General features: G+C 40.6%; 2 protein-coding genes across 2 annotated transcripts; both read right to left on the bottom strand.

Annotated features, from left to right (window-relative positions):
- Positions 1–21,885: 21,885 nt before the first annotated feature.
- Positions 21,886–77,856, bottom strand: LOC124594966 (L-xylulose reductase-like). The gene is made up of 5 exons (XM_047133487.1): positions 77,673–77,856; positions 33,181–33,430; positions 23,005–23,119; positions 22,691–22,901; positions 21,886–22,512 (listed from the first exon to the last, which is right to left on the bottom strand). Exons 1-5 carry the CDS (start codon positions 77,722–77,724, stop codon positions 22,409–22,411), a joined length of 732 nt encoding a protein of 243 aa, XP_046989443.1. The 5' UTR covers positions 77,725–77,856; the 3' UTR covers positions 21,886–22,408.
- Positions 45,650–47,927, bottom strand: LOC124594967. The gene is made up of 2 exons (XM_047133488.1): positions 47,076–47,927; positions 45,650–45,834 (listed from the first exon to the last, which is right to left on the bottom strand). The coding sequence occupies exons 1-2, from the start codon at positions 47,670–47,672 to the stop codon at positions 45,793–45,795; spliced, it is 639 nt and encodes a 212-aa protein (XP_046989444.1). The 5' UTR covers positions 47,673–47,927; the 3' UTR covers positions 45,650–45,792.
- Positions 77,857–144,179: the final 66,323 nt, after the last annotated feature.

Below are 144,179 nucleotides of genomic sequence, written 5' to 3' on the forward strand. Positions count from 1 at the left end.
ACCCATGGCAACTTCCTTCATGTCCGTGGTGTTTTACAAAACATACATGAGAAGATTGTCCACAACATTGAGCTGTGTGTCACAAATGCAAAAAAAAAGGGTCATGTGTCATCCGTTTGCAAATCCAACCGAATACTTGATGTTCCTGAACACGACGCTGATTCTGATTCTGTGTTGTCTGTCAATTGTACTTCTTCCCTTTCAGGGAAGTTATTCCTCACTGTCCAAATACTTGGTCGAGATATTCGCACGCAGGTGGATACTGGTTCTGCTGCCACTATCATCAATTCTCAGACATATCTTCAGTTGGGTTCTCCAATCCTGTCAGCTGTCACTAGGCAATTACGGACTTACAATAAACAGAAGATTTCTCTCTTGGGACAATTTCATGCTGAGGTATCTGACAAATCTGTCGTTTGTACTGATCCCATCTTTGTGGTCGACCTTAGTAATGCGGAAAATCTTTTTGGTTTTGATGCCTTTCGCGTTTTTGGGTTCTCCATAGATGACTCTGTCAATATCATCTCTGATACTATTCCTTATGCTCAATTGGATTCCTTGTCGACGACATTTTCGTCCCTTTTTTCTCCTGGGTTAGGCCGTGCAAACGACTTTGAAGCTCATATCACACTCACGCTCAAATCCACTGCTCAGCCTAAGTTTTCTCGGGCTCGGCCCATTCCTGTGGCCCTTCGTGATCAGGTCACTGCTTCAGTGGTCTTGCTTCCTGTCACTTCCAGTGAGTGGTCCTCTCCTGTCGTTGTTGTTGCTAAGCCGAATGGTGATATTCGTCTCTGTGGCGATTTCAAAGCCACTGTAAATGCTCAAAGCCTTATCGACACTTACCCTATGCCTCGACCTGACGAATTGTTTACTAAACTTGCTGGAGGCAAGCTGTCAGAAGCTTATCATCAACTTTCTCTCGACACTGCTTCCCAGCAGTTTCTGGTCCTTAACATGCCTTTTGGCCTCCATCAATACCAATGATTGCCATTCAGGGTTGCCAGCACCCCTGCTCTCTTTCAGAAATTCTTGGAACATTTATTGCTCACTGTCCCTGGGTGTATAAATTACATGGACGACATTGTTGTCACTGGCTCCACCACAGACATACATCTTCAAAATCTCTGCACACTTTTTCATGTCTTACAGACTGCCGGTCTTAAGTGTAATCTTAAGAAATCAAAATTTTTTCAGGCATCTATCACGTACTTGGGTTCAACTCTTTCAGGATGGTATTCGTCTGTTTCAGCAAACCGTTGCTGCGATCGATGCCCTTCCTCACCCTACATCTGTTAAGGAACTGCAGGCCTTCTTGGGGAAAATAGCATACTATCACAAGTTATTACCATCTGCTGCTTCGGTGGCTCAGCCGTTGCATCGCCTGTTGCATAAAAACAGGGGCCTTTTCACTGGTCCGCGTCATGTGATCCGACTTTCCAGAAATTGAAGACTATGCTGAATCAGGTACCGTGCCTGGCTACATATCGACCTGGCCAACATCTTGTTCTTGCCACAGATGACTCTCAATATGGGGTCAGTGTAGTCCTTGCGCACCGTTTTTCTGACGGTTCTGAACAACCCATTGTTTATGCCTCCAAAACGCTCACCGATGCCCAGTGAAAGTATTCTGAAATTGAAAAAGAAGCTTTGGCCATTATTTATGCTCTTTATAAGTTTGGTGTTTTTCTCTATGGATCCAAATTTCAGCTTGTTATGGATCACAAACCACTTGTTTCCTTGTTTCATCCATCAACGTCACTTCCCGACAAGGCTGCACATCGCCTCCAGCATTGGGCTCTTTCCTTGTCTCGTTTCAGTTATGAGATTCATTTCCGGCCGATGGCTCAACATGCGAATGCTGATGCACTGTCTTGCCTTCCCATGGGTCCTGATCTGGCATTCGATAAGGACGAACTTTTGTGTTTCCACCTTGATGTTGCCGAGGAGCAGGTTGTGGACGGGTTCCCCATCACCGGGGACTGGCTGGCGGCTGCTATGGGTTCTCCCGGATTTTACGCTGTATTCAGAAGGGTTGGCCAGATCATCCGTCCACTAAGGCTTCTGATCCATTGTGGAACTATTACGCTTTGCATTACCGCCTCACGGCTAGGGATGGTGATATCCTCCTTTCCACCCAAAATGCTTCGCCGCATGTTGTGGTACCTGCGTCTTTGCATGCTTCGGTCTTGCGCCCCCTTCACCAAGGACATGGGGGTGTCTCTCCCACAAAATCTCTGGCACGCCGTCATGTGTACTGGCCCAGCATCGACTCTGAAATCGCACACATGGTCACTGCCTGCGGCCCTTGTGCATCACAGGCCGCCGCCCCGAAGTCATCTTTGTCACTGTGGCCTTCGCCTGAGAAGCCCTGGGAGCATATTCATGCCAACTTCACAGAACCTTTTTTAGGTACTTATTGTCTTCTCATTATTGATGCGTACTCTAACTTTCCTTTCATTGTCCGTTACATGTCGCCTACCACCGCAGCAACCACCAATGCTCTAGCTTGCATTTTCTCTTTGGAAGGCCTTCCCTCTACTATTGTTACTGATAATGGTCCGCAATTTGCCTCTTCCAATTTTGCAGATTTTTGTGACCGTCATGGCGTCATGAATGTCATGGCCCTCCATTCCATCCACAGTCAAATGGTGAGGCTGAACGACTGGTCCACACATTTAAGGCTCAGATGAGGAAACTCCTGACTTCTTCTGCTGATGATGCACTTCTCCAATTTCTGGCTTCTTACCGTTTCACCTCCTTGGGCGACCACAGCCTGACTGAGCTCTTACATGACCGACAGCCCTGCACGCTACTTCATCTTCTGCGACCTTCCACCTCATGACCGCAGGTGCCTTCACTTGGCTGGTTCACTGCTGACGACCTTGTATGGGTACGGGGATATGGCAGGCAGCTAAAATGGAGTCCTGGCCGCATCTTACGATACCGTGGCCAACACCTGTATGAAATCCAGACAGACACGGGTGTTGCAGTCCGTGATTCAGACCTGCTTCGGCCTCGTCTGCCGGCAACGCCTGTTCTGGATGCCGCTACACCACCTTCGGCTCTACCTGATGCTTGGGATACTGGAATTTCTCATTACTCACAATGCAGTCCTCTCACCATCATATTGGTGCCAGCACAAGAACTGACGCCACCAGGAGACATGCCCATGCAGGAACCAGATGACCATCATCTGTCGGAGCAACTCTACTCGCCTCCTCCTCCTACGGACGCGGGCAAATCGCCCATGTCTCCTGTTATAACAACCGGACTTGCCACAATGGGCCGATTGGTGCACGGGGCCCCAGCAGATTCGACCACTACATCTCCTGTCATCTCGATGCGTTATCATCGGGACACTTCCGTCCATACAGGAAGCCTCCTCCTCGAGACTTTACCGCCAGTCAAACAACACCTATGGACGTTAGCAATCTACAGGCCACCTCCATCAAGAGCTGTGCAAAAAATTCAAAGGGGTGAAAAGTGTTGTGACTCGCCGATCTTTCAAAGTGCCGCCGCGCAATTACGCGCGTCCTCTACATGTGGCGCTGTCTGCCAGCCATGCAGCACCTGCGCCACACAAGTGACCAGCCAGCCAGCGGCTGCTAGACTTGGACTCAGTGCTGATTTGACTGTTACAGTGTACACACGTCTTACTCTGGTTACTTGATCTGTGACTTACATGTATTGCATCTTCCTTGAAATATATTTGTTCAACTTGAAGTTATTACAGAAGGAATATTAGCTCTTTTCATTAGTTGAGACTTCATAAGAGATAGTGCTAAATCTTTCAAGAAAATTCTTCTCTTATTTTTTGTATTTGCCTCATTTGCATGAAAAATTATTTGAGCATTGATTCCTGCTATACCCAATACAGCATAGAATACAACCAATGGCCATCTTGTCACCTGTGTGTTGGAATACGCACCTCCCAGTTGATCGACTGTGTCAACTCCTCCTTTTGTTATATTGTAATCCAATACTATATCTGGTTTATATGTAACTTCATAAATGGTTCATAAATAATGGATAGTTGAAATTAATATAACTGCCTTCTTTTTGTTTCAGCACATATGAAACTAGCGTCATATCATTCTGAAAACCAAATAAAGAGGAGTGGATAGCCCTACATTTCCCAGGTAAAAATTCTTGTGGGATCTTGCATTTGTTTTTCTCAATGTGCCGATACATTTTAGCCACTTTTTCAATAGGGAGCTGGCTATGGAATAGCTAGTGTACCAATTATCCATTGTAACATTTATTCCCAAGCCTTCAGTGTGAGTAATTAGCATTCCTACAATATCTCAGGGAGAATTAGAAACACCATGTAGTCCTTTTCGATTGTTTTCCACAATATACTTTAGTATTAGACGTGAAGAATGTTTTAGCATCTGCTAAAACAAAAATCTTTATCCCATGCTTCACTGGTTTGTTCAGAATATTCTAAACAAAAGAACAGTGACCCCGGAAAGCTTGCAACTTTTTGACTACAGTTACAAATTGTCCTACACTATAAGCGTTCTTGCAGTTCTCCAGAAAGGTATCCAATATTTGCCTTATTGCAGCAAGTTTATTAGTTACTCTTCTTTCTTGCCTTATACTCTTTGTCATCAAAAGGGATACATCATAAAAGGAACAGAAATCTTCTGTAGCTCATCACAGCTCTCGTAATCTCCATACCAGTACCATCTACTGTCCACAGGTCAATGACATTTATGTAGTTTACTTTCTTAGTCCTGATGAGATACAGCAATCTCAACAATGCCAAAATTTCACACCTTGTAGTTTCCTTAGCATCCATTTCTCTGGAACATTGTACTCATTCTTTCTTAGATTGAATGTATATATCCATTACAATTATCAATCACTTCCAGGCTAAGTATTGTCCATAAAGCCTCTGTTTCACTTGTAACCCCTCTGGCAATGCAATATTTTCACAATAATCTTTCTTTTTGTTTTCGAAGTCATAGCAGGACATATTTTATTCCATTTAAACATTTTGTCCCTTTCAATAAAAAGACCACCAGTGGAGAGTGGCTCTTCACAGTCATCATCTCAATCATGGACTTGATCAGAATCTGAATTGTGGTCACTTTATGTGATAAATTCCTCTTCTTCTACAGTGTCATCATCGTTTTTGTTGTCTGGTACAGAGTTGAACTCTAGATCATCACTGAGTAACCAATCAAGCTTGTTGTCTGTCAGCTTTGATCTTGCACTGCACAGTGATGTACCAGCTCGTTACATGTTACCTTTGAATCGATTAAAAAGAAATGAAATGAAAGTGAAGGAAAAATTACTGACATGACTGGGCACATGGCATACTTTGTACACTAAGATGACACATTTGCAGTTCATTTTAAATTACTGTAGCTCATGTGAACCTATGACAACACAACTTATCACTGTGCTAGTTGAAAAAATAATGCAGGAATAGATAAGGGCTTGCTATTGTAAAACAACAATGGAACTGTGCACGACAATGACATTTGTGGTTGGTGCACTTGATACACAGGTGCGCCCACTCAAGGGTTAATTGTGTATGTTGATGACATTTTGGTCACTGAAAGGACTTGTGAACAACATTTGGATCTGTTAAGAGAAGTGTTTTCATAATTGGAATCTGGAGGTATGACTTTGAAAATAGGTAAGTCTAAACTGGGTGTGGAAGAAGTAAAATTTTTAGGACATGCTATATCTGAGAAAGGAATTGCAACTGATAAAGAGAAACTTGGCGCTATTGCTAATTTTCCTGCTACTCACAACAAAAAACAGCTTAAATCATTTTTTGGGTTAACTGGATTTGATAGAAAATTTTGTAGGAGCCAAGCTTTCAATGCTTCTTTCCTGTGTGAACTTTTGAAGAAGAGTACTGTTTGGGATTGGAATCAGGATACTTTTGATGAGATCAAAGGACATTTGTTTCATTGTCAGATATTGTTCAGACTGGATTTGTCTCTTCCTTTTTGTATTATGACAGACAGTAGTGATGTTGTTTTGGGTGCTCATTTATTTGAGGAGGTTGAAGTTGAAGGTGTTATTGAACACAGATCTCTTGCATTTACTGGCAGAATATTGCAGGAGCATGAGAAGACATACACTGTAACTGAGAAAGAACTTTTGGCTGTACATTGGGCATTCAACAAGTTTAAAAATTATTTGCTAGGTCACAAAGTCATCATCTATACTGATCACAAAGCATTATGTTATCTCCAGTTGTGTAAGGTGTACCATAACAGAATTATTGTTGGGCCATGTTTTTACAGCAGTTCAATTATAAATTTAAATATATTAAGGATACAGACAATGTAGTTGGTGATGCTTTGTTTAGGCTACCTTTAGGGAGTGAATTATATAACAACTTTTGAGAAGGAGATAATAAGTTTAAAATTATGTACTTGAGAAGTGTGAAAGAGGAAAAAAAGATCTTGAAATTTTGCAAAGACATCCGCAGGTATAAAACTCACGATAAAAATTTGAAATTGGTTAGGATCATGTTGGGTAACGAAGGATGAGAAAAGATGGAACAATATTATAAGGCACATATGGATATTTTATTCAGGACACGTAAGACTGACTCAGATGATTGGAGACTATGTAGGCCAGAACAGTGTATTGATACTTTAATTACTTATACGTATGAGAATTTTGGGCATTGTGGAAAAACCAAATGTACACAAAAGATTCAGGAAAACATCTACTTTCATAACATAGGAAGGAGAGTCAAGAAGAAGAGTGCCAGCTGTGACAGAAGTCAAGGAGTAGAGGTAAGTAACCAAACAAATAGAGGCCAAATGCAAAACATCCTGCCTCATAGTATCCTAGATCTTGTGTCTGTGGATGTTTATCGACCTTCGCGTAAGTCTAAGAATGGATTTTGTTATATTTTCGTGGTGGCTGATGTATCTTCGAAGGTCATAAGGCTATTTCCTCTTAAGAAAGCTACCAGTAAGCAAACCATTTCTAAGTTTGAAAACACATATTTTCATGAGGTGGGTATTCCTAAAACAATTTTATGTATCAATAGTTCTCAGTTTACATCACACGCTTGGAAAGATTTTGTTGATCATGCAAAAATAAGGAATATTCTAACCTCTGTGTACCATCCATCGAGTAATCCTGCAGAAAGATATATGAGAGAAATTAGAAGACTGTTTAGAACATATTGTAGTAAGAATCATACCAGTTGGATAGATTATGTCAGTGATTTTGAGGATATTATGAACAGCTTACAACATTCTTAAACAGGTTTTTCACCATTTGAAATCAGTTTTAATGGCAGAGCAACTAACTTTATTCCTGAGAATGTTGAGTTTCCATCATGTAAAATTCTGTCACTGCAAGAGAGAAGAGTACGTCATGGAGATGATGAAAAAGCCGGGGGGAAGGAGAAAGCAGAGATATGATGGTAAAGGCAGATTTTCTAAGTTTGAGGTAGGAGATCTTGTGTTGGTGAATGCCAAAGAGAAACCTAAAGTGTTGAAATCTGAGATAAAGGAATTCTTCAGTATTTATATAGGACCATTCGAAATTCTTCAAAATCTGCATCCTAATGCAAAGACTTGTGTATCCTAAAGCTAAGAAGTTTTTTAGATCATGCAATATTGCTGAACTGAAAGCTTACAGACATGATCCATAAGTATCAAATTTGTTTTTTTTTAATTATGTAAGATGATGTGATTTCTAATGTAATGTCTTGTCTATTGACTGAGTTTAAGTCTATGCCACACTGTGTTTGCAGGTTCATACAACTATATAATTCTGTTATGTAATAGCTTTGTGCTTTGGATTTTGCATGTGACTAAGTGGGTGGATCATTTTACAATTTTGGAATCTGACAATGCCATTAAATATCTAATGATGTATTTTTAATTTTAGAATACTATTAGTGGTAAATATTATTATTGTTCCTGTGTACTCTGCAGAAAGTGATTTAATATAATTGTCATGAACTCTTTTGGGAAAAGTCCTGGGTGTTGTGGTAAACTGAGAGAAGACTCGTTTCTTTCATGTGTACTGTAAATATTAGGAATAGTATCCTAAAGTTTCATATATGCAAACCAAACAATTGTGTATGTTAAACACAGAATTATTACATCAGTACATCATACCTCATTTTGTAGGCACTTGTCGGATGCTGTGTCAGTGCACTCCAACATGTCTTGTTTGAGTACATAATTTCTTCTAATCTACTGATTTCTAACAAGGGAACCTCTCCATCGCACCCCCCTCAGATTTCGTTATAAGTTGGCACAGTGAATAGGCCTTGAAAATCTGAACACAGATCAATCGAGAAAACAGGAAGAAGTTGTGTGGAACTATGAAAAAAAAAAAGCAAAATATACAAACTGAGTAGTCCATGTGCAAGATAGGAAACATCAAGGGTGCTGTGAGCTCATGAGCGCCGTGGTCCTGTGGTTAGCGTGAACAGCTGCAGAATGAGAGGTCCTTGGTTCAAGTCTTCCCTCGAGTGAAAATTTTACTTTCCTTATTTTCGCAAAGTTATGATCTGTCCGTTCGCTCATTGACGTCTCTGTTCACTGTAATAAGTTTAGTGTCTGTGTTTTGCAACCGCACCGCAAAACCGTGTGATTAGTAGACGAAAGGACGTGCCTCTCCAATGGGAACCGAAAACATTTGATCGCAAGGTCATAGGTTAACAGATTCCGCCACAGGAAAACACGTCTGATATATTCTATACGACACTGGTGACGGCATGTGCATCACATGACAGGAATATGTTGTCGACCTACCTAACTTGTACACTTGGCGAATGGGTAAAAAGATTCTTCTACCTTGCCCGATTTAGGTTTTCTTGTGGATGTGATAATCACTCTGAAAAAAGTGATGAAAACGTAAGAGTTTGTCACATAAACTGCAACAAATGAATGCAACAGTTTCACAGTCGCACAATTTTCCCTGTGCTCTGTTAAAACATATGTTTTTAATGTTTTCAAATTTTTCCGTGTGTAGAACGTCAAATCCTGCATATGTCCAAGCAAATCTGAACATGTCCTGGAATTTTGGAGAGCGAAGTTGATTATGTGTGAGTGCCTAATTTTTGATAATCATCTGAAAATAGAAAATTAAACTTTTCACTCGAGGGAAGACTTGAACCAAGGACCTCTCATTCCGCAACTGCTCACGCTAACCGCGGGACCACGGCGCTCATGTGCTCAGACTCTCCTTGCTGTTGCCTATCTTGCGCATGAACTACTCAGTTTGTATATTTTGCTTATTTTTTTCATAGTTCCACCCAACTTCTTCCTGTTTTCTCGATTGATCTGTGTTCAGTTTTTCAAGGCCTGTCCACTGTGCCAACTTATAACTAAATCTGAGGGGGGTGTGATGGGGAGGTTCCCTTGTAAGTAAATGTTACTTTGAGACATCTTTAATATACCTGTGTGTATTACCTTACTAGTTCACGTTTCCTTTGCTGTTTATTAATGTACCATATATGTGAACACTTTTTAATCCATTCTGACGTTAACCCTGATTACTTATTTTTTCAAAATAGATACGCAAAACATATGCCGTGTGATGTGAGGGAGGTATTAAACAGCATACAGCATACTTATTACACAAAACAATGTTTCAGGATTTGATGTGAAAGCTAAAGAGGTATTTACCTATCCGTTGGAGCATATGAAGAGAAATCTAGGGAAGAAAGTGAAAGATGTGGATGGATCCACTCCCACACTTTTGTATGGCTGGACTCTTGTTGAGCCAGTCAACTTACAAGAGATCTTAGGTGCTGGGTAATGTAGCCAAGCATCTGTCAACTTCATCAGTCTTGTGACTGAAATTAGTAAAATGTTAGCCAAGAAATCATCCTATATGAAAAATTCATGGAACTATTTGTTTAGAAAAGTAGTCACTGCTATGGTGAGTGTTATTCCACATAAATATTTTTTTTTTTCAAGTAGGGTGATTAACTTTCCAAAACATTATGTAAATTTAAATAATGCTATGGAAGGTTGATGTTCTATGACTAATGATTTGTTATGTTCAACAAAGAAATGTGAAACCTTAAAAAATTCAATAGTACATTCTATGAACCATGTTGTAACTAATTACCAAAATCAGATAAAATTAGGCACTGTTTGGTTTGTAGTCATACATTTCAATGAACTTTCTTATCTCAACACTCAGTATGCATTTTTTATCAATGGTAAATGAATCTTCTAGGCTTCTATGCACTTAGGTTAGTGGAAGAAAGTGAAAGATGTGGATGGATCCACTCCCACACTTTTGTATGGCTGGACTCTTGTTGAGCCAGAGTATATAAGAACATGTTGACTCATGAAAAGAGAAAATAATGAAAAAAATATTAGGACCTATGACTGAGATCATAAATTGAGTATAGACTGTATAACAAGATGTATACATGTCTGATTTCACACAGTGATTTTGATCCTCAAACTACTCAATTAAGCCATCATTCAAAGCTGTTTATAACTCTGATTACCTGTATTTATCCTGAGTAGCACATTATTGTATCTCACTGGAACTTGAGTTGTGCGTAAACTCATGCTTAACTCTGTTTTGGGTACCCCTGGTCATCGCGACTGTGTGTTTGTGTGTGTGTGTGTGTGTGTGTGTGTGTGTGTGTGTGTCCTGAAAAAGTGTGCAGCTATTGATTGAGGCTAGATGCTTCCTCTAATTATTATTTGCATACAATTGAACTTATTGATGCATGAATATGAACTGTACTCATTTTGTTGTGTCAAAACATTTCTGCTCATGTGTACCTGGTGTGGTTTGGATTCATGGGTCTGTCCCCACATCGTAAGCATAGGTCCTAATATTTTATTCATTATTTTCTCTTTTCATGAGTCAACATGTTCTTATATACTCTGGTTTATGTGACTGACTGATTTCGTGCTATATGCCTACTTGCGACCAAGTATATTCTTCTGGTCTGTACCCGTCGTTGAGAGTTTTCCGAGTCGACTCACTTGTCATACACTTAGGCTCTGAATATTTTTTCTTCTCCTTTGATGATTTCGAAGGTGTGTCATTAGAGATGTAAACTTGCAATTTGTAATTCTAGTAATTTACATTGCCTCTGCACTTATCTCTATAGTTTAGTGTTGTCATGTTGTAGTTTTGACTTTGTATCATCTGTCTTGAGACAGAATGTTGCACAGACCTGAAAATATGAATGCCATGTCCTCATATATGTATAGATTATGACTTGTATAATAGGTATTTTTCTTATGTTTTCTGTCATATGTATCAGATACTTCCATATGCCTGTATTCTATCTTTTGGCATCCTTTTGTACACTGGCAAACCTTATAGTAGGTCACAAAATATTGTAAACACATTGTTTCCATATTATGTGAGGGGGCTTTGTAATGGGACATTCTCCTATAGCATTATTTTTCTTCAACAGTAGTTATCGATACCAGGACTATGTTTTGAGTTTTGGACAGGTCAGTATTATCTCAGCTGCTTTTCTGAAAACTTGCATATAATTTTATACACAATATGTCATATATCAAGCTAAAATTTATGAAAAGGAATTACTTTATTTTTCATGTTACAGTCGATAAGTACTAGCTCTGAATGTACAGTTAAAATTATGGTTTTTGGAATCATTCGAACTTAGAAATTATTTGGCACACTTAACATTTCTGTAAGTAACTACGCAATCTAGAACTGTTTAATATGTTTATCTCTGGATTAATTTATGAAATAATAATTGAAATTAATAGAAATTCATTTCTCAAGAAAAATTGTGAACCCTTTGGAATACTGCAGAACGAAAGAGTAGTAAGCATGCCTCGGATGTGATTGGACGTATTTTTGTATTTTGGGTGAACAACGTAATTTCAGCTTTGGTAACATGAAAATTCAAAAGACTGTTTGATTTACTAAAATGTGACAAAATATATTAACATAACAACAAAAATTCTGCAACAACAATCTTCAAATTTATTTAGATCAATTCAACAATGAGGTCCTAAAATGTGAGAATTTCAGCTTCAAGAATCAGACCCCTAGACAAGAAGAACTGGAGCCAACTCTACACGAAAAGCTAATTAAACTAGAAAGTTTATTGTAATCTTTGCTCCTCTCAAATTTTTCATAAAAGGCTTTGCTTACTGTGGACAATAACTAGAATTAGGAATGAGGGGGAGATTACAAGGGTAATATGAGCTCAGGCTAAAAAATGTACCAAAAACACTTGCAAAGTTCATCAAGTTCCTGATAAGGCAATTAGTCAGAAAAGAGATCAATCGAATTGGTCACTGTGAAACCAAATGCCATGAAAGCATGCAAGCGAAACACGTTATCCATGAAGGACCTATCCATCACATGAAAAGATAATGGGCTGATCACTGCCTTACACCCCCATCCACTGTAAATTGTCCAAGAATGGGGATATGATATCTGTTGAAGTTTTCAAAATGATGTGTTGCTGGAGACAACATTGGTGCACTGAGGAGCATATATGTTTGGTAATTAATAAGAGATGCCTGTATCTATTTGCAGCTGAAGCAGCTTCCCATTGTTACCCACATTAATAAACAACTTATTAGAGGCTATTGCAAAGTTGTCACCTGCAGGGCTGACAACACTTATGTCCTTCAGTTAGGGGCCGAGGGGCTGGCCTGACCAGACAGTGGTTGACGTACTGCCACAATGTGTCCTTTCTTCTGACAGCGATGGCAGGAAGACCAATGCTTGGGACAGTCTGCCCAGTCATGTTAAGAAAAACAAGCAGGCCATGATGGAAGGGGCTTGCGGGAAAAAGCCTGCAATGAAAGTATTTGTGCAGCACATTTTTTAAGAGTGTTTGAGGACATGCTTGTGCCTGCCATTGTCAAAATTGACAGTGGTCACATGTGCCCAGGAATCCAACTGGTGACCTGTTGCACAAGAAACCTGAAACAATTGACCAATAGGGAGAACTGCTTCGACGGAGGGATCTTCAAACTAAAATACCCACTGGCAGACTTCATCAGAAGCCATCCTAATGATAGCATCCTGAATCACAGTATCAGCACAAGACTCCTTATGTTGAGAGGAAACGAAGCAGCACATCTGTCAGAGACTCTACAAAACAACAGCTAAAGCACAATTCAATTGATGAGGTTATTTACAGCACTGATAAAACTCCACCCTTGATGAAAGAAAATGAACATGCCACTGATAATAAGATGACAGCAAGCAACACATCTTACCAAACGAAAGAAAAGGGAGCTCCTGAAGCAGGACAAACTTCCCTAATAGGTGATGCAAAGAGGGCAAATCCATGAGAGGAAAAGAGTGTTAATGGTATTGGTGCCCATTACCTTGAAGAGGATGAAATGGTGCCTTAAGTGCTTCTCTTATGCCTCTCAGTCCTCTGCAGACTCATGAAAGGTGGGGAAGGGCAATGGATGGGTTGGCAGTAGCTGTGGTTTTGCTACTCAGCACTCTGTCCAACATCACTGTGTGTTCCTCCTGTTGCAATTCCAAATGCCGTTGGCTTTCCAGCTGCTGCTGCAGCAAGCTCTGAAGCACCAACTCTATGGATATGCTGGTTATCATTGACAAATTGGCAAGAAACATACGTGAAATGTGCAACTCTATCCTCATCACCACTTGTGTTGTAACTTCCCACACAAATATATTCCATAGAAGTTCACAGTACAAAGCCAGATTAAATCCATGATACAAAACATAATACATCGTATGAGCAAAGTCAAGTTACTACGACAAAATACAATAATGAAATGAGAGACTGCTCCATTGTGAGGTTGTATGAAATTAGTTTGTTGATTGGTGTGTTGATGTGGCACTGGCCAGCAGCTGCATGCAGTGGTCCCAAGGCCCTGCAATCTTCTGATGTTTGATCGTACTGTGACATCGCAAGTTATTACTGGATAACATTTATTGCAGTGAGATACCAAGATGTGGAGCCCGGTGAACATACAGGAGTCTGCAAACTTGTGTCTTAGCCATGACTCATAGCACAACTCTCATTACTAGCCAGCGTGAGAACAGGCTTCTGTGTCACTTAGAACTTCCGTATATTCACAGCCCCTACGAATCTAAATAAAACATACTAAACATTAACTGATTATGTTCAAACTTGGTATACTACTTTTTGTTATTCAGAAGAAGATCTCCTCCAAATTTCAAAGCTGTACATATAACAGTTTCAGAGATTCAGAAAATTACCTAAAACCCACTAAACTGCCACTCAGGGTGAAAAATTCAGTTAGGAATGATCACAGTTTCTCTTTCGTTACCATTTGAAATCATTCATAGAGTTCTCAATATATCAAATCAATTAGTTTGGATTTTTATTTTCAAAACTTTAATTATTCTTCAATTTTGTAGTATAAAAATTCAGAAAAAATTAGTATCAGTTTATGATGTTGTTATGTGAATAAATGAGAATGTGGGACATATGAAAAAATTCAATATTATATTATGTACAACATTACGTAATAACTGGAATGTGGGAAAGATGTATTTTACCCACATTGCTGATGACATATGTCTAGGTGTGACTTTTGTAAGAAGGCAGCCATAATATCAGTTTAAAGTGCAATCATTTTCTGAATTATTTTCAAGATTAATTTTATTTTCGTTTTGCTATATTAAACATTGTGTCAGTATTTGCATTTTGGAAGATGCAAACGTGTTTCTGAATAGTGACTGGCTTAGGCGAGTTTTGCCGCGAGAATGATCTTGAAGGATCATTCTGATTTGTAGGTCAGACTGACCAGCCAATCAGAATTAAGTAGTTCCCACGCACAACTAGTTAGATATGCTGTGAGTGACAGAGTTTCAAGAGAGTCACTTGCCAGATTTGGATGCACAAAGGTCATGTTACATGTCTCAGTGTTCATGTGTGTAAGGTGAAGAATTATTGAGTGCTGTGCGCTTAAAATGTGTCGTAATGAAAGACTTGCAATTACAGACAGTTTGTTGAAATTTTGGAGTTTTTGGAGTGTTTTGTTGGAACGTTACGAGCATGTGAACTTTCAGCCTTTGTGAACATTCTGCGTGGCGTATTCTGTAATCATTTCTGGAGTATTTGGCAAGCAGTTTCTTTTGAAGAAACCCACTGAAAAGGACTGAATGTGAACCTCATTTATAGTAGCAGATATGTGAATGTGAGATCATGTCTTCAATCGGGTCCGACTTGTGTAAAATTCTGGCTGCTTTGCGTGTGAAGTTTGTTGTTTGACTGAGCATTAAGAATGATAGAACTGTTTTTCACTAAATGCAGACTTGGTAGAGCATATAACTCTTCTTATTCAGCAATAAACTTCACTAGTCTGAAAATTGTAGGAAGTTCATTTCAGTCAAATGCATCATATTACTGTACGAAATCCTGATAAATGAGAGATTGCAGGACCTGAAATACTACTAGAGTTTACGCGGACTTTGCAGGATAGATATTAGGTGACGTCTTTTTTCAACACTGCTTTTTCATCGTCTAGTAAGTATCTATGCTTGCAGCGGACACCATGCTGAGGTAGGTGGACATTCAACGTTGAGCAGTACGACGAATGAAAAATAATCATGGACAAGTTGAACAGTGACAGCTTGCGAAATACTGATATAACCATGGTGGCAGCACCAGTACAAAATGACTCATAACACAGTGGGTTACCACAAGATTAGCAAAGGATATTGAACATATACCATATACAAAGAAAGGCAGCATAAACTATCACAGGTTTGTTTGAGTCATAACAGAGTATTCCAAAACTGCTGAAAAACTGTAATTGGTGGACTCTTGTTGAAGATAGAAACAGATTATCCTACAAAAGCCTACTTACAAAATTTCAAGAACCTGTATTAAGTGAAAAATCTGGAGCTATTCCTCAGTCCCCAAACTCTGACTAATTACAGCGTGCACTGAGGCATTTAAGGAGTCATTCTTCCTGCCCTCCATATGGAATGGGTAGAAATACTAGCATGTGGTACCATGCTAAGTACCCTCTACCTGGTAGTTCACAGAGGTCTGCAGAGTATCTGATAGATATGGTAAGAAATTCTTCCTTGGAGATGATGTCACCAAAGCTTTCCCTGAGACGCATGGGATATTTAGCAAGATGATGTACCTTATCACTTGGTTGGAATAGCACAATAAATGCTTCAAAGTATTTTTCTTGCCTCTAAATGTCCTTTATGCTAACTTAATTGAACATATATGAAACAGCTTTGACTTTAATGTTTGCTATATGAATACTCCACCGTGTGTGCAACAGTAGCTGTGAGAAGTACTATGGACAGCATGGCTACTATTCTTTGGGCTGATCTATTAAGTGCATGAATGAGTCACTACCTGTACACTTTAATGCTGTAGGCCTATGCTATATACCCAGGAGGTAGCCATAATAAAATGACTCTATGAAATATATAAAAGTTGACAGCATGGGCAACTCTCAAGGGTTTCGAGTTTGATAACAACTACAGTTAGTCTCAAAATGTTTTATGAAACTAGTAATTTTTACTGCAGATTTTTGTCTTACATTAATAGAAATCTCATTTTGTATATTTGCTTCAGTTCTTATTGGGAATTAGCAACTTTTTAGCTCAACAGATTAAAATATAATCAGTGAGCTTAATTTAAAGTTACTTTTACTGACCTGTAATATGTCACACCAGCCAAAATGCAGCCTGACTATGAATGCTGTTCTTGAACACAGGATAAACTGGTTGATGTTCATAAGCAATGGAAATTGTCCTGACTACTGGCTAATGATGGGCAGCTGCTGCAGATTGATGTGCTGGAGGAGCTCCAAAGAGTCTTTTACCTATGATACTGGTACCAGAGGTACCCTCAAGTACTATCATCTCCTGTGAATCCTCTCTCCTATGCAGGAAGTACAGTACATCTCATTACTCATTCATTTGACTGTGAGAGGCGTGTCAATAGTAGACCTAGGTGTCCTGTACAGGAAGGACAGGACCAGGGAAGGCTCTAGGTGTTGTACTGATCCCCCTAACCAACAAGTCTGAGCTTCTCCCTTTCACTGAAACTGAGCCAATGGGACTTACGTCACCTGTTTTGAGGAAACCTGTCTTGTCCAGTGTCAGAAGGAGGCAGTTCAAATATATGGCAAATAATTGTACCACTTAGGGAAATGGCAGCAAGGAACAGGAAGGACACCATGTGTACTGTGGGCCTCATTCAACATGTTGGAGACGCTATTGCAACAGCCACTGGCGGAACAGGGTTCAACCAGCTGCAGACTGTGACGTGTATTCTAACAAATGATGCCTATTGTTTGGGCTCTGAGACCATAGCAGTGACTGGTGCAGAGGATTGTGAGGACCAGCCTTGTGCATGGAGTTTCAGCGAAGCTCACAATTTGCAGCATTGTACCCAGAACTGATCATTGCACTTTGGTTGTGGGTTAAGCGAAAGGAGTGAACCACAGACTTCTAAAGATCTGTGACAAGCTAGGCTATGACTTCCTGGACTTGTGCCATAGTGTTGAGAACTGTAGGGTCCCCCTAAATATATCCGGTGTGCACTATACATCAGAGGCTGCTACTCAGGTAGCTGACTGTGTGTGGGGTTCACACAATTTTTTTTAAATTTTTTTTATTAAGCAACTCTCCATTCAGTCCAGATAACAATAGCTGTAGGAAACCCAGAAGTTAATTGCCAAAGTATTTGCAACAAAGTGCTAGAGCTTGAAGGGCTCCTGAAAAGCAGCGATGCTCACATAATACTAGGTACAGAAGCTGATTGAAACATGAAATTAACAACAATCAAAATTTTGGGGGAAAATTTAAGTGTATATTGAAAGGATAGGCAAATGGGAAATGGCGATGGTGTATTTTTCACAGCAGACAAGAAAGTCAACTCCACCAAGATAGAAATTGAACCTGTATGTGAGATTGTTTGGACAAGATGCAGTATTAAGTACGGGCATAATTGATAAGTGGATCCTTCTATCATCCACTGGACTCATCTCCTGATGTAACCAAAAACTTTAGAGAAACCTTCAGTTAATTTGTACGTTCCCCATCACACTGTAATCAATGGTGGAGACTTTAATCCTCCAACAATTAATTGGGAAAATTATGGTTTTGCTATTTGTCAGTGCGATAAGACATCCTGGGAAACATTACTAAATGCCTTCTCTGAAAACTACTAGAACAGACAGTTAAGAACCCCAATCGTGATGAAAATGTATTGGACCTAATGGCAACAAATAGACCTGACCTCTTTAAGGACGTCAACATTGAAACTGGTAACAGTGACCATGATGCGGTTGTGGCAGCAGTGGTTACCAAAGTCCAAAGGGCAATTAAAACAAACAGAAAGATATATATGTTCATTAAACTAGATAAAAAGTCAGTCATGTTGTATGTCAATGAGGAACTTGAAACAGGGCAGGAGCATGTAGAGGAACTATGGCTCAAATTTGAAAGAATAGTTGTGCATGCACTGGATGGATATGAACACAGTTCATACTGGGAGGGAACTTCGACAGTATACAGTCACTGTAAAGAAATGGAGATTTCTGCATACTGGGTGTAAAACAAAGTGTAGAGCTATAGATAGAGAGAAGAGAGCAATGCCTGATGCCTTCAATGACTACTGCAGCATGATACTGTCAAATGATATTTTACAAAACCCACAGAAATGCTGGTCGTATGTAAAAGCTGTTAGTGGTGCCAAAGTTAGTGCCCAGTCCCTATCAAATGAGACAGGAACTAAAGTTGAGGGTAGCAAAGGAAAAGTTGAAATGCTCAACTCCATTTCCAAATATTCCTCTACAAAGGAAAACCCAGGAGAATTGCCCCAATTTAATCCTCACATCTCTGAACAGATGAATGAAATAAGCATTAGTCTCAATGGTGTTGAGTAACAGCTGAAATTGTACAAACTGAACAAAGCACCAATGGAATCCCTGTCAGATTCTATAATGAATCTGCAGCTGAGTTATCCCCTCTTTTAACAACAATCTATCATAGATCCCCTGAACAAAAAACTGTGCTCAGTTCTTGGAAAGAAGCACAGGTCATATCTTTCTACAAGAAGGATGGTAGAAATGATCAACAAAACTATTGTCCAATATCCTTGTCACTGATTTGTTGCAAAATCTTAGAACATATTCTGAGCTCAAACATAATGAGGAATCTTGAACAGAATTACTTCTCCAGTTTCAACCAGCACAGATTTCGAAAACATTGATCATGTGAAACCCAAACCTCCCTTTTCTCACATGACATACTGAAAGCTTTGGATCAAGGCAGTCAGGCAGATACAGTATTTTTGATTTACAAAAAGCATTTGACTCAATACCATGCCTAGCCTGCCTGGCTGGCCGCATGGTTTAACGTGCTGCTTCCTGAGCAGGAAGGCATGCCGGTCCCTGGCACAAATCCGCCTGGCAGATAAGCGTCAAGGTCTGGTGTGCCAGCCAGCCTGGGGATGGTTTTTAGGGCATTTTTCATCCACCTCGGCGAATGCAGACTGGTTCCCCATATTCCACCTCAGCTACACTGTGTCAGCAATTGCTACACAAACAACGTTTACATGTACACGTACAAAATAATTACTCTATCATGCAAACATTTGGGGTTACACTCATGTGGTATAAGACAGTCCCAGGGGTGTCCACAGGTGGCCAAACCACACAATAACCCAGGGTTAAGTGTGGGGCGGTGGTGGGGTGGGTGGACTGCTGTGGCCTGCTGTTGGGTTGTGAGCCACTGAGTGCTAGGGCGGGAGAAAGCCTCTCCATCGTTTCTAGGTCCGTCTAATACAATACAATACAATACAATACCATGCCTACACTTATTGTCAAAAGTACCACCATATGGGTTATTAAAAGAAATTTGTGACTGGATTGAGGATTTTGGTAGTGAGCATGCAGCACGTCATCCTGGATAGAGTGTCATCGTCAGATGTAGAAGTAACTTCAGGTGCACCCCAGGGAACTGCATTGGGACTCTTGCTGTTCATATTATATATTAATAACTTTGCAGACAATATTAATAGAAACCTCAGACTTCTTGTAGATGATGCAGTTATCTATAATGAAGCACTGTCTGAAAGAAGCTGCATAAATATTTAGTCAGATCTTGATAAGATTTCCCCAGAATATGATTCTGCACAGAAGGATGTGGAACTGGGCAAAGTAGGCAGTTCGAGCAGTGTGAAAACTTGTTTCAACATAGAGTAAATATAAAGTATAAAATATTGTATTGACTATCTGACGCATAACTTTCTTTCCAATGAAGATGTAATTTTGTTGGAGTTTACTGTCATACAAGTAATGCACACATCACCTTTTCAACAGAAATTTAGGCATGCTGTTTTTTGTGTTTGTCAGTAGCTTATTCCCTCAAACCATACATTTAGTTGTGCTTTAGTTTTATTTACAGCTGCCTGTAATTGACTATGTGTGTTTCCTCCGGGAATTTTTGTCTAAAATTTCATTAATCTATTACACATTGCTTTTTCTAGCTTTTGCTAAAGAGTGATGATAAGGCAATTGGCCTATAGTTTTCTATATTTGATTTGTCTCCTTTCTTATGAGCAGACCACTTTAGAAATTTTGAGATAGCTTGTAAATGTGCCTGGAAGAACAGATGAATTGACTATACTTGTAACAGGCAATGAGACGTTTGTAATACCAGTACATTGATTTATACTGTAATCTGAATACCATCATTCCTGATGACATTTTCTTAAAATTTGAGGCAAGACAGATGATTTCATCCAGAATTGTCTTGCAAATGTAGACTTAAGAGAACCAAGAGTGGATTTTGTTTTACTCTTTGCTTCTACTATCTCTTTTGTCACTGATTATTAAATTATTTGCGACATCTACATAGTAACAATGGAAGAGATCTGCAGTACGTTGGGGATGAGTGGCGCTCTTGTTTTCATGGTTCAGAGTGATATTTTCCATCTTAGCAACATTTTATTTGCCTCCTTCTTTATTATTTTCCAAACTGATTGGCTTTTATTTGCTGATTCTGTTATGAACTTATCAATGGCCTTTCTTTTTCTCCTGGCACATCACTCTTCTATAGAGTTGAATGTATTTCTGAATGTAACTGTTCAACAAAGTGGTATTTTTTTCTGTATTTGAGCAATTCTCTTTTCCTTGCACTTGAGATTCTGATACCTGTCACTATCCATATTTTTGCTCTTTTTTTGGAACCTATTGAGAATTGAGGTTTTTTTCTGAATTACATAGTTCACTCACGTGAATGTGACCACCTGTTAAAAGCCAGAATAACCACCTTTTGCAGCGTGGACATGCAGTAAGAGAATCAGTGAGGTTCTGGAAGGTATGGACAGGGATGTGGAACCATGCAGACTCCAATGTTGTAGCCAGCTACACTAGGTTTTTTGGTTGGTGCAAACAGTCCAATCAAGGTGGTCCCACAGATTCTCAATTGGGTTTAAATCTGGGGAGTTTGGTGGCCAGGGGACTGCAGGAAACTCATCCCGGTGCTCTTCGAGCAATACACGTACACTGCAACTGTATGACATGTTGCACTGTCCTGCTGTTAGAGGCCATCATGCCAAGGAAAAACGAAATGTGTGTAGGGGTGGACATGGTCTCCAAGGATAAATGCATACTTGTGCTGATCCACTGTGCCTTTTAGAATGATGATATCATCCAATAAATGCCACAAAAATATTTCCCAGACCGTAGCAGTCCCTTCTTTGGCTTGGACCCTTTCAACACTTGTTGCAGGGTCATACATGCCAATAGCTATCTGTCTAATGGAGTTTAAAAGATGATTCATCTGCAAAGGCCACCTATCACTACTCAGTGGGCATCCAGTTGTGGCATGGCATGCAAATTCCAGCGTTTGTCAGTGGTGAACAGCAATCATAGAAAAATGACTTTGGTCATGAAGAAGATGGGATAAAAAGCGAATGCATCATATGTCATTATTCCTGTAATTCCATACTAAAATTTTATGATTTACACATTTAAAGACAGAGTAACAGGAATTCCATACTAATAAATTTCTAATTTTCTAAGTAAATATTTGATTCTGTGCTTTGCCTTTCACATTGTCTTAAATTATAATTTTACTGGTTCTAATCTGCCAACAATCAACAGTGTCTTAAAGAGTCAGTATCAGAACCGCTTATAGTGATTTTCATGGTATTATGTTGGACTCATATGCTGTAAGGTGTAAAATTGTCATAAGGGTTTGAGGCATTAACATTGTTTTGTTCCAGGAGTGACTCCAAATTTTATTTGTCAGTACTGACAGCAACTGGAAAAAAAAATATTTATCTGTTCCATGCATAACTGCAAATTTTCTCTTATATTACTGATTTATATGCTAAATTAATATTATATATGAAATTCCAAATATCATTTTCCTTTAGATTAAGTGTGAAGTTTTGGTTCTTCTGACACAGCTGTCATTTATAAGATAAATATAAACAGTGTTAGCATGCAAGGAATCCTCCATCAATAGGTACACATATCCCATTTATCATATCAGATTTACTGCTGAGCAGGAAGATTACAGCATTAACTACATCTTCAGGTTCTGAAACAAAAACAACACCACTAAGCAGCATTGTATTTTTTAGAGTACAGGAGTTGCAACATGTTCTGTAATTTATTATTACATTCTGGAAAACTGTGCATTTCTGTGGCTCTGCAAGTCATTTTAAAATTCTATTTTTATATAATGGAATATGCTATTCAAGTACTAAAAGTCTTACCAGCAAACCTTCCCATAGGAATTTTGGATAGCATTGTTGCTGCCTTCTCGGGCTTTGACCAACCTATCTTCCCCATTTCAGTCATTACAACAGTTGGATTGACACAGTTGACTCTAATATTATGAGGTCCAAGCTCAAGAGCCATCACTTTAGAAAGCTGGTCTACAGCAGCCTTTGAAGCGCAATATATTGCATGGTCTGCTAGTGCAGCCTAAAATTAAAGATTCAGTAGTAAATTAAAAAGACAGTTACTTTTTCGTTTTAGTTCTTGATCTACATTAAAAGAAAGGTAAACAATGTAATAGATTCACAACCTGTGAAGCTTGAGAGGATAAATTTACAATAGTTCCTCCTTTTCCTCTTTGAATCATACTTTCTGCAACAACCTGACTGACATTAAGCACTGCTTTAACATTAATAGCAAAGCTCCTGAAAATAAAATAAAAATTAAAAAAAATACAAAAAATTTGAATTAATATGTAGTTGGATACAACTATGTTCCAATGGAAATAAAGTAACAAACAAGACAGCTCAAACACCTGAGAATAAGCAGCCCACAATGGCCCATATCATATGTAAGGGCAGTAGGATTGAACAAAAGAAAAGAGAAAAAAATTTGCTGATTTGTTTGTAGCATAAGATGAAAAACAGAAACTAACTTCAAGTAAAATAAAGAAAATTTCTAAATAATTAGTCAAAGCTGAAGCTGTAACTGAAAGTATAGACAATACATTCAAAACACTATGCAAAATACTCAGTTTTGTTAGTTTCCCACTAACAATTTGTTTTGCAAGTTATGTTAATACATAAACTGTCGTGGTTGCAGAAATTATCTTATTACTTACATTACTTAAAGAGCTTCAACACACTGCTTTCAGCTGCAAAATGAGTATCACATCAGAAATAAAAAATGAAATAAAGTCAGTCTAATAGAAGAGTGTATGTAATGGGAGAGCTGGAGAGAGAAAGAGAGAGAGCACGTTACAAATTTCTACAGTCTGCTGTTTTCCTCACTTTTGTAACAAACGAATTTAACATGTATGTGCCAGAGCTAAGTGTTTCTGGATTATTTGTGTACTAAAATTGCTCACTAACTTAATACAAATATCCAATTTGAAATGATGCAGCATCACTTCACAGCCAATCTTTTTGATTTTTGCTCCTAACTATGACAGGGACACAGTTCACATGTTAAACAGTGACCAGCAATTCAACAGTTTGAATCCCAGTGATGGCTGAAGATTATAGTGGAACACATTCTATGGTTATTCATCAAATAACAAATACTTTCACATTTAATTTAACATACAATTCTGAGTAACAGAGGCAGAGGTTACACAATTTTCAACCCCAGCATTATTATGGACATAATTTTGGTAAAATTAAAGACATCATCACAAAAAACTTCCACTGAACAACAACAGAGTTATGTGGCTGGTGCAGGGTAGAGTGAAAATCCAAAAGATCCCTATAAAATTCATCAGAATGACTATTTCCTTTAACAGTGTTACTTTAAAGAGAGGGGTAAAATAGCAATAGTTTTAAATAATTTCAAATGATGTTGCACAGAGTGTCATTTTCATATCACTGACAGATCAAACAACAACTTACACTGAATATGATACTTATGAAGCAGACACACATCTATGCACCTGGTTAATGAACATTAGAGGTAGTTTCTTCCCTAAAATCAGCTCAGTCTAGTAGTATTAATAATGCATATACTGGTGACACTGAAAAGCTAAAACAACAAAGGAGGGCTGATGTGCAAATTATGATTTTCATGGCACCTTAATGCAGTAAAACTTCTCACATTCCTCACTGCATCGTGTATCCTTCCATCTTCTGACACAGTTGACACATGCGCATACTGTGAATTTATGCTATAAAATACTAGAGAAGATTTCACTGCAAAATAGAAAAATGTTGCTGCCTTTCCAGTCTAGTTAGACATAATAAAAAAGCTTCACTACAACTACTACTTCATTTACAATGAATAAACATATGTCCTGAAGGACTGTCATCAAGATAGAGCACTATTTGTGTTAGGAATACTTAAAATGACCATAATCAATACCTTCACCATCAACAAGAGCCAATCTGTACCAAAAATAAGCTACACTGATGATACCCAAGAACACAAACTGTCTTTTGCTGTAAATTTTCTCTACAATAAAAAGGAGGAAGGGTGATTAATATTTTCATGTTAGAAATACTGAGGAGGCTGACGTGTTTTAAATTGCAATTCGTATCTAACTGATAGAGCAGAAAAGTATGTACAAAACTAATCATATTACCAGGCACTGCAATCTTTCTGCCCTTAATCAGCTCTCTATTTGATAATATTGACTGAGTACACCGTTGATATTCAGTTTTGTATTTGTTTCCATAAAAAAATCCCCAGTGACGGCTGAAGATTATAGTGGAACACATTCTATTGTTAGTCCCAATTCATTTCGGTGATTTATACACAAAAATCCCTAGTAAATGGTTTAGCCGATCATAGAGGTCAACTGCCAACAATATAATATGTCAAAACTACTGTGTGTGTGTTTTTACACTTTATACAATTTTGGCAGTAGTATCCTCTGAAATGCTCTCTCATACTCAGAATTATCAAAATTGTTTGATATTTAGGTACGCTGACTTTTTCTCATCCTTGTATGGTTCATATGACTGACTGTCATTGGGCATTGTCCATTGTCTTATACACGTCCTCCCTCCAGCTTATCTCAGGCTTGCGGTACCCAGACAAGGCTCTGCTGGCAACGTCAAGGGGGAAGCGTGTGGTACAGACACTCAGGGATCAAGATGACGCTGATGCCAAGGAGATGCATCAATTGACATGATATGAGTAGATCTTCCCATAGCTTACTATTTTGCACTCAAGGCTGGGCCCCAGGTCTTAGTGAGTTGGAAACCACAGTTGTTAATTATCAGTTCAAGACGTAGCACAACAAAGGGCTTTGAAAAGAGTCACTCCTGCCTCACCAACTGATGAACCTAGTCCTCACCACATAGACACATCTCCTCCACATCAGTGGTGTCATGACCCCTGCAGTGGTGGTACAAAGACTCAGGGCCACAGCTTGTGTCCTGACCATGCAGTTTCCCCGTTCACCTTGCTTCCAGACATGCTAGGTACCACGGGCCCGAGATCGACAGTGGGAGAAAGGGGGTGCAGATGACAGAGTGGAAGACAATCAGTCAAAAAGATTGCAGAAAGACATCAACAAGACAGCTTGCTGAAACAAACAAACAAACAAATACACACACACACACACACACACACACACACACACACACACACACACGCACACACAGAAAAAAACCTGGCTCTTGAAGGGATTGGGTACTAAAAATAAGTTGTTGGTAGCTCCTCTGCTATGATCTTCAGTTCTCACTGAGAATTTTTTTACAGAAACAAATTCAAAGCTGAACAACAACAGCTCTAGGTGTAGTTAACAAACACCATCAAACTGTAATCTGGTAAAAGTCAACATGATTTTAGAGGCTGAGACCTTAATACATTCTGTAGAAACTTTACTACTTCATCACTTAGATATGAACTGCAGTTCAAAACATATTCTTTGAGCAAAAATTTGGAAAATGAAGTATGACCCTTAAATCACAAGAAATGTTAAGAAAAAAAGGACCAAACTTTTGAAATAGACTGCCTGATGAAAACAGTAAAGCACCTAGAAGGAGAGTAACAAACAAAATGAAACTTGATGGGTTGAGAGGGTACACGATGATATTTCAGTCAAATCTACAAAGAACTTGACTGTATGAGTCCACTTATCACTATGACGTTGCACTCCCTCTAGCCTGGAGGTACCCAATGGTTCAGTTGGGAAGGATGTCATAAAGCCATTGTATCCTTTCCTGGCCCACAACTGTTGGAACTGCTCCTTGATATCCCAGGTACTGGCACTGGAACACATGAGATGCCGAGCTGGACCCACAAATATTCTGCTGGGGCATATGTGGGGATTTTTTCTTCTCACAGGAGTGCCTCAACATCGTGAAACAGTTCCTGCAGACATGTGGCATATGTGGGCAGATATTATCATGTTCAAAGGTGATATCATGATACTGTCGCATGAGAGGTAACACCTGAGGGTGCAGGATGTCTCTGACATACTGATGTGCTGACAGAATTCCCTCAATAAACATTGAAAGAATGGGACCTCTCCCCAGGTTGCCACCATAATTGCCAACAAAGGTCATATGGGGTAGTGTCAAAGCACAATTCATTACTGGACACAATGCAACATCAGTCATCAGCAATCCATGCTTCCCAGTCATGGTACCACTCCAAACACTGCCATTTGTGTTGTGGTATTAATGGCAGCCTATGCATGGGACAGTAATTCCCTAGTCTGGCTACTTCTAGGCTCCAATCAGTGGTGTGGGATAACGTAAAATGTTGCATAGACTCCATTACTTGTTCTTGGATGCAGTTGCAGAAGTAAAGTGGTTATGATGTCCTTGAAATCCTCCCTTGTGATGGTCAGACACAGTCAACCAGAACCTTGATAAGTATGCCTCCCCTTATTTTATCATACAGTCCAACATCAGGCCATTGTCACATCCAAATGCCCCATATGTCAAGATATAGCATGATTCAACCAGCTGGCCAAATGGAAACCCACAATGGGGTCTCTTTCAAACTCTTGTAGGGTGCTGATAATGTTATCTTATGCAAGCACAGGGCCTCATTCATGTCCTTCAGAGTGGTTACTCAGCAACTGAGCTCCTTGTTTACCCCACCAGACCTGGTAACAACACTAAACATGAACAACACTAATACACTCTCATGTCTGTTCTACCTGTCACACAGAATTGCAACTCCAGTAATTTACATACTGGCAACCGTCTGTACATGAATGAAGTTCTACTGACATCTGACGCACTCTTTATAGCAAGTTTTAAGAACAGGGTGCTGTGTACCATATTTGATGCACTAAATTGTGTTCGAGTTGTAACAGTTGACATTAATATATGTACACAGTGTTAGGAAAAATTCTCAGTTAAGGGTTTGGAAAAACAAATCAGGTGCATAAAGTTTCTCACAATAGAGAGATCAAGTTTACAGGAAAACTTTAACTGTTTAAACAAGAATGCAGTGCACAGCATGGGGCACACTCAGTGCTATGAGAGTTTCAGCCATTTAAGTGAGAGTAATGCTGGCTGAAGTGACCCACAATCTGCATTACCTTCCACATCAAGCAATGATCACTATGTAGCGTATTGATCCAGTGTTTTGCAAAAATTGTTGATAAGGGCCCAATAGATTTCTGATGAAGTGGGCATCAGTCTGAAATCATGCCATGCAATTTTATTGACAAGCATCACATGGAACAAGACAGTGAACAATCCATCCCTTCAAATGTTGTATTAGGTGATGCCTGAAAATGCAAATTCCAAGAAATATTCCCAAAAACCAGAATAATGTGGAAACACAGTGTGTTAGGAAGAGGTCTCACAACTAGAAGAAATTTGCACACACCGATCCATTATCAAGGTTTTAATGATACTATTCTTTGATTGAAATGGCATTGTACAACAGAAGTTTGCACATTATATTGAGATCTAGAGTCCTTGCCACCTGAGTGATGTATGGTAAATGTTTCTTTATAAACATATTTAATGAGATTTTTATTATGGCCTGGCAAATAATCAGAAAATGTTAATTCTTTATGTTTCATGTTGAATAAGCACATATCAGAGTAATACGGTTTCATATATTTTGTTGGGAGCAGACCATCACTGCACCAAACATTGAAACACATTTAGCTGATGGTCAGCAATCTTTTTCTCATACCTTGTGACTATCAGTATTTTATTGTACTTTTAAAATAAGGAAAAATTACATGAAAAAGTCCAAATTTAATGTTTGTAATAGGCAGTCTCAACTTGTATCTGATGCCAAAAAATTGTCTGTCCTATAACTTCCTGAAATGACAGCAACCCATTTGTTAATTATGACGTTATATATGGTATTGGAATATGTGAACATAAATATTTTACTGGGCAAGCGTTCATGTCAACTATTCAGTCTGAAGAATCTATTTTGTTTATTTTGGCTGATTTTCCACATTTTACCATAAGTTTTTAACAATGAATGAATAGAGAAAAGTATTTTACACAAACTGTCAAAATAACCTATTCCTCAACTTTTTGAAATAAATTTCCACCATTTGAATGTAAATTACTATTAATTTATTTCACACAATCATGATTTCAGCTTTATGGCCATTTTCAGGTGCAACTGAAAGGAAAAAGCACTATGGCTGAACTATTAATGTGGAAAGTTCTTCTTAAAAGACTTACAAGGTTGCAAAATATTAAACGTTTATTTGAAAGAAAGCAAGAAAAGATCTGCAAGCAATGAATATCTTGATGATAACATAAACCAATTTAACAGTTGTATAAGTTATCTTAAGCACCGAGTAACAAAGTTCATGTCATGTTGCTGCTATAGCAATGGACAAAATAAATAAATAAAATGGTGTCAAATCAGAACTGATAACCTAATTCACTGAGCAAAATTGGATGCTAATAATGAAAATTCCTGGACAGAATCTGCAACTGCTGAGGAAATACACACAGTACATGAGATGTGGTCACATAACAACACAGCCTATCACTGCAACCTGCAGCCATGTAGTAAATGAAAAACAGTACAAAGGGTTTTGAAGAACTGGCAAGATGCTGTGAATGAGAAGAGTCCTAAAATGTGTAAAAACTAATAACTGATGTTGCATTATGATATTTCTGATGTACAGTTATCTGGCAGAACATTGCACTTGTATACACCTCATCCACGCTGCTTCTCAACTTGAGCCCAGCATACTTCATTGGTTCCCCATATTCGAAACTACATTGAAAGGACATTGTTTCCACAGAGCAGAAGAGATTCAAGAAGATTTAACACTAGAATTTTAATACTACTGCTGCTACTACTACTACTATTACTACTACTGCTAATAATAATAATAATAATAATAATAATAATAATAAAATGAAATTGGGTGGGGATTGGGAGTCATACAGGTCTCATTCCCCAATAGAAGAAACAATGTGTGATGTGTGTGTTGTCACAAGATATTCAAGCTTCCACACTGCTACACTTCCTGTCTAAGAGAATGCAGGCAAGAAGATGTATGTTAAAGAGTTTATGAGAATTTAAATGATTTTGTTTGTGTAATGCAGTATTATATAAAAATATATTTCATAAAAGTCTTTGTTTCTTTTGTTTCATCTAAAGAACACAAGCAATGCAACATGCCAATAACAGAATCTTCATTGTGCCCAATACTGATATTTTCTATAAGTAATGAAATATTTTAAAAATAATACACCGTGTGCTAAATAGGGAATCAGGCTGGTTATTTTACCTGGAAAATTTTGAAGTAACATGTCACATGTGGTTACAATTTCATCTGCTAGATCGTGTTGAAGGCATAGATGTTTTGATCATGTCAATGACTCAGCCTGTGAATGCTTATTAGCTGTGAAAGTAATGTGTAAGAAGTAGCAGACAAACATAGCATCATGGATCAAAGAGCTGTGATAAAATTTTACTGTAAATCACGAAAAACGGCATGAAAAGTTTACAAAGATATGCAACGTGTTTACAGAGATGATTGTCTCAGTTCTGCATAAGAGTTCCTCTGGTTTTCAGCATTTAAGAATAGAAAAGAAATCTTAGAAGATGAACCAAGTGTTGGATGTCTTGCTTTGTTTGGACACGTGAAAATGTGGGAAAAGCCAAGGACATTGTTGTCAGTGATAGGCAAATTTCCACCAGAATGCATGAAGTGAAATGTGGCATCTGTAAGGAAATGACCAGGTCCATTTAGCGAAAGCTTTGCACAAGATAAAGATTTGGTGCTACATTCACTGACAGAAGAGCGGAGAGAGCATCGAGCTGCATGCTGTGCCACTTTCATCTCTGTAATTGCTTAGGGTCCTAATCTGTTGAAACAAACTGTAACTGAGGATGAAAGTTGATTTTTCAGTTTGGCCACAGACAAAACACCAAATTATGGAATGGCACAGAACATCATCATCGAGACAGGAGAAGCTCGATTTGGAAAAAAAGGCAAGACAATGTTAATAGTTTCTTTTTTTTTTTTTTTTTTTTTTTTTCAATGTTTCTGGGATGACCCATTGTGAATTTCTCCCGGAGTGCAGTGACTGGACAGTACTAGTTAGGAGTGACGCAATACCTGATTGCTCACATGCTTCAGGTCAGGATGTGTCTGCCCAAAGTGAGAGTTGGGTTCTTCTGCATGCAAATGCACAGGCTCACTGTGCACTATCCATGAAACAGTTTTTAGCTTAAAAACAGATCTATGTGCTCAAACACCAATTCTAGTTGCTTGACTTGGCACCGCCAGACTTTATTCTATTTCCGAATATTACATGTGCTTTAAAAGAGGAACGTTTCAGTGCCATTGAGGGCATCCAACATGTTGTGTCCGACATGCTGAAGGAGGTACACAATTGGGACTTCCAGCGGTCTTTCAATAACTCATAGGATCAACGTAAATGTTGTGTGGAGATGCAAGGGTATTATTTTGAATTCATGCAACTGCAAGATTGAAAATAAAGTTCTTAGTCTGGGTGTGATGCTAGTTGTCTCATTAGTCATTTACTATTTGATACAATGTGTATCAGATTTCAATTGAAGTATGTCTAGCTAATATTGACTATTACAGAAAAGAAATAAATAAAAGCAAACATTTAATTTATAAAATCTTCAATATCTAATTGCACCACATACAGTGAAGACAAAAAGGGCCAATAAATATATAAAAATAAATATTTTTAAATGGATAATATGTCCTAACTTCAGCAATATTACAATTTGTGTAATGGACTGTCTTTGTACACCAGTTAGTTACAGTTGAAAATGGGCTATGGGTTGCTTTCTATTCTCTACTTATATTGCAGATATCATACTTAACAGTATTCAAAAGCAATCTGTTTTGCTTGAATTAAAAGCAAATGTTAAGTACACTGATGCTACATAGTGGCATCTATAGGAACTGGTAGATACCTAGAAAATTGAATATTGTGCAACAGGGTAAAATTAATTATTTGTACTAAATTTTCAATCACATTAAAAAAGGTTTCTTTTCTGTAACTTAAATTTTTGTGGCTTTTTCATGTTCTATTCAGTCAGTCTATTTATTAACTGTGTTTTGCCTTCCCAAAACATGGCCTTTCCAGCAACAATGAGCTGATGCACTTCGTTATTGCTCACAGATACACTCATAATATAATCGCTGAGCACAATTTGCAATATCAGGACATGACAATCACAGGTTGTAGGTACCTAACACGCATGTAGCGCTATATCTACATGGTTATGCAGACAAAGAGCTTTTTGCAGGACACTGTGTCAGTGGTAAGCAGACTGATGACAGGGTATGAGAACATAAAAAACCACATGAAGCAGTATATCCTATATGCTAACAAGGAACCATTTAGGCGGATGGTGGAGATATCCTCATGTCTGAGATCTATATACAGTATAAAATGGGGCCTGTCATATGTCTGCTACTGCCTGTCATCAGTGAACAACTCAGGTGTCTACTTTCCTATTAAGAGCATTGGTGTCTTCATCTACAGCAGTCTTAAGCAAGACAATGCATCAACACACCACGCCTGAATTGTGTCAGAGTGGTTTGAGTGATACACCACACACATGGAGTGTTCGTGTGGGCTTCCTGGGCACCTGACCTTAATCCTACTAATGGTAACTGAAATGATGCTGACTGAGATAGGCAAAATTTGTACTCAGCTTCTCGAGTTGTGGGCGGCAGTTGAGCAGTCGTGGATCAGGCTGGCTCCACAACAGTTTCATTGCCTCATGGAGTCCATACAACACCACCTTACCTTGGTAACCAGGGAAATTTGGATTGCCACCCTCTACTAGGTATGTGTGTCTAATTTCATTGCTAAAGAGTCAAAATTATATTTCAAGTAACAAAATTAATATGTGGTAGGCACTTTTTGACAGTTCTGAAGTACAGTCACTTAAACTTCAAACCACACAGAAAATTTAAAGACAGTTAAATCTGAAACTCAGAGCATAATAACACCACTCAAATTTACAAAAAAATAATAATGTACTTACCAGTATGTACAAATCAAATAACTGAAAATCCAGGATGGAATGTAATAATATTGTACCAGTATGAAATTCATAGAACAGTTTTTAGCAAGCATAGGAAACAATAATATCTTATTATGAACTACCAAATTTCTTACATTTTTGTAACTGAACAACTAAAGTTAAAAAGAACTACATACTCTGATCAGTGTTCTGCGCTAATATTTAGTGAGTGTTACTTGATGTACAATCTTCTTTAAATGGAACACGGACTAATTCAACACATTTTTGATGGAAAGCATATGGGATTAACATTAACAGTTGCAATTAATATATGAAAAATGTCAAATCATGAAATTACTTATCAAAATCTTCTGGTTTTGCCTTCAAGAATGGGTCCAGTAATGCAACAGCAGCATTATTTACTAAACAGTCAACTGGGCCAATCTTCCTCACCGCTTCCCGAGCCGTCTCCCAGTCTGATAGATCAACACACACTGGAGTCACATTTACTTCTTGACACAAAGTATCAAGATGCTTCTTTGTGCGAGACAAAGCAATAACTTCTGCTCCATAACGGACTAAAGCTTTTACAAGTTCTCTTCCTATACCTGTAAGAATAAAATATGACATGCTTCAAGTAATTGTTTACAAAGGAGCTTGGTTTTGTAATTAAATGTCTTCCTGAGTAGTGGAGTCTGTACTGATATGAAACTATGTGATTAGTACTCAAACCTGACCTCTTATCAAAGTGTGAAATGTGTATCAATTGATTATTAGAGTCACTTGCCCACTATAGGTACCTAAGGATTTCCTGAAAACATTTTGCCAGGAATGTATATGCTTGTTCAATTCATGTCAAATTGATACAATTTAACGCACAAATGGATTTCACATTTCAAAACAAAAATTGAGAAAACATACATACACTGAGGAGACAAAAGTCACAGGATAGCGATAGGCACAGATGGTGGTAGAATCAAGTACACAAGGTATAAAAGGGCAGTGCACTGTCAGCAGTGTTTTTTGTACTCAGGTGAGTAATGTGAAATGGTTTCTGACATGATTAAGGCCACATAATGGGAATTAACAGTCTTTGAACACAGAATGGTAGTTGGAGCTAGGCACATGGAACATTGCAGTTCAGAAATCGTTAGGGAATTCAATATTCCAGGATCCAAGTGTCAAGCGCATGCCAAGAATACCACACTTTAGGCAATACCTCTCACAATGGACAATGCAGTGGCCTACTGTCTTCACTTAACGATCTGTGTTTGCGTAGAGTTGTCAGTGTTAACAGACAAACAACACCAAAATAACCAGAGGAATCAATGTGGGATATGTGATGAATGTAACCGTTAGGACAGTGCAGCAAAATTTGACATTAATGGGCTGTGACAACAGATGACTGATGCGAGTACCTTTGTTAACAGCAAAACATCGCCTGCAGTGCCTCTCCTGGTCTCATGACCACGTCAGTTGGACCCAACAAGATGGAAAACCATGATCTACTCAGATGAGTCCTCATTTCAGTTGGTAAGAGCTGTTAGTAGGATTCAAGTGTGGCATAGACACCACAAAGCCTGGACCCACATTGTCAACAAGGTGCTGAACAAAGTGACGATGGCCCCATAATGGTGTGGGCTGTTTTTACACAGAATCGCCTGGGTCCTCTGGTCCAACTGAATTGATCTTTGACTGGAAATGGTTATGTTCAACTACTTGGAGAACATTTGTAGTTATTCATGGATTTCATGTTCCAAGACCATGATAGAATTTTTATCGATGACAATGTGCCATGTCACCAGTGCACAACTGTTCGTGACTGGTTTGAAGAACAGTCTGAACAGTTTGAGCAAATGATTTGGCTACCCATACTGCCCAACATGAATCCAGTCAAACATTTATGAGACATAATCGAGAGGTCAACCTGTGCACGAAATCCTGCACCGGCAATACTTTTGCTACTATGAAAGGCTACAGGGGCAACATGGCTAAATATTTCGGCACAGGACTTCCTGTGACTTGTTGAATCCATGCCATGTCAAGCTGCTGCACTACGCTAGGCAAAAGGAGCTCCAACACAATACTAGGAAGTATCCCATGACTTTTGTCACCTCATTATATGTGCATATACTAAAAAATGACTGAGAATACTGTTTGAAAATGAAGTGAAAGGCAAATAACGAACAACAGACACAAAGAGAAAATGAACATGGCAGATGATAATGTTGTAAGAATGTGCCTTTTGTTAAAGATACCTAGTAGTAAAGTGAAAGTAAAGGACTGAAATTTAATAATTTTCAACTATATGGGGAAGTGCATCCACTGGATTTCAATAGGGAATTTAATGATTTGTCAGAAACATGGAATGACAAAGAGAAAATGTCATTTGTGAGAGGTTTTTTGAAAGCAAATGCTTATGGATGAACAACTCAGGTAGCTGATGGTTGTACTTCAGGGCATATCTTTAAGAAAGCATTTTTAGATGAATATTGATACAAAGAGAAGCAGCAGAGGGTTTTGAGTGAATTTTGGGGACAAGATAAATTTGACTCTAGGAAGAGTACTGTGAAAGATTTCTGTCAGTTTTGGATAACCACACTGAATTTTTCAGGCAAACAGCTAGGTAGTGAATCAATAATTATGATGATGATGATGAAGTCCCATACTCCTTGACAGAGTGTAGAGGAACGATGCGGGAGACCCACACTGCCGTACTAGGCAAGGTACTAGTGGAGGTGGTTTGTCATTGCCTTCCTTAGACCATAATGGGGATGAATGATGATGATGAAGATGACACAGCAACACCCAGTCATCTCGAGGCAGGTGAAAATCCCTGACCCCGCCGGGAATCGAACCCGGGACCATGTGCTCGGGAAGCGAGAACACTACCATGATATTAGATTAGAAATTAAGTTGCATGAGAAAGTTAGAGAATCACTTGTATCTGCCCCTAGGGGTAATATTAGTGATTTTTTGAACTATGTTGATAAGGAGGAGAGGGTGAAGCCCTCAGTGGAATTGTAGGAGGAATTTTGATGATAATAAGCAATCAAGGAGAAAGTTTCAGGTAAATAGGATGAACAGAACTAATTCTAGTAGAAATTCAAGGAATTATCAGGTGGAGGATAGCCAGAATGGGCAGGGAACAGGTAGGAGAAATTCAAGGAACAGAAATGGAGGAGAAGATGGTAATTCTGGATCAAAAGATTTAAAGTAGCAAGTAGGGGGTTCAACATTCTGTGTAGAATTCATTTATGTGGTGATAATGCTTACCCCAGCTGTCTGTCTCATTTTCCCTTTTTCCTGAGGCAGTCAAACTCTTCTCCCATCCTATCTGTAGTTTATAAGTGAATCAGAAACATTCTATCTTAGACTTTCATGTGATTTGAGTACAGCAGGACGCTTTAGTATAGTAATATTTTAGAAAAGGTTTCTCCAGTGTTATCTATATATATTATGTTGTGTTAGTGATAAGTAATGGAGTCATAAGAGGAGGGAAGAAAGGGCAATATAAAAAACAGCAGTGGTAGTTGGTAAAAATCTATGTGATACTGTGTTTATTCTGGTTTTATGAAATATGACGAAAGTAAACTGATGTCATGTTTAAATATTTCTGTAAAACATAGAGGTAAGGTAAGCGGGAAATGAAAGGTGTCAACATATGTGGAGGAGAAGGTGCAGATTATCTGAAAACTATAATTAACATCTGAAGTAATCAGCTTATGTGTGAAATTAGTATAATCTGATGCAGCAGCAGAGGCAATGTGCTTTGATCTTGAATACTAGGTCTTAATATTAATTGCGGTATACTGGAAGTGTTTGTCATCAGTGCAGTCAGTATATGGAGATACTATCTACATGTAGAAGAGTGTCATGGTACAGCCTCTTCTAACATTAAGGAAATAAACCTTTAAACGTAGTTCCCTGGAGTAATGTGTGTGGAAAGAATAAGAAAGATTTGTATGTATATCAATCCTTCAGGCTAGAATCTCAAGCAATTTGATGGAATACAGTGACATGATAGTTTTTCTAAGTGATAATCTTGTCTGATCAGTAATGAGAGTTAAGTTTGCCTTAGCATAAGGATCTGTTAGTGTGGAGTGTTTTTCAGTAGAATCAGTTTTACATTGGCTAAGTAGAGCAGATGTTTATTTATTAGATAATGAAGGAATAATGAAATAATAAAATAATGAATAATGTTATGGTGTTAATAGTTAGGGAGCCTGTCTCTGCAGTAGGGATATTTTTTGTGAACCCACTCCACTAGCTAAGAAGGTATGAAATGTAAGTAAAATAACTGTATACAGACAAATTTAGTATAACTATATTGATGATCTATTTTTAACTAAGCAACTTTGGGTACTGTGTATATTGTGCAATTCATGACACTGCACCTGGAATGAAAGCTTAACACAAAGGGCAATATTTTATTGAGGTACAATTCATACAATGTGGCATTATCGGATCTATAGGTTATCTGAAAACTTCTATTTGTGTTGTGAGGAATATGAGCTTTAAGTGGTAATAATGGAATGAAGAAAAGTAATTTTGCTGATTAACTGATAACTGCAGTGCTTGAGTAATGTGAATATTCTGACAAGTCAACTATTTGGTAACATTTTGGGAGGATTTAATTTTCTGTTGAATGAGAGTAGTACTCAGAGTTGAGTGGAGAAGTAGAGCAATGATTTGGTACAACTTCCATCCCTTAATTTTGATTTGATTAGTAATTAAGTTATGTGATGGTGACTGTATTCTTTTTTCATAATATAATGTAATGTTTAGTAAATCTATGCTACTGCACAACTCAATTTTTTAATAGAGGTAATGTACATATTTTGGACATTAAGGTGATATTAGTCCATAAATGGTGTGAATTTCAAACCAGGGCTTGGCATTTTAGTGATTTTGCAAATGGAAAAGAAACCCAAATCTTTCAAGTTTAACCAGTCTGAGACAGACTTATAACCTAGAGTAATTTTTTATAGTGTAATGTGCACTTGATTTTAAATTTTTACTAGTCCCCACCTTTTGTACTATAGTCAATTTTAGTGCTAATAGTTGTGATGTTATGAGAACTGTGTAATGTCTTTATTTATGAAGTAATGACAATTATTTGCCATTAGTGTGAAAAATTTTTACGTTATACTTAGTTAGAAGTAAAAGTGAGTGGTCTAAAGTAGGGTCTCTTGTCTAATTTTTTCATGTACTGTGGCAGAGGAGAACCACCACCAAGGGAACTGAGAGCAGTGCATTTCCTTACTAACTGCCACATGGACCTGTTGAAGTCATGGACAACTTGGGGAGAAAATGTGTTAAAACTCTTTAAAAGTGTGAATATGCTTGTGAAAAACACTTAACATTGAAAGAGAGAAATTTTCTGTCTGAAAATGAACTGCAAGGAGCAGTGCAATTTAACTCTTTGCAACCCATGATCATTTATTCTTTGAAGCCAGACAGGACTTGTATAAAGTGATATGTATCTTACAATGTAATCTTTGTTTATCCAAAAAGGGCATCACTTATGATGAAGATGCCCATTTTTATTAAAAATATAATTTGTGGATATTTTGTGCCAATGTACAGTACACTATATTTAAATATTTTCTACAGTGATTTTCATATGGTCAGTTTGAAAAACCCATGTACTGCAGTTTTTGATATGGAGATTTCTTATGTAACATTCTTTTGTGTGTAGAATGTTAAACCCATTTTCTGGGATCACTTGTGGTCATTGAATTGCCCAGTTAGCTATTTTCAATATCTGTCCAGTCAGTACAATGAGGGGGTAATGTGAAGAAGCATCTGGGATCATCTACGTCTACATCTATGTGATTACTCTGCTATTCACAATAAAGAACCCGGCAGAGGTTTCAATGAACCACCTTCAAGCTGTCTCTCTACCGTGCCACTCTCGAACGGTGCATGGGAAAAACAAGCACATACATTTTCCTGTGCAAGCCCTGACTTCTCTTATTTTATAGTGATGATCATTTCTCCCTATGTAGGTGGATGCCAACAGTATGTTCTCAGGTGACTAAAATTTCATGAGAAGATCCCGTCACAACGAAAAATTCCTTTGTTTTAATGACTGGCACTCCAATTCACATATCATGTCTGAGACACTATCTCCCCTATTTCGCGATAATACAAAATGGACTCCCCTTCTTTGAACTTTTTCGATGTCATCCGTCAGTCCCACTTGATGCATATCTTACACAACATGACAATACTCCAGAATAGGATGGACAAGTGTGGTGTAAGCAGTCTCTTTAGTATACCTGTTGCACCTTCTACGTGTTCTGCCAATGAATCATCATCTTTGGTTTGCTCTACCCACAACATTATCTATGCGATCTTTCCAATTCAGGTTATTTGTAATCGTAATCCCTAAGTATTTAGTTGAATTTACAGCCTTCAGATTTGTGTGACTTACCACATAATCAAAATTTAACAGATTTCTTTTAGTACTCATGTGAATAACTTCACACTTTCTTTATTCAGGGTCAATAGCCACTTTCCACACCATACGGATAACTTACCTAAATCATTTTGCAATTCATTTTGGTCATCTGAAACTTTACACTATGGTAAATGACAGCATCATCTGCAAACAATCAAAGAGAGCTACTCTGATTGACTCTAATGTCATTAATTTAAATCAGGAACAATAGAGGGCGTAAAACACTTCTTTTGGGAATGCAGGATGTTGCTTCTGTTTTACTTGCAGACTTTCCGCCTATTACTACAACTGTGACCATTCTGACAGGAAATCACAAATCCAGTCGCACAACTCAGGCGATATTCAATAGGCATGCAGTTTGATTAGAAGATGCTTTTCAGGAACGGTGTCAAAAGCCTTTTGGAAATCTAAAAATATGGAATCAATTTGACAGCCCCTGTCGACAGCTCTCATTACTTATTGAGTATAAAGAGCTAGTTGTGATTCACAAGAACAATATTTTCTGAATCTATGCTGATTAAATACCAATAAATCATATTCATCAAGGTAAATTATAATGTTCAAACATTACTGCAAATTGACATTACTGATATGGGCCCGTAACTCAGCGGATTACTCATATTTCCCTTTGTGGGTATTGGTGTGACTAGAGCAATTTTCCAGTCTTTATGTATGGATCTTTCTATGAGTGAGCGGCTGTATATAATTGGTACATATGGAGCTATTGTATCAGCATACTCTGAAAGGAACCTGACTGGTATACAATCTGGACTGGTGGCCTTGCCTTTCTTAAGTGATTTAACCTGTTTTGCTACACCAAAGATATCTACTTCCTAGTTACTCATATTGGCAGTTGTTCTTTATTGCAATATTTACTCCATCTTCTTCGGTGAAGGAGTTTTGGAAAATAGTATTTAATAACTCTGCTTTAGTAGCACTGCCATCAGTGACTTCACTGTTGTTATCGCGCAGTGAAGGTATTGACTGTGTCTTGCCACTGGTGTGCTTTATGTATGACCAGGATCTCTTTGGATTTTCTGGCAGATTCTGAACAGAGTTTCATTGATTATTAAATGCGTCCTGCATTTAAGTACATGCTATATTTTGAACTTCTGCAAAACTTTGCCAATCTTGGGGATTTCTCGCTCTTTTAAATTTGGCATGCTTTTTTTGTTGCTTCTGCAACAGCGATCTGACCTACTTTGTGTACCATGGGGGATCAGTACCATTACTTATTAGTTGATATGGTCTATATCTCTCAATTGCTGTCGATACTACCTCTTTGAAATCATTCCACATCTTTTCTACACTTACATGATCAGATCAGAAGGAGTGGAGATCGTATCTTAAAAAGGCATTAAGAGCATTTTTATCAGCTTTTTCTAAATAGATGTACTTTGCATTTTATTTTGATGGTTGTGAGTGTTATGGTATTCAGCCTAGTAGCAACTGCCTTGTGGTCGCTAATCCCTGTATCTGTCATGATACTCCCTATTTGTCCAGGATAATTTCTTGCTAAGAGGTCAAGTATACTTTCGCAACCATTTACTCTTTGAGTGGGCTCATGAACTAATTATTCAAAATAATTTTCTGAGAAAGCATTAAGTACAATTTTGGATGACATTTTGTGCCTGCCCCTGGCTTTAAACGTATAATTTTTCCAGCATATTGATGGTAGTTTGATGTCTTCACTGATTATAATTGGTTGAATGGGGCACCTATCTGAAATGAGACTCAAGTTTTCTTTAAATTGTTCAGTTACTATATCTTCTGAGTCAGGGGGGCAGGGGGAGGGGGTCGGTAAAATGATCCAGTTAATAGTTTAGTCCAATTCTCAATTATAACCTGTACTATTCTGCAGGAACTATCTACTTCAATTTCACTACAAGGTAAACTACGTCTGACAGCAATAAATACTCCACTACCAACTGTATTTAATCTACCCTTTCTGAACACTGTTAGGACGTTTGAAAAAAATTCAGCTGAACTTATTTCCAGCTTTAGCCAGCTTTCTGTACCTATAACTATTTGAGATTCAATGCTTTCTATTAGGGCTTGCAGCTCTCGTTCTTTCTGAACACAGCTATGACAATTTACAACTACATTGCTACAACTACCTTACTGTGTTTTACCTGCCCCCAATTAATCGGAGCCCTTCCTGCGGTTTCCTGAGACCCTCTAACCTAAAAAACCACCCAATCCTTTCCATACAGTCCCCGCTACCCATGTAGCCATTTCCTGTGTGTAGTGGACTACTGTCCTATTAAGCGGAACCCGGAAACCCACCACCCGGCAGCGCAAGTCAAGGAATCTGCACCCTACATGGTCACAGAACTACCTGAACCTCTGATTCAGACCCTCCACTCGGCTCTGCACCAAAGGACCTCAGTCGGTTCTATTGACGATGCTGCAGATGGTGAGCTCCACCTTAATCTCGCAAGCAAGACTGCCAGTATTTACCATTTCTGCTAGTAGCCTGAAACCAGAGAGAATCTCCTCCGATCCAAAGTGACACATATCATTTGGTACTGACATGAGCTACCACCCTCAGTTGGCTGCACCCTGTACTCTTCATGACATCTGGAAGCACCCTTTCCACATCCGGAATGACTCCTCGCAGTATGCACATGGAGTGCACACTAGCTTCCTTCCTCTCCTTGGCAGCTATGTTCTTAAGGGGCCCCATTATGTGCCTAACGTTGGAGTTCCCAACTACCAGCAAAGTCACCCTCAGTGAATGCCCATGCCTTGCAGGCCAAGAAGCTTCCACTGGAACAGGGTGGATGACTGCACCCGTCTTAGATACTTTGTCAGCAAAGACAATGCCTGAAACCTGTTCGTCAAGTGGACCAGGAAGGCCCTACGATCGGCCCCTTGGAGAGTCTTTCACTCCCTGCCAGACTTTGGAATGTTCTCCCACTTGACCATGGGCAGCACAGGCAGCAGCTGGGGCACCCACAGCAGTGGACCGATAGGGGCCACGTGGGACGTGCTGACGTCTCTCGCATCCACACGTCCAATCCTCCCACAGTGAAGTCCCATGGCAGCAGACTCAAGTTGTGTGATGGAAGCCAACACCACCTGGAGCTATGAGCAGAGGGTCATCAACTCAGCTCGCATCTGTACACAGTTCACATCCATTACTGAAGTCGCTTGTCCGCCCCCGGTAGCTGAATGGTCAGCATCACGGATTGTCAATCCACTGCGCCCGAGTTCGATTCCCGGCTGGGTCGAGGAATTTTTTCTGCCCAGGGACTGGGTGTTGTTCTGTCCTCATCCTCATCCTATCATCCTCATCGACTGCAGGTTGCCAAAGTGGCGTCAAATTGAAAGACCGGCACCTGCTCAACAGCCTTCCCGACAGGGTGCCCTACCAACATGACTATATTAAAAAAAACTCAAGCCGCTCCTGTTTGAAGCTCATAAAAATATGTAACAAACAAATGGTGCACTCAGCTTATTAGCAGCAGGAACTCAAGGTGCTCTCTCACTGATGGTCTATCTGACACTGAGTCACACTAATCAAAACAAACAAAAACCTGTACGATACGAGGGCCGATACAAGTGTCAATAAAAATGGTGGTACTGTACACTACACTGTTATTAAAATAAAAGCTTGTGCCTAATAAACACTCTAACAAGCAAGACATTACAAAAATAATCTAGTAACTACACAGATGCCTGAAAATAGGTTGCTCCTGTTTGAAGCTCGTAAAAATATATAACAAACAAATGGTGTACTCGACTTATTAGCAGCAGGAACTCAAGATGCTCTCTCATTGACAGTCTAATTCTTTACTTTCTCTCTTGTTTTGCCATATGCCTCCTTAAATTGATTTTATTTTCATTTTTGCCTAATTAATGTTAACATGCATGAGTATAATTTGCATTTCCATAAAAGAGAAAGGCTGGCCCTCAGTCATTAAGGAATATAGCACCAAATCTAATTTTGTGCTTAGTTTTGTGTATGTAATTAATTTACTAATTTATTTTGACCATTCCTAGTTGATATCTTTTGCTACAGATCATTATAGGGCGAAATCAGTAACTGTTTTGTGACTTAGATTCTATTGTTGACTTACAAACAAATATAAATTCTGTACTAATTATAAACGTTTGGAAGAAGAACTACTAGGATTCTTAAAGTACTTATTTGGCTCTATTCAAAAACATATTGGCAAAGCCAGCCCTTAATTAATTCCTGAATAATTACCAAGTTTGTCAAAAGTATTGTTTGTATAACTATATATGTTAATTTCGTTGCTTAAACAAACAGTATGTCCTAACCTTTGTGGTAGAAGGAACTTTTAAAAAGAAGGAATTTTTTGATGTATTCAGTTAATTGGTCTGCCGCTTGTGGTCTCGCGGTAGCGTTCTCACTTCCTGAGCACAGGGTCCTGTGTTCGATTCCCGGCAGGGTCAGGGATTTTCACCTTCCTCAAGATGACGGGGTGTTGTTATGTCTCTTCGTCATCATCATTAATCCCCATTACAGTCGGAGGAAGGCAATGGCAAACCACCTCCACTAGGACCTTGCCTAGTATGGTGGTGCGGGTTTCCCGCATCATTCCCCTACGCTCTGTGAAGGAGTATGGGACTTCATCATCAGTAGTTAATTGAATGAGTTATGTTTTAATTATAATTTCTGTAACTTAAACATCAAATAATGTATAGTCTCAGTGCTTATTACTGTGAGAATATACAAAGGACCAATTTTTGGTCCCAAGACACACATACTGTACTATTCTGCAAGAATGGTGTGGTTAGGTTTTTACTGCTCATAGATGTTCAACAGCAAACTATCGTAGGAGTATGCTGATGTTGCCTGCAACCTATTAATGAAGCTTATCAACATTTACCAATATTGAACTGGCCATGTAATTGTGTTATATTGGGAGGTTGTGAACAGTGAAAGTAAAGAACTGTGAAATGCAATTGTGCAACTGTTGGCTACATCATTTACAGTAGTCGGTGTTTAACTTCCAAACCCCATTTTTTAGCCAGTATAACAATGCAGAATGCTGACGAGGACAGGCAATGAAGAAACAAAGTATGCGAACATTCACAATCTGAACAAGGTTTACTATAACACCATTTTCAATCATGCTTTTCAAAGTCTCTTGACTCTGACTTTGGCTCCTAATTTTGATTTAACAACTGACCGCACTGCTTTTGTCTTATTTCTGTGTTTGAGGATGAACGTATTATTTGCCTTTTTTTTAGCAGCCGCAACTTTCTTGGATACAGCTTTATAGCATTTAACATAAATAACAAAATCACGATTTTTGTTTGATGTTAAGCCATTGTGGAGCTCTCTTTTTGGCATTAGAAATTTTTATTCCAGGTGTAATTCATTTAAGTTTACTATTTACTTCCTTTTGCTATGATTTCGGATGAAAAGATTCATTAAGTAATATAAAAAACAGTTTTAGAATTAGTCATAGTTTATGGTCCTTGAACTGTAGTGGTCTAGATGCTAACTTACAATACGTAGTTTACTGTGGAATAATTCCATATTACTTTCGATGAAATCCCTTGCTATCTATATTTCTGGAGGCTTCACTTTATCTCGTTTTGAGATCTGAATAAACAGATCTGAATTATGCTAAAGACCCAGTTCTATGCAGTACTTATTTGCATTGTCAAACTGGTATAATAATATAAACTGGTGTAATAACAGGTATTATCACTGCAGGTCACTGATCTCAAGTTTTCTCTATTGCCTTCAGCAAAGTTTAACTTGAAACCAAATTCCTGAATTAAGTCACGAAATTTTGTGGAATATGCTATCAGTCTGAAGTCTGCTGTAATAACAGCTTTCTTCATACTTTCTTTCTGAAACTTTTCTATGAGGTATTGAAATTTAGCTAAGAACAGTTTTGTTACATCACATCCACAAATTCTATGAATTGCTGTAATGAGTATTCAGATCACTTAACACCACAGAGCATCGCTCAAACACACTCTCTTCACCTGAATAATTAAATTTTTATCTTTCTTTATAACTTACTGAAGAATCAACATGAATGGAGGGCACTCCACGAGATATGTTTATCCTATAAAAGCTGCTAGCTACTTTAAACTTATTAACACATTCTAAGACAAAAAAAAAGAGAAAGAGACAGTGCATCATGAAGGAATTATCTGAATGGGAATGAAATCAGTAGATGTGACATTTGTTATATACAAACAAATGATCACAGTTGAATTGTGTATAGTGAGCATAATTTGTTCCAGAATCCTACTCATAGTGCGGAACACTTATCAAGAGATACAATTTATCCTATATAAATTAATGTGAAATAAGATAATGTGTTCCATGCAGAAAAAGTACTAAAAGTTTTATCTTATTCATGGAATTTATTCAAAGAAAATTATACACACAGTATTATGTACTTTATTATTCACGATACAGAACTAATTCTTTTTTACTAGGAAGCTATCTACAGTTATTTGTCTCCTCAATGCTTCAACACTTGGTGAAAATATGACACAGCATTATCATCAAATAAACTTGTAGCAGACATAGCACTGCTTCATTGAGGTTTCAATGTACGAGGGCAGTTCAATAAGTAATGCAACACATTTTTTTTTCTGAAACAGGAGTTGTTTTATTCAGCATTGAAATACACCAGGTTATTCCCCAATCTTTTAGCTACACAACACTATTTTTCAACGTAATCTCCATTCAATGCTATGGCCTTACGCCACCTTGAAATGAGGGCCTGTATGCCTGCACGGTACCATTCCACTGGTCGATGTCGGAGCCAACGTCGTACTGCATCAATAACTTCTTCATCATCCGCGTAGTGCCTCCCACGGATTGCGTCCTTCATTGGGCCCAGATTTTTGTGCCTACGAACACGCTGAAGTCGTTTCTTCAATTTCTGAAGAGTAGCACAATACACTTCAGAGTTGATCGTTTGACCATGGGGAAGGACATCGAACAGAATAACCCCTTCAGCGTCCCAGAAGACTGTAACCATGACTTTACCGGCTGAGGGTATGGCTTTAAACTTTTTCTTGGTAGGGGAGTGGGTGTGGCGCCACTCCATTGATTGCCGTTTTGTTTCAGGTTCGAAGTGATGAACCCATGTTTCATCACCTGTAACAATCTTTGACAAGAAATTGTCACCCTCAGCCACATGACGAGCAAGCAATTCCGCACAGATGGTTCTCCTTTGCTCTTTATGGTGTTCGGTTAGACAACGAGGGACCCAACGGGAACAAACCTTTGAATATCCCAACTGGTGAACAATTGTGACAGCACTACCAACAGAGATGTCAAGTTGAGCACTGAGTTGTTTGATGGTGATCCGTCGATCATCTCGAACGAGTGTGTTCGCACGCTCCGCCATTGCAGGAGTCACAGCTGTGAATGGCCGGCCCGCACGCGGGAGATCAGACAGTCTTGCTTGACCTTGTGGCGATGATGACACACGCTTTGCCCAATGACTCACCGTGCTTTTGTCCACTGCCAGATCACCGTAGACATTCTGCAAGCGTCTATGAATATCTGAGATGCCCTGGTTTTCCGCCAAAAGAAACTCGATCACTGCCCGTAGTTTGCAATGCACATCCATTACAGACGCCATTTTAACAGCTCCGTACAGCGCTGCCACCTGTCGGAAGTCAATGAAACTATACGAGACGAAGCGGGAATGTTTGAAAATATTCCACAAGAAATTTCTGGTTTTTTCAACCAAAATTGGCCGAGAAAAAAAATGTGTTGCATTACTTATTGAACTGCCCTCGTATATTGCAACTGATTACCACACTTTCAGCATTTCTCTTATTGTGCCAGAAGATTGCTGCTTTGCTGTTACCTCCTCCTCCTCCTCTGAACTACTCTCCACAGCTTCCTTCTGTGAAACACACTGCAATTCCACAAGCTCTTCAGTGGTCATTTCTTGGCTGTGATCTTCCACAAGCTCATCGATATCATTGTTTTTCATTTCTAGTCCCATCCTCTTGGCCAAAGACATGATCTCATTGACTACAGGCTCCACAGGTACTGACACAAATGCCTCGGAGTTACATTCGATAACACACTCTGCCCAAAGCTTCTCCCAAGCAGAAGTGAGACTTCTTCTCTTGATAACCCCTTCACTTGCCTTTTCGATCGTCTTGATGCAGGCAACAATGTTGAAGTGATATTTCCAAAACTCCCTGAGAGTGAGATTGGTAGCTTCAGTCAACTCAAAGCAATGCTCAAAGAATGCTTTAGTGTAGAGCTTCTTAAAGTTAGAAATAATCTGCTGTCCATAGGCTGGAGACACAGTGGTATTGGGAGACAGAAATTGGATCTTGATGAATTTAAATTCTTCAAGGAGGTGGTCTTGTAGGCCTAGAGCAGGGGTTGGCAAGCGTTGCGTGCGGCTCATGAGCGCACAGCGCTGCACGTGTGCTGCTCGCGTGCAATCGTCGAATGGGGCAGTGGCAACAGCCGGCAGGTTGCAGCAGTGTAGTACCAGGCTAAACTGTGGACGTTGATGCAAAGCGACCACTACGTTGTGAACGTTGTATTTGAAGTACCGGAAAATGCAGAGTGAGTCAAGGAAATGGAGAAGTGGAGATTTTCTATCTTTTAAAAAGGAATGGGAGAATCAATTTTTCTTTGTACAAAAATGTGAAAATTCGAAATGTTTAATATGTGGCAGTATTCTCGCTGGTCAGCGAAAGTTTAGCATTGAACGCCATTATAATAAAATTCACAAGGACGAGTACAATTTATTGTCGGATTCTGAGCGGATGGGGAAACTGACTGGATTTAAGAAGAGCGATATGACGATACTAGATGAATCTGTCGTAAGTTGCTGTTGTCACGAGAGATCTGCGACTTTCTTTCGTTGTGTCTCTCATCTAACTGATTTTTCATTTTATGGAGCACTGTTTTCAATTTTTCAGGACGAAAACAATGATAGCCCAGTGGTACATGCAAGTTATAAGATTGCACTTAATATAGCGAGAGCTGGAAAACCATTTGCTGAAGGTGATTTTATAAAGGAGTGCATCAATGACGCTGCTGATTTACTTTGCCCACTGAATGCAAATCAGTTTCGAGCTATCACTCTTTCCCGGCGGACTGTAAGTTGTTGTATAAGTGCCATGGCAGGTGACATTTACTGTCAATTAAGGAGTGCAGTGCAGGAGTTTATTGCATTTTCTATCGCACTTGATGAGTCCACAGATATTTCAGACACTGTGCAATTAGTGATTTATGTTCACGGTGTGGACACTGCTCTGCACATAACAGAGGATTTTTAAGATATGATATCTTTAAAAAGCACAACCACCGGCGCAGACATCCTAAAAGCCGTTGAAGAAGCTGTCGATTCAGCTGGCTTAAACTGGGAATGTTTGGTGTCAGTGACAACAGACGGAGCACCTGCAATGAAAGGGGAACAAATGAGATTTGTTGGATTACTCAGAAAAAAGCTACAGCGTACAGAAGAATCATTGTACAGCATCCACTGTATTTTGCACCAAGAAGTACTCTGTGCAAAAGCAGCAAAACTGGGGGACGTCATGCAAGTGGTTATTCGGGCAGTTAATTGTTTGAGATGCCACGGGCTTACACACAGACAGTTTCACACATACTTAGCTGAAATTGGGGAAGAGTACGGTGACATACCTTACAACAGTGAAGTCTGCTGGCTTAGCCGCGGTAATGTACTCAAAAGATTTTTTGAGCTGAGAATACCAATAAATCAGTTCTTAAAGGACAAAGGAAGGTACAACCCCAAGTTAGAAGATACAGAATGGGTTGCCACCCTTGCATTTTTAGTGGACATTACCGGACACATGAATGCACGGAACACAAGTTTACAAGGAGAAAATCAGCTAATTTGTGAAATGGCTGAAAAGGTGAAAGCTTTCACTAGCAAGCTTGATCTGTGGGAAAAACAGCTCTCGTCAGGGAACACAGTTCATTTCCCTACTCTGTCTACTGTGCGAGAAAAGAATTGCAAAGAATATGTTTCTGTACTTAGTGCAATAAAAGAGGAATTTCTCAAGCAATTTGGGGATATATCATATTTATCCCAAGCCTTTGAATGGTTCTCGAGACCATTTGGTGTTTCTGTAGATGATATTCATCACAATTTGCAAATGGAATTAATAGATCTACAGTGTAATTCACATCTGAGAGACAAGTTCCTTTTGGCAAGACGTGTAATAGACTTTTATCACAACTTTCCACAGCAAGAGTTTCCTCGTCTCCATCGTGAAGCCCCGAAGATAATGTCAGTGTTTGGCTCGACATAGGTTTGTGAGAGATTTTTTTCTGTTATGAAAATTGATAAGTCTTGGTGAAGAGCAAACATCAGTGATGAAAATTTACGTAACTGTTTGCGTTTGTCTGTATGTAGAAATTTTGTTCCAAACATTAAATGTATTGTAAACTCCACCTGTGATAATTAAATAAAACGTATCGTAGGTAAAAGGCACTCTTTCAAACCATGATTTCTTTCAAGCACTCCTACTAACCTTATTCCTTCACTCAGTAAAGTAAGCTAGGAAACAAACCACATTACAGAGGAAGGAGTGGAGAGACGGTATGTTGGGGAGGGGAGAGAAGCGGGTGGCTAGCTTGCCACTGTGTGCACACAGAACACCTGTTAACTGCACACGTGCAAGTGCACCGCACACGTGCAGGATTCCTGTCCACCCCTGGCCTAGAGAATGGGCAGAAATATTGTCCATAAGCAAGACAAGAAGTGGCAGATTCATCTCAAGCAAATATTTTTTCACCGAAGTATGAAACACTTCATTGATCCAATAAAAAAAAAAACACGTTTAACCTAAGCCTTGTTGTTGGACCTGCACATCATACTTAACCTGCTCTTCTGGACTTTACCCTTCTCGAAGGCTCATGGAGTTTCTGAATGGTAAACAACCAATGGTTCAATATTTTAAAATCACCATTTGCATTAGCATAGAATAGCAGTGTGAGACAATCTTTCATTGGCTAGTGACTGGGCAATGCATTCTCCTCTGTTATTATACAGAGATGCCTTGACATCTTTTTCCAGAATATACCTATATCATCACAATTGAGAACCTGTTGTGGCAGATAACCCTCAGAATCTATGAGCATCTTGAAGATACTGATGAAGTTCTCTGCTGCCTTTGTGTCGGAGCTGTCAGCTTCAAGCAGCCTCACAATGCTGTGGATACCAGTTCTTCCCTTAAACTTCTCGAACCACCCATGGCTTCCCTTAAAAACTTCTTCGGCCACTGATGATCCTAGTTGTTGTAACGGCGACTGGAACAGTTGCAGGGTTGAAGTGACGGAAAACGCGGCGGGACCTGCGGAGCGGACCGCGAACAAAAACACAATGGAGAGGACAGACACGACAAACGAAGGACATTACGACAACAGAGTCAAGAAAACCTAACTAGACAACCACGTCCACTCGTAAACAAAACACGAAAAAGTAAATACGCTGTCTAAGGTGAGGCGATGTGTCCAGAGACATATGCAATGTTAGACTGGCTGGCTGAGCGAGAGGCAGGCGCTTAAGTACTCTATCAAAGACGCCACTATTGGCCACTGCAACCACGTGTTCCACTGTGGCGCCCTCACGCTAAATACGGGCCAGGAGGCGCGCGCCACCACAGCTTACAGCGCGATGGTGCAGAGACCTGTAGGGGTCTTCAACGTCCGTGACGTCTGGCGGGGATTCAAATTCTGCGGCACGCGGTACCAGATCCCTCCCCCCTGAAACTTGCACGTAGGGGCGGAAATGCCCCGGACGGTGCTGAGGTGGGCGGCAGTGGGAAGAGGAGCCGGGCTCATCAAACATTATTGGTGGGGAGGAAGGGACGCCCGAGGTATCCATGACAGCCGATCCAGAGTGCAGGGTGGGGGAGGGAGCCGCCGATCCACCCAGAGGCGGACAGGGCTGGTGGCATGCCCTCGGGGAGATGGCAACCGGGGGCAGAGACAGTGACTCGAGGACCACCTCCGTACCTGAAGGAGGTAGGAAAGAGACGGCAGCACGAGTCCCGTGGTGACACGCGGACGGAGCTGATTATGATGGCGGTGCTCCAACCCTTTCGTCACATGCCACCCATGGGCCGCAATGATTGTGGGGTGTCCAACCTGCCTTGCGCCCGTACTCATGGGCCCACACGGCCATGCCAAGGGCATACTCCTGTGAGGGCCAGGAGTGGGGATGGGAGGAGGAGGGCATCAGCAAATGGAGCAGGGTCCGCGGCTGTCGCCCATGAAGGAGCACTGCCGGACTGCATCCGTCAATTGGCGTAGTGTGATAGATGCTCAAAAACAGGGTGAGGGCCGACGTGGTCGGAGATGTGTCAACCGCCTTAGCCAACTATTGTTTAAAACTGCGGACAAGCCTCTCCCCTGCGCCATTGGACGAAGGGTGGAAAGGGGGGCTATGGATATGTTTGATACCGTTGGCCTGACGGAAGTCGTGGAAGGAGGACGCAGTCAACTGGGGACCATTATCGGAGACCAATGTCTGTGGCAGACCCTCGATGGCGAGAGCCTGGGCCAGGGCCATGAGTGTAGTCTCCGTGGTGTTGGATGCCATTCGGACAACATATGGGTATTTGGAGTAGGCATCAACAATGGGTAACCACATGGACCCCAAAACCAAACAGGCCCACAATCAATATGGATGCGATCCCAGGGCCGGTGACGCACAGGCCAGGGTGCAAATGACTGAGGAGGACTCGCCTGGTGACGCACACAGACAGTGCACCCACAGACCAGGCGCTCAATATCGCCATCAATGCTTGGCCAATACACGTGCCGGCAAGCCAAGACTTTCATACGGGACATACCCCAGTGCCCGCGGTGTAACAAACCGAGCACCCAAAGCCGCAATTCTGGAGGGATGACCACCCGATGGGCATGCAACTCCGTGGCCAACTGAAGGACATCATCGACCACGGAGACAGGTGGGACAGGTGGCGCTAGGGGCTGAAATCGGACTGCATCCGACGAGTAACATAGGACGGCCACCCGTGGACCACATAGTTCAGAACCTGCTGCAAGACAGGGTCGTGGCAGGTAGCCGCAGCAATGTAAGCACCCCTAAGAGGCAGACTGTCCAGCGCATCCCGGCGGGCGGAATCAATGTGAAAGCAGAGGACCTCCTGTTGGTCAAAGGCAGGATCGGGGCCTGGTGGGAGATGTGACAAAGCGTCCACATTAGCACGGTGGGCGGTGGGCTTATACCGGATGGTCTAAGCGTAATTATGTAAAAACATTGCTCAGCACTGGAGACGTTGAGCCGTCCACTCTGGAAGGTGAGAGTGGGGTCTGAAAAGTGTAACCAAGGGTTTATGGTCCGTCAGGAGGGTGAACTTTGCCCCAAAGAGATAGGTGTAAAATTTTTGGACAGCAAACACGATTGCCAGAGCCTCCTTTTCAATCTGGGAGTAGTTCCGTTGTGCTGGGGTCAACGTCTTAGAGGCATAAGCGATGAGCTGTTTGGAGCCATCAGCATGCCGGTGCGCTAGGACGGCCCCAATGCCGTATGACGATGCATCAGCTGCCACAACCAAGGGGTGGTCTGGAGAAAAGGGAGTAAGGCAAGGGGTCACAGGCAAGAGTCCAGTCAAAAGGTACCCCTTTGTGATGCAAGTGATTGAAGGGTTGAGCAATGGAGGCAGCCTGGGGCAAGAACTTTAAGTGATAAGTAACCTTGCCCAAAAATACCTGGAGTTCAGATAAGTCTTTGGGATGAGGAAGGGCCTCAATGGCCGCAACATTATGACCCAAAAGGCGAATGCCATCTTTGCTAAGCCAGTGGCCTAAGTATTCCACCTCCGGTTGAAAAAAACAACACTTGTCCAGCCGACAGTGTAATCCAGCGGACTGCAGAGTGTGAAATAAGCCAATGAGGTTTTGCAAATGTTCCTGGCAGGAACGCCCGGTGACCAAGATGTCATCCAGATAATTCACACAGGCAGGGATAGGCTGTGTAAGCTGCTCCAGGAATCACTGGAAAATGGCCAGCGCCAAAGAGACACCAAAGGGAAGTTGGTTGTACTTATACAATCCGAAAGGCGTGTTGATAACTATGATGTTCTGAGACTCGGCATCCAAGGTCAACTGGTGGTATGCCTCAGCCAGGTCGATCTTGGAAAAATACTCTCCCCTGGCAAGCTTGGCAAGAAGGTCTTCCTGTGGGGGAATGTGGTAAGTGTCAACGAGGGACTGAACATTGACTGTAGTGCCGAAGTCCCCACACAGCCGAAGGGACCCACTGGGTTCCCGTATGACCACCAGTGGTGTCGCCCATGCACTGTAAGTTACAGGCTCCAACACGCAGTGGCCTGGAGCCGTTCAAGTTCCTGCTTGACCGCTGGTCATAAGCCCATCGGAAGGGGCCAGGGCCGGGCCCAGAAAAAGCGAGGCTGTGCATCCAGCCGTAGGGTGATGTGCGCCTGAAAGCCGGAAACACATCCGAGATCCGGTGCAAATGATGACGCAAAAGCGGAGCACAGATCGTCCAAGTCCTGAAAGGGAACAGCCGTGGAAACAACCTTAACTTTGTCAGAAATTGAAAAACCAAACAGTTGAAATGCATCCAGGCCAAAAATATTCGAAGCTGACCGATGGTCGATGACAAAGAAGGTAAGGTGTCGGGGAACACGCTTGTACATCGCCTGGACGATGAACTGCCCACGTAGGGGAATGGAACTGTCTCCGTAGGCGACCAAATGGCGAGAGGGAGGTGACAACACAGGAGAGCACAGCCGGGTATATGTTGCCACATTAATCAGGGAGACTGTGGCCCCAGTGTCGACCTGAAAACTGACATCCTCCGTGAAAATGTGGAGTGTGAGGAAAAGCTTCCGCACTGACGGGTCATCCTGTGGGACGATCGATTGCAGAGTGTGGACTGTATCTTGAGGCCTCGGAGGGGCAGGAATGGAGCGAGTCGAGCGACTACGACAAACCGATCGGATGTGGCCCTCCTTGTTACACAGTGTGCACGTTTTCCAGTGGTGGGGAGAGTAAAGCACTGTGAGCAAGATGGAAGTGGGCTGCACAACTGGCGACGAGGGGTGAACTAAGGCACCGATGCCATAGAGACGTTGGACAAAGAGGAGTCCTGATGGCACTGGCCTCTGTCGGCCGGGCCACGTCGATGTCGCGAGGGCGGAACCCGCTGTGACACCGCGATCGCCGCCACCTGTGGTCACGCCATAAGACGCTCGTTAGCTACTTGAGCAATTTCAAAGGAGTGGGCAATGCGGAGAATCTCTTCCGAGGAAGGGTTGTCAAGTTTCAATGCTGCAGTACGGACCTCGGGATCGGGAGCCAGCTGAACCACCACATCCTGGATCAGGAAGTCCGCATACGAAGCCTTACACCGCTGCACATAAAATCGCATTGACGGCTGAGACCCTGCAAGTCCATGACCCAGGAATGATACGATTGACCACGCTGTTTATGGTACTGGTGGAACTCCAGCCGAGAGGCGACCACATGGTAGCGTTGAGAATAATAGTTTGTCAGGAAAAGGAAGATCTCGTGGAACGAGAGAGCCACAGGATCGGACAACAGTGCCAACATGTGGAGAAGAAAGAACGTGTCTGGGGAGGCCCAAGACAAAAACAACGACCACTGCAAGAAGTCGACCATGACTTGAGAAGCTGTAAAATGTTGTTTCAGCTGATGTAAGTAGGTTTCCCAGTCCTTGTTAGCGTCATTAAAGGGTGGAAATGACGGCGGACATGGGAAAGCATCAGACACCCAAGGACTCTGAAGCTGTTGTAACGCGTCCCAGGCATTGGCTTTGTCTGTTAGCAATTGCAGCGACTTTTGTAAGATGTCTAACTGGAGCTGCTGCAGCTGCATGAGATGCTGCTGTTGCTCCAGCAGACAGACCAACTTCGCCTCCACACCAACAACGACCACCGTTTACCTTGTCGCCAAAATGTTATAATAGTGACTGGAACAGTCGCGGGGTTGACGTGACGGAAAATGCGGCGGGACCCGCGGAGCGGCCTGTGAACAACAACACAACAGAGAGGACAGACACGACCAACGAAGGACCTTACAACAACAACAAGAACGAGACAACAGAGTCAAGACAACCTAACTAGACAACCATGTCCACTTGTAAACAAAACATGAAAGTAAATACGCTGTTTAAGGCGAGGCGATATGTCCAGAGACGTAGGCAATGTTAGGATGGCTGGCTGAGCGAGAGGCAGGTGCTTAAGTACTCTATCGAGGACGTCGCTATTGGTCGCTGCAACCACGTGTTCCACTGTGGCGCCCTCACGCTAAATGCGGGCCAGGAGGTGCACGCCACCACAGCTTACTAGAGATGGGCAAAACTGTTCTTTTCAGAGATCGGATCAGAACTGTTCACTCCCTGAAATGAACTAGCTCTTTTTCATGACTCACCATTCATTCACAATAGAAAATAAATGGAAGGCACATTGCCCTTTAAACTTGGTTTATTCCAGTACTATACCTGTATTTTGATCTTATTTGATCCTATTTTGAAGTAACACAGACAATGAGTAAGAAAGAATTTTGTATTGTTTATTGAAATTTCCACGATATGACAAAGTTTTTGATTATTGATTTATTTTGCACTATCGTGGTTTTTTGGGTGATCAGAAAATGTTGTAACTTGAGATTTACATTAACAATGTATTTGGCTATAATGTATTAAAATTTCATTTACCTCGTACAAATACATCACAAGCCATATATTTTTAAAGTGAACGTTTCCTTCCGAAGACACCTAAAATCGCAAAATCCGTACTACAATAAGAAAAAAATATATAAATTTGACTGTAAGACCAAAGTGCTGCATATAGCCTTACGCAGAATAAAACAAGGAAAATATTGGTGTATCACATTTTGCGATACAATTATCGGTTCGCTCGTAATTAAAGCGTAAATTCAAGTGTACAGAATAAAAAATCCTATAGTAAGAGGAGTCGTCAGGAACCTCATCTGATCAGTTTAAACAAATAAAAATAAAATAAAAACAAATGATGTATACATAACATAATTATGTAATATAGATACCGGTATTACTACAAAGAACAATATCCAGTATAGACGAACTCCGATGCAGAGGCGCTGAGTCAAGCAGGTCGAGCCGCGAGCTATATTACTGTGTGAGCTAAGACCGCAGAGACCAGAGTGACACCTGAGTTGCTTTGCTCAATGCTCTGGCTAGAGTCGAGAACGGTGGGGTGAGCGTTGAGCAAGCGAGTTCCGAGGGTGGGGGGAGCGGCGAACGGCCACCAGTCACCCGCTCCGAGACAAATCATCCGTTCTCTTGCGAGCAGGTTGTTGCAAGTAGTTCTTATGTTCTCTGCTAGGAGGCTCTCTGTCCTGTTGCTCGCATCAACTGCCCAGAGGGCAGGACGTGCGACTGAAACGATCGCCGACGGAGTGCGATGCTAACAAGGGAACCTCCCCATCATACCCCCCTCAGATTTAGATATAAGTTGGCACACTGGATACGCCTTGAAAAACTGAACACAGATCAATCGAGAAAACAGGAAGAAGTTGTGTGGAACTATGAAAAAATAAGCAAAATATACAAACTGAGTAGTCCATCCGCAAGATAGGCAACATCAAGGAGAGTGCAAGCTCAGGAGCGCCGTGGTCCCGTGGTTAGCGTGAGCAGCTACGGAACGAGAGATCCTTGGTTCAAGTGTTCCCTTGAGTGGGAAGTTTAATTTTTTATATAATGAACTTCGCTCTCCAAAATTCCAGGACATGTTCAGATTTGCTTGGACATATGCAGGATTTGACAGTCTACACACGGAAAAATTTTAAAATGTTAAAAACATATGTTTTGACAGAGCACAAGGAAAATTGTGCGACTGTGAAACTGTTGCATTCATTTGTTGCAGTTTATGTGACAAACTCTTATGTTTTCATCACTTTTTTGGGAGTGATTATCACATCCACAAGAAAACCTAAATCGGGCAAGGTAGAAGAATCTTTGTACCCATTCGCCAAGTGTACAAGTTAGGTGGGTCGACAACATATTCCTGTTATGTGATGCACATGCCATAACCAGTGTCGTATAGAATATATCAGACGTGATTTCCTGTGGCGGAATCGGTTGACCTATGACCTTGTGATCAAAGGTTTTCGGTTTCCATTGGAGAGGCATGTCCTTTCGTCTACTAATCGTACGGTTTTGCGGTGCGGTTGCAAAACACAGACACTAAACTTATTACAGTGAACAAGACGTCAATGAACGAACGGACAGATCATAACTTTGCGAAAATAAAAAAGTAAAATTTTCAGTTGAGGGAAGACATGAACCAAGGACCTCTCGTTCCGCAGCTACTCACGCTAACCACAGGACCATGCCACTCCTGAGCTCACATTTTCCTTGATGTTGCATATCTTGCGCATGGACTACTCAGGTTGTATATTTTACTAATTTTTTTCATAGTTCCACACAACTTCTTCCTGTTTTCTCGATTGATCTGTGTTCAGTTTTTCAAGGACTATCCTCTGTGCCAACTTATAACTAAATCTGAGGGGGGGGGGGGGGGGGGGTGATGGGGAGGTTCCCTTGTAAGTTAAGATGCGCCAGACACTGCACGCAGTAGAGGAAGCACAGAGACGGCACGGCATATGTGAAACACAAAATCCAATGGGGCACTGCACAATGTAGGCAGCCAAGGCAGAAGCAGGGCAGAGGCCAGCACTGGCTGTGTTGTGTGGCGTGCAGTGATCTGCTCCGACTCTCTCTCTCTCTCTCTCTCTCTCTCTCTCTCTCTCTCTCTCTCTGCTGTGGGAACCATTTGGAGCTACCATTCTTTTTTTCTGAATCACTGATTGTTCACTCCTTTGAAAGATTCAATCTATGAATCAGTTCAGGAGCGGATCCCCCATCTCTACAGCTTACGTCACGATGGTGCAGCGACCTCTAGCAGTATTCGACGTCCGTGACATCTGGGGATTCAAATTCCATGGTGCATGGTACCAGACTAGCATCATCTTAACGAGGTTCGTGACAATCATTCTCACCTTCTCACAAATGATGTTCTCATTAATAGTATCACCTTGCAATTGCTTTTCATTTTTCCACATAAGAAGCAAACTTTTGACACTGTCCAGAATACAAAACCATTGTTTAGAAATTCTTGTCACTAACTTTGAAACATCTATCTCATAAATCTTGTCCTTGTTCTTGAGGATAGTGCAAATAGTTGATGTAGACCAATTGTATGTGCATGCTAAATCAGCAACGCTCACACCACGTTCGCGTTTTCAGTGATTTTACACTTTCAGAATGAGATTTTCACTCTGCAGTGGAGTGTGGGCTGATATGAAACTTCCTGGCAGATTAAAAGTGTGTGCTGGACCGAGACTCGAACTGGGGACCTTTGCCTTTTGCAGGCAAGTGCTCTACCAACTGAACTACCCAAGCACGACTCACAACCCACTCTCAAAACTCTGATTCCACCAGCATCTTGTCTCCTACCTTCCAAACTTCACAGAAGCTCTCCTGCATATATTGAAGAACTAGCTAGCACTCCTGGAAGAAAGGATATGGGGAAACATGGCTTAGCCACAGCCTGGGGGATGTTTCCAGAATGATATTTTCACTCTGCAGCAGAATGTGCACTGATAGGAAACTTCCTGGTAGATTAAAACAGTGTGCCGGACTGAGACTCGAACTCGGGACCTTTGCCTTTCGAGGGCAAGTGCTCTACCATCTGAGCTACCGAAGCACGACTCACGCCCGGTCCTCACAGCTTTACTTCTGCCAGTATCTGGTCTCCTACCTTCCAAACTTTACAGAAGCTCTCCTGCGAACCTTGCAGAACTAGCACTCCTGAAAGAAAGGATACTGCAGAGACGTGGCTTAGCCACAGCCTGGGGGATGTTTCCAGAATGAGATTTTCACTCTGCAGCAGAGTGTGCGCAGATATGAAACTTCCTGGCAGATTAAAACTGTGTACCGGACCAAGTCTTGGACTCAGGACCTTTGCCTTTCGCAGGCAACTGCTCTACCAACATAGCTCTAATTCCGCCAGTAAGGACGGGTCATGAGTCGTGCTTGGGTAGTTCACTTGGTAGAGCACTTGCCCATGAAAGGCAAAGGTCCCTAGCTCAAGTCTTGGTCCGGCACACAGTTTTAATCTGCCAGGAAGTTTCATTTTGCATTTCGTTTGTAAGGTCATTTTTTTCTCTTATGGTCATCTCCTTGCAGCTTTATCTTCGAGGACATTTCTACAAAGATTATTAAAATTTGCACACAAAAAAATACTGTGTGAACAAAAGTTTAAAAAATGTATGATCACCAGCTGCACTAAGGCGGTAGCAGAAAGAGCGGTAAGCCCAGACTACTGTGCCACTAAAGACATAGTTCATGTGCTGCTGCTGACAATGAGAGATGTTAATACTGTTAAACCTTTCCCATGTGGTGCATGAACAGCTGGTGACGTCATCACACTAAATTGTGGTCACTCATTATGCAAACCACTGCTCATTGAGTGAGTCAATTTTTTTCAATTTGTTTTGCTTGTTATGTGAATTGTGCATTATGGGAGGTGCTCATTAAGTGAGGTTCCACTGTATAATGTCAGAAAAGCTGGGTGATTTATTTAAGAGAAAGAGCTTCACAAATTGAACAAGTCGCTGACATGTTAAGCCACCTTTGGCCCTAATGCAAGCAGATATTCAGCTTGGCATTGATTGATACAGTTGTTGGATTCCTCCTGAGGGATATCGTGATGGATTCTGTCCAATTCACGTGTCAGATCATCAAAATCCCAAGCTTGTTGGAGGCCCTACCCATAATGCTCCAAATGTTCTCAACTGGTAAGAGGTCTGACGACCTTGCTGGAGGGTTTAGCAATCATGAAGACAAGAAACAGGAACTCTCATTGCATGCACGCAGACATTATCTTGTTGAAATGTAATACCAAGATGGCTTGACACGAAGGGCAACAAAACAGGGTGTAGAATGTCATCAGTGTACCATTGTGCTGTAACTGTACCGCAGATGACAACCAAAGGGGTAATGCTATGAAATGAAATGGAACCCCAGACCATCACACCTGGTTGTTGGCTCGTATGGTGGACAACAGTCAGGTTGGTATCCACCACAGTTTGGAACATCTATAGGCATGCCTTCAGTCTGGAATCTCATTGACTGGAGTAGAATAGTCTTCAGTGATAAGGCCTGCTTTGAACTGAGCCCCAATGTCCAGAAAAGACATGTGTGGAGACACTCTGGACGGAGGTGGGATACCAACTTGACTGTCACCTGCTATATGGCCTGACAGCAAGATATGATGATCTGATTTGCCATTTCTTTTCATAGCAGCACAGGTATGCAGTTCGGCAGCATAACTTCTACCATGCAAGTCACTGGACATTCATCATCTATAAACCGCTATCATACTTGATGTGATTAGTTTGTCCACACCAGGACTTCAGTATCAGATAAAACATGTAATCAGCAATGACTGGTTTTAAATTGTCCTCAAAACACAGTTTGAAAATTGAATTTATCAATTTCCTGGTTTCTGCCTGAAACCACCTTTATATTAATTTTGTTTTGAAGTACCAGTGTCTTTAGCATGAAAATACTGATGCTGTTGCAAGACGAGACATTTAGTGGTATAATGAGGCACTTCTATGAGTAGACTGCATTGTAGCAGTCACAACATTCAAAGCACGCATCATTGACAATGAAAGTAAGTGTAACTGAAGTTGTAATGTAATTTTGAGTGTTTACTACTGTACTGATTTTATGAGTGGTTTTGAAATGAGACCACTGGGTCATGCAAAATTTACAAAATTTCAAGCCCTTTTTGCTAATTATTTTTGGCTATAATTTGCTTTAGGCATTATGAGTTCAATGATGTGGGATTATGTCTAGGAAAAATGTACACTTTCTTTCAAATATATCACACGAAATGATGAGTGGTTGTAAACTGTATATCCTAGTGGTTCCAAAATGAAACCACCTCCTTAAAACACCTGACTGTTTACTTTTTGCCAAAGTCTTCTTGTAGTTGTTGCTTACCATGACAATAAAGATCATTTTGTGAAAAGTTTTAAAATTATATTCCGAAGTGAAACCACCCACTTAAAAAAGCTAAGTGTTTACTTTTTGCCAACTTCTTCGTGTATCCATTGCTAACTATGATGATAATGGTTCCTTTTGAGAAAAAATTTAAAATTATTTTTTTCATATTGTTGGGACTTTAAAGGGCCACACGACTGACTTCTTCTACATCCAGAGCATCAAATTAATTTTCAGTTTCTTAAAAGCACAATAAAATTTTTGGCAAAATTTTCCACATGTTGTCATGTAATATTGCACCTTGTAAGAATAGGTTATTCCATTCATTTTATCATTCTGACAAGGGTTTGTTTTTCTCCCATATGCACTAACGTGCACTAAATGCTCATCTTCACAGCAGTCTTACTTGGAGGTGTTTTCATACAACAAGGCCTAAATTTTTAATTCTTTACTAATCCAAGTAGTTTGAGAAGTTAATTGCCTACCTTGTGATTATTCCTTATTGATTAACTTACCTTATTAATCCTATTCCTACCAATTTTGATGCAGGGAAAAAGAAACTGCAGAATGCCTCTGGGAATCAGAGACAGGTCCTTCGCTCCACAGCCAAATGACTTTCTCACTAAGCCAGTGGAACTTTCATTGGATACTGTTTACCTTATGGATACACAAAGGCAGCCATAAAAGTTTCTTTTCTTTATTTCTAGGAAAATGTGCATTTGCAGAAATCACATATGATGATGAAAAATTCTGTTTTCAGTTATCTGTCAATCCCAGCAATTTTGAGTCAACTGCACATCATGAACTTTAGGGTTGATTGCCTCAAAATCAGGGGTGTTGAGGCTGTTGGGCCAAAATTTTAGGTTCATTTATTTTAGGTGGTACACAGGTGACCTATCAAATACAAGCTGAATTGGTTGCCCATGTCTGAGCCCTTCCCCTTGTTAGTAATTCGACCAATATAGTCCGAATTCTATTGGAGGGGGGGGGGGGGGGGGGGGGGAGGGGAGGTGTAATCATGTATGTGGTTCACCAAAGCTCAACTTTAGGTCCACTATTGTTCCTGATATCTACAGGGCGTCTGGGCTAGAGCTATACAAAAAACTTTTTTATATTTCAGTGTCTAGTAAGTCTTATAGCTTTATTTGTTCAACACTGTACAAAGGACCTCAAACATTTTTACATGTGTTGGTACAGTTCCATGTGGGCACCATTTGCAGCTCAACAGAATATCAAAAGGAACTCCACTTTCCGCCACATGTACGTAAGCATGGAAGGTGTAGTGGCCCTACTGAAGCATAGATCTCAAATCTACCAGATCTTGAACCTTTGTTCTGTAAACAATGTCCTTGACAAACCCCCACGCACTGAAATCCAATGGAATCAGTTCAGGAAACCAAGAGGACCAGGCAAGAGGACCCCGTCCCCCTCCCATCCAACACTCAGGAAATATCTCACGGAGAAATGTGATGACAATCGATAGAGACTCTCTCCACGATGTGATTCTCACCATTTCATGAACAGTACAAATGTTTACTGTGCAGCAGGCAGACATACTCCTGACAGTTAACATGTGGACGCCACAACAAAAGTTGCAGTGTGTGCTACGGTTAGTAGAATTAAAATCTGTAACATCTGTTCAGCAGCATGCAAAAAGAGAATGGAACATGGATCCTCTCACACACAAATCAATTTATCAGTGGGGCAGTACTCACCAAGAAATGGGAAGTCAGATTTCAAATTCTGGAGAAGAGACACTCCTAAAGTGAATGTGTGGTTGGAATTACAGAAACATGGTGTGATTGGTCCATTTTTTAATGGACTCTACAGTGACAAGGCACACCTATCTTGACATGTTGGCTAACTACGCAGTCCCACAGATGCCTCCTGCGATCATTTTCCAACTGGATGGTGCCCCACATCTTGGAGAGTCTCTATCAATTGTGTATTTACCCAAGCATTTGTTTGTGTATACATCTAGCCTGGACAGCCTGTATAACCAATTTTCCCATTTAATATACAAGAAGTAGAATTAGTCCTTTCTATATGTGACACTAGTATTGCAACATAATCCAAGCAGACATACAGCAACAGAAGACATGGTAAACAAGGTTCTTAAAAGCATCACTGTCTGGTTCTCTTTGAATGGTCTCACTCTCAATTTTAAAAAGACTCTACATATTCAGTTCTACATATCTTGAGGCACAATACCAATCATAGTGTAGCATACGAGTATAGTGAAGAAATAATAAATAGTGTGGAAACTTCAAAATACTTAGGTGTCCATACTGATGATACTTAAACTGGGAAAGGGACATTTTGGAACTCCTAAAACAATTCAGCTGAGCCATATTTGTACTTAGAATTATTGCAAATCTAGGGGACAGACAATCAGTAAGTTCATGCATTTCATATGTATTCATTCAGTCAATAATGTCATATGGAATAAATTTCTGGGGTAACTCTTGTTTAAGAAAGAAAGTCTTCACTGCTCAAGAATGTGCTCTAAGAATAACATGGGGTGCCCACCCACAATGATCTTATAGACATATGTTTAAGGTGTAGGGCATTCTGATGACTACTTCAAGTATATTCATTCATTCATGATGTTTGATGTTAATAATCCACTGCTGCTCAAAATGAACAGTGATGTACAAAATTACAATCTTAGAAGAAAAAAGGACATTCATTATGACACACTAAGGTTGTTTTAGCACAAAAAGGCATGCCCAATGCTGCAACAAAAATTTTTGATCACTTACGCAGTGATATAAGATGTCAACAGGCGGCAAAGTTAAAACTTGAAAAATTAAAAAAAGTTTATCCTTGACAACTCCTTCTATTCCATAAAAGAATTTATGTTATTGTAATGTGTAAAAATTGGTGGGTAGGAATTACTGACACATCAGCATTTCCTTTTTTTAACAATAAAAAACACGTAAAAGATCAGCATGTAGTCATGTTTACACAATATGTCAGTATGATGACTCACTGCACATTACAATTTAGCAAGCAAATGATCCATGAGACATGAAACTAACCAATCTCTTTGAGGTCTACGATAGTAGCAAGAAATATTACTATCTTTCTACTTGAAAAATTGATGTTGATACAGAAACTAGTATAATTTATACAGCTAGCAATAAAGGACTATGTACTGTACAGTGAGGACATCCCTACAAATCATTGTAGTGAAAACAATATTTTGGTGTCTTAAATAGTTCCAGTACTATTTTAAATGGACAGCTCAGCTGAATAACCCTGTACATATAGAAATTCTAGAGGATATTTTCAGGTTCTGAAACGGGATAAAAGAAGAAGGAATTAATGTTAACGTGGTTTTACCACCCTCATATTGCTTATGGCATCATGCTGTTTTATCACAAGTGCAAATAAATTTCAATAATAAACGGAAGAGTTTAATAAAGCATCTTTTAAAATAGTCTTGCTAATTAATTACAATAAAACTCAGACAATGTGTCAGATAAAAATAATACAATGAAACAATATAAACAGTTGATATTCTTTAGTATTTACAGCAGCTGAAGTTATTAATCAAATAGAAGGCAAAACAAATAACAAGAAGACTAAAAGTGGTGGAGAGTTCTTTTGGTAAACTAAATAAATTTTTCGATATAAATAGTGCGTCTATGACTTAAATGAAAATATTACATTCACTTTATTAAAAGTCATGACTTACAAAAGTTACCTGGGCTTTTAATCAAAAATCACTCAAAATCTGGAATTACTAATACAGAAAAAGGAAACAAATGAATTCAGGAACAAACTGCAGTGGAAGATGTAATTATGAGCATGTTGTTGTTGCTGTGGTCTTCAGTCCAGCGACTGGTTTGATGCAGCTCTCCATGCTACTCTACCCTGTGCAAGCTGCTTCATCTCCCAGTATATACTGCAGCTTACATCCTACTGAATCTGCTTAGTGTATTCATCTCTTGGTCTCCCTCTACGATTTTTACCCTCCACGCTGCCCTCCAATACTAAATTGGTGATCCCTTGATGCCTCAGAACATGTCCTACCAACCTATCCCTTCTTCTAGTCAAGTTGTGCCACAAATTTCTCTTCTCCCCAATTCTACTCAATACCTCCTCGTTAGTTATGTGATCTACCCACCTAATCTTCAGCATTCTTCTGTAGCACCACATTTTGAAAGCTGCTATTCTCTTCTTGTCCAGACTATTTATCGTCCATGTTTCACTTCCATACATAGCTACACTCCATACAAATACTTTGAGAAACGACTTCCTGACACTTAAATCTATACTTGATGTTAACAAATTTCTCTTCTTCAGAAACGTTTTCCTTGCCATTGCCGGTCTACATTTTATATCCTCTCTACTTCGACCATCATCAGTTATTTTGCTCCCCAAATAGCAAAACTACTTTAAGTGTCTCATTTCCTAATCTAATTCCCTCAGCATCACCCGACTTAATTCAACTACATTCCATTATCCTTGTTTTGGTTTTGTTGATGTTCATCTTATATCCTCCTTTCAAGACACTGTCCATTCCATTCATCTACTCTTCCAGGTCCTTTGCTGTCTCTGACAGAATTACAATGTCATCGGCGAACCTCAAAGCTTTTATTTCTTCTCCATGGATTTTAATACCTACTCCCAACTTTTCTTTTGTTTCCTTTATTGCTTACTCAATATACAGATTGAATAACATCGGGGATAGGCTACAACCCTGTCTGACTCCCTTCTCGACCACTGCTTCCCTTTCATGCCCCTTGACCCTTATAACTGCCATTTGCTTTCTGTACAAACTGTAAATAGCCTTTCGCTCCCTGTATTTTACCCCTACCACCTTCAGAATTTGAAAGACAGTATTCCAGTCAACATTGCCAAAAGCTTTCTCTAAGTCTACAAATGCTATATATATAGGTTTGCCTTTCCTTAACCTATTTCCTAAGATAAGTCGTAGGGTCAGTACTGCCTCACGTGTTCCAACATTTCTATGGAATCCAAGCTGATCTTCCGCGAGGTCGTCTTCTACCAGTTTTTCCATTCATCTGTAAAGAATTCGTGTTAGTATTTTGCACCCGTGGCTTATGAAACTGATAGTTTGGTAATTTTCACATCTGTCAACACCTGCTTTCTTTGGGATTGGAGTTATTATATTCTTCTTGAAGTCTGAGGGTATTTCACCTGTCTCATACATCTTGCTCACCAGATGGTAGAGTCTTGTTAGGCCTGGCTCTCCCAAGGCTGTCAATAGTTCTAATGGAATGTTGTCTATCCCCGGGGCCTTGTTTCGACTTAGGTCTTTCAGTGCTCTGTCAAACTCGTCACGCAGTTATCATATCTCCCATTTCATCTTCGTGTACATTCTGTTCCATTTCTATAATATTGTCCTCAAGAACATCGCCCTTGTATAGACCCTTTATATACTCCTTCCACCTTTCTCTTCTTTGCTTAGAACTGGGCTTCCATCAGAGCTCTTGACATTCATGCAAGTGGTTCTCTTTCTCCAAAGGTCTCTTTAATTTTTCTGTAGGCAGTATCTACCTTACCATTAGTGATATGTGCCTCTACGTCCTTACATTTGTCATCTAGCCATCCCTGCTTAGCCATTTTGCACTTCTTGTCGATCTCATTTTTGAGAAGTTTGTATTCCTTTTTGCCTGCCTCATTTACTGCATTTTCGTATTTTCTCCTTTCATCAATTAAATTCAATATCTCTTCTGTTACCCAAGGATTTGTATTAGCCCTCGTCTTTTTACCTACTTGATCCTCTGCTACCTTCACTATTTCATCTCTCAAAGCTACCTATTCTTCTTCTACTGCATTTCTTTCCCCCATTCTTGTTAATCGTTCCCTAATGTAGTCCCTGAAGCTCTCTACAACCTCTGGTTCTTTCAGTTTATCCAGGTCCCATCTCCTCACATTCCCACCTTTTTGCAGTTTCTTCAGTTTTAATCTACAGTCCACGTCTGCCCCTGTAAATGTCTTACAATTTAAAACCTGGTTCCTAAATCTCTGTCTCACCATTATATAATGTATCTGAGACCTTCCAGCATCTCCAGGCTTCTTCCATGTATACAACCTTCTTTTATGATTCCTGGGCCAAGTGTTAGCTATGATTAAGTTATGCTCTGTGCAAAATTCTACCAGGCGGCTTCCTCTTTCATTCCTTAGCCCCATTCCATATTCACGTACTACGTTTCCTTCTCTTCCGTTTCCTACTATCGAGTTCCAGACGCCCATGACTACCTTCACTATCTGAATAATTTCTTTTATCTCATCATCATACATTTCATCAATCTCTTCATCATCTGTGGAGTTAGTTGAGCATAATGAAAGTAAAATGAAGGTGTGTGGAAAATGTAACAAGACGTATTCGCCTTGTTACATTTTCCACACACCTTCATTTTACTTGAAGGAAGTTCGCTGCTGGATTCCACGAAATAAGAAAAGACCTAGACAGCAACCTAATAGAAGGTGGGTAGATGACATCAGAATACTTTTGAGTGATATGGATGAGATAACATGAAGATCATAATACATGGAGGTATCAGAAAGAGGCCTCATTCAGCAAGTAAATGTCATATAACTGATGAGGAGACAAAATGATCTGAAGTGCAAGAGAAACAGAGTAATTAGAAAACATTTTAATGCAAGAGGGTAGGCACATGTCGATGAAAAAATAACATTAAAAATTCAAGGAATGAAGAACTTTTGTTATTTGTTGTCACTCTCATTCCACTGGAAACATCTTTTCTTCCTCAAATCCACTCATCAAAATAATTGAGGAGTAAGTTTTCAAAATGCGAGAAGTCCACATATAAAAATTTTACTGGAGAGACCAAAAAATTAATATTGAGTAAAGTTTTATAATAATTAATAATTTCAATATGAGAAGTTATTAATTGTTCAGAATAAAAAATGGGATAAGTAACGAAACCATCCCTCTTTATTTAAATGCACAGCTGCTACTCAAATATTTCAAAACTGTGGACTTATTTTTGTACCAACCACAGAGCCTTTTTGTGTTCTGGACCAAACTGACTTAAGAAAAACCGAAGAAACTACTCTTTAACTTTTATTTTGCACAATAATAGATAATACAAAGCAATAAGATGACGTTTCCAACTGCAGTGTAAATAACAATCAAAGTTAATGATTTTGGTTTATAGGTAACATACTGTTTGTTTGGAAAATTTTCATTTATTTTCTGAGCACTCTTTCAAAATTTCAACCGGACAGTACATTTTTTAAACACTCTTTAAGCAAAACAACTAAAACTGTAATTAAACTTATTTTAATAATACATTTTTGTTTTTCAGAAGGAAGCTTTTTAATCCCCTCAAAGCATTTGATATCCAGTTCCTCATCCAAGCAATCACACTCTTCATCCTCAGCTTGCTCCTCTACATTGTCTGCCAAATCATCTCTCTCAAGAAGTTGCACATTAAACTGCAGGCTACCAGCCACTCCAGTTGCTGCTAAAATGCTGGTTCAAAAGTCTGACAAGTCCACCCTGCCCTTTTTATTTTTTTTTATTTATTTTTTTTGGGGGGGGGCGGAGGGGGGGGGGGGCGCGGAGGGGGGGGGGGCAGAGTGGATAAACTGACAACATTCGCGTCAGATATGTTAACTGCTGCTATACCCCTTTTTAGCATGCTCATATAATTTTTCAATGCATCATCCAAGATGTATTTTAAAAATAATATATGTTATTTCCCCCCCCCCCCCCCCCCACAATTTCTTGTTCAATATTATTCACTTCATGTGTCTTATCCTCACTGGCTTCTTCAAATAATGGCAGTGGTCCTTAAAGTATAAAATATTCCGCTCTATTTCTAGCTTTCGAAGATCCCCATTTTCTGATAAATATTATGATACTGCTGAGCAATTAGTATTTCAACCTGTTTCTGAATACCCTCCTCCATTGTACAAAAAAAGGTGATCTGCAGACAAGTATGAACAACCATGAACTGGAAATATTGGGTGTAGTGGTTTACAGTCAGTCGGGGTACCTTTGTATCACTTTTCTTCAATTTTTTTAAAGATACTGGACACAAAATAATTTACACATCACAACAAGCATCGTAACATTTTACATCTGTAGTTATTGAGTGCTTGGAAAAGTAAAAAGTACACTAACTATGCCCTATTGGAGAAAAATTTCTATTTTCATACTTGTACAAGGTTATGCTGTCATTTAGGGTAACTTTAGACCAGTCTTTCAAAATAAAAAAAAAAAACATAGCATTTTCAAATGTCAAATTTTCTGGGTCAGTTTAGATCATGGTGGAAGAAAATCAGGTGTTAATAAGATGTAAAACCAAGCAGTCTTGATAATGTTGCAGGTTTACTGTGAAATATCAAGATATTTGTATAGACCTCACATTGTTCAACTTGCAAAAACTGTCTTCATAGCCAATGAAAATAAAGCATAAGTACAATCCTACGAGCTTGTAAGACAGTAGCCATTTGAAACAAAATTAGTAAGTGGTACAAAGATCCCCTGACTGGTATTAAGTTACCCTGACTGACTGTACTCCTGAATCTGGAGATTTTTTAGAAGCTACCAGAGTAGAGAATGAACTACTTGGGCATTTCTCTTCTATCCTAGACTGCCACTGGAAAATGATCTTATACTTTCACAGTGTATTCTTCATATCTACACTTACTTATAATCCCTATTGAGTCTGGAGCTACCTCACTTCATCCACTATTTCAGTACTATCCACCTCAATTTTCTTTTCACCATGTCCTTCTGCTGAAAAGTAGTCCCCAACATGTACAATTCCTTCCAAGTCGGTCATATTTCACATGAACTGCAAGCTCAAGTGAAAACACAATGGTACACAACAAAACTGTTGTACATGACAATGCATTGGCAGCAGCAATAAGCAGTATACAAGGAAACATTATTCTGAACTTTTGAAATGCTTCCTCTCTTGGCATCACAGATGTAATTTGACTTTAGGTACTGGTAATATTCCGACTTGGCAAAGTGGACCTACTGAAATTTGAACCAAATTTGCAGCTGGACATACTGTGTTTTCAACTAAAAACAACTTCGCGCTTGGTTCAGGTGGTTAAAAATTGTGTTTTGAATGAAAACAGCACCATAGCTCAATGCAGCCAATCTTGTAGAGTAGAAATCCACTTCAAACTAATTTATGATCAAGAGTGGACTTAACACATTTTGAAATGTCACTCCCCATTTATATTTGTAACTGTGTACTACTGACCTCTTGGTACATTCCCTGTCGCTCAATTGTGGAAAATAAATCTCCTCTCAATGAAGTGTTCACTTGTGAGAAAAAGCAAGGCTCACGGGGTACAGATAAGGGCTACAGCATAGATGCTCATGAATTTTGCAGCTTTCATAGCTGAAGAAACAGTCTATATTTTGACTAATTTTCTGGCACACTATCATCATGAAACTATTGGTCCTGCATTACTGACAGATGGTTTTGATTGCGTTCATCTTGAGGTAGGCATTGCTATTCACACCATCTGACAGTGCAGTGACACTTCTCCAAAATTCTCTTTTTAATACGCCAGGATATCTAACTGTTACAACTGTGTCCCATCTCCCAACACCCACAACACATTTTTCTGTTCTGCTGAAGAGTGCAGCAATATAAACAGAGTTCATTGCCTGAACAATGCTATTTACTGTGGAAGAAGCATCAATTTTGGAACTTCTGAGTTTTTTTGTACCTGAAGAAACAATGTGCCATTTATTCATATGTCAAGGGGAATAGTGAAGCTTCCTTACTTTTTTTAGTCAAATTCCATACAATGGTGTGGACAGCAGGTCTATTAGGCCAAGGATTATTTTTGTATTTAGTCATATGATACATTTTCCTTGTTATTTCTCATATTGCAATAACATTCTCTTCAGTGGTCAATAAATAAAGGTGATGTGTGAGGAAAGTTCGGCAGTTTCTGCAGAATCACTTGAGCAAAGACACAGTAACAAATAACAGAAAACAATCATGTGACTCTGAGTGCAGGCAGTGAATATAAAGGAGTTTCAGTTGAACTCTGCATAGGAGGTTCAATGTACATACTGATGAACAGCTAAGCCAGAACTGATAGAAGAAGCTTGATCTTTTTGCTGCAGTGCATATACAATTAGATCTAAACATGTAAAAAAAGGAAGATATCATTTGTGCACTTGCCAAAGTCTCTACTGATTTAAAAGAAAATTGAAAACCTATCTTATTAGCAATTCCATCTGCAAATCACTCAACCTTCTAGACCAATTACTGGGGGGATCCAGTCAAAATAAATGAAAAATTGGATTTGCCAATTTATGACCCAGATGCAAAAAAATCTGTGTCCCTCCTAAGAATGTCACATGTGTCTTCCCTGGTATTTCAGCAGATATTTGTAATTTTGTTTTTTCAGTGTGTCGCTGGAGTCGGTCCAAACAAATACTGATCATCATGTCTTTCATGTGACACCCAGCACCAATCTGTCTCTCATTATAAACAAATAATTTTTAAAATGGAATTTTATGTACCCATTCGATAGTCAACTGCAATACTTGTTTTATCAGTATTTATGAGGAATAGTAATATGCAAAGAATAAACAGTAGAAACTCATGTGCTAGCCTGGCTGCTACTGCGGCAGTGACTCACATGTTGCCCTGGCCCACGTGGCATCGCTACTCAGTGGCCACTCAAGTACTAGATTAGAGATTAGATTAGATTAGTACTTGTTCCATAGATCATGAATACGACACTTTGTAATGATGTGAAACATGTCAGGTTAATAAAAGGTGTCTATACAAGATATTACATTAGACAAAATATTACATGACACTCAATTATTATTATTATTATTATTATTTTGTGGGGTTGGGAAATTACCCATTTACTATATCCAAAAATTCATCTAATGAGTAGAAGGAGATGCTATTAAGAAATTCTTTTAAATTCCTTTTAAATGCTATATGGCTTTCTGTCAGACTTTTGGTGCTATTAGGTAAGTGACCAAAGACTTTTGTGGCAACATAATTTACCCCCTTCTGAGCCAAAGTTAGATTTAACCTTGAGTAGTGAAGGTCATCCTTCCTCCTAGTGTTGTTAATAACAAATTTCATAAGTGAACATATATATTGTGAGGTACAGTGAAGATTTCTAGCTCTTTAAATAAGTGTCTGCAGGATGATCTTGGATGAGCTCCAGCAATTATTCTGATTACACACTTTTGTGCAATGAACACACTTTTACTCAATGATGAGTTACCCCAGAATATGATGCCATACGAAAGCAGAGAATGAAAATAGGCGTGGTAAGCTAATGTACTCAGATGTATATCACCAAAATTTGCACTTGCGACACCCCATTCTTGATTGTTCCCTTGTTTGAGAAATCACCAGTTTTTTGTGTATTATGTGAACTGTTTATTTCAACTTTCTGCACTCTTCCAGTTAGGTATGATTTGAACCATTGGAGCACTGTCCCATTCATACCACAGTACTTGAGCTCATCTAGAAGTATTCCATGATGATGATCAAAAGCCTTTGATAGATCACAAAAAATAACAACGGGTGACTTCCGGTTACTCAGAGCATTTAATATTTCATTGGTGAAAGTATATATAGCATTTTCCGTTGAGAAACCCTTCTGGAAACCAAACTGACATTTTGTTCAAACTTTATTTTTACAAAGGTGTGAAGCTACTCTACAATACATTACTTTTTCAAGAATTTTGGATAAGAGAGATTGGGCGGTAGTTATTGACATCAGATGTATCCCCTTTTTTATGCAGTGGTCTAACAATGGCATACTTCAGTCTATCTGGGAAAATGCCCTGCTTCAGGGAGCTTTTACATACGCGGCGCGTGCGCGTGTGCCGCCGCCCAACCCCCCCCCACACACACAGACAGAGAGACCTTTATATGAAAAATCACTAAAATTATTACTCTCTCTCTCTGTGTGTGTGTGTGTGTGTGTGTGTGTGTGTGTGTGTGTGTGTGTGTGTGTTTTACGCAAACAGTGATAGACAAATAGTAGAAAAGGAAAAGGAGTACTTTTCCAGTAACAGCAACTTTTACATAAATTGTAACACACATTTATTCATAGCCTTCTTTAGCCCAAACAGTGAATTATCATTAATGACAGTGGACCGATAATATGTTGTGATCTCCAATCTGAAGAGTGGCAACAAGTAACTCTCTACACTAATCTATCCTATGTAAATTTCCTCATCTCTGTGTAAATACTGCACCCTACATCCATCTGTACCTGCTTACTGCACTCAAATCTTGGTCTTCCAATCACACCACATTTCAGTCCAGTTACCAAAAGTGATGATTCCTTCATGCCTCAGGATGTGCCATGTCAATCGATTTTAGACATGTTGTGTCATAAATTTCTTTTTTCCACAATTTAAGTTACTACTTCCCCATCCAATGCTCAGTCTATCCATCTGATCTTCAACTATCTTCTGTAACATCACATCTCAAAAGGTTATAACCTATCCTTGAATAGTTTACTGTCCACATTTCATTTCTGTACAAGTCTACAGTCTTGACAAAAAATTTCAGAAAATACTTCCTCATACTTAAAATTTATATTCAGTGTTAATAGATATCTAGTTTTCAGCAAGGCTTTTCTTGCTACTGCCAGTCTGCATTTTATATTCTGTCTGATTTGTCTATCAGCAGTTATTTTGCTGCCAAAATTGCAACACTACTCTTCTACTATTAGTGTCTCAATTCCTAATTTAAATTTCTCAGCGTTACCTGGCTTAATTCATTTTTTATTTACATATTTAACCTTCCTTGGAAATTGTACAATGTAAAGATGTTGGATTATGTTCCACTGTCCTAGTTATACCTTTGTTGATGTTCATCATATTACCTCTATTCCACAACTACCTGGCATATTGAAAATATTTGTTGGATTGAGACTCAAAACTCAGGACCTCTGCCTTTTGCAGACAAGCACTGAGCTACTCAAGCACAACTCACGACTCCTACACAGGTTGGTCCAGAAGGCCCAGGCTGAAGCATAAAAGCATGAGTTGTGATTCAGTAGTTCAGTTGGTAGAGCACTTACCCGTGAAAGACGTAGGTCCCAAGGTCAAGATTCGGTCTGCCACACAGTTTTAATATGGCAGGAAGTTTGGTATCAGTGCACACTTTGCTGCAGTGAAAAATTCATTCCGGGACTATCTATTCCTCTCAACTACTCTTCCAAGTCCCTTCCCACCTCTGACAGAATTCCAATGTCATAAGCAAGCCTCAATATTTTTATTTCTTTTCTCTGAACTTTAATTCCCTTTCAATTTTTTTCCTTTGTTTCCCTCACATCTTTCTCAAGGTACAGATTGAATAACCTTGGGAACACACTACAAGCCCGTCTGACACTCTTCTCAATCACTGCTGCCTTTTCACATCCTTCAAATTCTTACAATTGCAGTCTGGATTCTGCACAGGCTGTGAATAACCTTTTGGGCCCTATATTTTAGATCTAGCACCTTTATAATTTCAAAGAGTGTAGTTCTGCCAACATTATCAGGAGCTTAATCTAAATCTACAGATTCTGCAAACATAGATTTGCCTTCTTTTAAATCATTTTTTGTGATAAGACACAGGGTTTTCTTCCCTTACAGTTTCCTAAATTTCTGCATATCCCAAAGTGGTCTGCCTGTTTTTCCATTCTTCTGTAAATAATTTGTGTCAGTATTCTGCAGCCATGACTTCACTGCTCGGTTTGTCAATACATACACTTGTCAGCAGCTGTTTTTTTATTTTTATTGTTGTTATTATATGCTTCTTCAAGTCTGAGGTTATTTTACCTGTATTATATGTTTTGCACCTTTTGGAATATCAATAATTCTGAGGGAACATTGCCTACTCCAAAGGCCTCGTTTTGAGTAAGGTCTTTTAGTATTCTGTAAAATTGTTTTTGCAGTATCATATTTATTAATTAATTAATTCATAGATTATTTAGTAGAATAGTATCAGACATGTCATACACATACAGAAACAATATATAAAAAGAAAACATTAACAAAATAGGATAGTATAAGATGAGGCAAGGACAGGATTTCCCAAATCATCTTCATTTGCTTCCTCTTTCCTTTCTATAATATTGCATTCAGGTTCATATACCTGGTATTGCTCTTCTATACATGGTGTCCCAGGAGGAATGATAAATATTTGGGGATATGAGAAGGAAGATCATTTGAAGCAAAAAGGTCCAGTAAACATTGGATCTGAAATGCATACCTCAGAAGCTATAAGGACAGTAGCAAAGACGAACAATTGTTCATAACTCTTGAGTTGTGCATTTTGGAGCCCATCTTCATTAGACGTTTTTGCTTTGAATGATTGTTCCTGTCATACCCCTGAATACAGACTATTCTGGCTGTGACACCCTGTATACCACTTCAACATTTCAGCTTTCCCTTCTGTACACAGCACTGGTTTACCATGTGACTTCTTGATATTCATAGATGTGCTCGTCTTTTCTCTGGAGGCCTCTTCAGTTTTCTCGTAGGCAAATTCTACCTTTCCCCCAGTCATACATACTTCTACAGCCTTGCACTAATCCTTTAGCCTCAGCTGCTTACACAGTTTCTACTTTCTGTCAATCTCATTTTTACATATACTTCATAAAGTTCCCTCTCATAGTCACTTCTCTATGTTAATGCGTAGTTTGACTTAGTAAGTCTTGAGAACATTTCTTATGGAGGAAAACAGTGGTCTGGCTAAAATGCTTTAAAAATGGTTAAGAAACAGCCTTGACTGCAATAAAATATTTATTTGCAATGGTTACTGGCTTTGTTCACAATGTGATCACCTTCAGAACATTTATACCACGATGGTAGGCAATGATGGTGATCGGAGCAGGTGTTGTGACTCAGCTGTTGATATTCATGGAATCACATCCGCTCCATTGACTGCCACCACCTACCATCATGGTATAATTGGTCTGAAAATGGTCACATTCTGGCGAAAACCAGTAACCATTGCAAATAAATATTTTCTTGTGGTCAAGATTGTTTTTAATCCATTTTTAAAGTACCTTGACTCGTTCCATTTACGCAAACAATCTCCTGTTAATATGAAACCCATGGAACATTATGTATGTATCAATGAATGAATCAATTTGCCCACAAGTTCCACTCAACTGCTGTGCCACTATCTCATCAGAATCAAAACAATAAACCCATTAAACAGAACTGTACGGTATAACTAATGTTTAAATATCTTACTGTTAAGTGTTTTTCAGTTCTTGTCTCCATCTGTAGCCGTGTCCATGAGATATGGAAACCTTGAACATGAACAAAGCTAATGAATCATGTCTACGTTTAGAACTGTGATGACTTTGCAAATGTATATGTTACAGTAACGCTGTTGTACCTCTGCAAAAGTATATGTTACAGTAAGGCTATTGTACCTCTGTTTTCATGTTATCAGTACTATAAAATGCTTAATAACTGAATTTCAATGTGTGCCTTCTGTTATTCTACTTTTATACATCACATCTGGGATAATGGCACCAATTTAAATTCACATAAAAACAGAAGAATAAATGGTTTGCATTGCAAGTATACATGGTGATGGCAGCAACACAGAAAAATCTGTACTGAATATTGAGTTTCGTTATACCTATCTGATTTAGATTTCCTTCCAGAGTAGAAAATAAATATGAAACGAAAGATTATAAAATATATAAAGGTGTGGTGATATGGCATGTGGATTGGTCTCCTTTGAACTTCTTTTTCTCTCTGCATGGGCTGTATCTCTACCACCGTGTTAATTTTTCCTCTCTCTCTCTCTTTCGACAATCGGATTCAAAACACTTTCAATTGACTGGTACAGATAACTGATACATTTTGTATCTGGTAGCCTACCACATAGTTTTTCATAGTAATGGTTGCATAATTTGTTACATTTTCTTGTTTTAGTGGTTTACAAGTGTGAAATGATGTAGTAAATAATAGCTGAAAATTTGATTTGTGTGCAAGCTTTCTTAAACGTGATTTATTCTGTATCTTCAAAACTAATAAGGTACGTAAATTAATTAATCCAAATCTATCAATAAATGATGATTGAGTGATGAAGTTTACATTGCATGGTATAATTAAAAGAAATTACGCCAAGGACAAATAAGATTTTTTGCACTGAAGCGACCATGTTTGTAACGCAGAGTAAGTTTTGAATGATCATAAAAAAAAATCATACTTTTTGGGACACAACGCACAATTTATCTTTTAACCAACCGACGCATCAGTCACTAAAACGCTTTATCTGGAACAGTTGAAGACATTGAATAAGGTACGCAAACAACGCGAGTTAATCATTAATGAACAGCAGCGTTAATTACTGAAATAACGTAGTTTCTACGTTTACAAACCTTGTCCAGCCCCAGTTACAAGCACGCGCTTATTTTGAAAGCTGATATCCATTATGGGCTATTGCTAGAAAATACGTTTGAACAAGCTGGGACTTATTCCTAACTACTGAGTAGCAATGGTTGTATCGCTAATGAAGTGAAGGTCAGTTTCGTCGTCAACATTGTTTTAACACATCTAAGGCTGTATCTGCGTGTCGAATAATAATTATGTAAGAGGTCTCGACCTCGCATGATATATCGCGTGCCGACCTCAAAGCTTCAGTCATATACACTGCGCGACTGCGAGTCGAAAAACTAAGTCGCGCGAAGTACAATTTGGCGCGCTTACGTAAAGTTGATATCTTATCATCTGTTTTTCCCCCGCTCGGCATCCATTGATTTTCTGGAAATAACAGCTACTGACGCAAACATACAAGTTTCAATGAGTTTTTCATGATTCTAACATTTAGAAAGAACTCCTGCTACAAGTTACACACAAATTAAGGCATCTGAATGATGAACACATATTCATTATTCCATAACGTATATAGCCTACATACAACAGTGCAACCTAGTATGGTTTGTCACGTGTGCACGATGTGGTTTTGTATGTATAGTCCTGCAAAGAAATTATTTCATAATGTTAAAAATTAGTGCTGCGCTGTTCATTCATCCCCCAATACAATTGAACATTTGTATTTTATACAATTGTAGCTTTAGTATTCTCGTTCAAAAAATACTTCACCCCCGAATTTCAGTGTCTTTTAATGTGAATAAACGAGCATTTTTTTACTATTTTCGAAGGTTACAAATACTGTGCACAACGTATTTCTCAGTAAATCTGCGTTTGTGATTTAGTTACCTGTAGGCCTACATGTGTTACATGTAGCATGATACATAGTTTTTCCTTACAATAGGGTTGCATATTGTCTACATTTATAATAAATTACTAACGCGTTTTCGAGCTTGTTAGGAGAAATCTCAAAAATTTCAGGAAACTACTATCTTTTTTTCCTACATTTTTCTTTTGCCGTTAACAGAAATCTCGGTTTGTGCACAAATTGACTAACTTCGTAAGGGGAATCAGGGCTAAAGCTTTTAGCTTAACAGATCCAAGTTATTTGTTCACTTCTTCTGTAAAAAATTTACACCAGCCACAATGCAGCCCCATGTGAACACTGCTTCCGAACAAAGGATGAGGGAGTTGACATTTGTAAGCAGGTGGAAATTGTCCAGACTACTGTCAGATAATTGGTAGTTGCTGTAAGTGAGTGTGTTGGGAAGCCTTCTGAGAGTCATGTACCAAAGCTGAGGGTCATGTACCAAAGGTACTGGAACCTTAAGTGCTATCCTCTCCTATGGATACTGTCTTCTGTACGGTATCTATCGCTACTCATTCACTTGGTTGTTAGTGGTGCGTCAGTGGTAGGACTATGTGCCCTGTTCAGGGGTGACAGAGACCAGGGAAACTGGAGGTGTTACACCCATCCTCCAAACCAACAAGCTCAAGGTGCTAATTCCCACTGAAACTGAACCTGAGCAAATGAGTTCACTGCAACTTACTATGTCCTGTGTTTAGAGGAGGCAAATGCAAAAGAGTGTTAATCATTGGCAGCTGAAAGACATAGTGAATAAAGGTACCCTCCTATGGGAATGGCAGCAAGTGTCGGGAAGAAACACGAGGTGCATTCATTGTGTACACTTGGGAGCCTCACTCAACATATTGAAGAGGCTATCCTGTCAGCCATTTAAGGAAGAGGGTACATCCAACTGCAGATTTTAGTGCACTTTGGAACAAACTATGCCTGTCATCTGAGCTCTGAAGTCATATTTGGATCATTCCACAGAAGTTGAGAAGACCAGCCTTGCTCACAGAGTATCAACAAAGCTCATAATCTGCAGCATTGTCCACAGAACTGATCTTAGTTCCTTGTTCTGACTTGAGTGGAAGGATTGAAGCAGAAACCCCACCTCCTGCCACCAGTGTCTGAAAAACTGTAGAGGCTACAGCTAGCATGAATGGCACATTGCGCCTCAGCTTTCATCTGCTCTCCCCGAGGACTTTGGGAGAGGTTACCAATACATGTCCATGGCAGGCCGTTGGAGTGGGGATGTGGCTGGGCCATTTCAGAACATGTTGAGCATGGAAGATGGGAGCAATAAGTAGAGACTGCAGAAATATTGGTAGGAATCTCGGCCAGCTGGGTGCCATTGTCCTGCCACCACCTGTCTGCGCAATAGCCTGGTGCAGCAAGAACAATCGGGTACTTGTATGGGATCAATCTGTCAGCATTGATCTTTAAAGGAGGAATATTACTGGGGGGTAGGAGAGTATGACTAATGCAGTGCATGTGTTGCCAGATGTAGAGTGGAGGGGGGCATGGCTGCAGCACATTGCTGCTGTGCTGTACGCTGCCTTTGCAGATGATGAAAGTGTTTGTTCCTTTTGGTATTATTTCCTGTGGGCTGAAATATGGAGAAGTAAGAGCCACAGGTACAGCAACTTCATGCAGCCAAACATGTGATGAGTTTTCAAATCTTTGAAAATGAAAGGATGACACTGTCTGTGGCGTTGGGGATTATGTGACTAATGTTCTTGTATGACCAACTCAAGTTTTTGAAGGAAACCTTTGTGGTAACAGGATGGCAGAGCTGTAGGGAGTGTTGATGTAATAAAGTCACCAGGTACATGCACTGTTCCCTGAATATCAGTTGAGCAAGACAAATCATCCTTTACAGCTGTCTGCAGGCTGAGTGTAGTCCATGGCAATGAATTAATACAAGCACCTTTGTTGCACGTGAGAACAGATTTCAGGGAGCACTCCATGTGCTCCACCATGCTGTTACTGGCAGGGTGATACCTTGGGGTATAAATATAATGACCACCATAAAGGTAAATTTGGTTGTTGAACAGAGAACCCTCAAACTGACGACCGAAGTCCTTGATGATTGTAAGAGGAATTCTATGATGGGAAAACCAGGCACCCACAAGTGCTTTGGCAATTGATTCAGTGGTGATATCTGCAATTGGTGATGGTCTCTGGCCATCTGGTATAATGGTCAATGATAGCTAGTAAGTAACTGTGACCATCAATACAAGGTAACAGGCCAATGAGATCGGATGGATGTGTGCAAAACGTACCACTGGGAGAAGAAAATACTGAATAGTTGCATTCATATGCCATGAAACTATGTTTTTCTGGCACAAGACACTGGAGTACTCCCACGCACACCTGTCTTCTTTAACACAAAGCCAGATCACCTTGCTTGACACATGTTTCAATGTGGCTTTGATGCTAGTGTGTAACAATTTGTGAATGGCATTAAAGACCTTATGGCAAAGTTTTTGCTGGATTAAAGACCTTGGATAGCTGCTGCAGCATGTAACAGGACATCCTCCTCTGACATTACTTTTTCTCAACACTAGTTGTCGATACCAGTATAATTTTTCAAAATCTGGACAGGTCTATACTATCTCTGTTGCTTTTCTGAAAACTTTAATGTAATTTGAAACACAGTATATTATATTTCAAGCTAAAATTTATGAAAAGAATTACTTTATAAAATATCTTACTTTTGATGATATAATCCATAGGTACTAGTTCTGAATGTACAGTTAAAATTATTTTTTTTAGAAACATTTGAAATTATGAATTTTTTGCACACTTACAATTTCTATTATTAATTACAGATAGGCACAACAAAAAGACTTTCACAATTAAAGCTTTCAGCCAATAGCCTTGGTCAACTACAGACACATATGCGCGTGTGCGACACACACACACACACACACACACACACACAGACACACACACACACACACACATGTGCAAAAGCAACTCACACACACGACTGCAGTCTCAGTTATCTGAAACCACACTGTGAGCAGCAACACCAGTGCATGATGGGAGTGGCGACTGGGTGGTGGTAAGGAGGAGGCCAGGGTGTGAAGGGGGGGGGGGGATAGTATGGTGGGGGTGGTGGACAGTGAAATGCTGCACGTTAGATGGCGGGCAGGGGAGAGGTGGGGGGAATCAAAAGACTGGGTGTGACGGGTGTGTAGTGCTGGAATGGGAACAGGGAAGGGGCTGGATGGGTGAGGACAGATTCCACCTATCTTTAGCCCTCACCAACATAGTCTTGCAAAACCATATCAACCAAGCCCAAACATCTTTGCAGTACCTTCTTTCTATTTGCAAAATTCTCCTGCTATGCAATCCCAAATTCCTGGAACCCATAACACACATTGAAACTTTTGCCCTGTTGGAACTTGAGCAACATGCACAATGCCATCTCAAAAAGCTTTCCATCCTGCTCACCTCCTACTCCTGTCTCGGAGTACCACTGTCCACCACCTCTACAACAACCTCCAAACCTCCCCCATGTCCCCTCACAGCTGACAAACCCTGTCTCGTAGACCTCCTACACTTACCTCACCTCCTAAACTCCCTCCCACTACCTCACAGAATCCAGAACCTAAACAGACCCACAACACAGTCATGAACCTTCCTCCAGAAGCCTTAGCCCCACAGAAATATCAGTCCTTTCCAAAGGCCTCACCTTTTGCCCCACTCCCAAATTCAATCATGCAAGACTTGTTAAAGACCTTCTCTCCTTCTCCTGGTCCCTACAGTGGAAACACTTCTTTGCCACCAACCCTACCAATCAGACTCAACCAAAGACCAATATTGAACCTTGCATCGCTCAGTTCACTCCCCCATCCAACCCTGATCCACTCCCACTGCCCCCAAACCATCCCCTGTTAACTTTCCAGAATTTCTTAACCTCGAAACTTGCCTCACCATCATTCCACAAATCCCTCAACATGCGGACTAACCTTACATCCACAGAAAGAACCACAGTCCACCATCTAAAAACTGAACCTTTCCTTATAATCCTAATTGTGGACTAGGGCTCCACCACCGTTGTTTTGAACTGGAAGGGTTACCTGGAGGAAGGACTCCACCAGCTGTCAGATTCTTCCACCTACAGACCTTGTCACAGTGACCCCATTCCAGTACCCCAGCAGGATCTCCAGTCACTATTCAAAACCTTAGACCCATCCCAGAACCTCTCCCCAAAGTCCATCTCTCTACTCAACCCTGCCACTCCTCAAACTGCTACCTTCGACATGCTTCCTGAAGTCCATAAACCTAACCACCCAGGATGCCCTGTTGTGGCCAGCTGCTGTGCCCCACTAAGAGAATCTCTGCTCTTGTAGACCAACACCTTCAACCTATTACCCAGAACAAAAGATACCAACTATTTCCTCCATCGACTCTCCACAGTTCCCGTCCCTCTACCACATGGTGCCCTGCTCATCACTGTTGATGCCACCTCCCTGTACACTAAGATTTCTAATGCCCATGGCCTTACCGATATTGAACTGTACCTTTCCCAATGCCCAAAGGATTCCAAACCAATGAACTCCTTCCTAGTCGCCATGACCAACTATATCCTCACCCACAATTACTTCTCCTTTGAAAGCATTACCTACAAACAAATCTGGGGTATGGCTATGGGCACCTGCATGGCACCTTCCTATGCCATCCTATTCATGGGCCATCTAGAGGAATCTTTCCTAAAAACCCAGAATCCTAAACACCTCACCTGATTCAGATTCATTGATGACATCTTTGCTATCTGGATCGAAGGTGAGAACACCCGATCCACATTCCTCCAGAATCTCAACAACTTCTCGCCCATTTGCTTCACCTGGTCCTATTCAACCCAATAAGCCACATTCGTAAATGTTGATCTCCTCCTCGGAGATGGCTACATGAATACTTCCATTCATATCAAACCTACTAACCACTAGCAACACTTCCACATCGACAGCTGCTTGAAATATACTGATGGTCTCACTGAAGCCTTCACTGACCATAATTATCCACCCAACTGTGTACGAAAACAAATGTCCTGTGCCTTATCTTTCCAGTCTCCCACCACCTCCCAAAGTCCCACTGTCCGGCCACAGAGGAGCATTCCCCTCACAACTCAGTACCACCCAGGACTGGAACAATGGAATAACATTCTCTGCCAGGGTTTCGATTACTTCTCGTCGTGCCCTGAAATGAGAAATGTCCTGCCCACTATCCTTCCCACCCTATCCACAGTAGTATTTGACTGTCCAGCAAACCTCCACATTATACTCGTCCATCCTTACAGAACCCCTGCTCCCAGTCCCTTACCTCATGGCTCATACTTAGGTACAAGACCTGTCCCATACCTCGTCCCACTACCACCTACTCCAGTCCGGTCACAAACATCACCTATCCCATCAAAGGCAGGGCTACCTGTGAAACCAGGCATGTGGTCTACAAGCTAAGCTGCAACCACTGTGCTGTATTCTATGTAGGCATGACAACCAACAAACTGTCTGTGCACATGAACGGCCACTGACAAACAGTGGCCAAGAAACTAATGGACCACCCTGTTGTTGAATATGCTGCCAAACATGATACTGTTCATTTCAATGACTGCTTCACAGCCTGTGCCATATGGATTCTTCCCACCAACACCAGCTTTTCTGAACTGTGCAGCTGGGAACTTTCCCTGCAATACGTCCTATGTTCCCGTAACCCTCCTGGCCTCAACCTTTGTTAGTCACTGTCCTCACCCATCCAGCCCCTTCCCTGTTCCCATCCCGGCACTACATAGCCATCATTCCACCATCACACCCACTCTTTTTATTTCTTTCCTCTTCTGCTACTTCCCCCCCTCCCTCCCCCCCCCCCCCCCCCCCCCCCCCCCCCCGCCCACTCACCACCTCTCCCCTGCCCTTTTTCTAACCTGCAGCACTTCACTGTCTGTTACCCCCACCATAATATCCCTCCCCGTCCCCGCCCCAGCCTCCTCACTACCTCCACCCAGTCGCCATTCCCATCATGCACTGGTGCTGCTGCTTGCCGTGTGGTTTCAGTTGTCTGAGACTGCAGTCGAGTGTGTGAATTGCTTTTGCATGAGAGTGTATTGTATTGTATTTTTTATTGGTCCTGTTGTCTGCAGAGCAACTTATGCATAAGACATTGGACAAGTCAAGTTATAAATATACAGGCTGAAAGTCATTTCAAGGCATACGTATTTAAAGTTACAATAATACACTTTACATGTAAGTGTTTATATAACACATTTCATAAATTTAAATATTCTTCAATGGAGTAAAAGCAGTGATGCTGTAAATATGACTTTAGAGATTTTCCAAATGTATTGACCTCTGTGATAGCTTTTATGTTTTCAGGAAGTTTGTTATAAAGCTTAACTCCCATGTGAAAAGTACCTTTTTCGCACAGTGCTGTGTGTGTGTGTGTGTGTGTGTGTGTGTGTGTGTGTGTGTGTGTGTGAGTGAGCGCGTGTGTGTCTATTGTTGACGAAGGCCAATGGCTGAAAGCTTTAATTGTGAAAGTCTTTTTGTTGTGCCTATCTGCGACTCAGCATCTCCACTATATGGTGAGTAGCAACTTTCCTTCTCATAATATTGTTACATTACATCCTGAATTTTCTGTTGTTTGCTATTATTAATTACACAATTTATGGAATATTAATTGAAATTAATAATGTAATGAAAACTAGTAGAAATTGATTTGTTAAGAAAAATTGCAAACCCTTTCGAATATTGGTATTTCCACAGAGTGTGGGAGTAGTAAGCTTTCCTCTGATGTGATCAGACGTATTTTTGTATAATAGGTGCAAACAATGTAATTTCAAGTTTGTTAATGTGAACAATCAAAATACTGTTTGATAAACTAAAATGTGAGAAATTGGTGGAAAATATATTTACTTAAAAAATTCTGCAACAACAATCTGCCAATTTATTTAGTTCAAACCAAACATGAGGACCTGATGTCAGATTTTCAGCTTCAAGAATTAGACCCCCAGACAAGAAGAACTGGAGCCATCTCAACATGACAAGCTAAATAAACTTGAAAGTTTATCATAATCTTCACTCCTCTCAAATCTTCATAAAGACTTTGCTTATTAATTACTTAGACTGGCCATTTTTTAATGTGGACAGTAAATGGAAGAAGGAAGGAGGGGGGAGATTACAAGTGTGGGCATTGTCTGTGATTAATTGACTAATAATGATGTTTTGTCTGTTGCAGAAATTGTTTTATTTCATTGATTTTTTGAAATTTATGTATAAATAAACTTTCAATCACATGAAGCAAAATTGAAGGCTGCCCAACAAAGGATCTTCGTACCAACAGTGACGTTACACTACCAATAATGATGGAGCAGACCTAATGAAAGTGAGGAGGACAACTACAACCGGGAACATCAAAAAGGAAAGATAAGACAAACTATTTGTGAAGTTAATTTGTTTGTGGATTTGTGTGCTTGTTAAAAAAAAATGAATAGGCATGATAGCAAAACTGAGGTAGAAATGGAAGCTGCAGGATCCATTCAGGACATGTTTGAGCCAAGTGAAATCATAGACAGTAAAGAAACAGTTAAGAATGATGTTTTGCAGTTAATTTTGGCAAAAATAGAGAAAATGAAGACAAATACCAGTAGCAAATTTAGTGCAGTTAATGACCTGTTATCTGAAATATGAACAGATAACAATAGCAATTTTAGTGCAGTTAATGAAAGGGCAAATGATTTGCAAACTTCACTACAAGGACAATTAAATTACTTGAAAACTGAAAACAGTAGTAAAATGGACAGGGTTCAAGCTTAGTTAGGTCTTCTTAGTAATCAAGTCCCAGAGTTAAAGAATGGGTTGTCAGAGGGGTTAAAAAGTGTGTATGAAAAAGGTGATGTTTCAGAAAATAAATTTATTGTTTTAGAAAATGAGTTTGTAGATGAGCAACTGAAGCAATTAAAGGATGTTGATTATGTCAGAGTTGAAAAGGTGGCCGTAGCAGAAAAATTTTGTGGGCTGGGAGCTACCACCCAACAAAATGTCGCCAATTTAAACCAAAAAATTTTAAATGTAGAAAAGAATTTGCAAACTGATATAACTGTTTTAGATCAAAAAATTTCAACAGGTAAGGAAAGTTGTATTAACAAAAATCTGTGTGCAAACAATGGTATTGCATGATCCAACACTCATTTCAAAAGTTTTCTGTCAGATAATTTACAACCAGTGGATTTTCTGCACATATGCGGAGATAGCTTTGTGTCAGGCATGAATGACAATCAAAAAATTAAATTTGTTAAAAGATTTCTTGAAGATGAAGCTGTGTCATGGATAAATTTAAATTTAAGTCAGTGAAAAACAAATCAGAGTTCCAAGAAAAGTTTTTTAAATAAATTTTGGTTGGAAGCAGAACAGGGGAAAATCAAAAGTGAGTTCTTGAATGGTACTAATTATAGGAATAGGGATGGCACTTCGAAAGAGTTTTGTAAGAACCAACTTAAAAAATGAGCATATCTTGACAAAGCATTGGACAAACTGACTTTGACTGATGCACTTAAAAGGAGATTACCAGGAAGATTGCAGTGGGATTTGGTACATGGACCTGACGATTGTCTTGAACAGTTTTTACAATATGTTGACAGGCAGGATAGGGCAGTAGAAAGAAGTATGTACCATAGTAATAGGAATGATAGAAATTGCAGTGGGAGCAATCACAGAAACAGATATAATGGTAACTTCCATCAGGATCAAAGTGACAATTGTTGTTGTTGTGGTCTTCAGTCCTGAGACTGGTTTGGTGCAGTTCTCCATGCTACTCTATCCTTTGCAAGCTTCTTCATCTCCCAGTACCTACTGCAACCTACATCCTTCTGAATCTGCTTAGTGAATTGATCTCTTGGTCTCCCTCTACGATTTTTACCCTCCACGCTGCCCTCCAATGCTAAATTTGTGATCCCTTGATGCCTCAAAACATGTCCTACCAACCGATCCCTTCTTCTAGTCAAGTTGTGCCACAAACTTCTCTTCTCCCCAATCCTATTCAATACCTCCTCATTAGTTACGTGATCTACCCACCTTATCTTCAGCATTCTTCTGTAGCACTACATTTCGAAAGCTTCTATTCTCTTCTTGTCCAAACTGGTTATCGTCCATGTTTCACTTCCATACATGGCTACACTCCATACAAATACTTTCAGAAATGACTTCCTGACACTTAAATCTATACTCGATGTTAACAAATTTCTCTTCTTCAGAAACGATTTCCTTCCCATTGCCAGTCTACATTTTATATCCTCTCTACTTCGACCATCATCAGTTATTTTACTCCCTAAATAGCAAAACTCCTTTACTACTTTAAGTGTCTCATTTCCTAATCTAATCCCCTCAGCATCACCCGATTTAATATGTCTACATTCCATTATCCTCGTTTTGATTTTGTTGATGTTCATCTTATATCCTCCTTTCAAGACACTGACCATTCCGTTCAACTGCTCTTCCAAGTCCTTTGCTGTCTCTGACAGAATTACAATGTCATCGGCGAACCTCAAAGTTTTTACTTCTTCTCCATGAATTTTAATACCTACTCCAAATTTTTCTTTTGTTTCCTTTACTGCTTGCTCAATATACAGATTGAATAACATCGGGGAGAGGCTACAACCCTGTCTCACTCCTTTCCCAACCACTGCTTCCCTTTCATGCCCCTCGACTCTTATAACTGCCATCTGGTTTCTGTACAAATTGTAAATAGCCTTTCGCTCCCTGTATTTTACCACCTTCAGAATTTGAAAGAGAGTATTCCAGTTAACATTGTCAAAAGCTTTCTCAACGTCTACAAATGCTAGAAACGTAGGTTTGCCTTTTCTTAATCTTTCTTCTAAGATAAGTCGTACGGTTAGTATTGCCTCACGTGTTCCAACATTTCTACGGAATCCAAACTGATCTTCCCCGAGGTCCGCTTCTACCAGTTTTTCCATTCGTCTGTAAAGAAATCGCGTTAGTATTTTGCAGCTGTGACTTATTAAACTGATACTTCGGTAATTTTCACATCTGTCAACACCTACTTTCTTTGGGATTGGAATTATTATATTCTTCTTGAAGTCTGTGGGTATTTCGCCTGTCTCATACATCTTGCTCACCAGATGGTAGAGTTTTGTCATGACTGGCTCTCTCGAGGCCATCAGTAGTTCTAATGGAATGTTGTCTACTCCCGGGGCCTTGTTTCGACTCAGGTCTTTCAGTGCTCTGTCAAACTCTTCACGCAGTATCTTATCTCCCATTTCATCTTCATCTACATCCTCTTCCATTTCCATAATATTGTCCTCAAGTACATCGCCCTTGTATAAACCCTCTATATACTCCATACTCCTTCCACCTTTCTGCCTTCCCTTCTTTGCTTAGAACTGGGTTGCCATCTGAGCTCTTGATATTCATACAAGTCGTTCTCTTCTCTCCAAAGGTCTCTTTAATTTTCCTGTAGGCAGTATCTATCTTACCCGTAGTGAGACAAGCCTCTACATCCTTACATTTGTCCTCTAGCCATCCCTGCTTAGCCATTTTGCACTTCCTGTCAATCTCATTTTTGAGACGTTTGTATTCCTTTTTGCCTGCTTCATTTACTGCATTTTTATATTTTCTCCTTTCAACAATTAAATTCAATATTTCTTCTGTTACCCAAGGATTTCTATTAGCCCTCGTCTTTTTACCTGCTTGATCCTCTGCTGCCTTCACTACTTCATCCCTCAGAGCTACCCATTCTTCTTCTACTGTATTTCTTTCCCCCATTCCTTTCAATTGTTCCCTTATGCTCTCCCTGAAACTCTGTACAACCTCTGGTTCTTTCAGTTTATCCAGGTCCCATCTCCTTAAATTCCCGCCTTTTTGCAGTTTCTTCAGTTTCAATCTGCAGTTCATAACCAATAGATTGTGGTCAGAGTCCACATCTGCCCCTGGAAATGTCTTACAATTTAAAACCTGGTTCCTAAATCTCTGTCTTACCATTATGTAATCTATCTGATACCTTTTAGTATCTCCAGGATTCTTCCAGGTATACAACCTTCTTTCATGATTCTTGAACCAAGTGTTAGCTATGATTAAGTTATGCTCTGTGCAAAATTCTACAAGGCGGCTTCCTCTTTCATTTCTTCCCCCCCCCAATCCATATTCACCTACTATGTTTCTTTCTCTCCCTTTTCCTACTGACGAATTCCAGTCACCCATGACTATTAAATTTTCGTCTCCCTTCACTACCTGAATAATTTCTTTTATCTCGTCATACATTTCATCAATTTCTTCATCATCTGCAGAGCTAGTTGGCATATAAACTTGTACTACTGTAGTAGGCATGGGCTTTGTGTCTATCTTGGCCACAATAATGCATTCACTATGCTGTTTGTAGTAGCTAACCCGCACTCGTATTTTTTTATTCGTTATTAAAACTACTCCTGCATTACCCCTATTTGATTTTGTATTTATAACCCTGTAATCACCTGACCAAAAGTCTTGTTCCTCCTGCCACCGAACTTCACTAATTCCCACTATATCTAACTTTAACCTATCCATTTCCCTTTTTAAATTTTCTAACCTACCTGCCCGATTAAGGGATCTGATATTCCACACTCCGATCCGTAGAATGCCAGTTTTCTTTCTCCTGATAACGACGTCCTCTTGAGTAGTCCCCACCCGAAGATCCGAATGGGGGACTATTTTACCTCCGAAATATTTTACCCAAGAGGACGCCATCATCATTTAATCATACAGTAAAGCTGCATGTCCTCGGGAGAAATTACGGCTGTAGTTTCCCCTTGCTTTCAGCCGTTCACAGTACCAGCACAGCAAGGCCGTTTTGGTTAATATTACAAGGCCAGATCAGTCAATCATCCAGACGGTTGCCCCTGCAACTACTGAAAAGGCTGCTGCCCCTCTTCAGGAACCACATGTTTGTCTGGCCTCTCAACAGATACCCCTCCGTTGTGGTTGCACCTACGGTACGGCCATCTGTATCGCTGAGGCACGCAAGCCTCCCCACCAACGGCAAGGTCCATGGTTCATGGGGGGGCAATAGGGGGAGAAATTCTGAACAGCAGCTGGAGGGAAATAATAGGAGTAAGGATGGGCATTTTAATAGAAAAAACAATCACAGAAGTAGCTACTCAGGAAATGGCAATTTGCTTCAATAAAGATCTACAGTTTTGGGGTGAGGAAACTTAATAAGCACAGGACCACTAAGTTACACTTGCAATTAGACAGTAATAACAGTGTTAATGATATGGGACATATATCTAAAATTGAACAGAAGGAATATCAGATTTCTTATTTATTTTATGGTCAAAAGTTTTGGGATACTATATTGAATTATGGTGATCCTTTTCAGACAAATGGAAAAACTGGTAGAAGCAGACCTCGGGGAAGATCAGTTTGGATTCCGTAGAAATGTTGGAACACGTGAGGCAATACTAACCTTACGACTTATCTTAGAAGAAAGATTAAGAAAAGGCAAACCTACGTTTCTAGCATTTGTAGACGTTGAGAAAGCTTTTGACAACGTTAACTGGAATACTCTCTTTCAAATTCTTAAGGTGGCAGGGGTAAAATACAGGGAGCAAAAGGCTATTTACAATTTGTACAGAAACCAGATGGCAGTTATAAGAGTAGAGGGGCATGAAAGGGAAGCAGTAGTTGGGAAAGGAGTAAGACAGGGTTGTAGCCTCTCCCCGATGTTATTCAATCTGTATATTGAGCAAGCAGTAAAGGAAATTCGGAGTAGGTATTAAAATTCATGGAGAAGAAGTAAAAACTTTGAGGTTCGCCGATGACATTGTAATTCTGTCAGAGACAGCAAAGGACTTGGAAGAGCAGTTGAACGGAATGGACAGTGTCTTGAAAGGAGGATATAAGATGAACATCAACAAAAGCAAAACGAGGATAATGGAATGTAGTCAAATTAAATCGGGTGATGCTGAGGGGATTAGATTAGGAAATGAGACACTTAAAGTAGTAAAGGAGTTTTGCTATTTAGGGAGTAAAATAACTGATGATGGTTGAAGTAGAGAGGATATAAAATGTAGACTGGCAATGGCAAGGAAATCGTTTCTGAAGAAGAGAAATTTGTTAACATCGAGTATAGATTTAAGTGTCAGGAAGTCGTTTCTGAAAGTATTTGTATGGAGTGTAGCCATGTATGGAAGTGAAACATGGACGGTAACCAGTTTGGACAAGAAGAGAATAGAAGCTTTCGAAATGTGGTGCTACAGAAGAATGCTGAAGATAAGGTGGGTAGATCACGTAACTAATGAGGAGGTATTGAATAGGATTGGGGAGAAGAGAAGTTTGTGGCACAACTTGACTAGAAGAAGGGATCGGTTGGTAGGACATGTTTTGAGGCATCAAGGGATCACCAATTTAGCATTGGAGGGCAGCGTGGAGGGTAATAATCGTAGAGGGAGACCAAGAGATCAATACACTAAGCAGATTCAGAAGGATGTAGGTTGCAGTAGGTACTGGGAGATGAAGAAGCTTGCACAGGATAGAGTAGCATGGAGAGCTGCATCAAACCAGTCTCAGGACTGAAGACCACAACAACAACAACAAGTGCTAATCACTAACCAGAATGTTAGAGTAGTGAGAATTTTGGTGTAGTATGCACTAATGATTTCTTCTCTTGAGCAGAAAACAGTATTGTTGATGTAGGTAAATTGGTGATGACTGTATTGGATCTGAAATACGTGGTATTTTTGATGTAGATGAATGAGAGCTGTGAAGTAACTGAGGTTGGTAAGTGTGAAACTAATGGCTTATTGTAAATGAATGTAGGTGAGGCAAGTGACTTTCATAGAGATGAGACTTCTTTGTCAGTGATGTTGTTGATGAAGTAATTTTGGAGGAATATGATGATGATGATGATGAGTATCAGGTATTTGTGGAGTTTAAGAACAATGAAGTTTCATAGTTATTTGTAAATGGTGTTGACAATACACATAAACTAAGTGATGCATGTGATGTTGTAAGGAAGGGTCATGGGATACCAGTCCATTAATGTCATACAGTAAAGGTGAGGTGTCTGTGAGCCTGGAGAATAGAGGTGAAAATCTTTTTGAAGTTTGTTTGGAACCAGATTGATAATAACTTAGATAAAGGTGCATTCTGGAATAAGTCAGCTGTGTTTAGTCAGAATATGTATCCTGATTGGTGAAATGAAGTGAAAGAGGATCTAAGCAGGAAGTGTAATTTTGACAGTAATGTGTTTTGTGTTCCTTCTGTAACAAGTGAGGTTAGTTGTGCCATGGAATCTATTCATTGTTCAGTCTTTACCTGAAAATGTGAGTAATCAAAGTAATGTTATGATACCTGTGAAGTTGATAAAACCGTGTGAAAACAGCATGGATGGAGCATTTGATGAAACTGAAAATGATCTTTTGCATGAGGTATCTGACAACAGAGAGGATGATTCAGATTTTGGGTGTCCTTTCATTAAAATTAAGATTGATCAGTGGGAAGACAACTGTCTGATTGATACAGATAGCCTGGTCTGTGGTATAACTGAACAATTTAGAGACAAGATCAAGTATAGTAAGAATGTTGTGGAAATGCCTATTGTAGGTGCAAAGATAAGTGGAACTACAGGATTCAATCTGAAAGCTAGGCAATAAATAACCTTTCCGTTGGATTGTGTGATGAGAAATCTAGGAAGGAAACTTAAAGATGTAGGTGGGTCCACTGCCACACTACTGTATAGCTGCTGCTTGTTGGTCCAGTTGACTTTGAATCAGAGGTACTAAATGCTATAAATAAGTTAAAAAATAAAATGTCATGTGGGTGTGATGGGATTCCTGACAAAGACATTAAGCAAAGTGCAAGAAACATAGCCTCACATCTCACTGAAATTATAAATGAATCTTTTAAGACAGGGATGTTTCCATCAAAACTTAAAATGTCAACTATAAAGCCACTTTACAAGAACGGTAATAAATATGATGTTAGTAACTTTCGGCCTTTATCAATGTTGTCAGGTTTCTCAAAAATAATAGAAAGGATAATGTATCATAGACTATACAAATTTCTTATTAAGAATAGAATATTAGTTAATGCGCAAAATGGTTTCCGTAAAAATAAATCAACTGAAACAGCTATCTTCAATTTTTTGCAACTTGTTCTAAATTCCATAAATAGAAAGGAATTAAATTGTGGATTGTTTTTAGACTTATCAAAGGCCTTTGATGTCATCGACCATAAGTTACTGCTTAGGAAGTTATATGCCTATGGGATACGTGGAGTTGCCCACAAATGGTTTGAATCTTATCTGTCGGACAGGTATCAGAAGGTGGAGATAAGCCATGCAGATAGGACATATTCATCAAGATTCGAAAGAGTTTTGTACGGAGTACCCCAGGGATCTGTATTAGGGTCATTACTGTTTTTAATATTTATCAATGACCTACCAAGTCAACTATCTGAAGCAGAGGCAGTACTGTTTGCTGACGATACGAGTGTGTTTGGTAAAGCAAATAGTGAAGCTGACTTACAGGAAAAAGTCACATTATCAACAGACAAAGCAGACAGATAGTTTAATGAAAACAGACTCTTTGTGAATGCCAAAAAAAAAAAAAACAACGTGGGTCAACGTCAGACATATTACAAATAAAATAAAAACTAACCTTACAGTAGAACTGGGTAAGTGTAAGATTGAACAAGCATCATACACTTAATTCTTGGGAGTATGGCTTGATGAACACTTAAGATGCGAAAAGCATGTAATATCATTGAACAAAAAATTAAGTCAAACATGTTATATACTTAGAATGCTTAAAACCTCATGTAATATTAAAACAGTGTTATGTGTTTATTTCTCATTCATGCACAGTTTATTAAGATATGGTGTACAGTTTTGGGGGAACAACAGTCTAACAAAACATTCATTTAGACTACAAAAGAAGGCAGTCAGAATAATAAAAGGTATAGGATATAGAGACTCTTGTAGGCATGCTTTCAAAGAATTAAAAATCATGACACTACCATCCTTATACAAATATGAAAGCATATGTTTCTTAAAAGAACACGAGGAATTTTCCACATTAAACAGAGAACTTCACAACTACGAAATGAGGAATAGGAATGATTTCCACAGAGAAATTCATAAAACAGCTATGTATCACAAAAGTGTACTATACCAACCCAAAATCCTCTACAGTGCTCTCCCCAAAGAACTAAAAATAATACCAAAACTGCACATATTTAAAAGAGAATTAAAGAACATGTTATTGAGCAATAGTTTTTACAGTATTGAAGAGTTTATGAATCATTGACAATAAAAGTGCAGTTAATATTTCCCTGACATAATAAATATGTGAATTGGTCACATTTAAATACTTGCTGTTTCTATGAAAGTGTGAAACAGTGTTAATGTAAGAATGGAAATAATCTTTGATGTGAGAATCACTAGCTTTTTTTTTTTTGTATGTTGTTATCCTACTTGTATATTTTTATGTTAATGCTCTTATAGTTCTATTAAAATTGTAATGTCTAAGTGACAAGTAAATTCAATTATATATTTTCATGTACATGGATTTTAATCTGTAATGTTTATTGACAAGCCCTATGTCATTTTGATGATGTACTACAAGGATGCTAATAAACTGAATTGAATTGAATTGAAGAGATCATAGGTGCTGGGTAATTTACTCAAACACCTGTCAACTACATCAGTCTTGTGACTGAAATTTGTAAATTGTTAGCCAAGAAATTATCCCATATGCAAAATTCTACATCTACATCCATATTCCACAAGCCACCTGATAGTGTGTGGTGGAGGGTACTTTGAGTACCTCTATCAGTTCTCCCTCCTATTCCAGTCTCGTATTGTTCGTGGAAAGAAAGATTGTCGGTATGCCTCTGTGTGGGCTCTAATCCCTCTGATTTTATCCTCATGATCTCTTTGTGAGATATACGTAGGAGGGAGCAATATACTGCTTGACTCCTCAGTGAAGGTATGTTCTCGAAACTTCAACAAAAGCCTGTACCGAGCATCTCTCCTGCATAGCCTTCCACTGGAGTTTATCTATCATCTCCGTAATGCTTTCACAATTACTAATTGATCCTGTAACGAAGTGCTCTGCTCTCCGTTGGATCTTCTCTATCTTTTCTATCAACCCTATCTGTTACAGATCCCACACTAGTGAACAATATTCAAGCAGTGGGCAAACAAGTGTACTGTAACCTACTTCCTTTGTTTTCAGATGGCATCTCCTTAGGATACTTCCAATGAATCTCAGTCTGGCATTTGCTTTATCGATGATCAACTTTATATGATCATTCCATTTTAAATCACTCCTAATACCTACTCCCAGATAATTTATGGAATTAACTGCTTCCAGTTGCTGACCTGCTACATTGTAGCTAAATGATAAAGGATCTTTCTTTCTTTCTATGTATTCGCAGCACATTACACTTGTCTACATTGAGATTCAATTGCCATTCCCTGCACCATGCATCAATTCGTTGCAGATCCTCCTGCATTTCAGTACAATTTTCCATTGTTACAACCTCTCGATATACAACAGCATCATCTGCAAAAAGCCTCAGTGAACTTCCGATGTTATCCACAAGGTCATTTATGTATACTGTGAATAGCAATGGTCCTGCGACACTCCCTTGCGGCACACATGAAATCACTCTTACTTCGGAAGACTTCTCTCCATTGAGAATGACATGCTGCGTTCTGTTATCTAGGAACTCTTCAATCCAATCACACAATTGGTCTGATAGTCCATATGCTCTTACTTTGTTCATTAAACGACTGTGGGGAACTGTATCGAACGCCTTGCGAAAGTCAAGAAACACGGCGACTACCTGGGAACCTGTGTCTATGGCCCTTTGGGTCTCGTGGACGAACAGCGCAAGCTGGGTTTCATATGATCGTCTTTTTTGAAACCCATGCTGATTCCTACAGAGTAGATTTATAGTCTCCAGAAAAGTCATTATACTCGAACGTAATACGTGTTCCAAAATACTACAACTGATCGACGTTAGAGATATAGGTCTATAGTTCTGCACATCTGTTTGATGTCCCTTCTTAAAAACGGGGATGACCTGTGCCCTTTTCCAATCCTTTGGAATGCTACGCTCTTCTAGAGACCTACGGTACACTGCTACAAGGTGGGGGGCAAGTTCCTTCATGTACTCTGTGTAAAATCGAACTGGTATCCCATCAGGTCCAGCGGCCTTTCCTCTTTTGAGCGATTCTAATTGTTTTTCTATCCCTCTGTCATCTATTTCGATATCTACCATTTTGTCATCTGTGCGACAATATAGGTAAGGAACTACAGTGCAGTCTTCCTCTGTGAAACAGCTTTGGAAAAAAGACATTTAGTATTTCGGCCTTTAGTCTGTCATCCTCTGTTTCAGTACCATTTTGATCACAGAGTGTCTGGACAATTTGTTTTGATCCACCTACCGCTTTGACATAAGACCAAAATTTCTTAGGGTTTTCTGCCAAGTCAGTACATAGAACTTTACTTTCGAATTCACTGAACGCCTCTCTGATAGCCCTCCTCACACTACATTTCGCTTCGTGTAATTTTTGTTTGTCTACAAGGCTTTGGCGATGTTTATGTTTGCTGTTAAGTTCCCTTTGCTTCCACAGCAGTTTTCTGACTCAGTTGTTGTACAACTGTGGCTCTTTTCCATCTCTTATGATCTTGCTTGGCACACTCATCTAATGCATATTGTACGATGGTTTTGAACTTTGTCTACCGATCCTCAATGCTATTTGTACTTCAGACAAAACTTTTGTGTTGGGCTGTCAAGTACTCTGAAATCTGCTTTTTGTCACTTTTGCTAAACAAAAAAATCTTCCTACCTTTTTTAATATTTCTATTTACGACTGAAATCATTGATACAGTAACCACTTTATGATCGATGATTCCCTGTTCTGCGTTAACTTTTTCAAATAGTTCGGGTCTGTTTGTCACCAGAAAGTCTAATATGTTATCGCCATGAGTCGGTTCTCTGTTTAATGCTCAAGGTAGTTTTCAGATAATGCACTTAAAGAAATTTCACTGGATTCTTTGTCCCTGCCACTCGTTATAAACATTTGAGTCTCCCAGTCTATATGTGGTGAATTAAAATCTCCACCCAGAACTATAACATGGTTGGGAAATCTACTCGAAATATTTTCCAAATTTTCCTTCAGGTGCTCTGCCACAACAGCTGCTGAGCCAGGGGGGGCCTATAGAGACATCCAATTACCATGTTTGAGCCTGCTTTAACCGAGACCTTCACCCAAATTATTTCACATTTCGGATCTCCGTAAATTTCCTTCGATACTATTCCACTTTTTATCACTATAAACACGCCTCCCCCTTCACTGTCCAGCCTGTCTCTGCAGTATACATTCCAATCTGAGTTTAGAATTTCATTACTGTTTACATCTTGTTTCAGCCAGCTTTCTGTCCCTAGTACTATGTGGGCATTGTGACCGTTTGTTAATGAGAGCAGTTCTGGGACCTTTCTATAGACGCTCCTGCAGTTTACTATTACCACATTAATATTGTTATTCCCTGTTGCGTTTTGCCTACTACTACCTTGTCGCGTCTCAGGAGGCGTCTTATCGGGCCTAGGGAGGGAATTCTCTAACCTAGAAAACCCACATTTGCACTCCACACGTACTCCGCTACCCTTGTAGCCACTTCCTGTGTGTAGTGCAAGCCTGACCTATTTGGGGGGACCCTATATTTCTCCACCCAATAGCAGAGGTCGAGAAATTTGTACCCCAGATCTCTGCAGAATCATCTGAGCCTCTGGTTTAAGCCTTCCACTCGGCTCCAAACCAGAGGACTGCGATTGGTTCTAGGAACGATACTACAAATAGTTAGCTCAGATTCCACCCCACGAGTGAGGCTTCCCGCCTTCACCAACTCCACCAACCGCCTGTATGAACTGAGGATGACGTCTGAACCCAGACGGCAGGAGTCATTGGTGCCGACATGAACAACAATTTGCAGTCGAGTGCACTCAGTGCTCTCTATCGCCGTCGGCAACGCCTCCTCCACACCACGGATGAGACCCCCCAGCAAGCAGACAGAGTGAACACTGGCCTTCTTCCCCGACCTTTCTGCTATTTCCCTAAGGGGCTCCACCACCCACCTAATGTGGAGCTCCCGAACACTAATAAACCCCTCCCCCCGTGTGCCTGCTCAGACCTTGCTGAAGGAGCGGCCACATGTCCACTCACAGGCAGAGTGGGCGATGCCACATGGCCAGCCTCCACATTGACCCTCCGCCTCATGCGCTGCGAACGCCGCTGAACCCGCCGCTCCCCTTGGGGAGAGAGTGGCCCAACCGCGCCCGGTACCCACGAAGATGTCTTGACAGCAGGGACCATGGGTGAAGCACGTAACACCCGGGGTGTACCATGCGATGCACCAGACTCCCCACTGCAACTACACTCCGAGGCAGCAGCCTGAAGACGGCTGACCGCGGCCATCAACACATTCAGCTGTTCGCGAACAGTGGCCAGCTCCTCCTGCGTATATATTTTTCAAGTAGGGAGATCAACTTCCCAATGCATTAAGTAACATTAATTCTTGTTTGACTTGGGTATAATGCTCTGGAAAGTTGATGTTCCATGACTGATGGTTTGTTATGTTCAACACAGAAATGTGATAACTTAAAAAATTTAGGAGTATTTTCTATGAACCATGTTGTAAATAATTATCAATATATGATAATATTAACCACTGTTAGGTTAGTAGCCATATATTTCAATGAATTTTTGTATCTCAACACTCAGTATGTATTTTTTAAATCAAATGTAAATGAATCTTCTAGGTTTCTACATATGTATGTTAGTTTGTGTAAACAATTAGCAAATAATGGGGAAATCATTTACGTTAGTGATAATAAATTGTGTATAGACTGTGTAACAAGATGTATACATTTCTGATTTCACATACTGATTTTGGTCCTCATGCTACTCAGTTATGTCATACTCAAGCTATTATTAATGACTCAGATTACCTGTATTTATCCTGAGTACTGCATTATAGTATCTCTTGGAACTTTAGTTGTGTGCAAACTCATGCTTAACTCTGTTTTGGGTACCCCTAGTCATCACTACTCTCTCTCTCTCTCTCTCTCTCTCTCTCTCTCTCTCTCTTACACACACACACACACACACACACACACACACACACACTCTCTCACTCTGCGCGCGCGCGCTTGTGTGCACGTGTGCGCGCGCTCAAGGAGAGTGTGCAACTATTGGTTGAGGCTAGGTGGTTCCTCCAATTACTCCTTACATATGATTGAATTTATTGATGTGTGAATATGAACTTTATTCATTCTGTTGTGTTGAAACATTTCTGCTGGTGTGTACCCGGTGTGAAGTTGTAAGCATAGGCCCTAATATTTTTTCATTGTTTTCTCTTTTTATGAGTCAACATATCCTTACATACTCTGACTTATGGGGTTGATTGATTTTGTGCTATACTCCTACTTGTGATTGTGTATATTTTTCTGGTCAGTACCCGTCATTGTGAGTTTCTTGAGTTGGCTCACTCATCATACACTTAGGCTCTGAAATTTTTCTTTTCTTTTGATGATTTTGAAGGTGTGAATTTATAGGTGTAAACTTGCAATTTGTGATTCTAGTACTTTACATTGCCTCTGCACTTATTTCTATAGTTTAGTGTTGTAATGTTGTAGTTTCAGCTTTGTATCATTTGGCTTGGGGCAGAATATTCCACAGATCTAAAAATTTGAGTGCCATGTCCTCATATATGTATAGATTATGACTTGTATAGTAGATATTTTTCTTACGTTTTCTGTAATATGTTAAGATTTTGGTTTTTGGATCATTGTAACTATGTTCTGTAACACACCAATCTGTACCCATATTGCACTGAAAATGTACTTGCTTCTTTTGTTGCAGATTTGAAACAGTGTTTCTGGCATAACTTCATCCTTAATTTACAGCCTGTTACTCACACTCATAGAGATCATTCAGTCTTAAGTATATTCATGAATGAGACCTATAAACTGGTGTAATCAATATTCTTGTAGTTAATATGTTATGTATCAGATAATTCTATATATCTGAATTCTACTTTATGATGGTTAATATGCTTACACTTGTGGAATTTACTATGTTTGTAGGAACAATATTTCACTTTTGTATCATGTTCATTCATATTAAGTTATTATGGTAACAATTTTTATAATATTTTATTATTCATTTTTACATAACATTAACAGACACTTAAACCTCGTTCATTGCAGTGCTGAAAGAGATTTAAAAATTATACTAATTAGACAGTTCCATGCGAAGCTAGATATGTTAGGGCAACTTCATGTGAATTTTGTCAATAATTTTGGAAATTGTCACCATATGTTAATTTTTCCATGTCACTACTCAGGTTTCACACTTATTTGGACCATAGGCAAATTGTAAGCAAGAAGGACTTTGTTGTAATCAGAAATTAGTCATATGGTGTGTATTTCCTTGTATGCCTTTTGCAGTTTTTTCTAATCTGACCTATACTTATGTTCATAGTGAAGTGATGATCATACAACATAAAATGTTCTTGTAATTTTGGAATTTGACTTTGACAATTTGAATTCTATCTTTTGGCATCATTTTGTACACCGTTTTGGAAACCTTATAGTAGATCACAAAATATTATAAACACATTGTTTCCATATTATGTGAAAGGGCTGATGTAATAGGACATCATCCTCTAGCAGCACGTTTCCTCAACAGTAGTTGTTGATACCAGCATTATTTTTCAAAATTTGGACAGGTTAGTATTATCTCAGTTGCTTTTCTGAAAACTTTCATATAATTTTATACACAATATGTTATATTTCAAGCTAAACTATATGAAAAGGAATTATTTTATAGAATATATTTATTTTTAATGTTTGATGTTATAACTGATAAGCTCTAGTTCTTTATGCAGAATTAAAAATATTTTTTTAGAAACATTTGAAAATGCGAATTATTTGCACACTTAAAATTTCAATTATTAATTACACAATCTTGAACTGTTTACTATCTTTATTTCCGGATCATTTTATGAAATAATAATCGAAATTAATAATAATTATAGTAGGAATTCATTTGTTAAGAAAAATTGTTATTTCCACAGAGAGTGGGAGTCATAAGTTTGGGCTTATTTTTGTATAATTGGTGCAAACAATGTCATTTCAGCTTTGTTAATGTGAAAAATCAAAATACAGTATGATATACTAAAATATGAGAAATTGGTGGAAAGTATATTTACATAAAAAATTCTGCAACAACAGTCTTCCAATTTATTTTGTTCAAACCAACTGTGAGGATCTGATGTCAGATTTTCGACTTCAAGAATCAGACTCCTAGACAAGAAGAACTGGAGCCATCTCAACATGACAAGCTAAGTAATCTTGAAAGTTTATCGTAATCTTCACTCCTCTCAAATCTTCATAAAGACTGTGCTTATTAATTACTTGGACTGAGCAGTGTTTAATGTGGACAATAGATAGAAGAAGGAAGGAGGGGGAAGATTACAAGTTGTCACACCATGCATCATTTGTAGATCCATCAACCAGCTCTAAGTCAAGCTAAATGATAAAGATGTGCCATTAGGGATGAACTATTGTATGAATGCATCCGTCAGTTGGTCATCTGCAATTTTAACACAATCCACCATTGTTACACTGGTGATATTCCTGGAAGGACAATCTGTAATGGTGTTGTCCATGCTCTTGCTGCAATGCATGTCTGCAGTAGACTAAGCTACGTTCATCAAGCACTGACTTGCCATAAGAAGTTCAGTTGGCCACAGTAAAACAGAAGCTGGTGGTCAGTGGTCTGTAAACACAGCAAAATATTGAGCCTCCAAAATCAGACAGAAATGTTTGATAGCCTGATACACAGCAAGTAGTTCCCTATCTATAGTGCTACTTTAGTTTGCACCTCTGTAAGACACCCAGAAAAAATGCATGTGGTTGCTAAGCTCCATTTATTTTTTCTGTAGGGCTGCACCCAGTGCAACCTATCTGGCATTGACAAAAGTCCAACAGAGGTGCCAGGTTTTGGACGTGTGAGCAGTGTTGGACTGACCGGTGCTGTCTTCATATGTTCAAATGCATTTGATGATTTCACAGAGCTTACAATTTTTCTGTTACTTGAAGTATCTTTACCAGAGAGAAGCAGACCAAGAGATCACTGCACAACTGCAATGTGCAGTAAACGACTGGTAAAAATTTACCATGCCAATAAAGCATGCAAGGTGTGTATTAGAGTGTTGAATATTCTGAATAGCTAAAATCGTATCACATAGTGGCGCCAGTCCAGTGGAGGAGACCTTTATCCCTGGAAAGAGTTCTCCATTTTTGCAAACACACTTCTCTGTATTAATGGGGATTCCAAAGTCCTCAAAGCATTGGAAGAGTTGGCGCAAATCAAATTTGTTGCAAGAATCTAGAAAAGGTCATATATCATCAAGATAGCAAAAAACAAATTGGAGATCATGTGACAACTATGCAAAAATGTCTTCCATGCCTGCGCAGCATTGTGTAAACCATACAGCATAAAACTGTAATGAGATAGTCTAAATAGCATTATAATGTCCATTTCCTTTATATATTCCTTGGCCATTGGGGTCTGTGAGAACACTTTTGCACAATCAAGGACACTGAAAACAGATGCCCCACTAATAGTTTAGCTAAAGTCACCTATGTTAGGTTAGTGGACAGCGATCCATTGCATAAGCATTAAATGCTCTGTAGTCACCACTTAATCTGCATGTACTATATTTCTTTTTCACCATAAGGAGTGAAGAGGCCCAATCACTACCAAGGAACCAGCACCAAGTAGTCTTTTTTTGTGCAGCATTGAACCATAGACATTGCCGTTGGTGGGGAGGCTTGCGTCCCTCAATGATACAGATAGCTGTACCATAGGTGCAACCACAACGGAGGGGTATCTGTTGAGAGGCCAGACAAACATGTGGTTCCTGAAGAGGGGCAGCAGCCTTTTCAGTAGTTGCCGGGGTAACAGTCTGGATGATTGTCTGACCTGGCCTTGTAACACTAACCAAAACGGCCTTGCTGTGCTGGTACTGTGAACGGTTGAAAGCAAGGGGAAACTACAGTCATAATTTTTCCCGAGGGCATGTAGCTTTACTGTATGATTAAATGATGATGGTGTCCTCTTGGGTAAAATATTCCGGAGGTAAAATAGTCCATCATTTGGATCTCCAGGTGGGAACTACTCAAGGGACGTCATTATCATGAGAAAGAAAACTAGCATTCTATAGATCAGAGCGTGGAATGTCAGATCCCTTAATCGGGCATGTAGATTAGAAAATTTAAAAAGGGAAATGGATAGGATAAAGTTAGATATAGAGGGAATCAGTGAAGTTCGGTGGCAGGAGGAACAAGACTTTTGGTCAGGTGAATACAGGGTTATAAGTACAAAATCAAATAGGGGTAATGCAGGAGTAGTTTTAATAATGAATAAAAAAATACGAGTGCGGGTAACCTACTACAAACAGCATAGTGAACACATTATTGTGGCCAAGATAGACATGAAGCCCAGGCCTACTACAGTAGTACAAGTTTATATGCCAACTAGCTCTGCAGATGATGAAGAAATTGATGAAATGTATGATGAGATAAAATAAATTATTCAGATAGTGAAGGTAGACGAAAATTTAATAGTCATGGGTGACTGGAATTCGACAGTAGGAAAAGGAAGAGAAAGAAACATAGTAGGTGAATATGGATGGGGGCTAAGAAATGCAAGAGGAAGCCGCCTTGTAGAATTTTCCTGAGAGCATAACTTAATCACAGCTAACACTTGGTTCAAGAATCATGAAAGAAGGTTGTATACATGGAAGAGTGCTGGAGATACTAGAAGGTTTCAGATAGATCATATAATGGTAAGACAGAGATTTAGGAATGAGATTTTAAATTGTAAGACATTTCCAGGGGCAGATGTGGACTCTGACCATAACCTATTAGTTATGAGCTGTAGATTAAAACTGAAGAAACTGCTAAAAGGTGGGAATTTAAGGTGAAGAGACCTGGATAAACTGAAAGAACCAGAGGTTGTACAAGGTTTCAGGGAGAGCATAAGGGAACAATTGACAGGACTGGGGGAAAGAAATACAGTAGAAGAAGAGTGGGTAGCTCTGAGGGATGAAGTAGTGAAGGCAGCAGAGGATCAAGTAGGTAAAAAGACGAGGACTAGTAGAAATCCTTGGGTAACAGAAGAGATACTGAATTTAATTGATGAAAGAAGAAAGTACAAAAATGCAGTAAGTGAAACAGGCAAAAATAAATACAAACGTCTCAAAAATGAGATCGACAGGAAGTGCAAAATGGCTAAGCAGGGATAGCTAGAGGACAAATGTAAGGATGTAGAGGCTTATCACACGAGGGGTAGGATAGATACTGCCTACAGGAAAATTAAAGAGACCTTTGGAGAAAAGAGAACCACTTGCATGAATATCAAGAGCTCAGATGGAAACCCAGTTCTAAGCAAAGAAGGGAAAGAGGAAGATGGAAGGAGTATATAGAGGGTCTATACAAGGGCGATGTTTTTGAGGACGATATTATGGAAATCGAAGAGGAGGTAGATGAAATGCGTGAAGAGTTTGACAGAGCACTGAAAGACTTAAGTCGAAACAAGGGCCCGGGAGTAGACAACATTCCATTAGAACTACTGACAGCCTTGGGAGAGCCAGTCCTGACAAAACTCTACCATCTGGTGAGCAAAATGTATGAGACAGGCGAAATTCCCTCAGACTTCAAGAAGAATATAATAATTCCAACCCCAAAGAAAACAGGTGTTGACAGATGTGAAAATTACCGAACTATCAGTTTAATAAGTCACAGCTGCAAAATACTAACGTGAATTCTTTACAGACGAATGGAAAAACTGGTAGAAACCGACCTCGGGGAAGATCAGTTTGGATTCTGTAGAAATGTTGGAACATGTGCAGTAATACTGACCCTATGACTTATCTTAGAAGAAAGATTAAGGAAAGGCAAACCTACGTAGACTTAGAAAAAGCTTTTGACAATGTTGACTGGAATACTCTCTTTCAAATTCTAAAGGTGGCAGGGGTAAAATACAGGGAGCGAAAGGCTATTTACAATTTGTACAGAAACCAGATGGCAGTTATAAGAGTCGAGGGACATGAAAAGGAAGCAGTGGTTGGGAAGGGAGTGAGACAGGGTTGTAGCCTCTCCCCGATGCTATTCAATCTGTATATTGAGCAAGCAGTAAAGGAAACAAAAGAAAAGTTCGGAGTAGGTATTAAAATCCATGGAGAAGAAATAAAAACTTTGAGGTTCGCCGATGACATTGTAATTCTGTCAGAGACAGCAAAGGACTTGGAAGAGCAGTTGAACGGAATGGACAGTGTCTTGAAAGGAGGGTATAAGATGAACATCAACAAAAACAAAACAAGGATAATGGAATGTAGTTGAATTAAGTCGGGTGATTCTGAGGGAATTAGATTAGGAAATGAGACACTTAAAGAAGTAAAGGAGTTTTGCTATTTGGGGAGCAAGATAACTGATGATGGTCGAAGTAGAGAGGATATAAAATGTAGACTGGCAATGGGAAGGAAAGCGTTTCTGAAGAAGAGAAATTTGTTAACATCGAGTATAGATTTAAGTGTCAGGAAGTCATTTCTGAAAGTATTTGTATGGAGTGTAGTCATGTATGGAAGTGAAACATGGACGATAAATAGTTTAGACAAGAAGAGAATAGAAGCTTTCAAAATGTGGTGCTACAGAAGAATGCTGAAGATTAGACGGGTAGATAACATAACTAATGAGGAGGTATTGAATAGAACTGGGGAGAAGAGGAGTTTGTGGCACAACTTGACCAGAAGAAGGGATCAGTTGGTAGGACATGTTCTGAGGCATCAAGGGATCACCAATTTAGTACTGGAGGGCAGCGTGGAGGGTAATAATCGTAGAGGGAGACCCAGAGATGAATACAGTAAGCAGATTCAGAAGGATGTAGGCTGCAGTAGGTACTGGGAGATGAAGAAGCTTGCACGGGATAGAGTAGCATGGAGAGCTGCATCAAAACAGTCTCAGGACTGAAGACCACAACAACAACATTTGCTTCATCATTAGAGTCTGGTTCTATTACACATGAGATTTGCTGGCAGGTGCAAACCTGCATGATAAATTGTATGAACCAGTGTCAGTAGCATTGACTGATGTTGGCATACGTGGTTCAAGGCTGGTATAATCAGCACTCAATATCTGTGTCCTGCGACCACTCACAGAAAATGAAGAAACATCATCATGAAAATCGTCTTTGAAGTAGTCAGCTATAATGTCAGTCTTCTTTGCCAAAGCGACATTAGTGTCCACTGCCAACACAGGGCATAATCTGGTTGGGAGTTTGTTAAGCAACTTGTGACATAATGCAGTTTCTGTTAGGAGAGATTTACTTGTAAATGAGCACAATTCCCATAAAACTTCTAAAGGTTTCAGCTGCATGTAAGGTTGAGGTGAAAGCAAGCTGTTTAAAAGTTGTGCATCTGTCACACAGGCATATGGCTGTTCATGTAGTACATCCTCATTGTTGTTTATGTCATCATTGTCTAACTGTGCCAGTACTAACAACCCATATCTGTTGAAATTGAGGTTTGTGAAAAATCACTTCCCCTTCAAGAAACCACAATTTACAGCTTGTTGATTAGAATGGCAGGAGTTTCACATTATCTACATTCGATGCTAATCCAATTTGGTATGAGAACTCGATTGTATGTTTGATGTAGGACAAAGTGTCATTAAAGGAGTATCCATTGTCTATGATGACAAAAATGCTGACTCCATTTGTAATTATTCTGCGTGAAATAGTTAGAAAGTCACCAATGCGATATTCATTTTTTGGTGTTTGTAGAACCTGCACAAGATTCCACACCCGCAATCCATGCCCACAGTTCTACAGGCTGGCCAGCAGCTTGTAGAGCAAGGCCTCGCCATCTTCCCTCTCAGTCATATGTTGATTCAGACAGATTCAGGTAGTAATAATCTGTTGTGTTTGTTATTATCTGTGTGTTCTTGTAGTCAGAACACATTGGTGAAGAGTAGGGTTATTTTTCACTTGTTTCATTGTATGGTTGCTTTTTGCATTTGGTTGTGACATTTTACTTCTCGTGACATGGAAGCTCTGCTTCAATTATTGGTGCAACAACAGATAGAACTTCACCTGGTCATGCGACAGGCTATTCTGGCATTGCTCTCTCCCCCTTCATCTCTGGCTATGTTTTCTTCACCGTTCACACCGTTTGACGAGTTGGCAGAAGATTGGCAAGTGTAAAAACACTGCCTACGGCAACATTTCCATACCTTCCATATTACAGAGGTGGAAGTATGTCAAGCACTGTTTTTTTGTTGGATTTCTCCGACCACGTATCAAGTGTAGCAGCAGTTGGCCCCCTTGCAGGAACTTTCTTCATTGTCTAATTGACAATTTATGCTCATTGTTGTGTTCCTATTATTACTGCCACAAGCACATCATGGCGACTCTGCAGTCACACCCAAGTCAAAAGAGTCATATGCAGATGTCATAGTTTGCGGTATTATAATCCACTCCATCTTGGATGAGAAAGTCCAGCACTTGGTCCTCCAATTAGAAAACCCTTCCCTTGATTAGGTGTTGCCCATTGCCCAGTCATATGAGTTCTCACATGCTGCTGGTTGGCAGCTGGAAGCACAGTGCGATGTCACAGCAGTGCAGGGTGACACAGCTGCATCCACTGCATCCAAGGAGGACAAAGTAGCGATGGTGCAAGCCGCTGATCCAGTGACTTCTGTGCAGCATGTACACATTGTTCCAGCTACCGCTCCCTATTGCCATGATGTGCGTCTTGTTACTCCCAACATGTTATCTGAAAGTGTCTCCAGTGTTGTACCATCTGTCATAAGGATCAGAGAAAAGGCCACATTGGGGCAGCCTGCGACTCAGTGGCACATAATGTGATATCAGAGAACATGGATATGAATATTCGTGAAGTTTCATTTTCAGGACCAGTTCCCAATCAGGAGTCCAGCAAGTTTTTTTCGAGGTTTTGGTTCTCTCACGGCAGCTTCGTCAACAGGTGGACACCGACATGGCCGTATCCCTTCTTAATACTCAAACAAATTCAGACCTCACAACTCCTCTGCTGTTGCTAGGAAACAGGCATCTATGCTGATCTGGTAAACAATAAATCCACTTGCTTGGTTAATTCACAGCTGACATTACCTGTAGTCAGTAACTTGGCCTATTACCTTTATAGTTGTTCACAATGCTAGTTCAGCAAACCTGCCAATGTTCCCTACCAATCTCGGTGCTCTGAATTTCAGGATGCCTTTGTGGAATGCCTAAGGTGTGCCACAGACTTTAAAGTGCACATAACAATGGAGCAATCTGCTCATCCTAGATTTTTTCATGCCTAGCAGATTCCAGTAGGACTCTGCTCAAAAGTCAAAGTGGAGCTGGACCAGCTCACATCTCTCAGATTTGTGGTTCCCATTTCCTCCAGTGAATGGGCCTCATGCCTTATTATCATGATGAAACCCTTTGGTAAACTGTGACTTCGTGGTGACTTTAAAGTCACCCTGAATTCAGTGTGTGTGGTTGACACATAACCATTGCCATGTCAGGGAGAGCTGTTCGCATGTTTAGCAGAATGTCAATTCTTTCTCTAAACTTGGTTTTTCTGAAGCATTTCACCAGTTACCCTTGGATAAGAAGTCCATGTGTTTCGTGGTTCTTAATATGCCTTTCAAAGTATGTCAGTACCAATGATTAATGTTTGGTGTGGAATGTGCCCCGCAATTTTTCAGTGCTGTCTGTAACAGGTCACGTCCACTATCCCACACTGTTTCAACTATCTGGATGACATTTTCATTACAGGGCGTGACATACAAGCAACCACCAGCACAATCAACGGGCCCTTTTTGAAAAACTTTGGGCCATGGGTCTGTGTTGCGATCTACAGAAGTCTACATTTTTCCAACCCTCTTTTGATTATCTGGGCCATGCCATCTCACAGCAGGGTGTCCAACCAATAATGTGGCTGGGATTTTCTCAAAGGGAGGGTCTGACTGGTACACAATCTGCTTTTGGGAGGGCATCATAAAAATAGTATTTAGTCTATAAAATTAAGCAAGAGAAGATTTTCTTGAAAACTATAACACACATTCTATATGAGAAATACCCAAATGCACAAAAAAACAATTGTTTATTTGGCAACATGATTTTGCCATTTGGGCCACTGGTGATAGACTTTTGAGGAAATTTTTTAAAGAAATGCAACCATTGGTGTATGGGCGACATTTTTGTTGATCAACAAATTTTCAGGCAACACAGGCAAGTACAAGTCCATTTTTATGCACTGACTTTAATTTAATGCTATTTTTAATTACGTTTACTGCTCCACTGCCCTGTGAAATACTGAAATATTGCAATCCCAATGTTCTACCAGTCTCCAAATGTTGACTCCAGTGCTAATATTAATCTGTTGTAGATAGGTAATTAGACTATTATGGTGGTGCATACAAGTTTTTGACTTCCATAACACTAATGAACAAATCAAAATTTGTTTTTCTCTTTGTTCTTGTTAAAAATCCACAATCAGGGACTATCATAACAGCAGACAATACAAAAACAATAAACGACAGCACTTACATTAAAATCAACTGCAAGTAACAACTGAACTGATACATAAGTAAATAAGTTGAGCTCAAGTAATGCTAATAATGTATAGTAGTTTGCCTTGGCTAAAGTAGGGGTGGGTGATAGCAGATAGTGCTATGGATATAATAATTGTTTGCTTACTATCGATAGTGCGTAACACTTTTTCATCAAATGACTGAAAATGAAAATATCTTTCAATTTCACTACATGACAACTAGATCATGTGAAATTTCATTTCGATGATTTTTTTGAAGGGGGGGGGGGGGGGGGGGGAGGTGGCAGACCATCCGGACCTCCGCTTTGGCTACTTCCTTGATCCAAACCCTGAAGGTTTTGGTCAAGCCCATAATGGATCTGCCATGTCACTTATCGTTGCATGACCTTCAGGCTTTCCTGGTAAAACTGCCTATTACTACTGGTTCATTCCTGTGGTGTGTGCCATTGCATGCCTTCTCTATCTTCTGTGCAATGGTACTTTTTTCGTCTGATCTCCAATGTGTCACTGGCTTTGCTACACTGAAGAAAAGCCTCTGGTCAGCACCATGTCTAGCTACTTTTGATTCTAACAAATCATTCGTTTTGGCCACAGATGCCTCTCAGTATGGTGTGAGGGCAGTCCTCACCCATCGGAAGACAAATGGCTCAGAGCAGCCACTGGTGTTTACACCCAAAACTTTCAGTCTGGCACAGGTCCACTACTCTTAGGTGGAGAGGGAGGTTCTGGTCATTGTGTATGCAGTCACCAAATTTCATGTGTTCTCAAATGGCACCAAATTCCATCTCATTATGGACCTTAAGCCGTTAAGTTTCATTATTCAGTCCATTCACCCTGGTCCATAATAAGCCAGCGCACACAGGTTGCACTGGAGGGCCTTCTTCCTCTCCAGATACCACTATGACATCCATTTTTGACCCACTGGGCGCCACGCAGCAGTGGGTGCCTTATCCAGGCTGCCCATTGATCCGAATTGAGAGGAGTTCATGTGTTTTCATTTGGATGTCACCTCTCACCAAGTGATCGATGGCTTTCTGATTGCTAGTACCTGGGTTTCCAAGTTCACAGCATCTGACCCCTAAGCACAAAGAGGTTGTCTGCCTCGTACAGAAGGATTGGTCATCTCGTCTGCAAGTCTGCACTACTTTGTTTTGGACCATCATCCATCGGTCTTAAATGGGGTACTCCTCCTCTTCTCTATGTATTATGTAGCTCCTATATTGGTCATTCCTGGGAGTTTGCAGTCAGAGGTCTTGCAGTTGTTGCATGAAGGTTCCTATGATGTTTATGAAACCAAGGTCTTGGCTCACAGATGTGTACTGGCCCAGCATTGACTGGGAGCTGGAGCATGTGGTTGCTGTGTATCCACAGTGCGCAAGTGAACAGGTGGCTCCCAAGGCTTCATTTTCCCCACGGTCTCCAGCAACCCATCTCTGGAAACGCATCCATGCCAATTTTTCAGGTCCATTTCTGGGTGAGTTTTGACCAATTGTCATTGATGCATTTCCACGTTTTCTATACATTGTCGAGTGCTCCTAAGCCACAAGCAAAGTTACTATTCAGGCTCTTTCCAAATTTTTTCCTGTGGACAGTCTGGTTATTCTTTTTTCTAACAACGGAACTCAGTTCCTGTCCCAGGGATATTGTGATTTCTGCATGCAGTTGGGTATTTGCCATGTTTGCTCCCCTCCCTTGCAACCTCAGTCTAACGGTTGGGCTGAGCACATGAGTCTCACCTTTGAGACCCAAGAGGAAAAGGATCTGCAGTTCTTTCCTCCACGAGAAAATATTACTGTTGTTTCTGATGACCTACTGTGTGACTCCTACGGTTTGCATATCCCTGCTAAGCTTCTCCGTTGATGCTAGCTGTGGATGGTGCTGCACCTTCTCTATCTGGTTTCCCCATCCACTATTGTGTTCCACGGTACCACCCTTTTCACCAGGGATGGCAGTCTCGGTGCACGGTTTTGGTCTCCACCACCACTGGTTGCTGCAACCATCGTGCATCAGAATGGCTGCCATGTTTACAGTCTGAATGGGAGACTGGGAGGTCCAGCAGCTCTGAGTCTGGATGGGTACACACACTCACTTACCTTGGCCACACCACCATCTTCTCTGGTGCCTCAGTTGCTGAGTGCCACCTATACACTGGTGTTCCAGCCTCATTTCTTGCCCATGTCAGTGCCGCCTGATGAACCTATGACACCACAGCCTCCAGTAGCAGATCTGTTGCTCCTCCAGCTCATGGACATGGACTTCACCAGTTTGATGTCTCCTGCATGGCCTCTGTCTGTGGTGGAGTCACCTCCACCTTCCCCACCACTACCTTCCCAACTACCACTGGACATCGCCATGGATCCTAGCTTGGTCTGCTCGTTGCCAGTCCTGTTATCTCACACTCCCACAGGGTGTGTCATGGCACTCCTCATGCCAGCCACTTTTGCCCAAATTCCAAGGTCTCTGCCAACTGGGAATTGCTCCTCAATCTCACTTCCAAGGCCTCCATGGATGTGGACACCATTTCCACTCACGGCCACCTGCATCTTGTCTTGGGAATCAGCGATGCTCCACTCCCGAGGTGGGAAGGGTGTAGTGACCCATGTAAGATTCCATACCTGCAATATGGGCACGCAGCTGTGTGGCATACCACAGTAGCCATAAATGGTAGCACCAGCAGAGCCTTCCACTCTTGGATGCAAATGAAGCCTCTCTGTACTCTACCAGCCAGCCCGGCCAACGTCGCACTCAGTCATATGTAGACTTTCAGCCTGTGTGTCTCAGACTAGTAGTGCCACCATTCAACGGCAATTGTTTTCCTGTACACGTATTCAGGAAGCAATAAAATGTTGTGTTTGCTATTATCCACATGTTCTTGTAGTCAGAACATTGTTATCCTAATGGTGAACAATGAAACAGTATATGATAACACATAACCAAAATTTATTCAAAAATACACTTTGAGAGAGACACTGGTAGCATAGTCACATAACAAACACAAAAGATAAAAGGTACTAGAGACGTAATGATATAACTTTGCACCACACTGCAATGGCACCCCAATCAGTCAATCTCGTGGATGCCATAAAGTCATTCCTCCTGTACTCTATACGTGAATGGAAAAGGAACAAACTGCAATAACTGGTACAATGGGAAGTACTCTCTGCTATGCACTTCACAGTGTTTGCAGAATAAGGATGTAGACGTGGATTCACAGCACACAGTATCCACACAATCAGATGATCACAATAATGTGCGAAATATTGAGCTTAGAAAGAAGACATGATGCTGGTACTACCCTTTACAAAGCTTTGGTGCCAGACTTACCATGAAAATTGAACAATATAGTGTGAAAGTGTCTTGTGACATGACACAGGTGTTTTATAATGATATGATTGTCACATTTCTCACTAAATTTCTAATCTATGTAACATAAGTAATTTTCCGTAGTATAGAACATGTTGTTTAACAAGAACTTTTTAATTATCTTTTTGAATAACCATTTAGACCAGAATGTCTAAAAATAAGACACTCGTTCTTTGAACATAGCAAAAGTTTTGTAAATTAAAGATTACTAAATCAAAATAACAGTGAAAATATGATAAGGGAACTAAAAGGTCACTAAAATGGAACATGCACAGTATGTTGGAAAACAGTAACTCTTACATCAGACTAAGGCTGTGGCGCCGATGAAATCTACACCAACATTGATATGCATTCATCTTTGGACTCTAAGCATTATCTTTGGCTGTTCCACCATGTTCAGTTCAGTTCTTTGTGAGCCTTGTATGTGTTAAGGTTAATAAATGAACTATTGCCAAATGGGTGTGATTATTGGTGCAACCAACCCGGTAATCCTCCTCACTGGTGACCCTGAGTTGTAACGTCTTCTGTTTTTGCCGTTTTACTGTGTCCGCGACCTCCGCATCGGTTATTTTCGCGTGTATTACATCGACACAGCATTCAAACAATGACTTCGGCCCAGCGCCTAATGCCTGATTTTGTGATCGACATGCATCGTGTTGCGGGCGATGTGCACCCACCAAGACTGCAACACGATGGCTCTCACTCGATGATTCCGCCAATTTTGACAGACTTTTTCGAGCCTGCAACAATAAGTGAGGTTAGGAGTGCGCATGACTCCGGCTATGAAACGCTCTTTGTTCCTGCCACATGTGCCCTCCCTCATCGACTGTGCAGTTACCTCTTACGGATCTGTGTGCAGTGCAGGACCAATGCCAATTTCTGCAAATGCTTCATTGGACAACCTACTACTGCCAGGACAACGATTTTCCGTGCCACAATTCGTGCAGTACCACGCGGATACCTGCCACATGGCCAGAACTGCTTCGTTCACAGTTCTACCTCCTTAGTATCCGACCACACCAGCGCCTGCCTCGGTTCAGCATCAGCACATGCCTTCCTACTTCGATACCTCGGCCTGCAACAGGAACAATAACTTGTTATCTGTGCCTGACTTCCACATCTGTCCCACTGCTACGCCTCAGTGTTTTGTGCCACGACATTCACCTTATCGGCACACCATTTTAAGTGGAGTGACTATGAACAGTGAACATTCACACATTCCTTCCCACGTTCAACATCATTTCCCACATTGTGCTTCTGGACAGCCCGCACCTCCGCGGCCTCCCTGCAACGCAGGTGGCCCCGGCTCTGATCATACAGCGAGCTTTCTGTGGACCAACAAGCGTTCTCAAACTTTGAACTTTTACTCACCTGTCGCCCCCACAATGGCTCCAGTCAAGCTTCCGCTACCATTCTCGGCACATCTCGGTGCCTCAACCACGTCGGTCTTCCGTGACACATCAATCCAAACATGCCCGCAACATGTTGAGCTTCAGCAACCACAACTGATACATTACGGTATCTCACCTGCGTCCGCCTTCCGCGTCCTGACGGATCTCGCTCAACCACAACGCGTCACATTCATGCTGCCACCCGAATAGCCATTGTTACCACATCCCCTGGAGACACACTACTGGAATACTACAGCAACAACAGGTCGATTCAGGCAGTGCCCCAACGAACTCAACTCAATCTGTTCTTCTGAACATTCTACAACGCTAACTGACGCTCACGCTGTTTAATCCCGACAGAGCTACAACCTGGTTCAAAATTGTGGACGAAGTGTTCGACCATTACAAACTCGATGAGTCAACCTGGTTACTGTGCCTCATCACCCACCTGCACGACCAGGAGGACTTGATTGCTGACCTGGTCGATGCCCCGGACTCATCTACCTGGTACACTCTAGCCAAAAAGACAGTTCTACGTCTGCTTGCATGCTCAACTGAGGCAGCAATACGGCAAGTGCTCCATGTCAAGCAACTAGGCAACGACAAACCTTCCCAGCTCTGGAGATGGCTACGTGCCCTGGTCAGCACCGATCTACTCTCTGACACAGCTCTCCTCGCCATCTGGTCAGATAAACTACCTCCTCACATCCGCTTTGCTCTGGCTCAAAGGTGCCCTGAACCTGTCGAGTAAAGAATGACAATTGCTGACAAGCTACATGATACATCACTGCTCTATTTCACCAGCCACTGCCTACCTGACAAGTCTCAGGTTCAGTCTTATCGCCCTGCGACCAGGGCCGTAATGTGCCTACCATTCCGCTCACTCCGGGAAGCAATAAACAAGCAACTGGGACGTCACCGGCTCCGCTCACGGTAACGCCCCCTCCTGCAACCGAACCTTCTGCGGCCACCGAACCTCGGCCACCGCCACAGGCAACGAACTTTCCGCAAGAAATGCAACCACACTACCCGTACTGTTAATTCCACACACAGTTTGGTGAGGCGGCACGGAACTGCAGTAAGGGCAATAAGACTGAACCTGAGACTTGTCAGGTAGGCAGTGGCTGGCGAACTAGAGCAGTGATGCATTGTGTAGCTTGTCAGCAATTGTCATTCTTTGCTCAACAGGTTCGGGAGATTTTTGAGCCAGAGAAAAGCGGATGTGAGGAGATAGTTTATCTGACCAAATGACGAGGAGAGCTGTGTCAGAGAAAGATCGGCACTGACCAGTGCACGTAGCCATCTTCAGAGCTGGGAAGGTTTGTCGTTGCCTAGTTGCTCGACGTGGAGCACTTGCCGTATTGCTGCCTCAGTTGAGCGTGCAAGCTGACGTAGAACTGTATTTTTGGCTAGAATGTACCAGGTAGATGAGTCCGGGGCATCGACCAGGTCAGCAATCAAGTCCTCCTGGTCGTGCAGGCGGGTGATGAGGCACAGAAAGCTGGTTGAGTCATTGAGTTTGTAATTGTCGAACACTTCGTCCACAATTCTGAACCACATTGTAGCTCTGTCAGAACTAAACGGTGGCAGCGTCGGTAAGCGTTGTAGAATGTTCGGAAGAACAGGTTGAGTTGAGTTCATCAGGGCACTGCCTGAATCGTGCTATTGTTGCTGTAGTATTCCAGGAGAGTGTGCCTCCAGGGGATGTGGCAACAATGGCTGTGGCAGCGTGAAGGTGACATGTTGAGGTTGAGTGCAATCTGTCGCGATGCTGAAGGCCGACGCAGTTGAGACACTGTAATGTGTCGATTGTGGTCGCGGAATCCAACATGTTGTGGGCATGTTCGGATTGATGTGTCACGGAAGACTGACACGGTTGAGGCACTGAGATGTGCCGAGAACGGTAGCGGAAGCTCGACTGGAGGTGGCGCAGGGGCGACAGGTGAGAAAAAGTTCAAAGTTTGAGAACGCGTGTTAATCAGTGGAAAGCTCGCCATATGATCAGAGCCAGGGCCACCTGTGTTGCAGGGAGGCCTTGGAGGTGCAGGCTGTCCAGAAGCACAGTGTGGGAAATGATGTCGAACGTGGGACGGAATGTGTGAATGTTCACTGTTCATAGTCACTCCACTCAAAACGGTGTGCGGATAAGGTGAATGTCATGGCACAAAACACTGACGTGTAGCAGTTGGACAGAGATGGAGGTCAGGTGCAGATAACAAGTTATTGTTCCTGTTGCGGGCCGAGGTGTCGAAGTAGGAAGGCATGTGCTGATGCTGAACCGAGGCAGGCGCGGGCATGGTCGGATGCTGAGGAGGTTGACCTGTGAATGAAGCAGTTCCGGCCACATGGCAGGTATCCGCGTGGTACTGCACGGATTTCGGTGTGGCAAATCGTTGTTCTGGCAGTAGTAGGTTGTCCGATGAAGCAGTTGCAGAAATCGGTATTGGTCCCACACTGCACGGAGATCCTTAAGAGGTAAATGCACAGTCGATGAGGGAGGGCACATGTGGCGGGAACAAAGGCATTTGATAGCTGGAGTCTTGCGCACTCCTAACCTCACTTATTTTTGCAGGCTCAAAAATGTCCAGCGAAATTATCAGAATCATCGAGTGAGAGGCATCGTGTTACAGTCCTGGCGGATGCACATCGCCCGCAACACGATGCATGTCGATCACAAAATCTGGCATTAGGCGCTGGGCCGAAGTCATTGTTTGAAAGCTGTGTCGATGTAATACACGCGAAAATAACCGACGCGGCGGTCGCGGACACAGTAAAACAGCGAAAACGGAAGATGTTACAACTTGGGGTCACCAGTGAGGAGTGGGTTGGATTGGTTGCACCAATAATCACACCCCTTTAGGTAGTAGTTCATTTATTAACCGTAACACATACAAGGATCACAAAGAACTGAACTGAACATGGCGGAACAGCAAAGATAATCCTTAGAGTCCAAAGATGAATGCATATCAATGTTGGTGTCGATTTCATCAGCGCCACAATGTGATGGAGGGGTAGATTACAAGTCGATATAGAAGAGGTTGTAGTGGTTCACCTACTTTGTTTCTTCATTTGTTGTTCTCAATGTGAATGTACTGGCTGAAGAAATAGGGGCTGGACATGCAGTACTGTCTACTGTAAGTGATGTAGCCAATAGATGCAAAGCTGCATTTCACAGACTTTTGCTATCACTTTTCAAAACCCCACAATAATACACATTTATATATGGCCAGTGCACTATTGTTTTAACTTCGCATAAGCCTCATTAATTGTTAGCAGGCAAAAATCCACATACTGCTATAATAGTTTACTGTTGAACATGTATGAGCAGTCAAGATCTAACCACAAAGTTCACAGTTCTTGAAGAATTCAAAGGTACATATGGAGCAGGCACTGTCATTGTTTTTACACATGGCCTAATTGTTTAACACTTATTCCACAGCCAAGTTGAAGTATTGTTGTTGTTCTGACCAACACAAGTTCCTCGTCTGAAACTCGGCAGTGGACTGACTGTCTTGTGACCTAAAATCAGGTCCTTATATATCGTCACAATAATAAGCCCCAAAATTACACATTGTTCAGAATTAAGTTTACAGAAATTACAATTAAAACTTAACTCATTAAACTAACTGAATACATAAAAAATTCTGTCTTTTTAACAGTTTTTTTCTGCTACAAGGGTTAAGCCGATTTATTTGTTTAACTCATGAAATTAACAAATATAGTTATGCAAACACTACTTTTGACCAGACTGTTAATTAGTTTGGAATTAATTAAGGGCTGGTTTTGCTAACATGTTTCCAACTAGATCCAAATAAATACTTTCATAATACTATTAGTTGTTAGTACAGAACTTATATTTTTTTTATATGTCAACAATAGAATTTAAGCTCCTAAACAATTTTAGATTTCACCCTATAACAAAAGATACTACCTAGGCATAGTCAAAATAAATTAGATAATCAATATAATAGAAGGAAACATTCCATGTGGGAAAAATTATATATAAAAACAAAGATGAGGTGACTTACCGAACGAAAGCACTGGCAGGTCGATAGACACACAAACAAACACAAACATACACACAAAATTCAAGCTTTCGCAACAAACTGTTGCCTCATCAGGAAAGAGGGAAGGAGAGGGGAAGACGAAAGGAAGTGGGTTTTAAGGGAGAGGGTAAGGAGTCATTCCAATCCCGGGAGCGGAAAGACTTACCTTAGGGGGAAAAAAGGACAGGTATACACTCGCACACACGCACATATCCATCCACACATACAGACCATCGATGTGTACCGTGCAACAGCTAGGCTCTGACAGGATGTTGTCAACTTTAACTTCATATTTCGTATAATAGTCTCGGATTTCAGTGGTTTGTACATATTCACCTGAATCTATATTCCCATGATTATCAACAATATTCACTTGTACAAATTTTTCGTCAGCCAGGATCGCCTCATCCACACTATTGAGTATTTCATCTTCCTCCAGATCCTTATTTATACCGACCATTTTTATATTTTTAGCACCAATTTCCCTAACATTGGCAGCTCGTGTGCTCTGCGTAGCACCTTCCTTCCTCTTGTCAACCTCTTCCTCTAAAATTGCTGCTCACGAATCTTGTGTGGTGCTAACTATTTCACCTCCTTTTAATTTTAAGACAATGCCCTCTTTCTGACGTTTCCACTTTCGTTTCTCTCTTTTATTAAATCTCTGCTCGTATAATCTTTTCAAAATTTTCCTGCTAATATTGCTCTGAACTGTAAAACAAATTGTATGCCCTTCTGCGATCCCTGATGACGCCCTTTCACACAAATTGTCTGTCTTTTCACTTTTACTTAATAACATGTTTGATTCTCTTTTCATTTTGGTGCTATTCCTCACCAAAACAGGTTCATTGAATTCCCTTGCAAAGTCATCTCTTCCTACTGACTGTACTACAGCCACATAATGGACAGCTGATAGCTCTGCGAAGTTCAATGCATGTGATGGCTTAGTTTGCATGCTACTGCCTGGCGCATATTCTCCTGTATGTGACTCATGTATGCCAGCACCTGTCATTCAGCTCACACCGCCTTGTGACACAGCTCTGCTGTTTGCTTGAGTCTTAAATTCATTTTGCTTCAGCTGGTATGATTTCTTTAATTTGGGCCCATAATATTTTTCCGCACAAGTCTGGTCCGTAAAGCATTATCTCGGTTTTGATAATTTCACGGTACAATTCCTCTACCGCGAACTGACATGTTACAGCAATGTCTGCCTGTATCTCTTTGCATCGTATTTATGCGACAATGTTCATTCTCATTTTCTTCATTATTCTCCTGGTTTTCCCTACTCCGGGTGTAATTGTATTGATGGTAACCACAGTTTCCTCTTACAACAATACCTCCACTAATTAATTAGTTCAAAATTTATCATGTCGCACACTCAAATTATGATCTTTTTACTGCGCAGGCCACTCTTCGGCTCACTACCGCGGGCAGTCGTCTCAGCTCCTGACACATGCAGGAGACTTCTGAAGCGAGAGCTGCAGGTTCGGATGCCAGATCATTGAGGGTCGTTGCCGCCACATTCTCAGCTACGTCAGCGAGGAAGAAGCTGCAGCGAAGTCGGCCTACGGCTCCCGGGGCCCCTGAGTCGGCTCCTGGCACAGCCATCCTGACATCATCGGAACTCAGCGGGCCGGTCAAGGCCGGCACTACACAGCATTTCATTGCACAGGCTGCTGGGGTGCTTCCTCAGCATTGCGGGGCCCTGTGACACAGACCAAGGTGAACGGAGCACTGTATTGGAAGCAAATGAATCATTTGGAAAGTTCTCGCTGAGTTTTAAAAAGGCACCTCCTGGCTCCATCCACAACATATAACCATTTCAAAAGAATAGTGACTTCTTCCACTCACTGGAAATAATAACATCCCTGCAAAACAAATATTCGCCCAAAAATCAAGCACACGAAATCCTCAAAATTTAACACAAAAAATTATAAAAATGAAAACTACTTTTGTTGTAAATTTCACATGACCTATATATCTCAAATGAAGACCACAATACCAGTAACCCATACACAACTCAAAAACTCAACACCACAATTTTCACTTGACCTACATAGCTCCGACAAAGCCCTCAATACCAGAAGCCCATGTACAACTCTAAAACATGGTGTTGCCAATTTAACTTCACTCACATAGTTCAAGCAAAGCCCTAGATACCACACTTTCACTTACTCTATTTAGAGCAAAGTCTATAGTACAACAAACCAAACCATGCTCACATGATTAATATCAGAAGTGTACATTTTCATCTTCTCGCAGTGTAATGAATAGTCCATTAAATTTCGGGCATGCAGCCAAAAAAAAAAAAAAAAAAAAAAAAAAAAAAAAAAAAAAAAAAAAAAAAAAAAAAAAAAAAAAAAAAAAATTTTCTTTGCACGGCTGCATGCCCGAAATTTAATGACTGTCAGAAATGTATTTTAACCACTGATGGTACATCAATACCCATGATGCCCACCAATTATAATGCAGCACAATTACAAAACACTATAACCGGGCCACTGAATCATATCACTTCCCAAGCGCAGTAAAATTGGTAATATAAATAACAAACGAATGAGGAACACGATGCGCTGCATCTTCTGAATGAATAACAGCACCGAACAAACGCCGGTTCCAGCGTCAATGGTACCACGTTGCTGGCTTCTGTAAACATTGTATTTTAGTGTGGGAACATCTGCTTTTGTATTATGTTGTGTTACCACCTCAACTACACTTTTTATTTATTAAATAATGTGACCAAAACGATGTTGTTCACCAAATGACAATCTGTTGCACTGTGGAGTTAAATAGTCAGGCTTTGGAACTGCTATGGTGGACGCATGAGTTTTACGAGCAAGAAAAAGAATTTGTTTCTGTTCATGGGCATGCGTCAATTCCTGCCAATAAAGTTTTAGAGCATACCTCGAAAACTCTATGACTCAGCCAAAGAGCAGTTATAAGGAAAGTGGTGCTACTTCAAGACCTACTAAACAGTGAAGTAAACCATATGGAAGAAAGCCCTTGTGGGAGGAACTGTGTATTTTTAAGTACCCTGGGAAAGGAAAAAAAGCAGTCTTGTCCTGTTATAGATATTGATTCTTTCCAGTCCGATGCAATTCATCAGCATGTATACAGATACTATAAAAGGAAAGAATACCCCACAATAGTAAAGTTGCTAATTTCTTTAAAAGAAATTAAACTTTTCTCAGGGGGATAACATCACTTAAGCTTGTATTAAAAACTATGGGTTTCCAGTTTAAAAAGTTAGATGGATGAAAACTGTTACTTGAAAAAGCTCACGTCATTGCAGTTCTTACCGTTTTCTTACACAAAATTGTAGGAAAGGACATACGCTCAATCATATGGTTAGACAAAACCTCGGTCAACTCTGGAGAATCAGTTCAGAAATGTTGGGCAGATGGTATTCCGATTAGCAGCAGGAAGAGGATTCTGATTAATTGTGGCCCATGCAAGATCTTCAAACAGCTTTGTGCCTGAAGGACTTTTAATTTTTCGATTGAGGAAAACCAGCGAGTATTATGAGTATATGGATCACCCATGGTTTCTACAGTGGTTTAAAAATTTGTTGCTCCAGTTTAGTGTTCTGAAAGTGTTTGTGATGGACGATGCACTGTACCATTCTGTGATTTTAGACAAAACTCCCACCACTAGTGACCGTAAAGAAACTATGATGCAGTGGTTGCAGGTGAGAGACATTGCTGCAGACGTGAGCATGACAAAGCTGCTGTTATGCTCGCTCATAAAACAAAATAAGCCTGTGACGTCTATATAATGAAATTGCGAACGAACAGGGTCACTTAGTAATTGAGCTACCGCCTTATCACTGCCATTTTAATCCACTTGAACTGGTTTGGGGTGAAGTCAAGGCACACATTACAAGTAACATCAAGACTTTTACTGTAACAGAAGTGGAAACAGTGCTACATGAAGGTCTTGCTACTGTAGACGGTATCTCATGCAGGAAGAAAGTAGATCATGTTGCTCAACTCATAAGGTAAGTACGGACTATAGGTGCCATTATAAATGAAAATGAACAATTAATGACTTCTCTTGATGATGATGATGATGATGATGATGATGATGATGAAGACAACAGTCCTGGCACTGACTCTGATGATAGTGAAAGAGAACTGGATGGAATTGCGCCACTGACATAATAAATGTATACAGAATTAATTCTTTCTCTCTGCAATCAGGTAGGCTATGCATGTTTTGCTTTATTTCTTTCTATGAGTGTTGATAGCATGTTCTTTGGTATGCTTTGGTTTACATTATTTTACAACATTTTACATGCAGCTATTACGGTAACAATTTGGACCCACTTTTCATAGATACTGTCATTAACTTCGAGTGTTTTTATTTCAGGGTTTCATATACTACCAAACACTTAGTCTCCATTGTCATTCTCTCCATTGCTAGAAAAACGTATTTTGTTGGACTTAGGTAAAAATGTTCATTGTAGATTACATTTACAAAACATACTTCAGAGGTGTGGGCGTGTGCGGTGGCAGCTACTGCAACCTCACAATCACAGCATAGCCTGCTACACGAGAGCTGTCAAGTGACATGTTTCACTGGCCTGGGTATAACAAGGAAATCCTGAAAATTCATGAAAACTTGCATCACCACCAATTTCAATATACACAAAACAACTTTACCATTGCAACAAGCAATGAACTACTCATAAACCTCAATAACAGGAAGTATAACATAAATCATTTGAATATAATACTTATTATCCTCATTATTTGTCAGGAGATTGTCAAATTATGTGAATATACTACAGTAACTGCTAATATTTACAGAATTAATACACTGTCAGAATAAAACATAGTTATGCACTTTTGATAAATTTATCATACACAGAATACCTGATATTGACTGTTGTGACCAAGTGCTGCCAAAACTGAAATATAGCAGAATTTTTACTTAAGCTGGTCGAACAGTCCCTGTTAATATATTCATCTATAGAGTAAGAGGAGAGGTCAATGGAAGTGCCCGATTCCACCCCTCTGCTTTGACGCGTGACATACTTGGTGTTGGATGTGGGAAGTCATTGGCGGCAGTGTTTGTAATTCAAAATGTAAGGTTTGGAAGTTTTTTCAATGTGTTATCATTTTTTTTTTTTTTTTTTTTTGTTTATGTTTGGTGTTTTCGTTAGGTGTTATTGGTTTGACGTTAAATGTGTGTGTTTGTATGTGGTGGTGGGGGTGGGAACTGGCCAATCTAGTTTGCAGCGCCGGAATTTGCTGGTGGTAAGTAATTGTGGCTCTTTTTTCCAGTTGTGATGTTTTGTGTATTTATGGTGTATTGAATGTGTTTTAATGTATGATGCCTTAAATCGGGAAGTACTAAATCTTCAAAACAAAAATGAGGAACTGCAACAACAGCTTCACAGGTACAAAATTGTTAATCAGAAGAAAACGATTGTATATGATAGTTTGCAAAATAAGGACTCATGGCATTAATAATATGAATGCTAAGTGATGTGAGTGCGATGAAATCATAACAAAAAGCTTTCAGACATGTGCAGAATCTCAGCAGTGGGTACAAATTAACTGTCCATGTTCAGTAAACAAAACAAGAGCTTCAAAAAAGTGCAATGAAATAATAACAAAAGGTTTTCAGACGTGTGCAAAATCACAGCAGTGGGTACAAACTAACTATTCCTGTTTAGTCAACAAAACAACAGTTTCAAAACATGTGAAATGGGAAGATAGCACAAAAAAGCACATAAATACATATAAGAAGTTGCAATTGGTTGATGAGTTTGCAGATATAGAAATTTTCTTGGACAGTCACGGACGAAATCTCGTAGAAATATTTCGGTATGACCTTGAGGAAGATGTTCGGGTTAGTTACACCAAACAAAACCCATTTCTCGGTAGTTCATTTATTCACCTAAACACAGGGAAGGCTCACTAAGAACTGACATGGCGGAAGAGACCAAAGATAATCTTAGCTTGGTTCAAAGATGAATGCATCGATGTTGGTGTCGATTTCATCAGCGCCACATAGCCGCCCCCCCTCCCCCCTGCAGTACGGACTACTCTTCAGAGACCGGGGGGTGGGGTGGGGGTGACTATGGCACCGGCAGGAGTGGTCCACGGGAGCCGGACCACGCTCAGCTCGACAGCGTCGTCGAGGAACTGTATGGGTAGATGTCGTGAAGGAAGGTTCGGCCACAGAACCTGGAAGTCGCTGAAACGAGCCGAGCATCGTACTGGGTGTGCTGGTCGTGCGGCGACAGGTAGGCCGGCGGTTTGCAGGCGGAACGGAGCGACGACGACAATTTCTCCAGTGGGCATGGCGAACATACGAAGCATGTCCAGGTCGACATCGGGCGGGAGGGAAACACATTTCAACAGGTGGCAGGGAATGGTGGAGGTTGTGTCATGAACACCGGATGAAGAGAAACACACGACGAACAGTGTATAATCGTGCAGTATTATTGAGATGTCGTGGATTATGTTCGGGGGGACAGGCACAAACAACTCGAGCGAGTGCACGTTCAAGATTGGGGGGGGGGGGGGGGGCGTGAGAAACCTCGACAGGGCGAGGCAGGCTACGGTGGAGGGGTCGAAGGGACCGGAGAAGGGCCCGGCGGCGAGGGCGTGATCGTAGGTAAGCTCGACGTGGGGAGCATGTGGTCACTCAACAGAGTGCGTGAGACTGGAGTAGAGGGCGAGGTCAGAGGAGAGCTCGACGATTGGAGCTGGAAGTCACTCGACCGAATGTGTAAGTCCGAAGTGGGGGGAGTGGTCGGAGCGTCATGAGGCACGACAGTGAGTGGCGTGGTTGTGGCCTGAAGGGGGGTAGAAGAAGACTTGACATGAGCAGGCTTAAGTCTGTTGAGAGAGACTGTAACAGCTGAATATTTCATCTATATGTCATAGGTGTTGGCTGAGCGCCGGAGAACTCGGTACGTGCCGGTATATGGAGGTTGGAGGGGAGCATGGACAGTGTCATCTCGGAGCATGACGTATTCGCAATTGTCCAGAGATTTTGGGACGTGTACCTTAGGGTGGGAATGGCTGGCGGGCGGAGGGATATGGAGGGTGATGAAGTGGCGTCTGACATGGTCCATGAAGGAAGGAGGGTCAGACTGAGGGAGAGAAGCGGAAGGGCTCACAAGTCCACCAGGGAGAACAATGTTCTGGCCGTATACGAACTCGGCTATTGTGCCTTTGAGGTCTTCCTTATAGATTGCATGAATGCTGAGTAGCACAAGGGGAAGGGCCTCTGTCCATAGAGAGTCATGGCATTGAAGAGCCGCCTTGGAAGTGCAGTGCCATCGCTCGAGTAGCCCATTACTTTGCGGGTGATATGCTGTGGTATGGATCTGCTGGATGCCGCAAATGTTACAAATCCCATTGAACAGGGCCAACTCAAATTGTCTGCCCTGGTCAGTCGTGATGATAGCTGGACATCCGAAACGTGATACCCATGATTCGACGAGAGCTCGAGCAACATTTTCTGCCGTAACGTTGTGGAGGGGGACAGCATCGACCCAGCAAGTTGTTCGGTCGATAGACGAGAGAACATAAAGAAAGCAATTAGAGGGGGGAGAGAGGGCCGACAATGTCAATATGAATATGCTGGAAACACCCAGGAGGGATCGAAAAGGAGCCGAGGGGGGGTGAAGTGTGCTTGTGTACTTTGCAGCGTTGGCATGCGATGCAGGAGTGTGCCCATTGCTGGCAGTCCTTGTTGACATTTCTCCACACAAAGTGCTCTGCTACGAGGCAGCCGGACGCACGAACATTGGGTGGGCTAAATTATGCAGTGCGCTGAAGACAGCTCGACAGAGCGTGGTTGGGATGAGGGGGCGTAACGTGCCCGTACTGTCGTCACACCAGATCTCACCAGAAATGCCAGGAAAGGTGGTGCGGACGAAGTGTAGTGAAGAAGTAGAGTCTGAAATCAGGTTTTGTGTTTCCTTGTCGGCAGCTTGGAGGTTAGGCAGTTCAGAGAGGTCTAACAGCGAATGGATGGCGTCAACTCGTGAAAGGAAATCAGCAAGTATATTGTCAGCACCCTTTATGTGTCTGACATCAGTGGTGAACTGAGATATAAAGCCCATGTATCTGAAGCGGCGAGGAGGCGGGTCAGCTAGCGAGTTTGTAATGGCTGCAGCTAGGGGTTTGTGGTCCATTAAAACATAGAAAGGGCATCCCTCAACGTCAGTCTTAAAATGCTTGATCGCTACGTAGACTGCGAGCAACTCCCTGTCAAAAGCGGAATATTTCCTTTGTGCATTGGTGAGCTTCCGTGAGAAGAACTGCAGAGGCGAAGTTTGGCCGTCGATTGTCTGGCTAAGGACAGTGCCGATGGCAGTATCGCTCGCATCTATGGTGATGAAAAGCTGTGCATTGGGGTGAGGATGCGCGATGGCCTGCATTGGGGTGAGGATGCGCGATGGCCCATATCACGTACGAAACAGATTGCCCGATCGCTTGGTCTAGCAGGCAACCCTTGTCAGGGAACGGCCACCAGGCGGCAACAGCATCACACCCTTACTTGTGGCACCAACCACTAGATGGCACTCTGTTCTGTGAAATATGTGGCAACATCGTCCGAACGCGTGAAGCTTTTCACCATTTAGTGCCTGTGAAGTACAGCTGTTTCTGACATACCAGTGGTAGTGGATCGAGTCATCATGCCGAGGGCCTGCGAGTATATCAACTGTGGAAGGAGTAGACTGACAAATACTGAACTAAAGATGTTCAGATTTCCTGTCAAAGATAAAGAAAGGTTACGGGAGTGGATTTTAAATTCAGGTAAATCAATAAATTAGTTAAGAGTAAGAATTAATAAAGAGCCCTAAGCATTCAATCCTATCTAAATTTTGTCGATCTTATATTCTGATATAACGTGGCAGCCCTTCCTGTACAATAATCATATCATACAATTTTTAATTGAAATCTTTGCTGCGATTTGGACTTTTTTAAACTGTTTATCCACTTCACTATCGTAATTTTGGCTGTAGAGGCATTTTTGTGTGCAATGTGGAAACTGAAACCAAGATGAGATATGGATAACAAAATGCAAATCATAGTGTGGTAACATTTGGTAAACAATTTAAGAAGCATTACCTTACAAGACCTTTCCCTTGGTACATGAAAATGGCTCTAGAGTTGAAATCGCAACAGTGAAATAAATGAATAGTAGCCATCATTTAACTGCTAGGTCATCGGTCCCTCTCAATCCTGGTATATACTAGAGCGAACGAAGTGAACGAGTGTAAAACCTCGTTTACACTGCTGCAAACGAGTATTCATAGATAATTCGCCAATGTTCACTGCCATTTGTTTACACTTGTGAACAAGCGTTTATACTGTAATGAAGGGAGGAGAATAGAAGAGAACGAGCATAGCATGCAAACTATAGATGCTGCCTATTTTAATTTTTTTTTTATCTGTGCGCTAATAATCCTCACACAGTGTTCACTCAAAAACAACACTACTTAAAGTAACAGGTCTGCGCGAGTGCGGATATCCCCAGTAATAACTGTGTTGCAGATAAAAACGTACGTCTGTTGCAAATATTTGCGGGTTATCTTTAAACTGTACAAAGTAAATTTTTAACAGAATTATGCTTTGCCGTCTGTGGCCCTTCAAAGTTGACACCGCCAAAATATGCTCGGAAAACACGCTTTCATTTGCATATTAACGCGTTTGCAGCCCCCTTTCAACAACAATCCAAAATTCATCGTTTTGTGCCACTCTTATATCATTTACGATAAGTTACATGCAAAGTAAAAGACTTTAAATTTGAAATGACTGTCACTGAAATATGAACAGCCTTAATTTGCATCATAACTGAGTGCGGATTTTGAAAACTTTCTAGTGTTAACGTGCACGTGGAGATCATCTTTACCACCATAGTCTGTATCAGAAGAGCTGTATAGCAAAGAGGAAATAGATGGCATGGAGGGCGAGTGTAAAACCTATGCGACTGCAATACAGTCTGCATTTAAACAGTAACTCGTGAGAAATGTTTGTGTGTTACTTTTCATTTATTTCATTTCGCATATGATTGTAAGAAAAACTTGGTTTGTAGAATTACAACAGCTAATCTACATTCTTAGATTGAAAACTCGGGAGAAACCACAGCCGATCGTGAGCTACAGCCAGCAGCGTGACGAATGCATTTCGCGCGCAGCGCTCTAGCCGAACTCAAATCAACGTCATTCAAGTCACCGAAGATACAGCGTTGCCAATTCTGCGACATGGACAGGTCAGTTAGCATTGTAGAGTCGCCTGCAACATCTGTTGACCGACGGGAAAACTACTTTTACGGTTGCCTGTTCCGCCGTAACGACGGTCAATCTGTTTCTTACGTGATCTGGTGCGATGGTGAAGGCCTCGGCAAGAAGATTTTTGAGGGCAGTGAAAGAGTCAGTCTTAACAGCGGTCCATGGAACGGGTCAAGATCCAGAAGTGTTGGTGCCTGTCAAGGCGTCCATCAGTGGAGCCTGAATCTCCGCAGCCCGAAGTATATGTCGGCGATAATAATTAACCGTCCCCAGAAAGCGCCGGAGCTCTTTGAATGACGCAGGTATGGGTAGGTTTACTATTGTTTGTACTTTCTCAGAGGGTGGTGAAATGCCGTCGGTAGAGACCCGAAAACCAAAAAAAGTGACAGCGGGTTGATGTGGTTTACTCGAGATCGGGGAACCTAGCGTGAGGCGAAGCTTGTGAACCATGGCGTTGGTGACGACGGAAATGTTGCCGGCAGCACGGAAGGCGGTTTGTTTACAATGTGTGGTGGGCACGGCAGGTGAGGCGTGGTCGTGGTGTTCCGAGCTACTCGGCGGATCTGACGGGAGCCGAGGAGGCAAAGTGTCCCAGGAGTCTACGCGACAAGATGGCCGCCAGCCCGAAGCTGTAGCTCGTGGTCGGGTGAGCTCGTGAGCCGTTAGTGAGTCCATTGCCCGAGGGCGCAGCCTGTGGCAGCACGGTCGTGGGCGAAACGCTTGGTGCAAGTGCACTGTTTGTTTTGTCAGGGGTGATCACGCGGCAGCGGGCAGGAGCCGAAGTTGCATAGTTTGAGGTGCTGTCCGTGAGGGGAGGGGTAGGAGCAGTCAGTTCGGGAACACGTGACGTTCGTCGCGCACGCTACTTGTGTCAGGCTGAGTGTCAAACGCTGGTGTGTTAGGAGGGTGTGGCCCTGCGGAACTGTCAGTACAGTTTATGGCAGTCTTGATAGCACAGTTGCGAGGGGTAGCGGGAGGTAAACACACGGAGGCTCAATTGCTGGGACTGCAAGCAGATTCAGTGCACTTACTGACCTTGCTTTGTCCTTGCTGTAGTGTCTGTAATCCTTTGCTGCATCAGAGAGCTGGAGCTGAGTTTCGTGGAGCCGGAGGGAGACCTCGAAGTTTTCCTTGCGGAGGCGAGCGATGTTTTCAAGCTCGGCAAGGCACTTGTGCGCTGTTTCTTGTAACGTCATCGACAAAGACGAGCATGTGCGGATGAGATGAGCCCAGACCGATGTGTCATGGGGGGGAAGGGGGGGGGGGGGGGGAGTTTGCTCGACGGACCACAGGGGAAGTGAGTCTTGGATGGATGATGAAACACGGTGTTTCACACTAAGTCCGGTGAAAGTTTGTGGTGTCGCAAGAAGTCATGCCTAGTATAGGTTTGTCAATTTTGCACACTAAAAAAGTCCACTCGAGTTTGCAGTTTGCAGAGTGTGAGACGACGTGGGAAGTTGAACCTGAACATTGTAGTTTAGGTCAATTCACGGCTTGCAGTGAAGTATGATAAGGGCAGATGTTCGACAACCCTAAGGACGTGGGCAGCAGTGAAACATCGGTTCCTGTGTCCACTAGAAAAAGGTATCCCGACGAAATGTCTTTAATGTAAAGTTGTCTGCAATTATCAGTTCGTTCCCAGACAGAATGGAGTACTAGGGGGTGCCTGACATGTTGTGCGCAGGAGGCGGCACCCGGACCTACCTGCGATTGGCGTTTGGGAGGTAGCAGGGTGGTCTGCAGTTCCGTGCCGCCTCACCAAATTGTGTGGAAGTAACAGTACAGGTAGTGCGTTTGCATTTCCTGCGGAATGTTCGTTGCCAATGGCAATGGCCGAGGTTCGGTGGCCGCACCAGGCTCGGCTGCAGGAGGGGGCGTGACCATGGGCGGAGTCCCAGTAGCTTGTTTACTGGTTCCCGGAGCGAGCTGAATGGTCGGCACAGTGCGGCCCAGGCTGCATCCGGCCGCAGGACGATGAGCCTGAACTTTTGACTTGTCAGCTAGGCAGTGGCTGGCGACCAGAGCAATCTGACCAAATGGCGAGGAGAGCTGTGTCAGAGAATAGATCATGTTGACCAGGGCATGTAGCCGTCTCCAGAGCTGGGAAGGTTTGTCGTTGCTTAGTTGCTCAACATGGAGCACTTGCCGTATTGCTGCCTCAGTTGAGCGTGCAAGCCAACGTAGAACTGTCTTTTTGGCTAGAGTGTACCAGGTAGATGAGTCTGGGGCATCGACCAGGTGAGCAATCAAGTCCTCCTGGTCGTGCAGGTGGGTGATGAGGCACAGAAACCTGGTTGACTCATCGAGTTTGTAATGGTTGAACACTTCGTCCACAATTTTGAACCAGGTTGTAGCTCTGTCAGGATTAAACAGCGTGAGCGTCAGTAAGCATTGTAGAATGTTCAGAAGAACAGGTTGAGTTGAGTTCATCAGGGCACTGCCTGAATCGACCTGTTGTTGCTGTAGTATTCCAGGAGAGTGTGCCTCCAGGGGATGTGGCAACGATGGCTGTTTGGGTGGCAGCATGAAGGGGACACGTTGTGGTTGAGCGTGATCCGGCACGACGCGGAAGGCCGATGCGGGTAAGACACCGTAATGTGTCTATTGCGGTTGGGGAAGCTTAACACGTTGCAGGTGTGTTCGGATTGACGCGCCGCAGAAGACCGACCCGGGTGAGGCACCGAGATGTGCCGAGAATGGTAGCAGAAGCACGACTGGAGCTGGCGCGGGGGCGACAGGTGAGAAAAAGTTCAAAGTTCGAGAATGCGTGTTAGTCCGCGGAAAGCTCGATGGATGATCAGAGCCGGGGCCACCTGTGTTGAAGGGAGGCTGCGGAGGTGCAGGGTGTCCAGAAGCACGATGTGGGAAATGATGTCGAACGTGGGACGTAATGTGTGATTGTTCGCTATTCATAATCACTCCACTCAAAATGGTGTGCGGATAAGGTGAATATCGTGGCACAAAACACTGAGGTGTAGTAGTGAGACGGAGATGGAGGTCAGGCGCAGATAACAAGTTATTGTTCCTGTTGCAGGCCGAGGTATCGAAGTAGGAAGGCGTGTGCTGATGCTGAACCGAGGCAGGCACTGGCATGGTCGGATGCTGAGGAGGTTGACCTGTGAACGAAACAGTTCCGGCCACGTGGCAGGTATCCATGTGGTACTGCATGGATTGCAGCGTGGCAAATTGTTGTCCTGGCAGTGGTAGGTTGTCCAACGAAGCATTTGCAGAAATTGGCATTGGTCCCGCACTGCACGGAGATCCGTAAGAGGTAACTGCCCAGTCGATGAGGGAGGGCACATGTGGTGGGAACAAAGGTGTTTGATAGCCGGAGTCATGCACACTCCTAATCTCACTTATTGTTGCAGGCTCGAAAACGTCCAGCGAAATCGGCATAATCATCGAGTGAGAGGCATCGTGTTGCAGTCCTGGCAGGTGCACATCGCCCGCAACATGATGCATGTCGATCACAAAATCCAGCGTTAGGCGCTGGGCCGAAGTCATTGTTCAAATGCTGTGTTGATGTAATACACGCGAAAATAACTGACGTGGAGGTCGCGGACACAGTAAAATGCCAAAAACAGAAGACGTTACAACTCGGGGTCACCAGTGAGGAAGATGTTCGGGTTAGTTACACCAAACAACATCCATTTCTCTGTAGTTCATTTATTCACCTAAACACAAGCTAGGCTCACAAAGAACTGACATGGCAGAAGAGACCAAAGATAATCTTAGCTTAGTTCAAAGATGGCTGCATCGATGTTGACGTTGATTTCATCGGCACCACAACCTTCATGAGAAAGCATGCGGACACGTTAAACCTGGGGCACCTATGAAGGAAGTTACAAAAATCATAGGATTAGTAATAAGAGAGAAGAAAAATGGAAGTATCGTGTTGATTGCTGGCGCAAACGATGTTTACAGAAATGAACTAGCAACTGCAACCTATAACCTAAAGCAAACCTTACATCTCACAAGAGAGGGGATCATTGTCGTTAGTGGAATACCTCACAGATATAATTTAATGCCCACCTATGTGTAAATCTTGAAATCAGAAACGCAAACAGACAGTTCCATAAGATCTGCAAAATGAACCATAATGCACATTTTCTCAATATAGACTTTCTCCAAAGGAGTCACCATACCAAATATGGAATGCATTTAAACAGAAGTGGTAAAACTCTACTAGTAAAAAAATTCTTCATACATTAGAAAAACTCAGTCAACAAGAAAATGGTACCGCCATCACAGTGATGTTCTCAGGAGCAAAAGAGCAGCCTTCAACATCAAATAACTGCCAATACAAATGTGATGATACAGCAAATACTACTCTACCGGATGCACAAAAACAGACAAAAATAACGGAAGCAACTGGACAACCCTTAAGAAAGAAAACAACAGAGACTACAATAAAAACAGCTAAGCAGCCATTAGCTTCTCCAGCAGATAAAGAGTCACACAGCAACAAAAACAGTCTAGCAGCAATCACTTTTTCCACCAGCAATAAACAAAAAGACACTAATAGCAACCAAATCAGTCAACCCGCCATCAGTCTCACCAGCAGAGATAAACAAGATGACACCTACAGCAGAGAAAACGGTGGTCAACAGAAGAACTGTTCCTCCTCCTCCCAGATTCAACGATTTTTTATGGACAGGACTGAAGAGGAAAAAACCACCACCCAGTCAGCTACAGCAAGTAAGGTAGAACCAAAAATTTCTCAAAACTGTTCAATACTTTCTGACTCTTATAATCAGCAAATTCACTTCCACAATGTACAAGAATTCAGACACAACTTGAGTGAAATAGAAATTTTAACAAATAGTAACAGTGAATTATCAAATATCCAAATACTATGTATTACTGAGCACTTTATGAGCTGTTCTGAAACTGAATGTGTTATGATACCACAGTTGAAACTGATAAATCATTTCTCAAGGAAAAAATTCAGGGGTGGAGGGAGCTGCATATTTGTAAAAAACAATACTATTGCTCTACCACTGGACATATGCAACTCCCACAGCACTGAAAAAGCCATAGAATTATTGGGCATAGAAGTCACTGAACATTGTATTTAGGCCTATTTAATATCAATATATAGATCACCCTCAGGCAACCCAAGCTGTTTCTATAAGAACTTGGCTTAGCATTAGAAAAACTAACAAAACGGAAATCCTACAGAATTTTATTCTGTGGCGATTGTAACATAGATTTCCTAGTAGAAGATAGGAAAATGGCTCTCAGCACTACGGGACTTAACATCTGAGGTCACCAGTCCCCTGGAACTTAGAACTACTTAAACCTAACTAACCTAAGGACATCACACACATCCATGCCCGAGGCAGGATTCGAACCTGCAACCGTAGCGGTTGCGCAGTTCCCGACTGAAGCGCCTAGAACTGCTCAGCCACACCGGCCGGCTCACTTAGGATATTTGTTATTAATAACCCCCATTCCAGTTCAAAAATAACAGCAAAGTGCATAGCTACAACACTAGAAGAAAGGATGATCTTCACAATTCTGGGTTAAATCTGACTCTGGCACAGAAAGGGGTGAATTATACTGCCACAATAATCTTTGGTCATTTGCCAAATAACATCAAAAGTCTCACAGACAGACAACCAATATTTAAAAACAAATCAAAAGAATTTCTGAATGGCAACTCCTTCTACTCAATAGATGAATTATGTATGTATGTAAGACGGAAGTCTCTGCTTTATGTGTTGCATATGTGACTTGTACAGTTTTTGGGGGGGAGGGGGGGGGGGGTAGTTCATTTAATATTTGGTGCTGAACACTCCAGTTCCTCAGTGTAAGAGTGAAATTCAATGGTGAGGCAGAATGTGAAGTACAATATTTCACATTAAATATGCTGCAGTGAGATATTTAAAAAAAATGCATTTATGAACTTTTACATGAAACATAATGTGTGTGGTTTTTTTTTTTTTTTTTTTTTTTTTTTTTTTTTTTTTTTTTTTTTTTCAAGACATGTTGCTGTTGGTAACATCATGATGAATGATGGGTAATGAAGAAGGTCAGTCAGGAGCAAGGTGTTCATTTCACTAGTATTAATTTAAACTACGCTTTTAGGTTCCTGCCTAAATGCAACCTCAAAAATTCTTAGAAAACCATGAAGAATTTCTGACAAGGAAGACAGCAAATATGATTGACCATATTCATTCGTCATCGTTTTATTGTAACACAGTGGTTGTTGTTATGGTCTTCAGTCCGGAGACTGGTTTGGTGCACCTCTCCATGCTACTCTATCCTGTGCAAGCCTTTTCATCTCTGAATAAGTACTGCTACCTACATCCTTCTGAATCTGCTTACTACGTTCATCCTTTGGTCTCCCTCTACAATTTTTACCCTCCGTACTTCCCTCCAGTACTAAACTGGTGATCCCTTGACGCCTCAGGACGGGTACTACCAAGCTATCCCTTCTTCTAGTCAAGTTGTGCCACAAATTCCTCTTCCCCCCAATTCCATTCATTAGTTACATGATCTACCCGTCTAATTTTCAGTATTCTTCAGTAGCACCACATTTCTAAAGCTTCTATTCCCTTCTTGTATAAACTGTTTATTGTCCATGCTTCACTTCCATGCATGGCTACACACCATACAAATACTTTCAGAAAAGACTACCTGACAATTCGATCTATACTCGATGTTAACAAATTCCTCTTCTTCAGAAACGCTTTTTTTGCTGTAGCCAGTCTACATTTTATATCCTCTTTACTTCGACCATCATTAGTTATTTTACTCCCCAAACAGCATAACTCATTTACTACTTTAAGTGTCTTATTACCTAATCTAATCCTCTCAGCTTCCCCTGATTTAATGTGACTACTTTCCATTACTTTGTTTTGCTTTTGTTGATGTTTATCGTATATCCTCCTTTCAAGACACTCTCCATTCCTTTCAATTGCTATTCCAGGTCCTTTTCCGTCTCTGACAGAATTACAATGCCATTGGTAAACATCAAAGTTTTTATTCCTTCTCCATGGATTTTAATTCCTACTACAAATTCATTGTTTGTTTGCTTTACTGCTTGCTCAATATGCAGATTGAATAACATGGGGGAGGCTACAGCCCTGTCTCACTCCCTTCTCAACCACTGCTTCCCTTTCATGCCCCTCGACTCTTATAACTGCCACAAATTGTAAATAACATTTCCCTCCCTGTATTTGACCCATGCCACATTCAGAATTTGAAAGAGAGTATTCCAGTCAACATCGTCGAAAGCTTTCTCTAAGTCTGCAAATGCTAGAAATGTAGGTTTGCCTTTCTTTTACCTATCTTCTAAGATAAGTCAGTATTGCCTCGCATGTTTCAACATTTCTCCGGAATCCAAACTGATCTTCCCCAAAGTCAGCTTCTACCAATTTTTCCATTCGTCTGTACAGAATTCATGTTAGTATTTTGCAACTGTGACTTATTAAACTGATAGTTCGGTAATTTTGACACCTGCATTCTTTGGGATTGGTATTGTTACAGTCTTCTTGAAGTCTGAAGGTATTTCGCCTGTCTCATACATCAGACAGAAGAGTTTTGCCATGGCTGGCTCTCACGGCCTCGTTTCGACTTAGGTCTTCCAGTGCTCTGTCAAATTCATCAGCTAGCCGGGGTGGCTAAGCAGTTCTAGGCGCTACAGCCTGAACTGCGCGACCACTGCAGTTGCAGGTTCAAAACCTGCCTCGGGCATGGATGTATGTGAGGTCCTTAGGTTAGTCAGGTTTAAGCAGTTCTAAGTTCTAGGGGACTGATGCCCTCAGAAGTTAAGTCCCATAGTGCTGAGAGACATTTGAACCATTTCAAATTCCTCACGCAGTATCATGTGCTTCCATTTCATCTTCATCCTCTTTCATTTCCATATTGCCCTCTAGTACATTGACCTTTTATAGACCCTTTATATACTCCTTCCACATTTCTGTTTTCTCTTCTTTGTTTAGGACAGGTTTTCCACCAGAGCTCTTGATATTCATACAGGTGGTTCTCTTTTCTCCAAACGTCTCTTTAATTTTCGCGTAGGCAGGCAACATTATAAACATGTAATGTCTTGTAGAAGCTACTGATACTTAAAGTGCATTTAATCGAACGTCAAGTACATTATACAGAATGGTTCTCTTGTACTGAATGTATATTCACAGCTACTCTCTCTCTCCCTCTCTCTCTCGCTCTCTCTCTCTCTCACACACACACTGAATTTGAAGTTCAATAACTGACTTAAAGCATGCTGTAGTAAAATACAAAACATTGTTTGCAAATATCTGTGTGCATCAAGAAATTTAATGGCGAGACTGCACGATACTAACTGATAAACAAAATACGGTAGTGAAGGATAAAACAATTATTTAAGAGTATTATTGTGATTGTTACCACACAGTACAGTGTGTTGTTTAACTGTATTAATCAAACTCTTTTGAGGCCAAATGTCTGAAGTACTTTTAAGATAATACAATTACTGAGAGTAGTATGTTTTAGTGTCAAGAGAAAATAATAATCAACGACCAGTAACATCATTTGTATTTCTGCGAAGCGGTAATGGCAGGTACGCTAGGTCGGTGCATGCCGAGCTGGGCTACTTTAGGGATTTTTTTTTACAGATCTTGACTTGAGGGCTGTTTCGGCCGTAGCGCTACAACGCTGACGGCGTCAAAGCTGAAAGCATGCCCAGGCCAGTATCTTTAGTCGGTCGTAGACTCGTAGCAAACCTTCCTTCCTTAGAAATCTTGCCAATGCCGTGACATGACTCGACAGGACGGCCATTGTGGATTTTTTTTTTGATTATTCTAAATACATAACAGCATTTACTTAATTTTTTATGGGGCCATTCTATTGTTTATCGCATTCAATGTGCTCAACTAACCAAATTTCTAAAAATTTAATACTTGAAGTTCGTAGTAATTTCTGTTCGCCCAACTTCACCATTATATTAGGGATTACTTTATTTGATGTGTGCCTGAAATTAATCCATAACGTTTTCTTCTCATTAACGAACATACCGGTACTGTTATCTCTAAACCACTGAACTACTTTTCAGTTGTTATTTCTATTTTTTCTGTGAGTGAGTCACATTCTGAGCTTCCACAAAGAGACTAGTATTATCAGCTTGTGTTAAATAACTTGGTAAGCCATTTACAAGTATCAACTACAGCAGTGGTCCCAATACCAATCCTTGGTGTACTTCATGAGGAACTTTTTCATTCCCAAAAAACACGTACTAATTTGGTGTAATCTATGTACAACCGTTCACTACTTTATGGGGTAAAAAGTGAAAAAATTCAAAAGACCAACTCCAAATGTTTAAATGTACGTATGACAAATTTCATTCTCCTTGGACGACACACACCCCCAGGTTTTCTCCGCCCAACATTTCACAAGCATTTTGCGTTTATTTCTTCATATTACAGAAGACCATGTGACATGTCTATACCGACTACAAACAAAGTAGCCATACTTTAGATAGTTGTATTCTACACAGTCTTACTTTATCTTTGCCACTATGAAATGAATGGGTATTTTCGAAGTTGCACATTTCAGTTGCCTTTTAACAATTTGCTACTAGGAATGACTGCAGCAGATGGACAACGGCAAACCTATAAAATTTTGCACAGATAATAACAGATTTTAAATATTTATTCAGAATGCAACCAAACCGCGCATTACATCAGAGTACTCATAGAACACAAACTTTTTCTCCTTGCATATATTTCTCTTTGCATCTGTAGCAACAACAGTAATTCAGTACTGCTATTGCTAAGAAACGAATTGTAAAAACACAACAAATACGTGTAATATTATTAGCTCTGAACTCCGCGGAAAGTATAAACAAAAGGCGTAGTCTCGTGATCACGTGACCCCAGCCTTAATTGACAACATAACGCTCTGTGTTTGAAATGCATTGTTGAAATTCTTGACGTGCCGAAACGTGAAGCGACGGTCACTGTGAATTGACGTTAAATGTTAAATTACCAATTTCGATGCAGCTGGAAATCATATTGTGTGTTACAAACCGAAGAAGTCATGCAGAGATTTCACTCTTCTAACAAATTTGCTACATTCTGGAATGATGATATAGAAGTGGCTTTTCTGTATATATGCTCTTTGGGATCCCGCTGAAAATGTGAACTATGGATCAGGTGCTGTCAAACATGGGTAATAGGGTATGATGATGCAAATTTTTTGTGTCATCTACATGTGTTGTTTTACCTGCTGCCCATAGGAATTGTGCTGTCGCCATGGTTACTGTGTGAGTTAACATGGGACATCACAGCCGTAGACGTGGAATGTTTATAAGTTGGATTGAGCTGCACGATGTTCAGTGTTGTTTGTTGCAGATTTGGAAGTGGCGTACGTTTTGATACAGTCGTCGTACAATGTTGAGGCCGAAGGCATAGACAGTAATCACTAATGTCATCACTTGGTGGAGCTTTTAAGCGGAGTTTGCTTTTCCTCATAAAGTTGGCCTGGGACTCGCGATTCCGCCTGCCTGTCATAATAACAGTTGGTTTTATGGTACTAGATGTGAGAATGCAGCTGGAAATAAACGTTGATGTTGATGTTCGTAATATGCCTGCTGATTCTGATGATGACTCTGATGAAGAGGAAGATGACGACGACGACGACGATGATGACGACGAGGATGATGAGGAGGAGGACGATTAATGTTTTATCAACATGTAGGACGTACCTGATGATATTTGTGACATCAGCAAATGTGATTTGTAGGACCCAGTGTCTAATGGTGAGCTGGCATGCATAACATATAATACGGATACGTTATGCCACTATACGTTTATTCATGCCCTCTGCCATTATTTCAAACCGTAAGTCCTACGTATAAATATTTGTGTTTGCCCATTAAGCTCAAACGAAGTTGTTACTGCATTGCGTCATAATAAGGACAAGATGAATTGCATTACCTCACCAGTACATTTTTAGTGACATTAATAGATTCAGTTTTATTAATGTTGTGTTGATTGTCGCATGTTTTCTCTTCGGTAAATGGAAATATAAAAAAAGGAGGATACTTGTTTTAGTCTTACGTCTGTCGCTTTAATAAAGTTAGCAGCGTTCATATTAAGTGACATATGAGAACTGTATGACAGATGATCAGGTCGAAACTGTTTCATGCACTGTTGTGATTCTTTTATTTATACTCAATCTGTGCATAAGTTTCATTAAGTAATAAATCATAACCCAACTGAAATGTGCTAAGTACTTTTATTACATTCTGTAAGTAACAATAATCTGTCTTGGCTTTAAAAGTATTTTTGCATTTGGTAAAAGTGACAAATCCTGTTTTAATTTTGAAAGTCTATCAGCTTCTTCGATAACTTGCTGCAGTGCATGAATAATTGCACAACACCCAGTTACCAATAGTAACTAACTTGCGGTAATAACCTGGAAAGTTAGTAGCGTACTAGGCATCAGAAGCCATGATATCAGCTATAATACTTGATTCAGATGTGTACTCATTGGTCACCAGAAGCAACACTTCATGTGGTAATAACCTGGAAAATTAGTAGCGTACTAGGTGTCAGAAGCCATGATATGGGCTATAATACTTGAGTCAGATGTGTACTCATTGGTCACCAGATGCAACACTTCATGGTTATGACTTGAGCTTTGTAGCACTAAAGTAAAGCATATTATTTCCATGTTCGTCCACTTCAGCGTCACCGTCTTGTATTGTGAACACAATGTGTCATGAGTGAAGATTAACATATCAGTGTTGATCTCATGTTTCATATTTCTTTCTGTATTTCTCATATAGTTCAGTACTTAATATGATAATTTTAGGAGTAGGGAAATGATCATTGATAGGGATTAATTGTATATGAAATGAGTGAATTGCCAAAACAAAAAAAGGAACTTTAAATTTTTGAATGCTCATTTCATAGTTTTAGCAGATATGTGTAACAGTGTTGTTACTGACTTACTGAACATCGGTAGTAGCATAAAGAGCCACATTAACAGATTGATACTTTAAATAGTATGTACTGTTCAAACTGTCTTCAGCTATAATGTAAAGAATGTATATTTCTTCCTAAAACTCTCTTTATTCCCTGTCAGTATGCCTACTATTAAGGAAGGTCATCAGATGTTAATTTGCGCGTATAGGTATAATTTGGATGTTTGGGGCAAATTTCAATGTTTAACTCATAAAGTGACAGAAGCAATAGTAACTAACTTGCGGTAATAACCTGGAAAATTAGTAGTGCACTATGCATCAGAAGCCATGATGATATAAATGGACACAAACAAAATTTAACTTTAAGATATGTTATATTTTGACTGTGTGCTTTTCTTCCTTCCATGTAAATCGAATTTGTTATATTTAGTAGGTGTGTTATTTTAAAACTACAGCAAGTACATTACGATAGACTTCATAGTTTAAGGGAATGAATGTGCAGTGAGGCTGTCATTAGTATCCATCCTGTGTTGTGCGTGAATAATTACATTCCAGGTATTCATTGTATAACATGTTTAGGTGCAGTGAAAGTGTTACTGCATGTGGTACCATTGAACAGATGTATGTAGTATCGGTTGATTTTCTAGCGCTGTCATAACCAGACATGGGCATAATACTCAGAAGTAATGTTGGTGAACTTGTTTGTTGTAATAGATGTATAATATGTGGTTTCCAGTTTTAACTTCTTATCAATATGCACACCCACATATTCTGAACACTCAGTTTTTTATAGTTTCTTTCTGCCATACACTATTGTTATTCGTGTAAGTATTGTTATTGTTGTTTTTATCATCATCATCATCACCACCACCACCACCACCACCACCCAGGTGTACTGAGCTATATGATACGACACTCAATTTCAATCTGTTTCCAAATGAACCAGTTACTGTTTGTAATTTGACTGGGATTTATTGGCATAGTCCATACCAATTCAGGCAGGCTAGGAAAAAATCTTATCTTCATAGTCTCCGATATTATTTAGCAAATGTTAAAATGAAGGACTAATTAAGGAATGCATATTTTATTGTTTTCTCAAAAAAAAATTCTGCGCCAAGGTACAAGCCTCCAAAAATGACGGTGCACATACCATTTTGAAGATGTGAATTTTGGAAAAAATCTTAAAATGCTGTAAATCTGGAAAAGTTCTAGTGTTTTTTAATTTGAAAGGTAATTGCTTTATGATTACAAAGAAATCCTCCATTTGGACTTATCTGTCAAAGCTATGTTACTATAGCATTCTGAACTTTTTTATAATGTATTTTTTTTTTTCAAAAATGCCAATCCATAAAATTAAGATTTTTTTTTTTTTTTCTGTTGGTTAGTACCATGTTGTTGTTGTTGTTGTTGTTGTTGTGTGGTCTTCAGTCCTGAGACTGGTTTGATGCAGCTCTCCATGCTACTCTATCCTGTGCAAGCTGCATCATCTCCCAGTACTTCTGCAACCTACATCCTTCTGAATCTGCTTAGTGTATTCATCTCTTGGTCTCCCTCTACGATTTTTACCCTCCACGCTGCCCTCCAATACTAAATTGGTAATCCCTTGATGCCTCAGAACATGTCCTACCAACCGATCCGTTCTTCTAGTCAAGTTGTGCCACAGACTTCTCTTCTCCCCAATCCTATTCAATACTTCCTCATTAGTTATGTGATCTACCGATCTAATCTTCAGCATTCTTCTGTAGCACCACATTTCGAAAGCTTCTATTCTCTTCTTGTCTAAACTATTAATCGTCCATGTTTCACTTCCATACATGGCTACACTCCATACAAATAGTTTCAGAAACGACTTCCTGACACTTAAACCTATACTCGATGTTAACAAAGTAAAAGAACTTTGACAGATATGTCTAAACAGAGGATACCATTGTTATCATAAAGCAATTATCTATCAAATAAAGAAAACTCTAACAAAATATCTAGAACTTTTACAGAGATACACCATTTTAAAAATGTTTCTGAAATTCACATCTTCAAAATGGTGTTTGCAGTGTCATCTTTGGAGGGTCTGTATATGGGGGCAGAAATTTTTTTTGGAGAAAACGAAAGTTTTAACATGTGTTAAATTCAATAACATCAGAGACTATGAAGGTAACCCCCCTGCCTGAAGTGATATGGATTATGCCTATTTATTTACCCCACTTAAGTATTTTAATATATAGTTGGTAAAAGATTCAGCGAAAATGTCATTCTGCAGTCCTTACTGACGGACAAAGAATCTCATGCCAGACATTCTCAACCATTCTGATATACATTACTTTTTCCAAAACTTTTGGGAAATATATTAATAGAATAGATATGAACCATGGCCCATTTCACTAAAAGAAATGTTAAAAATGGCATACTTTAGTGTCAGTATAGGTCTCTTGTGAAAGTGATGCATCACTATGTGATTGGAGCACAAAAGCTATATCAGTAAATGTGCTTTTAATGTTTTACATTAGATTTAATCAATGCTAAAAATATTATATTTTAAAATAGTTTAATTATCGTTATGTTTTCCTTGTAAGAAGTTGGAGTAACATGATACCATGATGGGGGAATGTAATGACTTGCCTTCAGCTGAAGTCCAACACAGCCCTCTACAAATTCACAGAACATGAGGTCACTCCAAAACCCTATCACCTGAATATGTCTTCCACCTCATACTGCAAACCCACCCGTACACCCACCTCTTTTCCCGCTTGCATAGATCCACAAATCCTTCTTCACTCGTCACTCAATTGTTACTGCTTATTACACTCCCAAAGAAATATTCTTCACTTTGATCAACTAATCCATTGGAGATACTAACCACATCATTTACATTACTGACCACAAATTCACACTTCCTCATTCCTGTCATATTACCATCAGACATTTTTCTTGACCCTGTGGTTGCTTCCTCTGATTCTTGGATGTTGACAAACACCTCTAATGGCCCACTAAAGCCTCAAATCCCTGCTC

This window comes from Schistocerca americana, chromosome 2, assembly GCF_021461395.2.
Source record: "Schistocerca americana isolate TAMUIC-IGC-003095 chromosome 2, iqSchAmer2.1, whole genome shotgun sequence".
Classification (NCBI taxonomy): Eukaryota; Metazoa; Arthropoda; class Insecta; order Orthoptera; family Acrididae; genus Schistocerca; species Schistocerca americana.

Bases quoted from the DNA above. Each gene is read 5' to 3' on its own strand.
- LOC124594967 (XM_047133488.1), bottom strand. From the start codon at position 47,672: ATGAGCCGCACGCAACGCTTGCCAACCCCTGCTCTAGGCCTACAAGAC. The intron at 45,835-47,075 runs ATGCTGAAAGTG...TCGTACATTGAA, and splicing joins CTTCTGGCACAATAAGAGAA to ACCTCAATGAAGCAGTGCTA.
- LOC124594966 (XM_047133487.1), bottom strand. From the start codon at position 77,724: ATGGATATCAGCTTTCAAAATAAGCGCGTGCTTGTAACTGGGGCTGGA. The intron at 23,120-33,180 runs GTAATTTCATGA...TTTTATTTTCAG, and splicing joins AAACCAGAAGATTTTGATAA to GAGCTTTGCTATTAATGTTA. The intron at 22,902-23,004 runs GTTGTGAATCTA...CTTTAATTTTAG, and splicing joins TATCCTCTCAAGCTTCACAG to GCTGCACTAGCAGACCATGC.